Here is a 142,159-nt window from a genome sequence, read left to right as displayed (position 1 = left end):
ACCTGAAATATGCTGCCTCCTTATCATCAGACCCTAACCAAGTTCTGCCACACGCCAACAATTATAGGCTTCACCGGCAGGGTTAGATGCCCAGGTCTGAGAAAGACCAAGTTACCAGTGGGCCTGTGGCATCTTCTGTCAAAATATTTTTTCAGGGGAGTCTGACTGCAAGTAACTGGTAGGTACTGTTGATCCCATAAACACACTGTACTCAGTCTTGGACCCTAACTGCTTTGGGGCTCATGTGGATGAGTCACCCATGTGGGCAACAGGATAAAGTGCCAGAGGGATCGTCTTTAATGACCAAGTATCTCTATCTTCCAGATGGCCATGTGATGGATGAGCACCTCACAGCTTCCAGGACTCCAGAATTAACACTGTCTGCGTGTGCTCTTATGCTACCTGGCATCTGCCTTGCTATACAAAGTTATTATTAACCCACATTTCTTTTCAACATTTGTCATGCAGATTTCATGACCTGTAAAGGCTGTCTCTCTAATGTCTCAACTGAGAGATGACAATTTGTTAGTAGCCTTGAAATAGTGAATAGATTTCCCTGTGGTCCCTAAAAAGATTTCCTTGAAGCGCCAATTACTTTCCTCTGCCCTGCTCTCTCCAAAAAACTAGTTAAAAAAAAAAAGAGTAAGCCATCTCTTGTGCCCAACTCCTGTGTTTCTGATACATGTAACTGCCAAGGGCTTACAAATAATTTCCTTTAAACAGTTGAATTCTATATTCAGATTATTAAAGGTTACTCTCAATGTGGAACTGAGCATAAAGCTTTGAATGGAGTTGATTGACATCAGTTAAGACAGTATCTTGGAAAGGAAGGACCTGTAAGGGGAGCAGAGGAGAAGGAAGGGGGCAGATATCCACGGTGAGAGACACGGTGCTAGAGTGATGGAGGTGTGCATATATCCTGGGTGACTAGGTAGAAAAGTGGGAGCAAATGGGAGAGATTTGAGAAAATAAAATGAATGTCTTGGTTGATCTGGTGGCTACAGAGAAGCAAGTTAAAAGGCTAAGTTGAAGGGCAAGTTTCTGTCATCTATAGGAAGCTGTATGAGACAAGGGCACCTGTTTTCTGAAGGATTTATAAAAAGAATAAAAGTGAAAGTGAAGTTGCTCAGTCATGTCCGACTTTTTGCGACCCCATGGACTGTAGCCTACCAGGCTCCTCCCTCCATGGGATTCTGCAGGCAAGAGTACTGGAGTGGTTGCCATTTCCTTCTCCAGGGGATCTTCCTGGCCCAGGGATCGAACCCGGGTCTCCCGCATTCCAGGCAGACGCTTTAACCTCTGAGCCACTAGGGAAGCCCAGGGGAAAAGAATAAAGTCTCCTTTAAAAAAACTATCTAAATTCCCCTGATATATAAAGACTGCTTTATACATTATGATTTCTCTATACTATGCAATTATTTCAATGGTGGTAAAAGAAAATGTTCACAGTGTGTTTAGTTGTAAGCCACTGATAAAACCATATATTGTAAAGCCAATTTTAAAAATATGTATCTGTTCTGTCTAGTAAAAGTGGGAAGTACATTGACCAATGTGTGAACTGTGGTTATTTCTAGCTGGTGGCATTTTTCCTCTCACTTCTCTGTTTTCCGCAGTGAGGGTGTATTGTTTTTGTTTTCATATGGACCGTGATGACTACAACAGGCTTAAAGATAAGGGAACTGGAAAGGCCAAGAGCTCAAGGTGGTGCCCAGTTTTGTTTGTGGCTTTGGTGTGTGTGCTCTGCTGTGAGGGACAAGATCTGTTTCCATTATTTACATACTGTTGGATCCATAATTTGTGGTTTTCCAAATGAATGCCCTACAGATGCAAAATTCCAGAAGAGTGGAATTTTCTTTTGTTTTTTGCAATGTCCAGTGACAGAAGGTGAAATGGGATAAGCAAGGAAGCAGTGAGAGATACCACCAAGAGAGCTCAGAGCTGGAGAGAGGGCTGCCCAGTGGGGAGGGCTGGTCTGGCCACTTACTGGCAATGGGACCCAGTTTCCTAGTCTGAACCATGTTGGTCACTACACCACCGTGTTAGAATGAAGTGAACCAACTAAAACTCTAGCACAACAAGTTCCTCAACAAATGTCACAGTTCTTCTCTACCTTCCTATTTACCACAAATTACTTTAAAACATTTTTAGCCCAGAAATGAAAAAAAAAAAAAGACTTCAGAGTATTGAAATAAGGCTTTGTCTCATTTCATGAAACTGCTATGATCCCTAAGCATAATGTGAACACTGTTGGGACTGTGTTCTCCAAACTTGGACAATTCACATTCCACCTATTTGGGCCACATCACCTGTGCTTTAAATTGTAATTTATATTCAGTCATTATCATTTCAACTATTTTTTAAGTGTAAAGTTCAGTGACATTAAGTACATTCACACTGTTGGGCAACCATCACCACCATCCATTTCCACAACTTTTTCATCCTTTCAAACTGAAACTCAATAACAACTCATTTTTCCTCCCCACAGCCCCTGGCAGCCACTAGTTTATTTTGTGTTCATGAATTTATTCTAGACACCTCACATAATTAGTCATACACATCCTTTTGTGACTGGCATATTTCACTTAGTATACTGTCTTCAAGGTTCATCCATGTGTCAGAACTTCATCTTTTTTTAAAGGCCAAATAATATTCCATTATATGTATATACCACATTTGGTTATCTATCCATTAATGGCATTTGTTTTCTACCTTTTAGCTATTATGAATGATGTGATGTGAACATTGGTATATAAATATATCTTCCAGTCCCTGCTTTCAGTTCTTCGATGCATAGACTCACAAGTGGAATTGTTGGATCATATCATAATTCTGTTTTAATTTTGTAAAGAACTACTGTACGTTTCTCACAATAGCTTCACCATTTTACACGCCCATCAGCAATGCATAAATATTCCAATTTTCCTGCACCCTATTGCTTTCTGGGCACTGCTTTTTTTTTTTTTTTTTTTTCATAATAGCTATCCTAGTGGGTATGAAGTAGTATCTTATGTGGTTTTGATTTGCATTTTCCTAGTCATTGGTGATCTTGAATATCTATCCACTTTTTTTTAAGTGCTTTTTACTTGTCCAAAACAATAGCATTTGTGAAGCCTGAATAATTTATACCAGTCCCTAAAGTTTAAAGAACAAAAATGAATAATAATAATGTTCACCTGTATGCTATCTAAAATCATGAACCAAAAGTATATTCTGAGAAATGGTGTTCAAGGGGATGCAAAAGACTCTAGATTCTACCCTCAAAAGCCTTACAGACTGCTTGAAGCGTCCACATGGGAAACAATAAAGACACACCTGGGTCCACACTAGCTAGAAAGCATTTTGTCCTCTGGCCTGTTACTCCAAGTGGGCGGACTTGCCCTGGTTCACTCAAAACACTGTTGCTGAACCAGAGGTCTGATATCAGAGAAGGGCTTCTTAGTGTCCGCTTGCAATGCGGGAGACCTGGGTTCGATCCCTGGATTGGGAAGATCCCCTGGAGATGGAAATGGCAACCCACTCCAGCACTCTTGCCTGGAAAATCCCATGGACAGAGAAGCCTGGTAGGCTACAGTCCATGGGGTCACAAAGAGTCGGACACGACTGAGCGACTTCACTTCACTTCACATAAGAACTCAACCTTAACCTTGGAATATGACCACCTTTAAAATACCATCTTTAGAATATTTAATGACTTGAAATGTGTAAAACACAATGTCAGGTGAGAAAGGCAGAGTAGAGTGTAGCTTCAACTAGAGTTCATAAAAGGTAAGAAACATGAAAATATTGAAATGCTTATTTCCAGGTAGGGGTAAATTTTCATCTTGTTTTCTAAGCTAACTACAATTGCACATAATTGATTGTATAACGGGAAGTTAAGATTTTGTAAAGACTAAAGGCAAGAATTAGTTATCGTGTTTATATTTGTGAGGTCCATGGAAGTGTTCATGGGAGAGCAAGGCAGTTAGCCAGGGACAATTATGAAATTACAGGGGGAAAAAAATCGACTTCAAGATGAGTGGTTAGATGGAGAAGGGCTGTCTCTATTTCAGAGAAAATCAGGACAGATTTATGTGATGACAACGTCAATAAATAAAAGGAAGCTGGAGGAAACCACAGCACAGGGGAAAATGATTACTCTAGGATGAGTCCTGGGTCAGGTTCCCAGGAAGCTGAGCTGTGAGTGTTCAGAAGGAGCTTCCTGGGAAGAGCTCCTGAAAACAATACTTTCAGGGAGCTGCCTTTGGGAAGAAGTTAACTGCACGGTTGCTGTGCCTCAGAGATGCTATGTGTAACAGGCCTCAACAGATGCCGTGGGAGCTCCAGGGCTGGGATGGCCCTTCGGAGCTGTCTCTTGTTGAGGTAAGGGACCAGATCTTTGGACTTCTGAGTCAACAAGTCAGTAGGGAGGTTCCCCAAAAAGCTAAAAATAGAGTTGCCATATGATCCAGCAGCCTCACTCCTGGGCCTATATTTGGACAAAATTTGAAAAGATACAGGCACCTCTATGTTCATAGCAGCACTATTTACAATAGCCAAGATGTGGAAGCAACCAAAATGTCCAACAGCTGAATGGACAGAGAAGATGTGGTGCACATATATATACACACACACATAAATATAATGGGATGTTCCTCAGCCATAAAAAGGAAACAATGCCATTTGCAGCAACATGGATGGACCCAGACATGATCATACAAAGTGAAATAATTTAGAAAGAGACAAATACCATATCATATCTCCTATATAAAGAATTTAAAATATAATACAAATGAACTTATCTATAAAACAGGCTCGCAGACATACAGAAGACTTGTATGATGCAAGTAGATGCATCTTCATACAGAAGATGCCAAGGGGGATGGGTAGGGGAGGGATAGATTGAGGGTTGGAACTAGCAGATACAAACTATTATATATAGGATGGATAAACAATGAGGTCCTACTGTATAGCACGAGGAACTCTAGTCAATATCCTGTAATAAACCACAAATGGAAAAGAAAAAAATGCAATATCCACCTTGGCAGAGGTACCGCTGGGCCTGTATAATACAAGCATCTCTCAAGGAGTAGGGTGATAAATATGATCTGTGCCTCCACTCCTCCTTCTCCTTCTACTATTCCTGTCTCCCCACCCCTCCTCCAACTACTGTGGGGGAAGAACCACTCTGTGAGCTGAATCCCCCCACAGGTCTCCCATAGATCCCATAACACTCCAACACCCTGATTTGTTTTCCTGTCTGTCTCCCGCACTGGTCTGTCAGCATCCTCAGCCCCTGGGTGCCAAACCTCCAGGGACTCTAGAGCTGCTCTGTAGATACTGTAGATGGAGGAGGGAGGGAAGAAGAGGGGTAGGAAGGCAGGAAGGGGACTGGTTCCTTATCGTCTCCTTTCTCATTAACAGCTGCATTAAAGACAATTAACACTTCTGGAGACCATCTCCTACATCCCCATCGAGAGGGAAGATGATAAAGACAGGAGAAACAGGCAGCATGCTGTTTGACAAAACTGACCTCAGTATGGGCTGTGGCTCCTTCAGAGAAGAAGGCCCTCCCCAGCTGTGGTCGCTTCCAGCAGCCTCTGCAACTCCCAGGAGACTTGGCCCACCTCACCCACTAGGTCAACTCTGATCGGGGGAGGGGGGGGGGAGAAAAATGAAGAAAAGAAAGCAGAAGAGGGAGGTCACAATTCTTCTCCTAAGTGATGTAGCACTTCTAAGCCACACAATCATTTCTTAGATTGAATGCATGATGTAAATTAACCTATCACAGATTAACCCCAGTTGCACAGGAAGCCCTCCATGCAGTAGGAATCAGAAGACAAGTGTGATATTATCTAATTCCAGATCACTCTGGTTTATTTTTATTCAGAAAAAAAAAAAAGCCAAGGACTACAGACTAGATACATCAGCATGTAATCAACGTCAATCAGAAAAACTGATATTATTATAGGGTTTACCAGACTAGCCCATCAAAATAAAACCCATGTGCTATGAGATGAAAATCAAATTTTGTCTGGAATCATAAAAAGTAAGATGTTTATTTTTCTATAGTACTTGGAGATATTTGGATAAAAGGTGTTTCCCACTCTGAAGTGTGTCCCAGTTATACAAACACATTCCAGTTATAAACAGAAATGTCAACTGCCCCATCCAACAAAACACAGCCTTGGTTAGATTCTTCGCCTAAGACCCTTCCCTCAAAGCTTGGGCTCTATCTCCACTCAGAGTTGTTGATGGTCTTGGCTTCATCTCTGCCAGCCTAAGCGCAGCCTAACCAAGGGTCAGAGTCACCCCAAGTCCAAGATTCCTTCCTCTCTGGGCAGGGGAAGGAGGGAAGTCCACAAAGGAAGAGAAAACAAATAATGAGCTTCTAAAAGCCCCAAGTTGGAAGCACCAGGTAATATAGCAATAGGTGATGAGCACTCTAGGCAAGTGAGAGAGTCAATTTCTAGGCTCTGCCCCCTTCTGATGTCTATGTCAGAAGCTTTCTTTATCTTTTTTATACTTTAATAAAACCTTATTACATAAAAGCTCTGAGCAATCAATCCTCGTCTCTGCTCCCGGATTGATTTCTTCCCCTCTGGAGGCAAAGAATCCTGGCGTCTTTCATGGTTCAGCAACAACCTTTCACAGGAAAACATAGGAAGCTCATCGTTTTCTCTGCAAGAGTCACTCTGCACAGCTATCTGGAGCTAGTTCTGAGTTCAGCTGTGCCTCATCTCACTTCTTAGGAGAAGAAATAACAGCTGCCCAGTGCACGCTGGTCTGCAGGGCCAGCGACTACATCTAGAGTGTAGAGTTGGGAAGACAGCACCATCTCCCTGTCTGGCCATGTTACTGGTCCCCAGCCTCCTTCCAACTTGAAACTGCTAGGTGGGCAGACCTGACTGATGGTCTTTGAAATGGATGTGGCCCTTGCCCTGGTGTCTATCAATCACTGAGGCATGTGCTCTCACTGGGAAGTGAGTTGTTCCAACCGCCCATTGAAAAATGGCCAAAAGGAGGCTCAGAGTTATAGGTACTCAATAGATACACATGCTCCTGGAGATCATGAAGTAGATTGGATAATTCTTATTGAAGAGCCACTTCTCCCTTTGGCCCTGGAAGAAGCCAAACAAGCTCTTTCCTGCACATGGTGGAGAAAAGCCTCCTCCTTGGGTGGGGCCTCTGCTGGGAAGAGGTGGAGTGATGAGAAAGAAGGGGCTTTAAAGAGGATGGAGAAGAGCAGGAAACTGCAGACACACCTTTTCAGGCTGCCAAGCGCTGGCCGTCCAAAGCTTGGTCTATTTCCCAGCACAGTGGATTTGGACTCCAACGGCCTAGGAGCAAGTCTCACCCCCTCCATTGCCAGCAAGTTGTCTCAAGGCCTGAGCCTCCATGTGCTGTGGGCAGAATGAGGGCCCGGGCAGGCTGCTCATCGTCGTCCCCAGCGGCACCAGTGCCAGCATGTAAGTGGTGCTCAAGAAAGGTTTTGGAAGGGAAGCGGGGAGGTCCCACCACCATGCTTCCCAGGAATCAGCTCTCTTCCTGTAGGTCTCTTCTAAACAGTTTTCCCTCTGGCTGCCACGTGCTTAACACCCCTGGCCAAACACAGAGCAGAGCTGAGCCCGTAGCCTGGTTCTAAAACAATGGTAGATGAGGTTCCCATTTTAATGGGATCATTAAGAGGATTGTATCCTTTTCTTCTTTCCTTCCCTTTATTTATTATTCTGCAAATGGCAAAACATTTCAGAGTTCAACCCCCACACAGCAGTACTGAGTAACTTGAGTTCACACTGCAGGGCATCTCCTTCAGTTCCCAGCACCGTTCTGCTCCACTCCTGGGCAAGACACCTGGCATGACAAGAGGTGGCCAGGCTCACCTAAGCCTTTTTGTGCAGAGCCTCCACCTTGGGAGATATTTGGACTAAAATCCAATAGATGATTTCCCTGAATATATCAAGAGCAGAGCACTTTTTTGTTGCTCTTGCCCAAAAACAATGTTTACAGTTGCCCAAGGTGGCAGCCCCAGCAGGTAGAGGGGTCCATCCTTCCCCAAGGTGAGGGCAAAAACCAGGCCCATCTCCTGGCTCCCAGGATGGAGACGAAGGAAGAGCAGCTGCCTGGGACTCAGCTCTCTGCCCTAGCTAGCCTCTTCATCATCTTCTCTTTTTCCATAGGGTTTTTTGGTTTTGGCTGAGCTGGGTCTTCATTGCTCCAGGCAGACTTCTCTCTAGTTGTGGCAAGCAGGGGCTATTCTCTAGTTGTGGTACCAAGGCTTCTCATTGCAGTGACTTCTTTTATTGCAACCTGAAGAAGGGAATGGCTACCCATCCCAATATTCTTGCTTGGAGAATCCCATGGACAGAGGAGCCTAGCAGGCTACAGTCCAGGGGGTCACAAAGAGTCAGATATGACTAAGCACGCATACCCCACACTCTAGTGTAATTGAATAAATAGTACTCATTGTATTAATTGGGACAATCCATTTAACTCCTTTGGTTCTTAATGTTTTCATAACAGTTTCCAATACTCATCCATCTATCGTGGACTTACTTTGCCAGGAACTTTGCTAGAAAATGTGCACATACTTGTGATCCCATTTGATGCTTTCAACAATAGTGTTGAGTAACTATTACTACTTCCATTTCACAGCGAAAGAAACTGAGACTCAGAGAGGGTGACTAACCTGCCCAAGGCCAAACAGCTAGTAGGTGAAGACAGATTCCAACACTGACTTCAGATTCCAGGTCCTTAAACCCATCCTCCATCCCTAGCCTCATCTCATCCCCCAAATATGGGTTTGAATCAAATTAAATCTACTGTTGCTGATTTTCTTGAGCTAACAAACATTTAGTACAGGAAAAACTGCTTGCTGTATGCAAACTGTGAGAGGAGTATGACAAGGCTGAATATTGTCACCCTGCTCATTTAACTTATCTGCAGAGTACCTCATGCAAAATGTCCGGCTGGATGAATCACAACCCCACAAGACTGCCAGGAGAAATATCAACAACCTCAGGTATGTAGATGATACTACTCTAATGGCAGAAAGTGAAGAGGAACTAAAGAGCCTCTTGAAGACGGTGAAAGAGGAAAGAGAAAGAGCTGGCTTAAAACTCAACATTCAAAAAACGAAGATTCATGGCATCCAGTCCCATCACTTCACAGCAAAATAGAAGGGGAAAAGTGGAAGGAGGGACCGATTTTATTGTCTTGGGCTCCAAAATCACTGCAGATGGTGACTGCAGCCATGAAATTAAAAGACGCTTGCTCCTTGGAAGGAAAACTATGACAAACCTAGATAGTGTATTAAAAAGCAGAGACATCACTTTGTTAACAAAGGTTCATATAGTCAAAGCTATGATTTTTCCAGTGGTCATGTATGGATGTGAGCGTTGGGCCAAAAAGAAGGCTGAGTGACAAAGAATTGATGCTTTCAAACTGTGGTGCTGAAGAAGACTCTTGAGAGGCCCTTAGACAGCAAGGAGATCAAGCCAGTCAATCCTAAAGGAAATCAGTCCTGAATATTCACTGGGGAAGACTGATGCTGAAGCTGAGGCTCCAATACTTTGGCCCCCTGATACAAAGAGCCAACTCTTTGGGAAAGACCGTGATGCTGGGAAAGATTGAAGGCAGCAGAGGATAAGATGGTTAGATAGCATCACTGATGCAATGGACATGAATTTGAACAAACTCTGGGAGATAGTGAAGGACAGGGAAGCCTGATGTGCCACATTCCATGGAGTTGCAAAGAGTCAGACACAGCTTAGCAACTGAACAACAGCAACAAAGCATGGTCCTAGATGCCTGGGGCAAACACACCAGGACGCATAGGACATAACCCCCACAGACCATGGTGCCCATAACCTGGGGTGTAGAGAGACAAGTACACAAAGGGGAAAAGTACAGAGCAGCTGACGCTAAATATGGAGCAAATGGAAATACTCAGGTTCAGCGTTCAAATCTGAAACAATAGTATTATCACTCTGTGGGGAATAGATCCCCACTTATGCAGCAAGTCATGCCTCGTCACTGCAGTGAGCAGACCATCGTCAGGAAATCCTGGAGAGCACAGGGTCCTGACTGTGGGTGGAGGGAGGCCCTCGGGTCCAGCTGCTGGTGTCGCCACTGTGCAGAGGTGGCCCTGGCTGGGTGCTGGCTCACAGACCACCAGCTGCACTCCTAACAGGGGGCATCAGCATATCATCCTCTGCATACCTGTTTTCACCCACCGGCATCCTGGGTGGGGAGTGGAGAAGGAGCTCCATCACAGGGGCACCGACCCGACCCCCCTCCATGCAGCCAGCCTCAGGGCTGGCCAGAGAACGGCTGCTGTGTGGGCAGCGCCCCGCCCTTCCCAAGCTGTACCCTTGAAACGTAAGGACGTGCTTGGCCAGACATGCCTGGACTCAGCAGTCTCATTTTTGGTGGCTGGAAAGAGTTTATAAAGTCCTTGCCCAGAATAATTTTCCCCACAGCACTGCTGGAAAATCTGCCTCCATTCTCATTTTTCTGTACAGAATGGCAGGGAAGACTGTGAAAATGCTGATAGAATCCAGGCAGCTTACTCACTGGCACCCACTCCCCACCAAGCAAGCACAGCTTATCTGAAGGTAATGGAATATGGATCAGACTCATAAAGGAGTGGAAAAGGTCAGGCCAAGAGAGACACAGTCCCAGGCCCTGTCAACTTCACAACTCTTATCTTTGGCAAAGCACCATTCTAAATGAGGTTCTTAAGGATAAGCCACCAGGGCATAGATAAATGCATCACAAAATTGTCCTGTGGTCCTGACCACATGAAGGCATGTGAAGCGTCAGAGAGAAGCTTCTGTCAGAGTTCACCGTAGCTGTCTCTTGGAGAAATTACAGTTCCTAGCTCTGTATCAGCTGGGGTCTGCAGCGGGCAAGGGTCTTGGGAAATGGGGCCTATGGGTCAGCGATTCTGTCAAGTCCTGTCCTGCCTCTGCCTGGTGCTCAGGGGCTGGCTCACCACACAATCTTTCTTCATCAACCTCCACCCCCTCTCCAAAGGACCAGCCTCATTCCCAGGCTCATCTTAACGCTTTTTGTCATCTTGCCTTACTTCTTACCACTTTTCCTAACCCTTGTTGATAACTCATTAGACAATGTGATTGAAAGCACTTTGTAAATTAAAAAATGTCCTACAAAATCAATATTAAATGTTCAGCTGTGCAGGATCACAGTCATGTCTCATGGCTCCCAGCCTCTTCATTAGGTCAGCCAGAGCCTGGAAACGAATTAGCCCTGGAAAAGGAATTGCTGAGACAAGAGGAAGGGAGATGAAAGATGGTAAGCTACTTCCTGTTTAACCACCCCACGGGTCCCAGTGCAGGAGCACAGGTTCAAGGCTAAAGTCATTCAGAGATGACAAAGTCAGGGACACAGTACTTCTGTGGACTGCTAACACAGCTTCCAGACTTCTCTTGGGTTTGGCCCAGACATCCAAAGACCTCTTTGCTTGTGGTGACTATATTTCACGTTTCATGTGCGTTTAGTCTCTAAGTCATGTCTGACTCTTTTGCAACCCCATGGACTGTAGCCCGCCAGGCTCCTCTGTCCATGGAATTTTCCAGGCAAGAACACTGGAGTGAGTTGCCATTTTCTTCCCCAGGAGGATCTTCCCGACCCAGGGATTGAACCTACATCTCCTGCATTGGCAGGTTCGTTACTGCTGAGCCACCGTAGAAAAAAGACAGATAATAATCTTTAAGTAGAGGCATCCTCAAGTGTGGATCAGGTTACACAATGTTAATCATGTTGTTACATGGATATTTACTATCTATATCCTTTGTGCCTAATGTACAGGCCAATTTCAACCAGGTACAAACATACCAGCTTCAACAGCACTTGCAGACTTTGAGATCAGACTGACATAGGTTTGAGCCTCAGCTCTGCCATTTCCAGCTGTGAGATCATAGGCTTGTTGTTCAGTCTTTCCCAGACTCAGTTTTCATATCTATAAAATAGGGACAAGAACCTCATGTGAGGACAATCAGTAAAGAACTACAATACAGCATCAAATGCTTCACAATAGAGCATACGTAAATATTAGTTTCATCTTTCTCTGCCCCCCCCCATAGAAAATTAGTCTCCTCTCAATTCAGTTCAGTCACTCAGTCACATCCAACTCTTTGCGACTCTTGCTGCATGTACTGCAGCACGCCAGGCCTCCCTGTCCATCACAAACTCCCAGAACTTACTCAAACTCATGTCCATTGAGTCGGTGATACCATCCAACCATCTCACCCTCTGTCGCCCCATTCTCCTCCTGCCTTCAATCTTTCCCAGCATCAGGGTCTTTTCCAATGAGTCAGTTCTTTGCATCAGGTGGCCAAAGTATTGGAGCTTCAGCTTCAGCATCAGTCCTTCCAATGAATATTCAGGGTTGATTTCCTTTAGGATTGACTGGCTTGATCTCCTTAAAGTCCAAGGGACTCTCAAGAGTTTTCTCCAACACCACAGTTCAAAAGCATCAATTCTTTGGTGCTCAGCTTTCTTTGTAGTCCAACTCTCACATCCATACATGACTACTGAAAAAACCATAGCTTTGATTAGACAGACCTTTGCAACAAAGTAATGTCTTTGTCGGCAAAGGAAAGTCTCCTCTGCTGCTGCTGCTGCTTCTAAGTCGCTTCAGTTGTGTCCGACTCTGTGCGACCCCATAGATGACAGCCCACCAGGCTCCGCCGTCCCTGGGATTCTCCAGGCAAGAACACTGGAGTGGGTTGCCATTTCCTTCTCCAATGCGTGAAAGTGAAAAGAGAAAGTGAAGTCGCTCAGTCGTGTCCAACCCTCAGCGACCCCATGGACTGCAGCCTTCCAGGCTCCTCCATCCATGGGATTTTCCAGGCTTAAATTTAAATATTTTATCATCTTACTAATTTTACATTCTTTGCAAGTATGAAACAATGGGATAACTAATATGTTATGTGTAAAGCAGTGTGAGTTTTTTAGGGAATGAAACTCACTCCATGGAGTATTACAAAGAGGGACAACCATTTTCTTAACAGGAAAGTTTGGTCCTACCAGCCCTAGGAAGGCCTTTCCTGCTTCAGTGAGCTTGTCCCAGAAAAGCAGCTGAATTAAGGGCCAGAAATATGCAACCCATATAAATACTTGCAGTGTTGCAAAACCCAGGTTAGTAAGAGGCTGTGTTGGCCTCCCCCAATTTCTGCCTTACTGACCTTGAACTTGCCTATAAAAGGCCTAACGTTGTTGAGGGGAAGTATTTGCATCTTGGCGCTGAATAAAAGTACTTTCTTCTAACGAGGGGCTTCTCAGAGCCCTATTGCAAAGGTCGGGGATGGCCCTTCCTGGGGACTCTTCCACTTCCTTGGTCTGGGCTGCAAGTATATTTCCTGCCAGCCCTCTTCTAACCAATGATTCATAACTTTTTTGCTTCCATGAAGCCCCCAGGCTTAGTAAAGCAGCTCTGTTCCTTATAAATAGGATCTCACAAAGTCCCATTTGTGAGCCTGCTGGCTAGGCCAGGTCCCCACTGGCCTCTTGATGATTAGGATACCTGGTATGCAGGCTGGTCTTACTAACTGGGTTTCCCTTGGCCCATTTGGAGGAGGGTTTTTAAACCCGGGTCTTCTGTCAGAGAGTCCTATTTTCATGCTATTTATTTTGCTCTCTCTCTGCCCATCCCCACCACATCTGATAACTCAGCTCTCAGAGCTAAGAGTATATGCCATGTTGAGCACAACATCACAACATCCAGCTGGGCTCTGGCAACCCCTGGAATTCTCCTTCACCATTTTGAGACAAAAATTGAAATCCGCACAAATCCCTTGTTTTTGAGAAAGGAGAAAGGCTGTGTACAATGACCACAAAATCAACAGCAGAGGCAACAACATCTCCATCTAGCAGGGTCTCCTCTGGGACAGGAGCTACGTGAGGAGCAAAGCAGCTGCATTTTCCAAATGCTCTGTCTGGTGGCTGTGTTTCAGGAGTCTTCTCCTCGGGCTGTGGCCCCGTCTTCTCTCCTGTCCTCCAAGGACTGCTTCAGCTATATAGCTCTCACAGCTGCCCTGCTAGGCCAAGCCAAGTTCACTGAGGGCATTGTTCCAACCCTCAACTCAGAAAACATCCCATTTCCAGTGTATGGGGCTGTCTTAGGAATGAATGCAACTAGAAACCAATCAAGCAGCATTAGGTTATGCAGCGTCCCCCTAATTCAACTTCAGAAAGCTTGAAACCCAGATGCTGAGAGGGTTTGGAAGCTGTGACCTCTCCAATGCAATAGGCACACCCAGCACCCTGGTCTTGCTGCATCAACACCTTTCTCAGTAAAAGGAGCCAGGGCTTCAAAGAGAAGTGGTTGATACCAGGGCTGGGGCAGGAAAGGTACAAGATAAGCCTGGAACATCTAGTGCCAAAAAGCAAGGAAGGCCTCAAGAAGGATATTGTTTTTGTTGTTAGTCACTCAGTCATGTCAGACTCTGCAGTTCCATGGACTGTAGCCCGCCAGGCTCCTCTGTCCATGGGATTTTCCAGGCAAGAATACTAGAGTGGGTAGCCATTCCCTTCTCTTGGGGAGATCTCAACCCAGGGATTGAACACAGGTCTCCTGCATCACAGGCAGATTCTTACTGTCTGAGCCACCAGGGAAGGACAGGGATGTGTCAAAAAACATAGATGCCAGCTTGAAGAGGCTACCCCCTCGCAAATCTGCAGTAGTCTCGCATTGAAATAAAAAATGGTAATAACAGATTATAATCCATTGAATTAAATAATAATCCATGAGTCCATACTGACAATATCTAGACTGACCAATAGACAGACAGATAGTTGAGAAGAGCAAACACTACTGTAGAATGCCGGCTAATACATGTAGAAGGAAAGATCGAATTAGATTTATAAAAATGTTTATTATTATAAAAAATGTTGCAGGCAGGAGTCATCAGTGAATGCTAAACCTAGAGGCTGAAAGTTTGATGACCACCAAGATATTTACAGTCTCATATTAGTCCCCCACAAAATACTTACTATAAAGGGAGAAATAATAGCTTTACAGTGGATAAAACTGGCAGATATTATGTTAATCAATGGTCAACACTGACACCACCAACACTGGAACAAATGGCTATCTGTGCCTCCTGCTAGGGTGCCCTGAGTAGGAAACATCACTTCAGTGGCACTTATGCCAAAAATCCATAATCTGATTCTAATGATGACAAGATATCACACAAAGTCAAGCTGAAGGGTATTCTATAAAATACTAACCTATGGTATTAAAAACTGTCACTGTCACAAAAGACCTAAATTAATTAGTTAATTAAATTAAAAGGATGAGCAGTTTTTCCAGATTAATGGAGATCAAGGAGACATGACAAGTGAATGCAATGTCTGTATGATCTTGGATTGGATTTCAGGGGGGAGAACTGCCATCAGTTGCATTGAGAAAAATCTGAAAAATGTGTGTTTGAGATAATAATTGTTAAACTTCCTCATTTTGACCACTATATGGTGGTTATGTAAGTGAATGCCCTTGTATTTAGGAAATACACACTGAAATGTGAAGTATTTAGGAGGAAAATGACTCTTGAGAGTGCCTTGGACTATAAGGAGATCAAACCAATCAGTCCTAAAGGAAATCAACTCTGAATAGTCATTGGAAGAACTGATGCTGAAGCTGAAGCTCGAGTACTTTGGCCATCTGATTCGAAGAACCTACTCATTGGAAAAGAACCTGATGCTGGGAAAGATTGAGGGCAAGTAGAGAAGGGGACAACAGAGGATGAGATGGATGGATGGCATCACCGACTCAATGGACATGAGTTTGAGCAAACTCTAGGAGATAGTGAAAGACAGGAAAGCTTGGTGTGGTGCAGTCCATGGGGCCACAAAGAGTTAGACATGACTTAGTGACTCAACAACAAAGAGGAAAATGACATGATGTATGCAGCTTACTTTAAACCAGTTCAGAAATGAGATGATGGATGGATGGATAGAGACAGAAAGATGATAGATAGGTAGAGAGAAAGAGAGAGAGAGAGATGTAGGAAATGCTATAGCAAATGTTGCAAAATTAACATTTGGTTAATCTTGGTGATGGTATGAAACTCTTTGTACTATTCTTTCTTAACAAAATTTCTGTTGTGTGAAATTATTTTAAAAAGAATAGTTTTTAAAAAACAAAGCAGTTTCGCAGTTTCCTAAAAACCTAAACATGTGTTAATACTTACCATCAACTGCCCTGTGCTTAGTCACTTAGTCATGTCTGACTTTGTGTAATACCATAGACTGTAGCCCACCAGGCCCCTCTGTCCATGGGGATTCTCCAGGCAAGAATACTGGAACGGTTTGCCATGCCCTCCTCCAGTGGACCTTCCCAACCTAGGGATCAAACCTAGGTCTCCTGCATTTCAGGTGGATTCTTTATCATATGAGCCATCAGGGAAGCCCAAGGATACTGCAGCGTATTCTTTATCCAGGGAGTCTTCCCAACCCAAGCATTGAACCAGAGTCTCCTGCATGCAGACAGATTCCTTACCAGGTGACCTACCAGGGAAGCCTTGCCAAATACTTACCATGTGACCCAGCAATTGAACTCTTGGGTGTTTATTCCAGAGAAGGATTTTTGTCTGTTCTCAAAAAGCCTGTACATGGATGTTCACAGAAGCTTTGGGTATAATATCCAAAAAACCGGAAACAATCAAAACATCCTTCAATAGGTAAATAATGAAAGAAGCTGATGCATTTACATCATGGGCTACAACTGAACAATGCAGAGGAACAAACTGTTGATAGATACAACAGTTTGAATGGATCTCAAGGAAATCTGGCTGAATGCAAAAAGTCAACCTCAGAAGTTCACACTGCATGGTTTCTGCAGTATATAGCATTACTGAAATGACAAAATTGCAGAGATGAAGGAAAAATTAGTAGTTGGCAGAGGTTTGGGATAAAAGGAAGGAGGGAAGTGGCCGTGAATATAAAAGGAAGACACAGGGGATCCGTACCATGGAACAAGTCTGTATCTTGACTGTGATGGCGAACGTGCAAATCTGCACACATAAAACTACACAGAGCTACACACACAAGTGCTTGTGAAACCAGGGAAACCTGAAGAAGCTCTGTGGATGGTACCAGGGTATTTCCTGGTTTTGCTCTTGCCCTGTGGTTAAACACGGTGTTAACTCTGGAGGAAACTGGGTGGAAGGTGTGCAGTGCCACCCTGTCCACCTCTTTGTAATTCCCTGTGAGTCTATAATTGTTTTAAAATAAACAGTTCAAACAAAGAAGACAGCAAGCCCCCGGCAGAGCCTGTATGGGCTGCCCTGCTGGGACTGACATGACCTCGGTGCCCAAGAGATGTCCCCTGAGGGAGGGAGGTCTGGCCTGGGTGCTGTCCTCTCTTCTCACTTTATCTGGCAGCCCCACAGCTTTGCATGAAGTTTCAACCCCCCTCCCCATGTAACTTATCACTGGGGAACAGATGATGGAACCACAGGGCAGAGACCCAGAGAAATCTGGGTGTGACCTTTAACAATGCTGGAGCTCACGATGGATTAAGGGCTTTGAAGTCACGCTGCTTGGGTTCAAACCCCAATCTGTCACTTACTGTCGATATGACCTCAGATAAGATGCTTACCCTTTTGTGCCACTGTCTTCGTATCTATGAAGTGGGAGTGACGATAGTCCCCAGTCTTAAGTGCACAATGTATAGCATACTGTGTTTGTACCTATAAAGCTTAGAACAGTACCAGACATCTAAAAAGAGTTAATAAATGTTGGTTTTTATTTATAATACTAATAAAACAATTGTTTACTGTTATTATATCTCTCTATAGGTTTTATATATATATATATATATATTTTTTTTTTTTTTTGGCTGTGCCAGGTCTCAATTGTGGAATGTGGGATCTTTAGTCACGGCATGTAGGATCTAGTTCACTGACCAAGGATCAAACCCAGGCGCCCTGCATTAGGAGCTCAGAGTCTTAGCCATTGGACCACCAAGGAAGTCCCTCTCTATAGGTTTTATCATTCCTCTTTTACAATGAAGAAGCTGAGACTTAACAAAACTACTTAACTAGTGTGGATCAACTAGTGACAGAGCTGAGATTCAAATCCAGAGCCTCCAAAAGAAAGTGAAACTCACTCAATCATGTCTTTCTCTTGGCGACCCCATGGACTACATAGTCCATGGAATTCTCCAGGCCAGAATACTGGAGTGGATGGCCATTCCTTTCTCCAGGGGATCTTCCTAACCCAGGGATCAAACCCAGGTCTCCCGCATTGCAGGTAGATTCTTTACCAGCTGAGCCACCAGGGAAGCCCAGAGCCTCCAAATGTATGCCTTTTCCCATGTGCACGTCTGAGCCAGTGTGTATGGAAACCTTACCAGAAAGATGAGGAGAGGGAAAATTCAGAAAGAACAGGAAAGGAGAAAGAATAGATTACATTCTAGAGAGAAAGACGAAAGAACATCTCAACTGACTTAGGACTATGAAGGAAATTCATATTCTCACTTATTATGGTTTCCTAAGTTGGAAGCCTCTAGGGTTGGTGAATTCAGTGGTTCAGTAATGTCATGGGTCACATGAGTGTCAATCTTTTGACTCTGTGTTGTCAATTCAAAATTCAGTCAAACTACAAAAATCAGAAATGCTTGTCCTTTGGAGTAAATGAATTATGGAGCCTGTGAAATTCCATGCTAGGGCCTTAAGTAGGTTTTCAGATCACTTATGAGCAGCAACTCTTCAGAAGTTCAGTTTGATACATTTTTTTTTTTCTTAAAGGACTTGCTAATGATTTGTCTAAGGTCTGAGGAATATATGTATATAGCATGTCAGTTAAAAAAAAACTTTCAAGATAATCTTTCACCTATTAAATATTATTTTGTTGTGGATTTCTTTTAAAGAGGAAAATGGAGTTAAAAACTTACAGAATAAATATTTTAATAGCTTTTTTATCCTGTCCTCTCTGTTTGCATATAACATGTATCAGCAGAAAAACAGTAAAAGCAAAATGAGTATCTTTACCTTTACATACAGTCCAGCGATACCAGCATTGCTGTTGCTATCATTTTGAATAGGTGATGCTTAGCTCCTTCTTTCCCTGATGAGAAAACCTCCACTGCATGATCTGGTTCTGCTATTCCAACAGGCATTCACAATAGGAGAGAAAAGATTTATTAAAATACCTCTACAGATTGAACATCAGCAATTCTACTTGCTTCACTGCCCTCGGATTTTATCTTGAGCTTTGACACTGACACTCATATAACTAAGTTATAAGCACGCTTACTAGTAGCCCAGCAGGGTCTGATGGTGACCTGACTGTTCTCAGATAGGGACCATTTCAGATGTTTAACCCAAGAACACAACAAGCTCCTTGAAATTGCTTGAAGGCCCCTTTCAACTGAGAAGCCCTTCTCAGTTTAATGCCTTTGCTGGAAGATGGTCATTGGTGTCCAGTTCCTGCTCCCGCTGGGGGAGAACTAAGCAAACTGTGAAATGTCATCACCAAGCTCCCTGAGTGGATTAGCGGCTCCAAAGGAAAACACACAACTCTAAGTCATCCTGTAAAGTGACCCCAAAGCGTGGCTTGTCACACCATCCTGGGCTCGTTTACTCTCTGAAGGGCAGAGGGCAGCCTGATGCACAGCAGGTTCAAGCTCATGGGTAATCCAGAGCATATTTTGCACAATAACTCTGGTTCTAGCCAAGTCATGGTCCCTGCAGGGCCTGCCAGAATAGAAGCTTACCTGCCCTGGGGTGGGTAGGGGGAACAGGCGATAGGGGCTAATTTTCACCAGGAAGGAGGTCATTGTGTGCCTGGAATGATATCTCTGTGATTCTGCTACTAATTTGGTGCCTGTAACCTTGAAAGGCTGAGTCATTTCTGAAACACCTCCCCTCCACATATAAAGGGTTGATGCCCTAGGGTTTCAGGACCAGACCGGGGCTGTTGCAAACCCTAGCTGTAATACTCACTCTCCTTGACACCGTATCAAGACAGCAGCAGATTCATCACAAAGGTAAAGGATGTTGAACTTGAGTGTACATGGGATGGAAGTTCATCTTACCCTTCTCAGGGGGGAGTGAATGGAGAGCGTTCTTGTAACCCTGTCTATCTGAATTCTCACCTTACACCTGTTTGGGAATGGTGGAATTCCACTGCTTAGAAATCTCAACAGGACTTTTCCATATCTAGTTTATATATTTAAGTAATGCATTCAAAACAGCTCTGTGAGAGAACCAGAAATCCATTACAGTGTTCATTTAACAAGGCTCTGATAACATGATTGCCTTTAAAACAAAAAAACAAAAAAACAGTGCATATAGAGGGGGAGATGCTAAATCTCTGAGGAATCAACATCCTTTCAAATAGAGATGCTCAGCTATAGCGGGCTCCTCAGAAGACTGATGCTTAAGAAGATGTACTAAATTCTGGTCTTTGTAATTCTGAAGCTGAGCTTCTTAAACTTTCCTATGTGTGTGAATCATCTAGGGATCAGTTTAAAATGCAGATTTTGATTCAGATTTTGGTCTTGATAAACTCTGCCTTCATAACAACTACTAGGTGATACCAGTGCAGCTGGTCCACGCAGCAACTGAGAAGGTTCTGTGGTATTTCAGGGATCGAAAATAATCTTTAGACTTTTCAATGACTGAATCAAATCAGTGAAAAATCAAAACTAGTTCTGTTCTATTTTTAAATTTTGATTTGTATCTTAACATAAAGCAAAATGACTCTTCTGTGTGTGCTCAGTTCTAAGAATTTATCACATATTCAGCTCTGTGGAACTACCACCACAGTTCAGATACAGAACAATTCCATCACCCCCACCCCTAATTTCTTCATGCTCTGGCTTTGAAGTTACGCTCTCCCCTTATCTCTAACTCCAAGCAATTATTATAGGCTTGTTTTTTCGAGAATGTCGTATCAGTTCATTTGCTCAGTCGTGTCCGACTCTTTGCAATCTCGTGAACTGCAGCATGCCAGGCCTCCCTGTCCATCACCAACTCCTGGAGTCCACCCAAACCCATGTCCATTGAGTCGGTGATGCCATCCAACCATCTCATCCTCTGTCATCCCCTTTTCCTCCTGCCCTCAATCCTGCCCAGCATGCGGGTCTTTTCCAATGAGTCAGCTCTTCGCATCAGGTGGCCAAAGTATGAGAGTTTCAGCTTCAACATCAGTCCTTCCAATGAACACCCAGGACTGATCTCCTTTAGAATGGACTGGTTGGATCTCGTCGCAATCCAAGTGACTTTCTAGAGTCTTCTCCAACACCACAGTTCAAAAGCATCAATTCTTTGGCACTCAGCTTTCTTTATAGTCCAGCTCTCACATCCATTCATGACTACTGGAAAAACCATAGCCTTGACTAGATAGACCTTTGTTGGCAAAGTAATGTCTCTGCTTTTTAATATGGTGTCTAGGTTGGTCATAACTTTTCTTCCAAGGAGTAAGCGTCTTTTAACTTCATGGCTGCAGTCACCATCTGCAGTGATTTTGGAGTTCAGAAAAATAAAGTCAGCCACTGTTTCCACTGTTTCCCCATCTATTTCCCATGAAGTGATGGGACCGGATGCCATGATTTTAGTTTTATGAATGTTGAGCTTTAAGCCAACTTTTTCACTCTCCTTTTTAACTTTCATCAAGAGGCTCTTTAGTTCTTCTTCACTTTCTGCCATAAGGGTGGTGTCATCTGCATATCTGAGGTGATTGATATTTCTCTTGGCAATCTTGATTCCAGCTTGTGTTTCTTCCAGTCTGGCGTTTCTCATGATGTACTCTGCATATAAGTTAAATAAGCACGGTGACAATATACAGCCTTGACGTACTCCTTTTCCTATTTGGAACCAGTCTGTTGTTCCATGTTCAGTTCTAACTGTTACTTCTTGACCTGCACACAGATTTCTTAAGAGGCAGGTCAGGTGGTCTGGTATTCCCATCTCTTTCAGAATTTTCCACAGTTTATTGTGATCCACACAGTCAAAGGCTTTGGCAGTCAATAAAGCAGAAATAGATGTTTTTCTGGAACTCTCTTGCTTTTTCCATGATCCAGCAGATGTTGGGAATTTGATCTCTGGTTCCTCTGCCTTTTCTAAAACCAGCTTGAACATCAGGAAGTTCACGGTTCACGTATTGCTAAAGCCTGGCTTGGAGAATTTTAAGCATTACTTTACTACTGTGTGAGATGAGTCCAATTGTGTGGTAGTTTGAGCATTCTTTGGCATTGCCTTTCTTTGGGATTGGAATGAAAACTGACTTTTCCAGTCCTGTGGCCACTGCTGAGTTTTCCAAATTTGCTGGCATATTGAGTGCAGCACTTTCACAGTGTCATCTTTCAGGATTTGAAATAGTTTAACTGGAATTCCATCACCTCCACTAGCTTTGTTCGTAGTGATGCTTCCTAAGGCCCACTTGACTTCACATTCCAGGATGTCTGGCTCTAGGTGAGTGATCACACCATCGTGATTATCTGGGTCATGAAGATTTTGTTTGTACAGTTCTTCTGTGTATTCTTGCCACCTCTTCTTAATATCTTCTGCTTCTGTTAGGTCCAGACCATTTCTGTCCTTTATTGAGCCCATCTTTGCATAAAATATTCCTTTGCTATCTCTAATTTTCTTGAAGAGAGCTCTAGTCTTTCCCATTCTATTGTTTCCCTCTATTTCTTTGCATTGATTGCTGAGGAAGGCTTTCTTATCTATCCTTGCTCTTCTATGGAACTCTGCATTCAAATGGGTATATCTTTCCTTTTCCCCTTTGCTTTTTGCTTCCCCTCTTTTCACAGCTATTTGTAAGGCCTCCTCAGATAGCCATTTTTCTTTCCATTTCTTTTTCTTGGGGATGGTCTTGATCCCTGTCTCCTATACAAGCTCATGAACCTCCGTCCATAGTTCATCAGGCACTTTGTCTATCAGATCTAGTCCCTTAAATCTATTTCTCACTTCCACTGTAAGGGATTTGATTTAGGTCATACCTGACTGGTCTAGAGGTTTTCTCTACTTCAATTTCAGTCTGAATTTGGCAATAAGGAATTCATCATCTGAGCCACAGTCAGCTCCCAGTCTTGTTTTTGCTGACTGTATAGAGCTTCTCCATCTTTGGCTGCAAAGAATATAATCAATCTGATTTCATTGTCAACCATCTGATGATGTCCATGTGTAGAGTCTTCTCTTGTGTTGTTGGAAAAGGGTGTTTGCTATGACCAGTGTGTTCTCTTGGCAGAACTCTATTAGCCTTTGCCCTGCTTCATTCTGTACTCCAAGGCCAAATTTACCTGTTACTCCAGGTGTTTCTTGACTTCCTACTTTTGCATTCCAGTCCCCTATAATGAAAAGGACATCTTTTTTTGGGTGTTAGTTCTAGAAGGTCTTGTAGGTCTTCATAGAACTGTTAAATTTCAGCTTCTTCAGCATTACTGGTTGGGGCACAGACTTGGATTACTGTGATATTGAATGGTTTGCCTTGGAAACGAACAGAGATCATTCTGTCGTTTTTGAGATTGCATCCAAGTACTGCATTTTGGACTCTTTTGTTGACTATGATGGCTACTCCATTTCTTCTAAGGGATTCCTGCCCACAGTAGTAGATATAATGGTCATCTGAGTTAAATTCACCCATTCCAGTCCATCTTAGTTTGCTGAGTCCTAGAATGTCGATGTTCACTCTTGCCATCTCCTGTTTGACCACTTTCAATTTGCCTTGATTCATGGACCTAACGTTCCAGGTTCCTATGAAATATTGCTCTTTACAGCATCGAACCTTGATTCTATCACCAGTCCCATCCACAACTGGGTGTTGTTTTTGCTTCGGCTCCATCCCTTCATTCTTTCTGGAGTTCTTTCTCCACTGCTCTCCAGTAGCATATTGGGCACCTAATGAGCTGGGGAGTTCCTCTTTCAGTGTTCTATCTTTCTGCCTTTTCATACTGTTCATGGGGTTCTCAAGACAAGAATACTGAATTGTTTTGCCATTCCCTTCTCCAGTGGACCACATTCTTCAGACCTCTCCACCATGACCCTCCCGTCTTTAGCAGCCCGACACGGCATGGCTTAGTTTCACTGAGTTAGACAAGCCTGTGGTCCTTGTGATCAGATTGGCTAGTTGTTTGTGATTGTGGTTTCAGTCTGTCTGCCCTCTGATGCCCTCTCTCAGTGCCTACCTCTTACTTGGTTTTCTCATACATTGGACGTGGGGTATCTCTTCACAGCTGGAATCATAAAGGGTATATAGTTTATTGAGACTGGCTTCTTCCACTCAACATGAATGCCTTTGAGGTTCATCCAAGTTATTGAAAATATCAACAGTATTCTTTTCTATTACTGCACAGTATATCATCCTACAGATGTTCAACAGTTATTCACACATTCAAAGACTGTTGGTTGTCTCCACTTTTTGGCATGAAAAATAGAACTGTAGTTAGGTGTACATACTTTGGTAGCACATTAGTTTGCATTCGTTGTTGTTGGTTAGTGAGTTGCTAAGTCGTGTCTGACTTTTTTGCAACCCCATAGACTGTAGCCAGCCAGGCTCCTCTGTCCATGGGATTTCCCAGGCAAGAATATCAGAGTGGGTTGCCTTTTCCTTCTCCAGGGGAGCTTCCCAACCCAGGGATTGAACTTGCTTCTTCTGCACTGGCAGATGGATTCTTTACCATTGAGTCACCTGGGAAGCTGAGGTTTGCATTTCTCTAGGCTAAATACCTAGGAATGGAATTGCTGGGCCATATGGTGGGAATCTGTTTAATTTGACAAGTCATACATCAACAGTTCCAATTTCTCCATACCTCTCCTCTCTAGCACTTGATATTGTCAACATGCAAATTTTTATTTTGGCCATTCTTATAAGGATATAGTGGTATCTCTGCACTTTTTACTTAATTTGTATTTTCCTAGCGGCTAATGATGTTCAACATCTTTTAATGTTTACTTGTTATCTGTTCATTTTCTTTGGTGAAGTGTCTGCTAAAGTGGTTTTCCCATCTTTTACTTCGGTTGCTTGTTTTCATACTGTTGAGTTTTGAGAGTTCTTCATATACTCTGGACACAAATCCTTTGTTATAGACATGATTTGCAAATATTTTTTTCTCAATTTGTATGTCGTCTTTTCATTCCTTTTTGGAGAGCAAAACTTTCTAATTTTGATGAAGCCCAATTTATTGAATTTTTTTTCTTTCATGGAGTGTACTTTTTATGTCATGTCTAAGAATTCTTTACCTAGCCGCAAGTCACACATGCACACACACACACACTCACACACAAAACTAGATTTTCTCTGTAAGACTTTTATAGTTTTGCATTTTATATTAGGTCTATAATAAGTTAATTTTTATACAGGGTGTGGGCCTTTTTTTTTTTTTTTTTTTTGGCATATTGGTATCCTGTTGTTCCAACACTATTTATCGAGACATGTCTTTGATGTGTTTTTTGTTTTTTTTTTTCTTTTTCTGAAATCACACATCTACATTACCGTAGCTTTACAGTAAGACTTAACATTAGGTAGTATAATTTCTTCAACTTTACTCCTCATTTTCAAAAGTGCTTTACTTACTCTAGTCCTTTTGCTTTTCCATGTAAGTTTTAGAATCACTTTGCCTTTATTTATTTTTAAAAATACAGTTTGGATTTTTGCTAGAATTGCAATAAATCTACAGATTTATTTTTGGAGAACTAATATCTCTGCTATGCTATCTTCTAATCCATTAACATGATATGTCTCTCCATTTACTGAAGTTTTATTTTATTCATTAGCATTTTGCAGTTTTTAGCAACCACATTTTGTACACATTTTGTTAGATTTATACCTAAGTATTTAATTGGGGGGCATTATTGTAAATGGTATTATCTCTTCAATTTCAATTTCCAATTGCCCATTGGTAGTACACACTAATTTGTGTGTATGAAACTGATATCCCACATCTTTGCTAAACTCACTTACTAGTTTTAGGAATTTTTTTGTGACTTACCTCATGTACACTTGAAAAGAATCTATATTCTGTCATCATTGGATAGAGATCCAATAAATTACACTTAGATCTAGTTGGCAGCTGCTGCTGCTCAGTTTTTTTATATCTGTGATGATTTTCTATCAGTTCAGTTCAATCGCTCAGTTGTGTCCGACTCTTTGCGACCCCATGGACTAGAGCACATCAGGCTTCCTTGTTCATTGCCCAACTCCCAGAGTTTACTCAAACTCATGTCCATTGAGTCAGTAATGCCATCCAGCCATCTCATCCTCCATCGTCCCCTTCTTCTCCTGCCTTCAATCTTGCCCAGCATCAGGGTCTTTTCCAATGAGTCAGCTCTTCACATCAGGTGGCCAAAGCATGGGAGTTTCAGCTTCAACATCAGTCCTTCCAGTGAACACCCAGGACTGATCTCCTTTAGGATGGACTGGTTGGATCTCCTTTCAGTCCAAGGGATTCTCAAGAGTCTTCTCCAACATCACAGTTCAAAAGCATCAATTCTTTGGTGCTCAGCTTTCTTTATAGTCCAAATGTCACATCCATTCATGACTACTGGAAAAATCATAGCTTTGACTAGACAGACTTTTGTTGGCAAAGTAATGTCTTTGCTTTTTAATATGCTGTCTAGGTTGGTCATAACTTTTCTTCCAAGGAGCAAGTATCTTTTAATTTCATGGTTGCAGTCACCATCTACAGTGATTTTGGAGCCCAAAAAAATAAAGTCAGACACTGTTTCCACTGTTTCCCCATCTATTTGCCATGAAGTGATGGGACCAGATGCCATGATCTTAGTTTTCTGAATATTGAGTTTGAAGCCAACTTTTTCACTATCCTCATTCACTTTCATCAAGAGGCTCTTTAGTTCTTCTTTGCTTTCTGCCATAACAGTGGTGTCATCTGCATATCTGAGGTTGATATTTCTCTCGACAATCTTGATTCCAGCTTGTGCTTCATCCAGCCCGCATTTCTCATGATGTACTCTGCATATAAGCTAAATAAGCACGGTGACAATATACAGCCTTGACGTACACCTTTCCTGATTTGAAATCAGTCAGTTGTTCCACATCCAGTTCTAACTGTTGCTTCTTGAACTGCATACAGATTTCTCAGGAGGCAGGTCAGGTGCTCTGGTATTCCCAGCTCTTTTAAGAATTTTCCAGTTTGTTGTGATCCACACAGTCAAAGGCTTTGGCATAGTCAATAAAGCACGCTGAGAAGACAGAGAAAAGTAGTGAGCGTCTACTCCACCCAGTGGGACCACAGCTCCTCCTATCAGAGCTGGTGGGTTGTGCATCTCTGCAAGCCCTGCTGCTGGTCCATTCCATTGCTGCTGCCAAGCTCAGCAATGTGTATGTATTGGAATTTCCTTGGTCAGCTGGGACACAGTGAACCACAACTAGCCTAGAGTCATAGGATGCTTATGAAGATAACTCTCACATCCCTCAATTTGGGTTTAATACTCTGAGTAACCAGAGACTTGGGAAGTTAAATGATTGGCACAGCAATTAGCACTCACAATGCGCAAATGTACCTTTGTCTCAGCTGACTCACTAAGATCAATTGGCCCCCAGGGCAGTACTGATGCCTCGCCGATGGTGAAAAATTCAACACACTTTGTTTAGCTGAATTCTATGAAGGTGTTACATGCTGCTGTTCTCTTTAAGCATGCATTAATTTTGTGAGGTAAAGTTTATAATTGTCATTGAAGTTATGGCTTTTCTGAGTTGGTGGTGATTGACTGGAAGGAATACTATTGAGTCTCTCAACAGGAATGCTTTGCGCTATGTGCTCAGTCGTTCAGTCATGTCTGACTCTTTGCGACCCCAAGAACTGTGGCCTACCAGGCTCCTCTGTTCGTGGAATTTTCCAGGCAAGAATACTGGAATGGGTTGCCTTATTTTCTCCTCCAGGGGATCTTCCTGACCCAGGGATTGAACCTGTGTCTCTTACGTCTCCTGCATTGGCAGGGAGATTCTTTACCACTGTGCCACCTGGGAATGCAGTCTGGTGGATAGTATTGTTGGCATTGTTGAGCAGATACAGATGAATAGTCATTTATTCATTGAGGACAATCTTCCACATTTTCAAAGGACTTTCCTTCTACTGATATCTTCCTTGTCACCCTTCTGCAAGCTAGAGTAGTTGTCCTCATTTCAGAAGCCAGAAAACACAAATGTTCCCGGAAATGTGTATTATCTGTGAGGGAATGGGCTAATAAGATGCTGAATCTCCAAGGAGGTTAGAACTGGGGAACTTGGATGAATCTCTAGTCCAAAGATAGAAGACAGTTTTTCTCTATTTATTGAGACATAACTTAAGTGTAATAAAATCCACCTGTTTTAGGTGTACAGTTTGATAAGTTTCATTGTATACAGCTGTGTCACCATGATGAGAAACAAGATATAAAACATTTCCACAACCCAAAAATGTTACCAGGCCACCCACCCCATCTGCTTCTGTCCCTCTGTGTCTGCAGGGCTCTCACCATAGGCCTCTGCAGAGTCCACTTCCCACACCATGGGTACTCCTACCCACTCATCCTGCATGTCCCGGGCCTTAGGAATCACCTTGAGGCCCTCAGGCCAGGCCAGGTGACCTCAGGGTGCCCTTTACTGGTCCCACAGACTGACCCTCAATGCCTGAAGCACTGCCACAGGGACCACTGCCACTTCCTGGCCAGACCTTCAGGATAAAGATAACTTGGAGGTGGGGGGCATTTATTCAATTCAACAAATATTTATTGAGCACCAGTACACACTTTAATATATTTAAATAAAACATAGGATAATCTCATTTCCTAAAAGCTCTGGGAGCTTTCTGCAAAGTCAGTTGGATTTCTGCTCTTTTGCCAGGAAATCGTGAGATCACTAAGCATTTCCAGGAGATAAGAAAGTCACTCTCCTCCTTCTTAGGGGACAGTTGAGGGCAGGGGATGGGGCTTGGGCCCTGAGTATGACAGCTGCCCCCTTAACCAGCTATATTACATTGATAAGGTCAGATTGCTACTCAGCTTCCTTACCTGCAAAATAGTGTCTACCCTGAAAGACAGCTGTTGCTGAGACATACCTAGGCCCAGCCTTCACTACCTTAGCTTCCCTGGAGCCAGCTCTGGACACAGACATGACCAACACACAAGAGGACAGGATCAAAGACTGAGTTCTCACCTTCGCTTGCACATTAGAATCACAGGAGAAACTTTTAAAAATCCTGACACCCAGTACATTTTCAAGGCTGATGAAATTAGACTCCTTAAGGAGGAATCCCTGGCATCCATTTTTTGTAAAGCTCCCCAAGTGACTCCAGGTTCGGTGAAGGTCAACAGACACTGATTCAGAAAGAAAAGAGAAGTATGATTATTTCATGTTTATAAAAAGAAAGTTGGGGGGAGGTTGTGATGATTACTTATTGCTAATTATTTTCCTATATCCTGTACAATTTGAGGTTTTAGAATTACAAAAGGCTATGTATATTGAGATCAGAACTCATAAACTGCAAAACACTTTTACATTTATGATCAAATTTAATCTTCAGAGAAATTTTAAAGATGAGGAGACTGAGACCTGGAGAATTATTGGCTGACAGAAGGTGCATCAAGTTGATAGGTCTGGAGTAAATGTCTGGTTTCAAACCTGTCTCGCTTCCATCCTGCCCTAGTGTCCTTGCCCATCCCTCTGGGAGAGCTGTGATCCAGAACTTCATGCTGATTCTAGACCGAGTATCCACATGCCCCTTCAAGGGTTCCCTTGGATGTTAGTGCCCAAACAACTCAAACTCTGTCCAACATTGCTCAGGGCTGCTCTGCACAACGCTCTTTCTCTGGTTGCCTGTCTTTGCACAAGCATGGCCTGGGCAGCTCCACTGACACACCTCACTTTGGTTCACCACGTGGAGTTGACCTCTTCAGAATGCCTCCAGTACCCCTGCCTCTGCCTCCTCGGACATTTCCAGTTGCCCATTAACTCCTTTCCCTGCACCCACTCTCACCCCTCAGCCCCTGTTTTGACCTGTCTGCTGGACCCACCAAGGTCTGGGAGTTGGGCAGTGGTCTCTTCATGTAAAAAGTGAGCATTATTGAGTATCTGATATGTATGATTCCACACACAAGTGTGCATATATACACACGTGCGTGTACACACATGCATGTGCACACTGAGCTGCTTGCTCTGTTGTGTCAGATGTTGGGACTATTTTCTGTGACAAATCTCTTTAGTAAAGAGCCTGAAAATGTTCCGAGGTGTGCAGCCTGCCTTCTGCCTGTTACAGCCATGAGACCTCGAGCAAATTTAATCACTTCTCAAATGTCTCGCCTAGAATATGAGGAAGGGGATATTGACTCATGGAGATATGATAACTAAGGGGACCAATAGTATAAAATGCCAATAACATAAATAGCATAAAATACTTCCTTCTGATAAAAAGCTGAGAAGTCATTCATTTGTGAGGGGGAAGGAAGGACAGAGGTATTTGTCAGATGCTGGAGAAGGGATAGGCTACCCACTCCAGTAGTCTTGGGCTTCCCTTGTGGCTCAGCTGGTATAGAATCCTCCTGAAATGTGGGAGACCTGGGTTTGATCCCTGGGTTGGGAAGATCCCCTGGAGAAGGGAAAGGCTACGTACTCCAGTATTCTGGCCTGGATAATTCCATGGACTATATATAGTCTCTGGGGTCGCAAAGAGTCAGACTGAGCAACTTTCACTTCACTTGTGACATGCTTCAGCGGGGAGCTTCTGCAGTCACATCCCTGGATCTCATCAATAAACCAGTGTGTCCCTATCACGAGGTTTTGTGCCAGATTGGGGTCTCCCTCAGGAGTTAAACAGCAGGATCTGTACCTTCCAGAGTACAAGGGAGCATGTTCTGTGGGGGTTCAGTCGATATTTTCTTTTCCAGGGGATGAACAATCAGTACGTCCGCCGGGAGGTCTTCTGCCGGAACACCTGTCACGAGCTCAAACGCTTCTGGGAAAGGGAAATTGGCAAACAGACTTACTATCGAGAATCAGAAGAACATCGCCTGGGAAGAAGTGCACTGAGAAAGTACGTGCCTTATCTACTTGTTTATTATTAATTTTTAAAAATAAACTGAATTTTAGGGTGGTTTTAGGTTCACAGCAAAACTCCATCACACAGCCTCTCCCACCAGCAACATGCCCCACCAGAAGGTACTCTGTTACAATTCATGAACCTACATGGACACATCATAATGACCTTTGCTTCTGTGTGTTTTGAAAGCAAAATTTATTTTCCCAGAAAAATGCCAATCCTAGAGGATGCAATTATTTTAATTTTTGCATGTAGTCCTGCCACCATTTATGGTTATGGGCAGTAATTTAAGAAATTCTTCCAAGTTAACAAGTGTACACAGCTCTCATCTTTATAACCAGAAAAATCTCTCCTCTCTGTCAGCATTTCTAGTGTGTGAGGGTTACACTAAATTTGTGGAGCATGTCAACAGATGTATCCATGAAGAACAATCAAACAAAGGAGACAGTGATCAGCTAATGGCCGGTGCTCATTTGGATAATGACACAGGATGTCCTGCGTGGTTCTGGGAGGCTCTTGGCCCTCTGGTATGCAACCCTGTTCTAGCCAAAGAAGTCGAGTGGAGAGCAGTGACTCATGCGAGCAGACCTAGGTTGCTGTCTCTGGAAACAGTGGCCCTTCACCACCCTCACACATACAGCCTCTCGATGACTGCAGGGAGTCACCTACAGGCCACAGGAAAGGACAGGCCAGCTTGTCTGTTCCCTCAGAGGGAACAGTTCAGTTGCTGTCTGTTCACCAAGACCACAGCTAGTGAGTAGCCAGGGGCTGTGGGGCATGTGTATGCTAGCCATTTTATCTCCTCTATTGGCTTTTTAGCTATATCTCTGTGTGTTATTCTAGCGGTTGCTTTAGGATTTATATACTTATCACAGTCTACCTTCAAGTGATACATCATTTCCTGTAGAGGGTAAGAACCTTGCAATCATATGAATACAATTTTATCTCATCTCTGGTTTTTGAAAGATAGCTTTGCTGGGTAAACAATTCTAGATTGGCAGGGCTTTTCCCTCCTCTTAAACTTTAAAGATATTGCACTTTCAAAGGAAATTTTAGAAATTAAGACTAAAATAGTATTCAAATAGCAAGAAAGAAAGAAAGTGAAGTCGTTCAGTCATGTCCAACTCTTTGTGACCCCATGGACTGTAGCCTACCAGACTCCTCTGTCCATGGGATTTTCCAGGCAAAAGTACTGGAGTGGTTTGCCATTTCCTTCTCCAGGGTATCTTCCCAACCCAGGGATCGAACCCAGGTCTCCCACATTGTAGGCAGATGCTTTACCATCCAAGCCACCAGGGCTCAAATAGAAATGAGATTTCAAATATGTATATATTTAAATTTGCAAGTCCTCTGCATACCTTTTAAAGCCCAAACACACAAAAGCACACACAAGCATACTTAAAACACCTTCAGAATAAAAGGGAAAAGAGCTTCCCTGAACCAAAAGTCATGGAGAGGAATGCTCCATTTGTATATTTTGTTTCTATTTTCAGGCTCAGGGAAGAATGGAAGCAGAAAGTGGAAACAAAGCTGAGACTACGCAACAATCCAGATGAGACAGAAAAGCAGGCTAATGTTGGCCAAGAGCTGCATTGACACAAGAGGATACAAAGCACTGAGGTTATTCTGCCAGGAGAAGCCAGTGCAAATCCCTTAGTCCCTTTGCTACACCATACATATCCCATACTATTGTTTCCCCCACCTGTGAGGGGTTTACTGTGGATCCTTCCCCAGGGCTGAGTGGGAATTATTAGCCAAGACAGTCCTCTCTTCATGGGAGCCAGAATATTATTCCCAGTACCCCTAAAGATGGAATTATCTAACATCAAAGCTCTATGTAGCTTACTTTATTTCCATATTATCTTCTAATTTTGAAATCCCAATATTGAAATTCTAAGCACACGAGGTGGGGGGTGATGATTTTTACAGTCATACTGGGTTGACCAAGAAGTTCACTCAGGCGTTTTGATAACATCTTATGGAAAAACTCAAATGAACTTTTGGCCAACCCAAGACTTTAAACATTTGCACAGTACTGTTGCTCTACATCTCTCCTAAGAAACAGATCATGTAATCCTTTCTCTTGTTTTCTTTTAATAAGAGAAATGCACCTATCTGCAGCAATAAAAATGTTGTAAATAGTCATTAGTACAAGGTTCATAAATTAATTGATCTAATACTATGTTTTCTTCACATGAATTTAATTGGCTTATTCAAAAACACGTTCACATAGAACCACTCAATAAGATTAGGATAATTTTAATATAACGTGGTTGCCATGCCATTGCTGGCATGGGTGCTCCTTGTTTTGGCCATTCAGGCATGCAGGATCTTAGTTCTCCTGACTAGGATCAAACCCACGCCCCCGACAAGTGAGAAGTCTTAATCACTGGACCACTAGGGAAGTCCTATGTGCTCTTCATTTTCTTGCTTTAAATCTCCACATGCTGGCAGCTAAGGTGTATCTTGCCACCCCAACAAAGTGTCTGTCACATAGATTCTGGACTTTGAAATATCATTGTCACTGCCCCGCTATCTCTCAGATCCCCTTACAGGGTTGCTGCTTCTTAAAGTGAAAATTATAACTAGGGCTGGTGCACTTCCCAAACAGGGCAAAGGAGCAGAGAGAGAGATGTATGTTGTAACGTACTTGATGGTTGTAGGTAGCTAGCACCTGCAAAGTCTTACATATTCAAGCAGCAGTGCTACCAGGAGACACAGAGAACAAGGCAAGGCAATTCAGAACAGAGAAAGTGAGGTGTTGCAGTCCTCTAAAGGCCCTGATATACCACAAAGTGCTTCCATTAACATCCCCAGAGGGCCCAGATGGGAATCACCATCTCACTGGGAAGCAAGAAGAGTTAGGGGAGCACTTCCTCAGATTCACTTATATGATCCAGGAATCAGGGCTCAGAGCCCGTCTCCCTGTTATGGTCTCTCATTCAACTTGGGATTCAATTCAATGAATAAACCACGAATCTCAGTTGGGATCGTTGAGAGCATTCTGATGAAAGAGGAATTTTTGTTGGATATAAGAGGGAAAGTGAAAGTGTTAGTCACTTAGTCATGTCTCTTTGTAACTCCATGGACTATAGCCCGCCAGGCTCCTCTGTACATGGAATTCTCCAAGCAATAATACTGGAGTGGGTACCATTCCCTTCTCCAGGGGATCTTCCTGACCCAGGGGTTGAACCTGGGTCTACTGCCTTGCAGGTACATTCTTTATTGTCTGAGCCACCAGGGAAGCCCCTAAGAGGGAAATAGAAGGTAAAAAGAAGGAGAAGAAAAGACAGAACTTGCAGGCTCTTTCTGAGAGGCTCTTAGAAGCAAAGGTCTACCATCACAAACTGCAAAGTGCTGCTGCTGGAATGTAAATGCAATCAAGTGAGGCAGAAAATGCAGGTGAAAATTTGTTGTGGATTTTCTGACTCATCATATGCCCAGCACTGTGCTATAAATACAGCAGAAAAAAAAAACAAAACAAAACAGAAGTGATGGCTCTGGAGGCTACAAGTCTAGGGAAGAAGATAGCAGAAAAGCCAAGGTAATAAGTGTGAAAAACTAAATAACACTGGGAGCCACAGCAGCAAAGGTGCCCACCTGATATGGGGACCTATTCTGGCTGAAAGAAGGCTTCTTAAGAACAGACTAGTTAAGCCCAGCTGAGCATGATCCAGTGAAGGCGAAATTCAGGACTCAGGTCTTGGGTGTCTTGAGGGAATACATTTAGCTAAGCTAGAATGGAAGTGAGGAGAAAATGTAGCAAGAGCTGAATCTGAAGAAATCAGCATTCAGGGCCTTGCTGGCTGAGCATCTGAGCTTTTCCCAAGGGCCAGCCACTGAAGGGTGCCACTGAAGGGTGTTGGCCAGGGGAGTGCCACAATGGACATGGTTCAGGAGGATTACTTTGGACAGAAAGATGGCAGGACAAAGCTGGGAAGGAAATCCAAGAGCTTCTGCAGATGCCTTTCAAGAGGCAAGAAAGACCACACGAAGTCCTCAGTGCCCTGGCAGCAGTGACTGCAGGGAAAGAGATGGGGAGAGAAGCTTGAGTGCCTTTTCTCACAGTACTAGAGGCTTGAAGTCCAAGATCAAAGTGGCAGCATGGTTAGTTTCTGATGACAGCTCTTTGCTCTCTTATAGATGGCCACTTCTCACCGTGTCCTCACATGGCATAAGGAGAGAGAAAGGGAGAGAGAGAGGGTGAGAGAGGGAGGGAGAGAATAAGCTCTCAGGTGTCTCTTCTTATTGTTTAGTAGCTAAGTCGTGTCCGACTCTGTGACTCCGTGGACTGTGGCCTGCCAGGTTCATCTGTCCATGGGATTTCCCAGGCAAGAATACTGGATTGGGTTGCCATTTGCTTCTCCAGGAGATCTTCCCAAGGATCGAACCTGTGTCTCCTGCATTGGCAGGCAGGTTCTTTATCACCGAGCCACCAGGAAAGCCCAGTGTCTCTTCTTACAAGGACACTAATCCCACCATGAGGGCCCCACCTGCATGACCTTATCTAAACCTAATAACCCCCCAAAGGCCTCATTTCTAAATACCTGTCTTTATGAAGGGTTAGGGCTTCAGGATATGAATTTGGGAAGGAGTAGGATTTCGGGGATGGGGAGGACACTGCAGTCCATAGCAGAGTGGGATGCTTTCAATCTGTGTATGAAGTCCTGGACACAGCACATTTATCAAACTGATCAGGATCAAACAGCAAAAACTTTGATAACTGAACTACAGCATGGAATGGCATAGCTTTCAAACTGACCTCTGGGTAGCACACAAGCAACGACCACAAAAGCACTGCAAAGGCTTTGAAAAGTAATTGATATTTAAAACACAGCCCACAAAAGTGGGCCAGGACATGCATTCTTAACATAAATAGATTGACTGCCTATTAAAATAGTTATATGAAAAACAGAGTCTCCTAACCTTGTACTCAAAATGTCCAGGATACAGTCCAAAATTACTCATACCAAGAGCCAAGAAAATCTCAACTCAAATGGGAAAAGATAATCAACAGACACTTAGTACTGAGATGACATAGAGGTTGAAATTATCTGACAAGGATTTTTAAATGGTTACATAAACACTTCAACAAGCAATTACAAGAACTCTTTAGGCAAATGGAAAAAGTAAAAAACTATCAGCAAAGAAACAATAGATATGTAGAAGAACCAAATGGAACTTTTAGAAATGAAAGCTTTCACAACCAAGGCAAACAAACAACAAAAATAACACTGGATGAGCTCAAGCGTAGAAAGGAAAATATAGAGAAAAGGATCAGTGAAGTTTCAGATAGTTGATAAAATTATTTAATTTGAATAAGAAAGAGAAAACAGTTTTATTTTTATTTTTATTTTTTGGCAGTGCCACATGGCTTGTGGGATCTTCGTTCCTCAACCAGGGATTGAATCCACTCCCCCTGCCTTAACCATTGGATTACCCGGGAAGTCCTGAATATAGTTTTCTCAAAAAAAAAAAAAAAAAAAGTAGCAGAGTATCAGGACCTATGGGACAATAGCAAAAGATATAAAATTTGTATCACTGGAGTCCCAAGAGGAGAGGATGCCCACTTTCACCACTTCTATTCAACATACTACTAGACATCTAGTGAGAGCAACTAGCCAAGAAAAAGAAAATAAAAGGTTTATCTTTGTTCTTATATGACATGATCTTATATCAGGATAACCCTAAATATTACACACAAATACAAAATAAACTGTCAGAACTAATAATAAGTGAATTCAGAAAAGCTGAAGAATATAAAATATACTCAAAAATCAGTGATATTTCTAATACACCAAAAATGAACTATGTGAAAAAGATTACGAAAACAGTTCTACTTGTAATAGCATCAAAAAGAATAATATACTTAGGAATTAAATTAACTAAAGAGGCAAAAAGTTCTGTACACTTAAAAGTACAAAATATTGCTGAAAGAAATTTAAAAGATACAAACAAATGAAAAGACATCTCATGTTTATGGACTGGAAAAATTAATATAGTTAAGATATCAGTATTATCCAAAGCAATCTATAGATTCAATGCAATCTCATCAAAATCTCAAAGGTGATTTCTACAGTAATAGGAAAAATCTGCCGTAAAATTCAAAATTCAACGAACTCCAAATAACCAAAAACAATCTTGAAAAAGAAGAAAGTTGGAGGTCTCATAGTTGCTGATTTCAAAACTTTCTACAAAGCTAAAGTAATCAAAACAATGTGGTACTGGCATAAAGACAGACACATAGGCCAATGAATTAACATAGAGAGCCAAAAAATAAACTCTTGCATATGTGGTCGGATGATTTTCAACAAGGGTGGCAAAACCATTCAATAGGGAAAGGATAATCATTTCAGCAAATGGTGCTGGGAAAACTGAATATTGACATGGAAAAGAATGAAGTTGGACACTTATTATACCATTTACAAAAATAAACTCAGAATGGATCAAAGACCTAAATATAAGGGCCAAAACTATAAAACTCTTAGAAGAAAACATGGGGGTAACTTTATGACATTGAATTTGACAATAATTTCTTAATTTGACTTGGATATGATGACAAAAGAAAAAACAGATCAGTTGGACTACATCAACATTAAAAACTTCTGTACATAAAAGGACACAATCAATAGAGTGAAAAGGCAACCCATGGAATGGGTGAAAATATATACAAATCATGTATCTGACAAGGGTTTCACAGCCAGAACATATGAAGAACTAGAACTCAACAACAAAACACAAACTACCTAATTCAAAAATGGGTAATGTAGTCGAGTAGCTATATTTAAGTGGAAATTCAACAGAAATCTCTGAAGAAAATATGCAAGTGGCCAATGAGCCCATGAAAATATGCTCAACATCCTTAAATCACTAGGGAGACGCAAATCAAAATTACAATAAGATACTACCTCACACCTATCCAAAAAACAGAAAATTAGTATTGGGGAGGATGTGGAGAAATTGAAATCCTGTCTGTTAGTGGGAATGTAAAAATAGTACAATTGTGAAAAACAGTATATCAGTTCCTCAAAAAATTAAATGAAGAATTATCACATGGGCCAGCAATTCTGCTGCATATATACTCAAAAGAATTGAAAGCAGGATCTTAAGGTGGTGTTTATACGCTTATGTCCAGAGCAGCATTATCCACAGTAGCCAAAATGTAGAAGCAACCCAAGTATCCATCAAGGAACAAATGGATAAGCAAAATATGGCATAGCCATATAATGGAACACTATGGAGCTTTAAACAGGAAGGAAGGTCTGACACATGGTACAACATGGATAAACCCTGAGGACACTGGGCTAAGTGGAACAAGCTAGTCATGAAGGAACAAATACTGTATTCCACCAGGCTTGCATGGAATGGGGAAGGAGCAGTTTCCTCAAATAAAAAGTGGAAAGTGTAATAAGCAGAAAATAATCTGTCCCCATAGATCCAAGGGGACCATGACCAAATGGCCAACACCCACAGGACCTCAATAGATCTGTGGTCACATTCCCACCCTTAGCTGTTCTGAGCAGCATCTGCTCAGAGCTAAACTCAGAGATGTTCCTTTCTGGCTTTCCTTTCCAAATCTGTGGTTCCCACAGCAGCCAGGCTTATACCGCAGAGTTCTGTCCTGACTTGGGTTCAGAAAAGAGCATGGTGCAGACCCAGCAGACATTTCCCCAGGGTGAGGTGGGGTGGATCAAGGAAGAATCCATTTCCTTCTGAGCATCTGAATGAATACCATGGAAATCTGAGAGCTCCAGGGGCCACCATGGCCTCAGACTGTAAAGCGGAGAAGTCTAGCTGCTTGGAAATAAGAGGGAAGCAGATGCCTGGAGAAAAACAAAGGGGTAAAAAAAGTGTCCTCCAGGGTTCTCGGCGGCCTTCCATTCCCAGTTCTCATCCTTCCCAGGGTCTGACTGCTTACCTAACTTGGGCTCCATGAGGTACTGACGCATCCGTATAATAAATTCCCTTTTCAAAACACATTTCCCTTATTCACAAAGTTACAAACAATATGAATTAAAGGAGATTTCAGGAGTTCCCTGGTGGTCCAGTGGTTAAGAATCCACCTGCCAATGCAGGGGACACAGTTTCTATCCCCAGTCTGGGAGGATCCCACATGCCGCGGAGCAACTAATCCTTTGTGCCACAACTACTGGGCCTGTTCTAGAGCCCGTGTTCCGCAACAAGGGAAGCCACCGCAAGGAGAAGCCTGAGCACCACAACAAAGAGTAGCCGCCATTCGCCAGAACTAGAGAAAGCCCAAGCCCAGCAGCGAAAACCCAAGTGCGGTCAAAAATGTATATAAATATATATATATTTAAAGGAGATTTCAGAGTCTGGATCAGGGAGTGGGGCTGTCCTGCAGAGATCTGGCCTCCCACATCAGCCGTGAAGTCTGCTGGGACCTGAGGCCCCAGATGCGCACAGTGGTCTAGAATGCCAAGTTATACTTCTATAAGGGAAAGAGTCAGTCTCAGAAGTTTGGTGCTAGGTTGCTTACTGGGAGAACACCCAGAGTCCACTCAACTCATGGACTAAATTCTGCAAACAAACCTCTCCCAGTTCTATCTCAAGGGCAGCCTAAATACTGTGGGTTCTCCAGAGCAGTCCCGATTTCAAATGTGTTGCCAATATCTGCTTCTGTGTCACCATTTTTGGTGAAGAAATGTGGTCACCATAAATATACTCCAACGAGATTCCAAGGATTTTTCAAAGACATCTCTCGTAGATTCTCTTGGCTCAGCAAGTAAGTACTATGCATGCACTGGATAAAGGAATTAGTGATCAGAAGTTACCGGACAGGGCAGCATGTATTCCACAGGGCCCAGGGAGCTGGTGCTGTTTGTTCTGAAGCCACAAAGCACCTGATCATTCGTGTTGGGCTAACTTTCTGTATAATATATTAAACGCACAGAAAGAGAATTCTACTGTATATAATTCTAGCTAGATGACCTTATCTATGAGCTTCAGTTTCCTCATCTTTATAATAATACAATTAAAAATTACTTTCTTCTTAAGTAAACTACAGTGCCTGACATATCGTTAAGTTATGGTAGGCAAATAGATGGTGCAAATGGAGGTGTAAAGCAACTGAATAGACTGCTAAACTTCTAAGAATGGTAATTTCTAGAGTTATAAATAGGCTTCAAGTGAGTGCTGTTAAAGGCTGTTCCCACATTTAAATGCTCAAGATCAAAGTGTTCTTTCTTCTAAGATTTTCCCGGAAAGTTTCTCCTCTCCCACTCCCATATTCCACCACCCCCAATCGCATTATCTCCATAAATCGTGCCCCAGTCACCCTGGCTCTTCTCTCTCTCTTAAGCCTTCCATCTAAACTACTCACAAATCCTGCCAGTTCTACCTTCAAAATTCACAAGGTTCCTAAGTTCATAACGTTTAGAATGAGACCACTACACCCTAGTTCAAAGGTGACAGTAACTTTAACACAATTAAAAGTTATCATCTTTATACTGCCTAATTTATAAGAGAAGGTCAGAGCCACCCACTCCCCCCAAGGACACCTTCTTTGGGAAGTGCTGCCCCCTTTCCATGAGTGATGATGGTTCACTTAGGATGGGTGCAAGGGAGTTGGGTTGGTGAGCTGTAGGTCCCTCAGGAAGCTTGATGGAAGTGGTACTTTTTAAATAGAGTGTGAAACAGAGAAAAAGAATTCTATTTCCAGGCCACTGCTCAGATATTCAGGAGCACTAACTCCTCAGGACACTTTTTAGATATCTGTAAAAGTGGGTATCTTAGGACCTTCTGTTTCAGTGTCTACCTGGTCTCCTAAACGGGGCATAGAGACTCGGCAGAAGTCTTGGCTAGTTCCATGCTGGTCTCCAGCACAAGGCTATGACCCATCAGAGAGAATGATGAATTCACAGTCAAGGGGGTGATGAATGGGAAGAAGAGGTCTTGGACTTGGAGATCCCATCTCTAGGGGGATAGGTTTTATGGGTGTGCTGGCAGGTGGAACAGTCTGTCACATCTCTGAGAATTAAAAAGGGATGCCTCTCTGGAAATACCCCAGCATTGCTGACTGGGTGGGGCCCTAACCTATTCCCAGGCTGAACATGTCCCAAAGAGATTTTTATTGATTGGTATGTTTTAGTTTAGTTTTTTGTGATGCATGTGAATACAAGTAGAATGAAATTCTTCTTTTAGGACTGATCATAAAATCAACTTGTCGTGTTCACCTATGTGGATGTGACTTATCATTTTTAAAGTTCCATTGGAATTCTCTTCTAGGAAAAAACATGTTTATGGAATCTTGTATAGTGCTTGAAAATAATACCTGTATGGCATAGGATTAGTTTGTTTGAGGTCAAGAAAGAGACTTAAGGGATGAATCAGGCCCTGAAGCTCAGCTCCCAGGCCATTCTGTCCCTTTGGCTTGTGTCCTCTCAGAGATCTGAACAGTCCTACATGTTGCTCTTTGGAAATGAGCAGACACTGCTTCCTTTTCTCTAATCTGTGGAAAGGTCACCAGGATAATGCATCTACCAGGTTGAAGACCAGCTCTGGGAGAACTTGAGAGACACAGTGGGAGAACACCAGGAAAGGAAGGTTCCAGCTACATGGTCTGGCTGTGGGGAAAGGGTAAGATAAGTTGGGGCCAAGAAGACCCAGGGCCCACCTCAGGGGGCTCTGAGGCTGAATGTGAAAGCGGAAACCTTGGCTCCCTTGGCATCCAGTACAGCCCTAGGGTCTGGAACAACACTTGTAATAGGTTATGAGACATACAACTTACCTGTTGGATGAATGAATGGAGGGGTCACACAAGCACATTGCTCTATGAGAAACTCCTCAACAACACCCCATTCACAGTAGAGTTGAGGAGGCTGAACGGTTGTCACCTCGGGCCTACTTCCTCCCCCTTTCAGCAGAGAACTCACTCAGCTTGTCTGAATTAGTTCACATAAAACAGGCTGATGTCAGTGGCTAAGCTTCAGAGGCTTCTCCTTTTTACAAGGGTACTTCCTGACCAGGAAGATTTCATTATTTCATAACTGTTCAATTGATTCCATTCAGCCTAAAAAATGAAGGGCATTACAGCAGCGTGGTGCTCCTAGAACTTTTTCAAATGGGTCCAGTCCAGTTTTGCCAGGCCTGGGCCCACCTCTGGATGTGCCCTGTGGCTTTTTGGCTGGTACTTTCTTCCTGTTAAAGATAATTGTATATATAAGCCCTGAGTGGCTTTAGTGATGGGTGGTCCCTGTTCCTTGTTCATGACAGCGGCCCAATTCAGATCCTTCTACCCCCAGAAGGCTCCCTTGGAGGACAGCTCTGGAGTCTAGTGAGGACTTGGGACAAGAAGAGGGAAGGGTAAAAAGAGGCAGAGAACAAACCAAAGGAAGTAAAATCCATGTACGAGAGATAGTACAGTTTTTTGGAAAGAATCCTGCAAAGCGTTTAGAAAAATTGATTCCTGCCTGATCTGATACATCTCACTGACAGGCCAACCATATGTATTTTGTTGGACTCATACAGCAGGTATATAGCTGACTGAACAAGACCTCAAGTTTCAGGATGAAACCCTCTGACAGAATTGATTCAACCTCATCCCCCAGGGTTCAGGACCCATCAGCCAAACAAATCCCATCAACCCTGATGATGTGTACTTTAGAAAGCCAAGGGGCTTTCTCCTTTAGCCTCTATGCTGACCTTTCCTCTTGGCCCAAGGCATTTATCCAGGTACACAGGGTGTATTAGGATTACGGGCTCCACTTTCTCCTGCAAGCAGGAAGCCTGCTGCTGCTAAGTCACTTCAGTCGTGTCTGACTCTAGGGAGGTTCTATCATCTGTAACACCCCAGCCCGCGAGCTGAGGCTGCCCTGAACACCTTCCAGAGCCGAGGTGGTGGCAGTGATCAAGGGGCATTGATCACTTCAGCTGAAATCAAGGACAAGTTTTCACATCACCTTTCCTAACTGGATGATTCCCATTGGATGGAAAAGTGCCCTCAGGGTCCACATACATAGTGAGTCTGAACAAACAATGGTAACCTTATTTTGAAGAGATCTCAACAATTGTCAGGGGCTTCCCAGGTGGCACGACTGGTAAAGGCCCTGCCAGCAATGCAAGAGGCTTAAGAGGCATGGGTTTGATCCCTGGGTCAGGAAGATCCCCTGGAGGAAGGCATGGCAACCCACTCCAGTATTCTTGCCTGGAGAATCCCATGGACAAGGGAGACTCGCTGACCAAAGTTCAGAGCATCACAACAAGTTGACACAACTGAAACAACTTAGCATGCACACACACTCAGCAGTTGTCAGGGCTACAAGGAGCCGCCGGTGGTTAAGCGCTCAAAGGTCTCTTATGACAACCCCAAGGTACTAGTCACCTGTGGCCCTGACACGATGGAGACAGGTGTCTGTATCCAACAGAGCCGTGAGCCATGAAACAGAACCGTGAGTCCTACCCTTCTCTGAGTTACCCCAGCATACTTGAAGAGACGTCTATGGCCTTTGATTTCTCGGGGGGAAATAAAATCTCTGGCCTCTGCCCCAAGAATCTTACTCCTTAAAGGAGCTGCACTGAGGACCTAGGGGGATGGGAGAATCAGTATCATGTCTCATTGATTTACTCCTGGTTTGCTGGTTTCCTATGGTGGCGATCTTGGTGTTTCACTGACATTATTTTTGTAGACTTTTAAATTCTATCCTGTGCTTTCTGATTGATTCTTGGATGAAAGACTCAAGTAACATACACTGATAGTCAAGTGCATAATTTATGCAAATTTTAGGTATATAATATGTAAGAGCCACAAAGAACCTGAAGCAGTGTAGGTAGACAAACATGAAATAAATTAACAAAATGAGCCAATTTTAGTATGTCAGATTATAATAGATAACACTAAAAACTGGAATAACTGTACGTGCTTTCCGCCCCCCCCCCTTTGGTCACACCACATGGCATGAGGGATCTTAGTTTCCCGACCAGGGATCGAACTTGCACCCCCTGCCCTGAAAGCACAGAGTCTTAACCACTGGACCTCTAGGGAAGTCTTCTGTGCCGACTTTAAAGGAATTTTGTGTTATTTTAACTTAGTGCTTAAATTTGGGGCTCTGGAATGAATTAACAATTTTCCACTAAAATTAAACTTAATTATGTTTTGTAACTTAGGAGAATTTTCCCCAGATGAGGCTTTTTTTCTTTCCTCTTCTGATCTTTATGTTATAAGCATTTTCAGATTTAACATATAATGAATATGCATATATATGTGATCAAAATTTAACAACTGCTGGCATTTTGCCATGTAAGCTTTACCTATAACTGTTCTGCAAATGTTTTTGAAAATACATTACAGATACACTGACATTTCACTCTTTAGGTTTCTCTGAAATTTCCTCTGAAAATATGACATTTTCCCACATAACTAGTATAAAACTATCACACCTAACAAAACCAATAGTCATTCCTTAAACTTATCTAATACTCAGTAAAAATCATATTTCTTGAGAATAAATTACTCAACCTACAGTTGGAGAAACATTGTAATCTGAGAGAGAACCTGAAGATATTATATTTATATATCTAAGACGCTATAATAGTTTCCCTGTGGAAGGAACCAAAATAGCTCCCTTACACAAGGGAAAAAAGTGACAGAAATTTTCATTTTGTTCAAAAAAGTTTTAGACAGCATCAACAGAAACTTGTAAATTTCATTGCTATTGTCTGAGTGTGCATCAAGGTGAACAGGATCTTCAAAGTTCCCAAAGGGGACTCCTTTCCTTGGGTATCAGTAGGAGTCCCTGAACTGGAGACACAGTACATCTTTTCTCTCCTCTTTAGATACACACCAATGTGTGAGGTACACTGATCATCAGTTCTCAAACTCTCAAGACCACTTCCTCCCAAGGAAAGTGACCTTCCTAGACTCTCAAGACCCACTAAGGATGACTCTGGACAGCATCACTCTATGCTATTCTGTTCTCACAGCTGTGCTCCTCAGGGTCTCTGTGAAGCACTGAGACACTCGATCATCAAGGCCAGCAACTGACTCTCAGCTACATCCCGCTTACCTTCCTCTTCCTGGGTTTCCTCTGTTCTTACTCTCCATCAGCCCTCCCAACACAGGCACCTGCATAGCTCAGCAAATGACATTTACATTTGTGTTTACTGTGGTTATTTCTATACTGTTAAGGCTAAAATCATGACTGTGCTTTTGGCTTTCAAGATAAAGGGAAAAGAATAAGACAGGAGCACTGACTCTGTCCCTCCCATCAAGCCTTGATCCAAGTCAGAATCTAGAATCAGGTTGGGACTCTCTCCTTTTTTCACTGAAATGAACACACACATCATCGCTGGATGCACTAAGGGCTCCGTCACTGCCTTCCACTGTGTCTTGGAATGCATGGGATCCTTGGCCCTGGGAAGCACTGCTGTGGATTCCCCAGTCAGGAACCTACCTGACACCTTCGGTGAAGTCAATTTCAAGCATGCTGGTGTCCTGCAGTGTCTGGGTCACCTCCTTGCCTATCACAGCACCATAGTGACCATGCAGACCTTTTTCTTCTTGGCCTCCAGTGCAGGACTACTAGGCTGCATCTTTGCCACCCAAGTGCTACATCAATATTCTGCTAAGTACTGATGAGAATACCTTGCAGGGTTTATTTTAGGGTCTATTTAAGGAGTAAAACAGGCCCTGGAGTCAATAAACATTTCAAAGATTGATCTTATGGTTTTCAAATAAGATGTCTGACAGGTAGCAGACACATGAAAAAATCACCATTTTTATAGAGATAGTGATTCCAAACCAAATTTATAATTTCACCTCTTTCTCAGTTAGCAGAGGGTTTTTCTCCTGTGTTCTCTAGTATACCAGGGGCACAGCTATGATCAGTCAACAGTTCTTGAAACTTCAAAGTTATCTTGGATATTCCACTTTTCAAAATTAAATCTATTATCCCTATTATCTATTTACAGGAACAAAAACTTCATTTTACCCTTCAGTTCTTAAATGAATTTTCTAGCCAAGACACTGATAGTTGGTACAATCTACCAGGTGGTCTACTATTAATATTTTAATTTGGTCCCAAAAACCTTTAGGCAGCATCAATAGAAGTTAATGCTCATCCCTAAATAAAATGGCTTTTCACACACTAATACGGGGACTTATTCCCCTATTTCTTCTTCTAATATATTTAGAGTTTTATTTTTACCTTTTAACTATTCAGTTAATCTGGTGTTTGTTTTTTGTGGTTTGTGAAGGAAGCTACACCATCCCTTTTCTTAAAGAGAGAGAACTGGAGGGTGTGTGGTTTGCTATCTGTACTGAGTGAGTCAGGTCTATTGAACAGAAGTGCCTAAAGTGAAAGACTGCAGAGATTTTGGGGCCCAAAGCCCCAACTTTGGGGAGGCCCTATATGATGACAGGCCAATTTATAAGCTGAAGATATCATAAGCAAGGAGGGAACAGAATTGTAGTTTCCTGGAAGCCTGGGAATCCTGTGGGATCTGGGCCACCCAGAGGTCAGTTACAGGACACACAAGATTAGAGAGACACAGAAGCACATCAGACGGAAGAAATTCCTGCAATTCAGAGCCAGTCAGCATAAGAGATAGAGATGGGACAGGTGGAGTCTGCCCTGAGCTCACACTGCCCACCATCTGGAGGGACAGGAACGTTCAGGATGTGAGGGAGTTGGAGGGAGTCTCTGCATTAGCCCAGGGTGGGAAGGATGAAACCTCAACAGTTACAGTAACAAAGACAATTTTAGAAGCAGTGTATGTGTTTTTCTATTGCCATAAGAGCAAATGATCATAAATTTGGTGGCTTTAAAACAACACAAATGCACTCTCTTTCGTTTCTGTAGGTAAGAAGTCTGACACGGCTCTCCCTGGGCTGTTCCTTCCTGGAAGCTCCAGGACAGAATCCATTTCTTTGCCTTTTCCAGCTTCTAGAGGCTCTTACAGTCTTGTGCTCCAATCCTGCATCTCCTGGGTCATTCCTCCATGGTCATTATCTCCTTTTGATACTCTCCCATCTCTCCCTTCAACTTTTAAGGACCCTTGTGCTTAGATTGGACCCACCCAGAAAATCCAGGATCAGCTCCCCTTCACAAGGTCCTCAACTTAATCACATCGACAAAAGTGATGTGACAGTCACAGCTTCAGGGATTAGGTAATAGACATCTTCCGAGGACAATTTCTCTGTCTACCACACATTGAAAAGGAAGAAGAAAAAAAAAAATCCTCAAACTGCTATCCATCATACAGTGGAGAAATTGTGTTTCTGAGGCAGGAGCCATCAGTGTATGTGGGATCTGTAACTCCAGTCAGAAGGCTGTCTTAACAGGGAAAATAGCCACACTCCATGAGGCCACGGCCCTGCCTCTTTCTGATCAGATCTCTGACGGCTCCTCTCCAGGCAAGGCCAGGGCTCCAGCCTGTCCTTTTTAGGGTACAAAGATGTGGCTTCCACCAACACCGACCCTACCATGTCCCTGAAAATAATCTGTGTTGTTCCCTGTGAAGGACAGTTTGCACAGCCAGGAAAGAGAGGTTTTAGGATGAGAACCTCTTCTTACTGGGAGGGGTGATGCTGTTGGGGAAAGGCCATGGTTGGGACAGTGACATGGGGGCAACTGCCCAATAGGAGCTCTCCAGGCTCCCCAGCCCAGTCACATGGCGGCAGTAGAGAAGTTTAGAAGACAAGGGTGGACGAGGAAGGAGCTCACTGCACATCAACAGAAGAGCTGTGGGCGCAGAAGTGCTTAAAGAAAGCAACCCGCAGGCTGCACAAGCTGCCTCCTGCTCAGGCCAGTTTGTCCTAAGAGACTTTATGATGACAAGTGTGGGAGACTGAGAATTACGCAGCGTGGACCTGGGGCAGTAGGAAGCTGACACTCAGCAAAGAGGACGCCTGGTGTTTTGATTAGCAGTTGCCTGACAGTTGTGGCTCAGCCTATCCCATTTGAGGGCCCATTACTGGCTCAACACTGGGCACTCGTGGACAGTGAGAGACTAGCTCCCCTTGTGCTGTTCTTCCCTGGCATATCTGTCATGGAATAAAGTGGGCCCTGCCCAGCAAGCCCCTATTATTAAATGAAAACAGTACATCCAAGAAAGGAGTAAACCAGCTATCAGCGGACTCTCCCACCTGCGTGGAAGTGTGGCCCTGCGATGTGGGGTCTTCAGTATACCACTGTCCTGGAGGATGCCTGCGAAAGAGCTAAAGCATGTAGGGGGGAAACAAAAAAACTCTGCCCATGAACAGAGATGCAGACTGGTGCTTGTCCTGTAAGACACCCCCTGAACACACCTTGTTCTATTTTCCGCAACTTGCAGCCAGTAGCCAACAGCCATCAATTGTGGCACCTGACAGCTGAACAACCTGGATACAGTCCCAACCCCTTAGGGACAAACCCTGTGGCAGCAGACTGCTCAGGATTCACACGCTCTGTTCATGACCCACGGAAAAGGACCCTTTGGCAATGAACATCAGTGGAAGCAATGATCAGTTTTGCGTCACACAGGTAAAGACCGCAGCCATCTGTATATCCATCGCCCAGACTCTGGAGACCCCTTACCCTTGCCCCAGGGGTACCACTGGGTGTCAACTACAGTGATCCCCTTTCTGGGTACCACACAATTCCCACTTGCAGAACAGATGCAGGACATGCCGTTTGAGAACTCCTAAACGTGCTGCTGCATATCTGAAATCCCTGAACACATCCAGTCAGACAGCGATGCCTCCCTTGTGGTCACGAGTGCCAACATCTGGCATTACTGTGGCATTTCATGCCCAGTATCACCCACAGACAATAGAAGCTGTGAAAAGATGAAGCGGACTCTTTTTTAAAAACTGGGGACATCATAAGTGGACCCTAATTGTGGCAATTTTCCAGAAATGTACCAACACTTAAGTACACTATTTAATTAGGATGGAGGATGAGAAAAGGCCCACCCTGCCTGCAAGAGACCCCAGCCACACAATGAGACTTCTCCCACCTCCATTTTCCCCTCCTGTGCCCACCTGCAGGAACCCAGGCCACAGGGTCTGTGCGAGGCCAAGCAGAGCTGGGGACCAGGCAGCTTGGGGACATAATGAGCACAAGCACAAGGTGACAGCTCCTAGGGTGGTCCTGCCAGCATGGCCAGCAGGATCTGAGATGCATGTATAATCTCCCAGGGATGAATCCATCCAGAGTAAGAAACGGCGAGGATTTTTTAAAGGGTTGAAACTCCCATGCTGCAGGGACAGGTCATACAGATACTGACCATGGGGCCATGGAAGGACAGCTGTTCTGCTGGTGGGGGGAGACCTCAGACTCTCTGAAGGTCAAAGATGTTGTGGGGTGGGGGTGGGCGGCGTTAGCGACTTGGCTGTCACATGCAGGACCCCTGGCCCAGCCTGTCATCCCAGAATGCTTTGACAACCTCATCCCAGACCGTCGCCATGCCTTCCGATCTGAGTCCTGGACAGCCTCTCTTGGGACACTCTGAACTGAGGACTGACTGGGGAGGCAGAATGGCTTCCACCAAATGACAAAACAGTATTTCCTAGATGCTGATGTGAACTCCCTTAGCTTCACCTTATTACGGCTGGTGCCCTGTGGTTACTCTCTACTGTCAAAACGAAATCAAAGCCCTCCCATGCGCTTCCTGCAGAACTGAGCTGGTTGCTGGCTGTCATTGCTAGCCCCGACCTGGTCCTGCTGGTGGGGCCACCTCACCCTCTCCTGGTCTCTTACCCACCCTCCTTGGACCTGAGCCGGGGAGGCCTCCGCCAGGGGCACTTGCTCAGAACTCAGGTCCAGCTCCCCCTTCTCTGTACGTAGCAAGCAGAGGGAGCAGTGTCCCTGAACAATGGGGGGAAGTGACGCTGGGGGAAAGCAGGCACCCGCCTGTCACACACCAGTAACATGACGGAGCAGGGGAGGGGGCCCTAGAGAGGGCTGGGGAGCAGGGAGACTTCTGCCTTGGGACACGGGACTTCATGGGAGCAGGGCCTGTGAGGATGGCGCAGACTGGGACCCAGCGGGACCAGAGGAGGACATTTCTAGGGGAGAGAACAGGGGCAGGAGCTGGAGAGCAGGGAGGGCAGCAGACAGGTTTGACTACTGAAGGGAAGTAGTCGGGGTGGGGCAGGGGGACAGAAGCAGAAGTTGAGAGCTTGCATAAGAGACTGCCTGCAGGGCCAGGGCAAAGGTGGATCTCCACAGTCAGGGCTGCAATGAAAAGTGGGGTGTTGGGTTGTATGACTCAGACACATCTGCTCACTGAAACGCCATTTACTAACTCTCAGGTGTCTCCTTCTCAGCCCCAAGTCCAGGCTCTTGAAGGCCAGTGTGGCCCTTCGGAGCCTGTCAGAACCCCATCAGTGGGAAGCATCTCCCCTGGCCTCTCTCCTCTCCAGCCCTGGTGATCACGAGTTTTGATTGAGACAGACCGTGAAGAATTCTACCACTTCCTCGCAACTGTTGCTGAAAGCAGAATCCTCACTCTGGAGAGGAGATGGGGACCAGAAAGACGGGGGGCAGAGGCTACTTTGCACATCAACGGGATCACTCAAGGTGCTAGAGTCCCTGGTTTCCAGCCAGACTCACTGAGTGGACACCAGTGCTCTTACCGCAGCCAAAGGGCTCCCGCAGCAGCTGGGAGACACCATCACTGAGGGTGGACAAGCCTGCCCCAGGCCATTTCCATCAGCCTCCCCAAGGGACTTACATGGCAGGTGGTCACCTGGCTCCAGGCGTCTCATCTGTAAATGAAGCACTGACCTGAGCTGTCAATCTGCTGTCTAATCTGAAGGCCCGGCTGGCTCTGCAGTTGTGCTGAAAGGGTCTGACAGCAGAGCTGCCCTAGGCCTCTCCCGAAGCCCTGTCGGGAGGGCCCAGTTCAGTAGGTGTGGGTGAGGCCCAGCCAGAGGATGGGTGAAAGGGCCCAGGTGAATCTGAACTGTGGTGACTGGGCACCGATGCTGACAAAGCCAGGGAGTGTGCGGGGAGTGAGGCTGCAGCACCGCACCAGCTCAGGGCTGCCCTCAGGCAAGGCTGCTGTCACCCGTTAAAGGACGAGAACCGGCTGACAACTGCTGGAGAGCTTCCACAGTCCTGGGTGAGGGGCGTGCCCATGGCATCCTGGGGATCCCTATTCTTCACCAGTTCAGTCCTCTTCCAGGGACCTCTGTGAGGACACCACGGGCATGTCTGGCAAAACCAGAGCCCCAAACCTTTCTCCATTCCAGCTGTTCACTTGGTGGAATCAGTCAGGGAAGCTCAGCCTTGCCCCTTCTTCTGGAGGCACCTGCGGCTCTCTGCTTAATGCTCCCTAGTATCTCTGAGGGTCCTTGGATTGGCCCCCTGAATCCTTGGGTACAGTCCCTGCCGGAACACTTGGGCCCCTGCTGTCCTTCACACATGCAGGTTCAGAGGCCAATTCCCTTGGTACCTGCTGACAGTGAGACAAGCAAGGTGAGTTTCTTTCTCCTCTCCCTCCAGCCTGCTCCAGCATGGCCATTATATGTGGACTGCAGTTCAGAGACCCCCACGCCCACTCCCTCAATTGCATACGCAATGAAGGGAGGGCCTCACCGGAAGCCATCCAGCAGGGTGGAGCTGGAACAGTTCCCACCCTGAGACCCTGAGAGGCCAGCTCCACCCTGGGGCAGAGCTGGGAAGGAAGCAGGTCCACGGAAGATGACTCATGGGGAAAAAAATAAAAACCAATAAAGGAAGAGGTCAGTAGCAGTTTGGAGCCTCTGACCAGGACAGGAGAAATGGAATGACACCCCCCATGACGCAAGAACTTCACTTACAGCCCAACAGACCAAAGTCAGACTTACTGAAGGATGCCAGAAGTCAGCAAGATGGATGGAAGGCTCTTTACAGATCCCCTAGTCCACCATTTTACAGATGGCAACACTGAGGCCCAGAGTGGCTCAGTCACGTGAAGGCAAGGCTCAGGCAAGGAGAAGTCAGGGTCTCTTTGCCTCAGCATTGAGGAGGTCATCCAAGGCTGGCCTGGAGAGTGGTGGGGGACAGACCACCAGCTCCAGGGCCATACCCGTCACCCTCATCCCAGTCAGGACTCCAGCAGCATCTCCCTGGAGAAACTGGACCTCATCTCCTCAAAGAGCCAGAGTCACCTCCAGGGCCCATCCTGCCTTCTGCCCCCTGGGCCAGGCTGGGCCAGGCCCGGGCCATGGGCATTCCACAGCGGCCCTCTCAGCACTGCGGTGGGTCCAGGAGAAGCCGAGCTACCGTGGCTCCCTGGAGCGCCAGCGGCTGGGCAGGCGATGCAGCCTCATGTCCTCCTTCTGGATGTGCTCGTAGCAGGACTGGCAGGAGAGAGGCGAGGCTGGAGCCAGCTGGCCTGCCAGCCCCCAGCTGCGTGCAGAAGCTTTAGGGCCTAACGCGGGTGCACCCGCTCCCAGGTCTGGACCACTGTGTCTCCAACTCAGCCCTCAGCCACAGGCTGCAGGGAAAGGGGTCCTTCCCTCTCCTCCTGTGCTCAGGGACGCAGCCTGGAACACACTCAGCCCTGGGGAGCCGAGGGCCGGGATGTGCTATGCCCGCTTTCCCCCACCCAGCCCCTTTTAACGAGGGCTGGAGCAGGGGCTCTGTGAGGACCCCTCCCACAGAGACACACACTAGCTGTGAATTTGAGCACATCCCCGTGATGGTGTCTGGGGCAAAAGGGGTCTGCCCCAGAGGCCAGGGCATTCCTGCCTGGGCCAACCGCTTCCATCCCTCACCTCCAGGGCTGTGAGCAGGAAGTCATACAGGCCTCCTGTGTGGAGAGGGTCCATCATGTCACGGATCAGGTGGATCTCGGCTCCCAGGTGCTGGATTCTGGAGCACCACCGCCGTCACCACGAGAGGGAAAAGGGGACCCATCAGGACAGGCGCCCAGCAGCTGGGAAGGAGCCCTGGTCTGGGTGGCTAGACACCTGGGCTGTGGTCCCCACTGTGAGTGGTACCCATAGGACCCTGGGTGGGCCTTTCTGGGCCTCAGCTTCCCCATCTGTCCCAAGAAAGGCTGTGCCCATAGACCGCAGTGTTCAAAGGCTCTGCAGTATGCCTTGGTTGGGGGCAGGCAGGGTGGGAAGGGAAGCTCCTGGGCCCACCCCCAGCTGGGGCTCACTGGGCACGAGACACCACATAGATGAGCAGCGGCAGCAGGTCGTCCATGGGTAGCTTGTGCTCCCGGCCCAGCACCCGCGACACGGTGGCCTCGATTTCCCCGTATGTCCTCTCCAGCACCTCCAGCTTCTCGCGGGGGTCCACCGTGGTGCTGCAGCAGGGTAACTGGCTCCAGATCAAGGCCCTCGGGTTCAGTCCCAAACAGGGTCCCCACACTCCTGCCTCCCACGCCCCTCTCCCCAGGCTGCGGACTCACATCATCTTCTGCAGACACTCCGTGGCTGACAGGAAGCACTTGTCTCTGACCAGGGAGTATCTCTGTGTGGTCGGGGGAGGGGGTTAGATGAGGCCTCCCCTTCCCAGGGTTGGGGCTGGTCCCCCCTCAGCACCCACCCCTTCCTCATCACTGGCTTCAGCACAGCTCTGCCCAGAGCGCTGAGCAACCCAGGGCAAGTCACAGCTCCACTGGAAGCGTCAGTTTACTTGACTGTAAAGTGGGATAAACGGTCTCCAGGAGGTGGGAGAATCAAGGTGGACAGAGAAGAATCGTAACAGCCAGTGGTCACTGGGTGCTGCCCAGTTCGAAGTGCCTTGGTCAACAGCTGTTGAATCCCAGGGCTTGTTGAAACACAAATTCCAAGTTCCCTCCCTAAGTTTCTGACTCAGTAGGTTTGGCGTGGGTCCAAGAACTGGCCTTTCTAACTAGTTCCCAGCAACGCTGATGCTGCCAATCCAGCAAGCACACTGGAAACCAGTGCCTCCTCTGCTCCAGCCTGCTCCCCTCCTCCCACAACAATCTCATGAGGGAGTACTAGTACTGCAGCAGTAGCTACTTCCACAGATGGGGACACTGAGGCACAGAGATCAAGTATCCGCCCATGGCCATACAGCCAGTAAAAGGGGCGGAGCCTGCGCTTGAAGCTGGTCACTGTGGCTGCACACTCACCCACATGGAAAACCAGAACAGTGCAGAAAGCCTGCTGTCTTCTCCCTCACCCACTTCTGCGGCCTGAGACCGTGACTACGAGGAGCTGCTCGGAAACCTGCGCAAACCCAGGGCCCAGCTGAGGCTCAGGGGCCCCTCTCCTAGGCAGGTAACCGGCCCACCCTCTCACCTGATTGGTCGTCAGTGTGAGGTCCTTGAGGGGCCACAGGTGCCTGAAATAAGACGGGAGATGGGAGGCTTTGCCCTCTCAGAGGGCGAATTCCCTGCATCCCCATGTCCCTCAGGAGGGCTGACCACGGGAAAGCAGCTGGGGATGCACAAAGGCATCTGGGAGGAATTGTGTGGAGCCAGGCTATAGGACTTCCCTGGTGGCTCAGACGGTAAAGCGTCTGTCTACAATGCAGGAGACCCAGGTTCGATCCCTGGGTTGGAAAGATCCCCTGGAGAAAGAAATGGCAATCCACTCCAGCACTATTGCCTGGAAAATCCCATGGACAGAGGAGCCTGGTAGGCTACAGTCCATGGGGTCACAAAGAATCAGACACGACTGAGCAACTTCACTTCACTTCAATTTACGTCAGGCTATAGGAGGCCAGGAGGGATTCCCTGAGAGGGCAGCCCTCCATGCAGCCCCAAAACACAGTGAGCAGAGAGAGGGATGGTGCTGCAGGCCAGGGGACCCTTCTGCACAAAGTCCTGGGGGGTCCATCCAGAGTGCTCAGTTGTGGAGACTGCTCCAGGGGCTCGGTAAGCTGGCACAGGCTGGTGAGAAGTAGGGATGCCATACAAGGGAAGTAGAGCCAATGAAGCAGGGAGGCCAGCATGGAGGAGGTGGCACTGAGGTGGCAGAGGAAAAACCCCTGGGAAGCTGTTGACAACCAGGTCTCTGGGCTGATGACTGGTCAGATGCAGGAAACATTCACCACAACAGAAAGGGGAACAAGGGTTTTGGGGGAAGGGGGGATAGGAAGCACCATTACCTTGAGAAAAGGGGGACCAGGTGTGGGAGGCAGGAGTGCATTCGTACCCTCAACACTCAGATCGAAGGGGCGTGGAGGATAAAGGATGTTCTGATTAATCAGGGTAGAAGGGAGGCCCTGACCTGCTTCCAGAATAGTCCTCAGTTTCCCCCTTGAGGATCATCCCTCTCCCACTCTCAGTCCAAAAGCTGGGAGCAGGTGATATTACCCCAGCCCCAGCAGCAGATACTGAGGTAAGCCTGGCCAATCTGGGCCACAGCCGGCATTCAGGGGCACATTCAAGAACCTAGCCATGCCAGGGAGGAACTTTAGAGGCTCTGCTAGAGCTGTTGGGAAGGAGACTCCAACTCCTTGTGGGGACTGAGCTGGGAGAGTATAAACCTCAAGTGACTGGTGCTGTTTGTCACCACACGGGGAAACCAGAGGCACACCAACAGAGAGAGGGGTTGTTTCCTTTTTCATGTAGCTGAACACCTAGATCCAGTCATACCTGAATCTAGCCGTACTGGCCACACCCTAGAACTTCATGGGTACATAAGCCAATTAACCTCTTCCCTTTTCCGCTGAAGACTACTGGAGTTGAGTTTGCATCCTCTTCTACATAAGAACTCTGGCCACGGTGGCATGGTGGGGAGGCTTACTTCTGCACGTCCAGGAACTCGAGCAGCCTGGCATCAGGGAAGAGGCTCAGGTGGACGATGCCCTGGCTGTAGAGGCTGTCCTCTCTCTCATGAAGCAGCAGGTAGAGGGTGAAGAGCTCCGAGTAGAAGCTGGGCAGCACGAGGGGGAGCACCAAGCTGTGCACCCGCAGGTCCCTGAGTGAGAGCCACCAGGACGGCTCAGGGTCAGCAGGGCGCATGTGGGGGTCTACTGGGGCTGCCCCCAAGGGCCCACAGAAATCCGCATTCCACCTCAGCGTGCCTGCCTCCAGCCTCCCCCATCCCTGAGAAAACCCTTCCCAGCCCCATTCTCAGTCATCTCACAGTCAACGGACATCTGTGACCACCTCATGCTCTCATTGAGAACCAACATGGCAAGCGAGGTTGGGTTTTGATCTGCACTTGACTGAAAGCAAAACCCGGCCCTGATAGATGAGTGACCTGCAGCAAAGCTGTCAGCAGTCATTCCAAGCTAGTCCAGTTCGGCCTCCTAGCTTTCTGTGCTTGCTAGGACTCAGGGGGAAGTTCTCCCTAAGGTCTAACCCTGTTTCCCATGCCTCCTGCAATGCAGTAACAGAAATCCCCCTCTGATCAGGATCCCTGGGCCTGGGATCTGAAGGCAAGTTGTGAGGTTTGGTCTCGGGGGCAATGGGCTGAGAGATTTAATGACCCACTTAATTCCTGCTCTGTGTGACCTCAGGCTCAGCCTCTGCTGGGCCTCAGTTTCCCCATCTGTGCACAGGAAGAAGGAGGTGCCTGAGGGAGCTGCTCACCACCCAGGCACCTAAGAGATGAGGCTGGGATAATGTTCAGAACAAAGGTGCATTTGATGCACTGTGACAGTGTCCCTTTCCAGGCTGCTCAAGGAACAGAGGTCACAGATCTTTATGATTCCTGAATGGTCAATGAACAGCGTGTGGTCAATAGCATGAATCCCCAACATTTCCTCAGAAACACCTCTTTTCCCAGGAGCAAGGTACAAGGATCCCCTGGACTGGAGCCTGGCTGCACCAGGGGAGAAGACCCCACAGACTTCCTGGGGGCAGTCACCTTGTCTCTGCATCTTCATCCTCCTCTGGGGCCTGGCCCTTGCGCTGTAAGGCAACCTGCAGCAGACCCCTGTGAACCAAAGAGAGGGGCGGTGTGGCTGCCATCTCCCACAGAACGAGTCACCCAAGCCCAGGCAGGTGGGTTCTGCTCACAGAACCATGAAGCTTGAGGCCGGCAGAGCCCAGCTGCCCGAACCTCAGCAGTGAGGGGGATGGGAGTACAGATGTCCACATGTGTGCCCTGGAGCCCCAAACAGAACGAACTACAGCATTGAAGGTTTCAGTTTATAATGTTTGATGGGGTCACAGCTCAGCCAGGACAGGACAGAAGATGGGGTGTGAGTCCAGGTCAGGATCAGCCTGCAGTGGGGTCAGAGCCAGCCCCGAGCCTGGCTGGGGCCTGGACTCTGGCTGCAATCAGGCCTTGTTATCACCTCGCCACCATCCAACCCATATGCTCACCAGTGGCACACTAAACAACCCATCCTCTGTTTCTCTCTCATTCCAGACCCAAGGCAGAGGCACCATTCCCACCCAGGGCAGCAGGCAGAGCTGAGGCCTAGAAAGGGCAGAGACTGTCCCCAGGTGCCACCGGGCTCACCTGTAGGCAGCCCAGAGTTCCTGGGCGTGTTGCTTCACCTCCTCCTGCGCCAGCCCCTGCAGATGCTTGTTGGCCCCGATACCTGCGTATGTGGCCTGGAAAGTCAACATCAGCATCCGGAGCAGCTTCCCCAGGGGATGCAGAGAGTTGCTCAGAGCCTGGGCAGGTGCGATGGCCACAAAGAGATGCTCAGCACCAGGGCAAGACCCCGCTTCTCAGACAGGAGCACCGCGGCCTCTCAGCAAGGCCTGTCCCCTGCAGTCAGCACCCTTCCCTGCGGCCTCACCTTTCTGAGGCACTGCTGCAGGGCCTCAGGCTCCCGGTGCTGCACCAGCTCCTCCAGGAGGTCCTCCATCCTGCCCGCCTGGTCCTCGGGGCAGGTCCTGGGGCACCACACACAACGTCTCACCCATGCCCGGGCCTGCCCCCTCCAGAAAGCCTTCTTGCCCCTCCCCCACCCACTCAGAGCCCACTGCCCCCAGCCCTGGGTCTGGACACCCCGTGGGTACACACACCCCACACACCTGGGCCTCACCTCTCACAGCACAGGTACTCCTGCGACTTGCGCAGCTCCCTTGAGCTCTGCACGTGGAAGCCCAGCAGGGCCTCCCGCAGGTCCCCAGGGCAGCCGGCACGAACAAAGTCCCGGAAGGGGCCGTAGACACCCTGCCAGCGGCTCTCCACGGGGAAGACGCGCTGACCCAGCTGCCTGCGATGGAGGTGGTGGGAAACGTGGACAGGGAGGGAGCCATGTAGGACCCTGTCCAGCCCTTGGAAAGGGGGGGATATCCAGCCTGGCCAGAGTTAGGGCCCCAGTAGGGTGAATGGACTGGGGTATGCAGAGGGGTCTGACCTCCAAGACTCCAGGAGGAGAAACAGGAGGCAGAGAAGGGTCAGACAGAATCTACTCCACAGTAGAGAAAAGAGACAGGGGCACACAGAGCCCTGGAAAGGAAACAGAAAGATCTGGAGAGCTGGAGGCCAAGTCCAGAGACTGGGGTCTTGGCCTAAGAGAGGTGAGGGCCCAAAGCCCAGGGTTCCCCGACTCTCCCTCCTCCTACACCTGGTTCCTTCCTGAGGTTGATCCTGTCTCGGTTGTTAGGCCCAAGTGTCTGGCTGTGTGCGTGTCTGGTGAGCACTCCCCTCCCCTCTCACACTGACAGGTATCCCTACACCTGCACCTGACCCGGGCTCATGCCCCTAGGATTTGCCATCCACTTCTAGCTCCTGCTATCAGATAAAAAGATGTGTCAGGTAAATCAACTTCTGAAATGCTGACTGGCACCATTAGAACCACCAACCACATCTCAACAGACATTACAAGAGTCACCACTTGAACACCTGCCTTTCCAAGGAAGAACTCTGTCCCGATAAGGAAGAAGTCTATCCACTTCTCAAATACCCCATGATAAGGAGTGTGAATCCACTTCCAAGTTTCCCTTTTCACCCTGGCTGCCAGGGAACTCAGAGTCAGGCTGATGCTCAATTATAGTGCCTATCTGCACCTCCTTTTCTTTTAAGCTCAACTCATACTTTAGTTGTCTATTTTATTCTCATTTGCTTGACTACCTTGTACCTTCCTAGAAAAAAAGCAGAGTCTAAGCAAAGGCTATACATAGCATTTTTCTTCAGTTCTGTGGCATGTGGAGTTATCACCACATAGCCCTTGATTCCCAGAGTCTCTGATAAGGGTTGTGTGACCTGAGCTTTCTGAACTCTCCAAAGAGCTAAGAGGAGGTACAGAAAAGCCCTTCTAACGAGACCTGTCTTTGGGGTAGAAACATAGGCACCCACAAGCACAACCCCCAGAAAGGCTCCAGAATGCACAGGCCAGACGGTCAGGCTCTCACCTCTTGCAGGTACTGCTTGGATCTGGAGGGAGGGCAGCTGTGTCCAGCACACCCTGGGTATGCAGTCCTCTCCCTGACACGCTGCCGAAAGAGCCCTCCAGGGTGAAGCCATTGGGGAAGGTGACCTTGCCCTGGAAGCCGGGAGAGGAATGCAGGTATGTCTGTCCATCTGTCTGTCCAGCTGCCCTTCCACCCAATCATAACAGGCCTCATGGCCGTCATTCTGGGTTACAAAGGCTGGAAACAGACGGGTGGCCTTCCCACCATCCATTCAATCTGCCCCACCCCAAGGGGCTCACAATCCTTCACCCCTGTAGGAGCTCTGACCGAGAGCCGTGCCCACCACTAAGGGGCTTGTCTCTGAGATAGAAGATGGCAAGGGAGTCAGAGTAGGGACTCAGAGGTCAGAGTAGGGGGACCACCACAGAGGCTGGGAGCAGGGAATAAGTCCAGAAGTAGGCAGTGGCCTTAGGGAGGGCATGAGGTATTACTGGCCCCAAGAAGGGGCAATTCTTTACTGCATGGGACTGTCCCATTCACGGCATTCTTTGTCTCTATCCATTAGATGCCACAGTACCCTCCAGTCATTACAAAGAGAAAACAGCCCCCACATGTCCAAAGTCTCCAGGAGGGATACAACTGCCTTCTCCTGGGTCAGCTCGAGCAGAAACTTCCTGAAGGACAATGCCTTCAGGGGACCCAAGGTGGTGGTAGAGGAGGTGGATCCCTAACTCTGGAGCCAGCGGGGGAAACACCAGACCACCAGACCCTCTGCACCCAAGGCAAGCCTGCCTATGCCCTCTTGACTCATATCCGATCAAACTGCACCTTTGTAGCAGAGAAAGGTCGCTGCACATGCCCCCTAGATATAGTGGAGATGGGAGAGGCCCCCCTACCGTCTCCACCCACCCTCAGTCCTGGGTCTAAGCAGGGAGATTATAGATTCTGGCCAAGGTCACTGCGCAGAGTGGAGTAGGGTCTCAGTGGCTCTCACCTTCCCCACGAGGGTCAGGTCCCTGGTAAAAGTGCCCTCATATAAGGAGTCATCATCAGAGAGAAGGATCCCTGGGCCCTAGAGAAGGAGTGGGGAGGGTAGGAGCAGTGGGTTAGAAGGGCCAGAAGGCTGGGGATAGGGAGAGGAGAAGGGTCCTGAGCCCTGGCACACCTCCTAGGACTGTGCCCAGGTGGTATGCCAGCCCTTGGACTGCACAAACACTATGCACCTCAATCCTGGGTTACTCTGACTGACACCCCCAGACCTGGCTTCTCCCCTCCAGCGGCCTCTCTCAGGAACTTTTCTGGGGGACCCTTCCTTCCCACCTACAGCTCAGGAAGTGCTGGGCTTTTCCTGAACCATCTTCACTTTCCTGTCACTGATGCCAGGGGCAGTGGAGTTCATCAGGCTCCCTTGCGGCTCTGGCTGCCAGGAAGTTTCAGAGCCAAATGGGATACAATTTGTGTTCTTATTTTTAAATCTATTTTATGTGCCTATTTTTATCTTTTCTTCCTCCTTCAACTCCTTCCAGAACAAAGTGTAGCTAAACCAACAAGCCACAATATCAATAACAGCCATCAGGCCAAGCCATACTATGTGCCAACCACCTGGCAGGGTGTGGGTGAGACAGAAGATGGGGGTTGATATGCCCAGGCTCAGGATATCTGGGCTTGAGACTCATTTCTGTCGCTCAACAGAATGGGACACTAGGCAGGTTCTCTGACCTCTCTGAGCCTCACAGTTGTCACTCGTACACTAGGGATGATGACACAAACCCCAGGGCTACTGGGAGGATCCCACGAGACCACGCTGGGAGGCCTAGCCCAGAGCTAGGCACCAGGGTTTCCCTGGCGGCTCAGATGGTAAAGAATCTGCCTGCAATGCAGGAGACCTGGGTTCAATCCCTGGGTCAGGAAGATCCCCTGGAGAAGGGAATGGCAACCCACTCCAGTATTCTTGCCTGGAGAATTCCAGATAAGACAGAGGAGCCTGGAGGGCTATAGTCCATGGGGTCACAAAAGTCAGACATGACTGAGTGACTAACACTCTCACTTTCTTTTTTTTCAGGCACCCAGTTAGTGGTCTATCAATGTGGGCAGAGGAGGCTGCTGGCATTCTCATTACCATTCACTTCATTATTGCTATTCCAGTGAGTCATTATAATACGTGGGTAACCTGAGCTGCTGAAGGGAAAACTGAGGCTGGGAGGGGCAGAGACTCGGCCAAGGCCAGGGTAGGCAGGCGGCAGAACTGGATTCTGGCCCAGGGTTGGGCTCGCTCTAGCATATCAGAACCCTGATTCCTGCCCCAGTTCAGCTCTGGGGCCCCAGAGCAGGGACAGGGTGGCTCAGGACACACGTGGGTCACCGTACTCACCACCATCTTGTCTGCCTGGAAGGTGCCCTGGTAGCAGACACCCGCCTGGGTAACCATGACCCCTGGGCCATGGCGCTGGTCAGTCTGCCACATGCCAATATAGCGCTCACCCCTGGAGGGTGGGGGCGGGGAGAGAAGATGGCCGGAGTTGGATCAGAATTGTTCCCATGCACCTTCTGCGTGCTCTGCTGGCATGGGACCAGGGGTCGGGGGGCAAGGGGCAGATAAAGAGCCAGGACATGAATTCACTCAAGTCAAACATGGGGAGGTGAGATTAGGACCGACAGGAGGAACAGAGGGTGGAGGAGAAAGGAAGCCTGCCTGGGGGAGGGCATCCTGGCAGGCTTCTTGGAAGAGGTGGCGGGAAGGGCAGAGGCAGGGAGCGCCACTGTGACGCACCCACAGCCATGGGGTAGCAGCGCACGTCAGATATGTGGGGATGCTCGTGGTCTAGAGGGCTTCCCAGTGGCTCCACAGGTAAAGAATCTGCCTGCTGATGCTCGGTCCCAGGGTCGGGAAGATCCCCTGGAGAAGGGGACGGCTACCCACTCCAGTATTCTGGCCTGGAGAATTCTATGGACTGTACAGTCCATGGGGTCGCAGAGTCGGACACAACTGAGCGACTTTCACTTCGCTTCACTTCAGTGGTCTAGAAGGCTAGGGGTGTACACAGGTGTCATGGCACGGATGAGTTCAGAGGAGCAGGCAAGGCCTCAGACGCCAGGCCAAGGACACTGGGCTTTGTCTCAGCCCAGAGAACCTGGAAGGGCTGTGACTCTTTGATGGGACCAGATCTTGGGGGCACAAACTCTTCTCTGACAGAGCGAAGGGCTGGAGTTGGGGGGGGGGGCCGCGCATCTGCAGTCAAGGTCAGGGTCCCTCAACCTGAGCCTCAGCAGGGCGTGGAGCAGAAGTGAGGGGCTTCAGAAAGACTCTGGGAGACAGACAGAATGGACCCACTGATGACAGGGAACCCACGCCTAGAGGCATTTGGTCTGTGAGGGTCCTGTCTCCCCTCAGTCCTGCTGGGGCGGCTGCAGAGCGCTCACCTGTCGCTGTCCTCCTCGACACCGTAGCCACTCCGCTGGCCCCTCTCCCAGTGGCCCGTGTACCGCAGGGGCCGAGGGGCCTGTGGGGCGCTCTCGAGGACCCCAAATCCATGGCGCAGGCCCTCCTGGAAGTAGCCCTTGTACACCTCGCTGGTGCTGTACCTGAGGAGGGTCACCAATGGCTGGCCCTGCCTCCCAGAGGATGTGCCCAGCCCACAAGGCTGCCCCTCGTCAGGTAAGGGTCACTTACTCACAGATGCCATAGCCGCACATGCTGCCTTCCCGCCAGTGGCACTTGTAACAGTCAAACTTATCCTCGGAGGCCTGGGGCACCAGGCGGATGCCAAAGCTGCCAGTGTGGGTGGGCAGGGAAGGAGGTCAGCACTGGGGCCACGGCCCTGCCCCAAACACCTGTCACACCCCCTCCGTGCCCAGGAGTGTCCCTGCTTCCGAGGGGCCTTCGCAGACAATAAGAAGAATCTTACAGGTGATCAGGTCCCTCTTCTTCCTAAGGGCCCCTCAGGATACCCCACCTCCACCCCACCCCCATGCACCCTGAGAGGGCCTTCTGGCCCTAGACCACTCCCTCCATGACCTGCCCTCTCCTCAGAGCCTAGTTTCCCCTTTAGGACAATGAGTGGAGCTGGACCAGATGGCCTCCAAGTTTCTGCTGGAGGTTTGGGAATTTAGGGTGGCGCCAGGCCGGTGACAGTGATGGGGGTGGGAACCCCTGTCATGGAGCCCCGTGTCACCCCAGCCTTACCCGTGCTCCAGGCCCTGGCAGAAATCCCCCACGTGATTCTGCCCATCTGGCCACTTCAGGGTTCCCCTGGAACAGTCGAAGTCCACAGTCATCAGGTCCATGGGTGTCAGGCCCACCAGACCATCCTTCAGCATACACAAGTTCCCCAGTCGGCCTCCACCGTACACTCTCTCAGAAGCCTCGATTGCCCTTGGACTGGACTCTCTGCTCCCACTGGGCCTCTTCCCTGAGTTCTACGACCCTGCACGGGCTCTCAGCCCTTCCCTACTCCTGGCACAGCTGCCCCTGCAGCCTCACGGAGGGCATTCTACACCAGCAGGGAAAGTTCTGGAAGCATCCAGGTTGCCTTGTTCCCTTGACCAACAGGAAGCTCAGAGCTAACCTTCAAGTTCAAGCCAAGCACTAAGAGTCAGTGGGGTTTCTACCATCCTCATCTCCTCTTCTGACACGGCATTGTTTTTCTGTGTTTTTGTTCATAGGCTTCCTGAAGCCCTTTCTGGAAGTAGGCAGGGTATCAGAAATGAGTGGAATGCTTGCCAGCGAAAACTTGGTGAGTCCCTTCTGCTTTCTGGGCCTTGGTTTCATCAGCTGTGGCAAAAATTAGGGCCACATTCTTCAAAAGCCTATCTGCCTATAGAGTCATACAGATCTGCAGTTGAGGCCAGGCTCCCCCTACCCTGAGGCCTGGAGAAAGTCATGGTTTCTGCATCTACAAAGGGCATGCTAACACTCCCTCAGGCCATTCTTGTAAGGGCCACCAGAAAATGCTACACAGACACCAGTTACCCGCCTTGAGAACAGAACAGTAACTGCGGGCCCTGCAGTCGGGTCTCCTGATGCCTGTCCCGAGCTCTCCAGCCTCACCGACATCAAGACTATTTGGCACAAACCTACTATGGACCAGTGCTGTCCAAGAGAACTTAAGAATTGACAGAACTGACCAGAGAGGGTAACAGCCTCTGGTTCATGCCCTGAGGCAATAAGGTCCATCTGGGTCCTATGCGCCCCCGAGACTCCCAGGAGGACCCCTGCCTTGCTTGGCCCAGAGCCTCGGTCACTCACTTGCCATGGGGCCTGCCCCAGTACCACTCGCCCTCATAGGTGGCCTGGCAGAAGCGGCCCTCTGCACGGAAGGTGTATGCTCCACAGCGGCAGGTGGGGGGTTCAGAAGGCTCCAGGCCCACTCCCAGCACAGGAAAGTCCTTCTTCCCACGCAAGGCCTGGCACACAGCCTGGGTAACCTTCCATTGCCAGACCACCTGGGGGAGGACAGGGAAAACACAGGACAGGTCACTGCTGCTGGAGGCAGCCCCTCTAGGAAGCCTCCTGGGGTGGCTCCAGGTACCAGCCCCCCATACCCCATTCTGTCACCTGGGGGAACCTCCAACAGTTCCACACTGCTCCCTAGGGCCTCATCCAGACCTGAGATACTTACTTGCAGTTTGGGGCCTGCCCAGAGAGGCCAAACAAAACCATCAAGTGGGCCTCATCCCTGGCTTCACAGAGAAAAATACCTGCTCTCTATGGTAGTCTTAGGCCCGTGGTCCAGGCAGCTGCCTGATTCACTCTGGCCATGGCTCCAGAGGCTTGACATTCCCAAGGAGCCTCCAGGGCAGTATACTTATGCCCTCCCCTCCCCTCCTGTCGCCTTCCTTTACTCCCCCAATCCTAGTCCCCAAGTTCACAGTCCACCCACACTCACCAGGCCCTGCGGGTCCTTGGAACAGAAGGAGAACTCTTCCTCAGGTGTGAGGAGGTGAAACGTGCACCTAGACAGATGGAGGTGATGAGTAGGCCCCAGTTTCATTCAGAAGGGAGCTGGGGGCAGGTCCAAGTCAGAGCCCTGGGGTGGGCAGATTTCATAGGGTAGAGGGAGGGAAGGTCTGAGCTGTCACTGGAGAGGGGCGCTCACCTGTCCTGCCCAGGTTCCACCCACACCAGCTTCAGATCAAAGGTGTGGATGTTGTGGCCCTGAAAGAAGATAGGGCATAGGTGGGCAAGATGCTTACCTATTCTCTGGTTTGGCCTTGCTCCCAAGCACCAGCTCAGCACGCCCCTGGGTGTCCCCAGGTTGCTTGGTTCAGCATGCCCAGCGCTGAGTCCCCCACCAAGCCTGCCTGTTCCCATCTCCAGGGCAGCCCCTCCACCTCCCTTCCCACCCAAGACGCAGGATCAGTCTCCCACAACCCTCCACATCCTGCTCCATCAGGGCCGCCAGAGTGGTCTTCTGGAAATGCCGCTTGGACCTTAGGAGCTCCTGCTAGAAACCTCCCTGAAATCCCTCCTGCTGAGCCTGACACCTGAGGCCACACAAAAGAGCCCCAGGTCACGTGCCCCCCTTTCTCCACTTGCCACAAACTCTGCTCAGCCCGAACTTTCGCTGCGCTGCTGCTTCTACCTGGAATGTCATCCCTGCTCTGAGAGCCAGACCAAACCTCCCTTCCTCTGGACCATCTCGTGTAGTGACCTCTCCCGCCTAGCAATAGCCACAGGATGAAGTGGCCCCAGGCCCAGGCCTGAAGGGGAGGAGGAGCGTGCCAGACATGGGCAAGGACAAGAGAGGGTCCGGCATAGACAAACGGACGTGCCCAGGTCCAGAGGTGAGAAAGGGCTCGGTGCCTTTTAGTGAGCGTCTTGTCACTGTACCTGGAGCACAGAGGGGGAAGTCAGGGGTGGAGGAAAACAAACTGCATCGAAACCCCCAAACCAGGCTTCAGGAGACATAGGTTTGGATAGGCAAGCAGCACCCTTTCCACGTCGCAGCCCGCTCATCTCCCCCAGCCACTTGTCTCTTTCCTCCTTTTCTCAACCACTCCCAAGACCTCTGGCCTGCCCCAGCCCACCTGCAGCAGGACGAGGGCATCATCAAAGAGCAGCACGCGCTCTGCCCGCAGTGGGGTGACTGTCACAGGGACGTCCTGGCTGTCTTGCAAGAGTCGGCGAGCAGGGGTGCAGAGCACATCCTGGCGAGGTGAGGAAGGAACTGCAAAGCTCAGGGACCCCCATCCTTGACACTGCACCAGTCACTCCACTGCCCGCCTCTGCCCCAGGCACCTCCACCCACACTCTGAGCGTCTCCTGGAGGCCCCCGGGTCAGTGACGGGCACTGGGGCTCTGAGCTGGTGGGGCTTCATTCCTGGCTACTCCCGGCAAGACGTCACAACCTCTCTTGAAGCCCCGCTTTGTCCTCCTCCACCCCATCCCAGGCCATGGCCACAGCCAAGCCCCCATCAACTCTCACTCGGGGTTCTACAATGCCTGCCTCTCTCTGGCAATTCTTATCCCCTTCATTTGTCCTCCTAATTCTCTGTTCTGAGCCCCAAGCCTGTCATGCCTCGTCAGAGCACAGGGGATTTTCCCCCTGTAGGGGCAGTATAGGCAGTGGCTCGAGGGTGCAATCATTCAGTGACATCCCAGAAGAGAGGGTCGGTTCTGTGACCGCTCTTCCAGAGCCAGCAGCTCACATCCCAGCCCAAGAGGTGCTCAACAAATGCGTGAAGATGGCCGGACAGAGAAACGTCACAGACACTTGCTTTAGCCACTGCCCCATTTGGGTGGGAAAAATGAAGCATGGAGAATGCAACAGGCAGCTCGAGCCACCCAGGGGGGCCCCGCTGGATGGGGGGGGGGGTCTTCTCAGAGCGCCCTTCAGGCGTGAACTCACCCTCAGCCGGCTACTCAGCGTGGGCCAGAGGGCCTGCGTGGCCGTGGCCTGGTCCAGCTCCTGCCTCATGAAGGACTGCAAGTCCCCAAAGAGGCCGGCAGCATGTATCACCAGCTCCCGGGTGGGGTGACACTGTAGGGGGACAGGGCCACCAGGGCGGGGGTTCATCAGAACCTTCCCCCACTCGGGGATGACTGCCCCAGCCCTGCCCTGGCCCAGTGGGTCAGGAGTTTGTTCTTTTCTCCCTGCTGGCTCTTCCTCCAAGGAGAGGTCAGCAGGAGGATGCATCTGGGGGATTCAGGACCATCTGATGATGCCGCAGCTGGGCCTGGGCCACGTGTCCTCACACCCAGCACATGAGTCTACATCTGCTCTCTGGGTCTCTGCTGGCTCTGCCGGGGCAGGTCCATGTAACTCAGATACCCCAGGACATGGGCCTTCAAACCCCCAGAACAAGATGATGTCCCCAAGGCAGACCAGGTCCTTTTCAAACAAGGGGTTCCTGAGTAAGGCAGGTTCCCTGAGCCAGAGGCCCATTTCTCCCGTCCATCAGCTTCCTCACAGAAGCAGGTCTGGTAAGCATCAATACCGCCCTGGCCCCCTGCCCCCCGCACCCCTGCTACCTACCTCCCCGATGGTGTCCCCGAGGCTCAGCAGGAGGAGCACGTACTGCTGCACGTGATGGGCAAGTGGCTGGCGGAGGGCCTGGAGCAGGGCCGTGCCCACCGAGCCCTCGGAGCTCAGGCCCAACAGGACTTGCCGCAGCGCCTTCCGCTGGCCCCGCCAGTACTCACTGAGTGGAGGGAGGGCCAGCGCCCCATCACTCTCCCCTCCTCTGTTCCTGCACCCACCACCATTGCCTCCTTGCCCTGGCTAATCCCTCAGATCCCAGGACCAATCCCAGACCCCAAAGCTCTCTCTCATGAGAACAGTGGCTGAGGTTTGGGAGTAGCATCTCAGAGACTGAAGGGATCACTGATTATAGCAGCCCTCCCTGAGTAGGAATTAGGAATGCTCCCCTGCCCCAGGGTCACTCCCACTAGTTGATGTCTCTGGCTTCTGCTCACAGCCTCCCAAGGCTTCCCTGCCCCTCTGCCGGGGTGTGGATCAGCGTGGGGTTGCCAGAGCCAGGAGTGCTCAGGATGAGTCCCAGGCTGTCACACTCACTGCTCTGGGGTCCTGGCTTCCCCACGCCCTCCCTCCCAGACACTCCCCTCTCAGAGGCCCTCCGCAACGCCGTGTGCTCACCTCCTCCTCTTTGCTGCCTTCTGAAAGGCCTGCACTGCCACGCAGCATGTGTAGGACTCGATGTACCTGTAGGCAGCACCAGGGATACCCTGCAGGCCGCACCCTCAGCTCCAGACCCAAGGGCCTGCCCTTCTGGGGTTCCTAGATCCTACCCGCTGAGTGGCTACAGCCCTGAGGGCCTGGCTCTGGGCACTGCTGATCTTGAGTCCTCACTGACTCAACTGGACAATTCTAACTCAGAGTCTTTCTTCCCTGGGAGGTCACCAGGCTCAGATCTGGGGTGTCTGAGCCTGCCCCCAGGCTAACACCCAACCCCAGGGCTGAGTGCAAACCTTTGCCGAAGCCCTGAGCCAAGTGAGTCCCAGGGCCAGCCCCCAGCCCACCAGGGCTGTCTTACTCCAGGTGGACCTGCAGGACACGGTCCGCGCTCTGCAGCAGCAGCAGGGACTCCAGGCCGACGGCTTCGGGGTGGCGCAGCCTCTCCCGCAGCGAGTGCAGGCTTTCCTCCGTCACGTCCCACAGCTGCTGGGAGCTCCTGTGCAGCTGCTGCAGGAGCTGCAGGCACTCTCGGACCCAGGGGTCTGAGGCCTCTGGAGCTGGGGCAGGAGCACAAGCACCCCGTGAGGCGGAACAGGGCCGCTACACCGTCCAGGGAGCACACACAGGCCCTGGCTGGTCACCCGAGGGGCAGCAGCCCCACGAGCCCTGGAGGTCCTTGGGACAGGACTGGAAGCCCACGTGCCCCCTGGAGCTCAGCAAGGGACAGGCAGGCTGCAGTAGTAGGGGGCACCCTTGTGGATTAAACAGGGGCACATGTCCACCTCCTCGCTACATAGGCGCAGCAGCTGCTGCTGCTGCTAAGTAGCTTCAGTCGTGTCCGACTCTGTGCGACCCCATAGACGGCAGCCCACCAGGCTCCCCCGTCCCTGGGATTCTCCAGGCAAGAACACTGGAGTGGGTTGCCATTTCCTTCTCCAATGCATGAAAGTGGAAAGTGAAAAGTGAAGGTGAAGTCGCTCAGTCGTGTCCGACTCAGCGACCGCATGGACTGCAGCCTACCAGGCTCCTCCGTCCATGGGATTTTCCAGGCAAGAGTACTGGAGTGGGGTGCCATTGCCTTCTCCACATAGGGGAGAAGGCAATGACCTATGGCCTATGACCTGATGATCTATGGCCACCAAGTACACACATTCCCCAAGTTTCAGAACATCCTCAGGTCCAGAATGTGCAGTGGTCCCCTGCCATTTACAGACACGCCAATAAAGCTCCTGAGATGAAGACACCTGCGTAAGGTCACTTCACAGACTGGGCATCCTGCCTTCCAGTCACGCCCTGGGTGAGAGCAAGATGAGAATTTGGGCAGAGAATCCAGACCTGTTCCCTGGGAGAGATGGGATTTCGCTTCCATGCACAGCAGACCTAGGTTAGAATGGGGTTCAGAGCCTAGCTCCCCGGGGTCCCTTTGAGAAGGAAGCAGCCAACAGTTGAGCGTGAGAACCCTGGACTCATCGAAAGCCACCCACTTCAAGTCCCACTGCTCCCATCTGCAGTTGAGAAAGCTGTAGCTCAAAAGATCCAACCAGGGAGGACTCCTGTCCCTGGGAGGATGGTTCCTGTGGCCCCCACCTTTTTCACTGGAGAGCCTCAACTCACCAGCCTCAAGAAGGGGCTGGAGGACAAGGCTGTTGATGCGGGCAAGGGCTGCTGAGAAAACCTCCTCCAGCCGCAGCAGGGCCGCCTCCTCTGGGCTGCACATGGCCAGGGTGCCAGACTCAGGCCTGTGGACAGAGCACAGATTAGAGCAGCTGTGAGAGCACAGTCAGTGCTCCTCTCAGGGCAGATGCCCGAAAGCAAGGCCTATGACCACCCCGCCTCAGAACTGAGCAGGGAGCCTAGGTCACCCCAAAGGGGAGTTCTAAACAGACCAGTGACTCCTGCTTATGCTCTACTTGGACCCAGTTGAGGGGAGCCTGAAGGAGTAGTAGAGAGGGCTCAGAATTACCAAAAGAAACATCTTTTTTTACCCAAAAGGCAGATGTTCCTTAAGCCCTCTGGCTTGTTCATTCCCCTGCTCAAACACCCACCATGGCTCCCAAGGGCTCAGAGTAACATCTAGTAGTGATCTGACCTAGCCCCCTCTCCACAGAGTCTCTGGAAACAAGGATATTGTCAGAAGGACACAGCTTTTTTCTCAAGGTCATGACTCAGGACCCCCTGTCTTGCCTTATAAACAAGAAGAGGTCTGGGGGATGTAGGGAACTGCCTGCTGGAGCATGAAGGATGAACAGGAAATAAAAGAGGCAGAGAGGACAAGGCATGCAGGTGAGGGAACCATGAGCGCAAAGGCTCGATAGCATGAAGACCCAGGCTCGGCAGGGGGCCCACCAAGAGCTGCCTAAGTGGCTGACAGAAGAGCCACGGAGGGGCTCAGAGTAGGGGAGTGGTGATATTCAACGTCAGACTTGGGGACACAGACTTGGTGACAGCTACAGACAAGAAGATGCCAAGCAGTGAGAGGGTGAGGTCAGTGTGGGCAGGAGCCAGCCCCTCCAGGCTCCCCACCTGGCTGATCCTGCAGGACGGGTCCTACTCCACATGTGGGGGCTTTGGGGATGAGCAGGTCTTTGTACCTCCTGCTCTGGAGAGAGGGACCCACCAAGGCAGGATCACCTGAGAAAGGAGCCTCCTGACTGGAGAGAGAGGAAGCAAAGGGCCTAGGTTCAAACCCACCGCCATAGCCAGGCTGCAGCCTCCAATCAGACACAGCCCTCTCCTACCAGACCTGGCAAACGAGGTCATCTGCCCAGATTTCATGACTATACATCTTAGGATTGAAAATTAAATACTCTTTTAACCCCAGACTCTCAGACTCAGCCTCTCTCCAACTCTGACACTCTGAGTTGGTTGACCCAGGTGGAACTAGAGACATAATTTGAGGCAATGCTGGCAGACCCAAAAGACCAAATGGGAAAGGGTCTGGGTCTCATCACCTCCACCCCCACCCAGCCCCAAAGACACTGAAGGGTATTCCAGGCCCCTGGCAGAGCCTATGATTCCCAGGGAATTGGCTCTGGGGCAACAAAGTGAGGCAAGTGTCTCAGAACTCTGGCCACGGGCCCAGGCATTCCTGCCCCACCTTTCCTGCTGTTGTTGTTTCAGGAGGGTGAGGCCTTGGGAGGGAGAGGCAGGAAGGAGAAATGACTGGACACCCAGCTGCAGCCTTCTTCTCTTTCTGCTGGCCCTGCAGCAGCCCCAGCCTGCTTTGGAGGACTAGGGGAAGGTTGCTCCAAATCAACTCAGACAGACCGAGAGACCCCAGCCTAGGAGTCAGAGGTGCAGCAAGTGTCACCTGGGCCCATCTGACTCTCACCCACATCTCCAGAAACTGGTGGAACGGAAAGACCCTTTGGAAGGTGACCTTTCCAACCTTAGCTGGCAGTCTGTCAGGGTCAGAGCTGGCAGGTGAGGACACTGGCTAAAAGTGAAGGGAGGAAGGTGTGGTTAAGATAGGAGGAACCGACTAGAGACCAGATCAGGGTGAGCTGGGGACCTGCAGCAAGTAACCCACTGTTGGGAGGCCTTGAACACCAGATCTCAGATACTATTTGGGGCCCACCCCAGCCAACGCCACATTTGAGATGCTCCTCTCCCCCTCGGTTTCCTCCCCTTGCCACATGGGGCTGACAGTTGCTACCCAGCCCTGGACGCATGGCTCACACCTCAGCAACTCCACAGGCCCCCTTCTGACCTCTGCCCAGTCTTGGCCATTTCCCAGCTTATCCAGAGCCTTGCTCATCTCTGGGCCTCAATCACCTTCTCTATGAAATGGAGAAGACTAAATTATAGCTTTTTATTCTGACTAAATCACAGCTTTGTTAGTCTTCCCTAGAAAGGATAAAGGAGCTTCCCTGGTGGCTCAGACAGTAAAGAATCCGCCTGCAATGCAGGAGACCCAGGTTCAGTCCCTTGGTTGGGAAGATCCCCTGGAGAAGCGAATGGCAACCCACCCCAGTATTCTTCCCTGGAGAATTCCATGAACAGAGGAGCCTGGCAGGATACAGTCCATGGAGTTGCAAAGAATCAGACATGACCGAGTGACCAACACTTTCAGAAAGGATAAACTGATGGGAGGGAGCTCCTCTGAGTATGGGGAGCTGTTTCTCAGCTTCCCTTACCTCTCAGTGCAGCCTGGGGCCCCTGGAGCTGAGTATTACAGACCCAGACTGGCAACACTATTCTGGGACCCTTCCAGGTCTGTGGCCCCAGAAGGATCGCCTACCTTTGAGTCACACTGCCCAAAGGAAAGGCCAGAGGCTAAGCATTGTTGGTGAGGTGGTGGGTGGGGAGAAAACTGCATTTGGGGCTAAGCATCTGGTCTGGTAGTCCTGAGAGCCTCTGCTCCCAGGCTAGGAAGCTCCCAGGCTTCATCCCAGGGGCAATGAAATGTGAGGGCAGGACCCAGGCCAGGTATGAGTGTGCCTAAGTGTGTACGAGGAAGGAGAAAGAGGTGCTGAACCTAACACCACAGGGACCCAGCAGGAGTCTCCTCCCTCAAACAGCAGTCCCATCACCAGGCTACGGCTCGCTGGTTAAGGGCATGGCCTTCTTACCCTCTCACTCCATCCAGTTCTAAGGTTCCTCAGGAGTCTGCACAGGAGGTACATATGGGGAAACTGAGGCCCAGGAAGGAATGGGAGGGCCCAAAGACACTAACTATAGAGCACATACACGGCTCAGACCCAGGCCTCCAGCTCCCAGTCCCATGAAGCTCACTTGAGCTAGGCGGTTCAGAAAGGCTGGGCGACTCACCTCAGGGCACACAGCAAATACCTAGGCTCCCGAGGCGGCTTTCATGGTCACCGTGGGGCAGGGTGAGGGCAGACTGGCTAGTCTTGGCATGCCCAGGTGAGTCAGCTGCCGGTCCTTGCAGCTATCTAACCAGCAGCCAGACCTGCTAGCTCACTCTCTGGCTCGCTTGTGCACGCTCTCTCGCTCTCTCGCTCTCTCTCGCTCTCTCTCTCTCGCTCTCTCGCTCTCTCTCTCTCTCTCTCTCTCTCTCTCTCTCTCTCTCTCTCTCTCGCATTCTTGGCCTCTGTCCATGCTGGGTCCCTTTCTCCCCTACCTTCTCCAAGGCCTGGCCCCTCAGGCCCCTTGGCCACACCCTGTCTATGATTTCTTGGTCAGCAAGGAAGTGCTGCCTGCTGCGGAGGCTTTTTCCTGGGCTGCCTTGGAACCCCCTTGATTATCCAGCAAGCTGGGGCGGTAGACAGAGAGAGGAGGGAGGAGCTGCCCGAGGGAGGGGGCGCTGAGCTGTCACAGCTGACAGGTCCCAGTCTCCACCTGGGCCTCACCCCCACACCCTTCCTCTGGGCCTCAGTGGCTCCAGGCACCTTGTCCTAGACCCCACCCCTCACCCTCCCGATCTCCCTGGTGGCATTTTTTCACAGCCTTCCTTCCTCTCCCTGGCCAGGCACACGCAGTCACTGGAATTTCCCAAACATGGGCTCTTGTTCCAGTCACCAGGCGTTTGCCCATGCCATTCTCCCTGTGGCAACACTAGACTGCGTCACCTCCTGGCGCCAAGTCCCTCAAGCTGGTTGCTGCCCACGAGGTCGCCCCACAGCCCAGGCCAAGCCCCTGGGCACTGCCCTCTTGTTAGGCACGGGGCCAGGGAGGCTGTCCCATGGTGACAGGGTGACCAAGGGGCAGGGAGGACGAAGCTGAACCCCGCTGGGAGGGAGGGGCCTTCGGACAAACTCTGACGGGCCCCGAGCAAGCGTGAGAGCTGCTGGGGACCGAGCAGTAGTGGAGGGGCGGCGCGCGGCGGCCCGAGGGGCCGCGGAGACGAAAGTCTCACCTGGAGCGAGGAGACGGGACAGCAAAACGGCTCTGCCCCAGACGCGCGACCTCCACCCCGCCCTTACCTGTGAGGCGCGGGAACCCACGCGGGGGAGCGCGCTGCGGTTGCTTGCTCGCGGACGCCCGCCCCCCGCCGGCCCCGCCCCCTCGCCGGCCCCGCCCACTCCTGCCCGTTCCCGCCCCCGAAGGCAACTCCGCCTCCCCTGCCTCCAACCGGCCTTGGGATGTTGCTCGTGGTCCAGGACAGGGATCCGCAGGGAGGAGGCGGGAAGTGGCGTCAGTCTGCCCCTCGCACGAGGTTTCTCCTGAGGTCTCAGTTTGGCGTCCTCTAGGGTCTGGGACGCAGTCGGGGTGGGAGGAGGAGGAGAGAAGATGGGAACTTGATTGCCCGCCCCAGCCAACACACACGCGCGCGCGCGCACACACACACGCTCAGGAGAGGCCAGCTACGCCTTAGGAAACATCCTGGAGGGGTCTTTCCCTGTTCCACGCATCTGCGTCCCGCCCCACTGCCCCGCCATTCTGACGCCCTACGGACCTAGGTGCACCGGATGGGTTCCTGAAACCTGTGGCCGAGAGGAGGGTAAACCGAGGCTGCTCCTGGTGGGCGAGGCCAGCCTCCACTCGTGTCTGAATGACCTTGGGGAAGTCTCCTGCCCCCACTCCCGACTCTTAACATAGCCCGGTAGACCGTGAAGTCAGCCAGCGGTTGTCTGCGCGCCAGGGCCTGAGACCTTGGGAAAGGCAGCCAGAAGCCTTGTCCTGGAGGACCTCCTGGGAGGGGGAGGACCCACGGTTCAAGCCTGTAACAAAGTAGCCCGCTGTCTTCCTCTGGGTCCTCCAATCACTTCCTGCGGCATGAGGATTCTAGGGGATAACCGTGTTACTGACAAAACTGAGGTCAAGAGGCCCCCCTCCAGAGACAGGAAGTGGAAATGAAGAAAGGATGCCGGCTAGTCTTCCCTCACTCATTCCCCACTCATTGGATAACGTCACAGGCATTCCCAAGCCCAGGTTTACTGTCTCATAAATGGGGCAAGATCTGCCCAGCCTTCCTTCCAGGGTCGTGGGTAATTTGAAGTGCCCTGGTAGTGCCCCAAAGACGGCTTCCACTGGGTCCACCTGCTCTTTGCCGCCTGCAGTACAGCCCAAGGCGCTTACCCAATCCCATCACGGATGTGCACATACCCACCTGAACTTCTCCCCCTCTACACGCACGATTCCACAGTACATTCACTTGTGTCCCATTGACGCATCTGCTATTGAATCCACTGGCAGGGCTTCTGTGTTGCACAACTTGGGTGGCAGCTCTGTCCATGGGAACATGTGTGCAGACTCATACACTGCTCCACGGAACACACACTGAGACTCAGACCCATGCACGCAGAGAGGTCAGTGTAGAGTACTTGTGTACTCCCATGTACTCGAGTGCCCCTGGACACAAGTAAATGCTGATGAACACACAGATCTCACCCAGGCCCGGCTCAGCCCCAGAGCTATTTTGGGCCAGGCCCAAGGCCAACAAGGTCAGAGGCTGCCAGCTCCCAACAGGCCCCAGCCACTGTGTCACAGGCCTCAGCCACCCAGCCCCCACACCAGCCTAGGCTGAGTCCAAGACGCACTGGATCTCAGCCTGGCTCTGTGACTAGAGGGATCCTCCCTTCCTACCTGCTGCTTCCCTGGAGCTGAACTTTGAACTCTGCAGTTTCAGACTCCAGAAGAGAATGTCTGCAGGGTCCCCTGACCACTGCCAAATGACTGCCCACAGCTTCCAACCCAGAGGCCCTAGAGGCTGGACTGGATCCCTACAGGAAACCCACAGGAGCTAAAAATAATACGCAAGGGACAAACAGGTTTCTGCAGGCCAGCATTCATGCCACCATGTATAGGGGGACACTATCTTTCAGGGGAGCCAAGCTGGAGAGCTTAGGGGTCCAGAGCTCTCTTTCCCCAGACCTGATGGGCCCAACTGGGAGTGGAGCACAGGAGTATGTGTGGTCCCTCAGAAGAAGTAGAAACAGTACTGAACAGTGAGCAGAGCTCACTGGATTACAAGCTGAAAACTGAGTTTGAGGCCCCAGTTCCTGAGTGACCTTAGGTAGGAGACAACCTCTCCCTGGGCTTCAATTCTCACAAGTAAGCAGAGGAGAGGAGTAAAAAAGTGGAAAAGGCTTTAACTTTCAGGATGTTCCTCTCACCATGGTGTTTAACATTGGAGAACTGGAAACACACAAGTATTCAAGAACAGGGAACTGACTGAATAAAGTATAGCTGAGGATTTTTGTTTGGTTTTGGGTTTTGTTTTTTTGCCTGCACCACAGAGATTGAATGTGTGCATCCTGCAGTGGAAGCACAGAGACCACCAGGGAATTCCCTCGAGATGGGTTTTATACAGTGTAATTTCAGACTGCCTTTAACAATGATAGCCATATGATAATGACTTGCATTTACTGAAGGTCTGTAATGTGCGGTTGCCACGATACTGCAGTTATACCCATTTTACAGATGAAGAGTTGAAGCTTAGAGAGATTCACTAACCCACTGAAGGCTCGCAGCTGTCAATAGGAACATGACCCAGAAGTCTGACCCAGAAGTGTTCATTTCAAGCTTTAATAACTTCAGAAGTTATAACATATAAAGCTCAAACTTATAAAAAATAATTTGAAAGTTTCATCACTTATATCTTCTTTAAGCTGATTTCATCGTGAACTTTGGATAACTAATTTTTGGTCATGTTTTGTCATCTTCAGAGGCAGAAAAGGAACTTTAAGTAAACTTTCAAATGGAGTCTCTTGTAAGTTTATAGCTTTATACTTCTGAGGTTATTAAAGCTTAAAACTACACTAACCCTTCAGGTCCACATTGTTATTTTAAGTCCATTTAACTCAAAACCTGCATGACAGTACTGACACTGTGTTTAGGGAAGGTGGGGATCTAAAATGTTGTATTGGGAACAACCTCTGGGAAAAAAGGTATATTGATAAATGGCATACAGTGAGATTTCAGCTGTATTCAACAGCCTGAGGAGAGGAAGAGCCCACTTGGAGCAGTGGCCATCTCAGGGACACACATGATTGTATTCCCTTTCAGATTTCTTCATTGGGCTTTCCCTACTTTTTGGATGGAAAGAAGCAATGACACCCTTCCCTCCTGGGCTGAGACATCCCATCAAGGCAAGCCAGATTGTACTCATCACTCCCACAATTGTTAGATCATATAATCCTCCCATTAGCCCTGGGATGAGAGTTTTGCTCTCTCCATTCCTTAGATGAGGACATCGAAGCAGAGAGGAGTAATGGTTTACCCAAGGCCACTGTTAGGCTCACTAACCTCAGTCCAATCCAACCAAGGCTTCTCTGACTTCATGTCCCAAGGGTAACCTCCTTAGCTGGTCAAAATGGTGGGCAGAGAGCTACAGCAAGTGGTTTGGGCTTCAGTGAAGTTTCTGTTTGCTTGATCAGGGCAAAACCCAGGGAGGATGAGGTGACCCGGCCTACTCAGTCCCCAGACTTTGCCAGCCACTGTCAAGGGTCTTCTTGCTTTCCCACTTCCCTGCCTGCCCTGCATGTCCCAGCCCTGAGGCCTGGAGGTATCTACAGCTGGCCCTCTCCTCTCTGCTGCAGCCTGCCTTGGTCCTTGCCCATCTGCATGGCACCACAGGCAGGAGCCATAAAAGGCTCTGGATCTACAGGGTTCCCAGTTCTAACAGCAGGCCCAAGGCCCAAAGCACCGCAGCCTGCACAGGTCTCCACTGGTGTCCTTGGGGATGAGGAATGCAAGGATCTAACACCTGGCTGCTTCTCTAGCGCTCAGCAGGGAGATTAATAAAAACATGAAAGAAGGAAAGAGAGAAGGGGGAGGATGGACCAGAGGAATCTCCCTGTCACAGGCCTCCCCACTGCTCTTCCAAAGTCCTCCCCAGGTCTCCACAGCTCCTCCAGTCCTCCTTGAATCCCTGGGTTGTCAGGCTCACTCTGAGGTTAGGACCAGAGTGCAGTGTGGGCCAGGTTCAGTGTGAGGTCAGGGTCATGGTTCTGATGGGAGTGAGAGTCAGAGCTCAGGCTGGGGCAGATGCTGAGGATCAATCAGAAACAAAACATGGTCTTCCAGCCCTTTCAGGGGGAGCCCACCCTGTCCTGTGGGGCCACAGATGCTGGCTCCTTCAGGAACCTTCTATCACACCCGCAGCTGGCTGCTCTGACCGTATAATCCCATGTTCCCCCTCCCCCTCCCCCTTGCTCTGGTGTCCAGGGTGACCAGAGCTGCCTCTGGGCAGGAAGCCAGCCCAGAAAGCCCAGGACATCCCTGAGAGCCTGTCACCATAGCAACCTGCCTGCCAAGCCATCCACCCGCCACCCCACCTGGGTCCAGTACCGTTTTTCAAATTCAGAACGTCAGAATGGGAAGGGCCTCCTAGATCAGCAGATTCCAGCCCCTCCCTTTGTCCCAAATGAATAAACTGAGGCCCGACCGAGGCAGGCTGGGAAGGGAAGGGGGGAACCTGTTGTCCAAGGACCTGACCCCAACCTGTCCCCCCTCCCACCCACTCCTGCCCCATGTCGGTCTTGGTCGCGTTCGGGGAATGGGGAGTCTGGAGTGTGATCTCCAGAGGGGGGCGGGCCCTTCACCCGGAGTGATGCAGGGGCGGGCAGCCCGGGAACCGGACACCGACGATGAATAAATGATGCTCACTCGCAGCCTGCCTGCGACCAGATCGCCAGCGCCGAGCGCCGGCTGCCCAAGGGGCAGTCACCCAGCCAAGGCAGACCGGCCGGCGTCCCTCGGCTCCCCAGACCTGCGACCTGCGGCGGAGCAGCGCGGCGCGCGCGAAGATGGCGGGGCCGCGGCGAGGCGCGGGGCTCCTCTGGGCGCTGGGCGGCGCCGCCCTGGGGGTTTGCCTCGCAGGGGTCGCTGGGCAGCTGGTGGAGGTGAGGTGGGCCGGCGCGGAGGGGTTCGGGGTGGCTGTCACCGTCCAGGCAGAGCCAGGCGGTGCCTTTCTGACGGGAAGCTGGTTTTTCCCTTTCTTTTGCCCTAGGAGACCTGACTTAATGGGGAGACACAGTCCATCCCAAGCGCTTCCAAGATGCAGGGAGACTCAGCCTTAGCCTTAGTGTCCTTGCTCTGATGGGCGGGCACAGCCCCCGATCTCAGGAACATTATTCTGATGAGGGAGACACCCTGACCTTAGGGCTTCCCAGTCTGATTGGAGATACAGCCTGGCATCAGCGAGTGTCTGATGGGGGACACTCAGCCCCTGTACTCTAATCTTTGGTGTCCAGAGGTGGGCAGATGGGGGGCGGAGGCAGGGGACAAGGATAGCCTTCGCAGAGCAGCCATGTGTTGTTTGACCCCACACTGCAGGGAGGGGCAGGCAGGGCAGGGCCCAGGGACTCAGGGTCTTACTTGGTCCTGGTGATGACTGGGAGCTAGCACAGTCCTCTGAGCAGAGGAGAATCAGGATGAGTCCTGGACTGGAAGGAGAATAAATTAGACGAGGGCCCATACTTGGGAGAACTGGAAGGAGCTGCTGAGATGGTCCAGGACGAGGTGAAAAGGATGGCTGAGGGGCTGACCAGAAAGGGAAGGGTGGGGGCCATCTGCAGCCCCCTTGGCTGGCCTCTCTGTACCCCGTCCCTGCTGAGCCAGGAAGGGGAGCTGATGAGGCTGACCGGACCCAGGATTCTAGAGCAGCAAGCCAGGGGGAGAAGGCCAGAGGTAGGGCCAGGGAAGAGTAGGGTAGGAGCCTGTGTAGGCAGGGGCAGAGTGGAGAGAGCAGAGTGCATGAGATAGTCAAGCACCGCGGAGGACCCTCAAGAGGCAGGTGCTGGGCAGCAGGATGGGAGGGGGAGGACAAGGCCTTATCTCTGGGGTCTGAGGAGGTACACCCCTGAACTAGTGGGTGATGTATGTGGGGACAGAGCCCTGCACCCCCATGCTGGTCTGTGCCTGCTGCTGACCAGGGGGTGTGATCAGAAGGCTGGGCTGGAATCAGATGTCAGCTCTGGTGTCTCTGTAAGGGGAGTCAGGCTGCCTTGAGCCCCATGGAGTGCACTTAGGCCCCCGCCAGCTGTCCTGAGGCCTCAGGTGCAGAAACTGAGCTGGTCTGGGTGTAGGAGAAGCCCGACAGAGGGGGTCAACTCAGGTCTGAGTCAAGGACTCTTCCCTCAGTCCCCAGGAAAACGTCTTCTCCCAGTTCATCAAGGGAAATTGCATTTTGAGTCCCTCTGCCTACCATCTGCCTATAGCCTGAACAAGGGTCTGGCTGAGTCCAGGCGATCCAAGGAAGTACCAGAAAGATGAGCCGGGCTGGGGTCCGTGGTACCACCCATCCTACCCACAGGCATCACCCTCCAATCAGCCTGTGAAATTCTGATGGAGACCAGGCCCCCAAGCTTCAGAGTTCAGACTCCCATCAGTGTCCACCACAAACAGATGCCCGACTATTACCTGTTTCCCCCTACCCAAGGCCCTATCAGGGTGTCTTGAACAAAGCTGGAACAAGAATGTGTCAGAAGTGAGCTCCTGGCTGCCCAAGCTCTGAGTCTGAGATCTTTACCATGGCCCCCAGAATATCCCAGTCTTACAACCAGCTGGGTCAACACACTGAACCTCAGAACCACGGAACCCTGCCACTGCCCAGACCTCGGCCCTGACTCTACAGATGCGTGCCCGACCACATGCACACGTCCTCCAGCCACATGGGCACTATACCCACAGTGCCCAGCCCCAACCCCACACACACGTGCCAGACCCCACACACACGTGTCTGACCCCACAGATGGGTCCAGGCCCCCGGGAGGATGCTGAGGAAGGGTGTCTACTTGTCCATTTTACCACTCAGGTTGTGTAGGAAGCCTCTCAGAGACCCCTGGAACCATTCCACTCAAGTTACAGATGGAGAAACTGAGGACTAAAGAAAAGAAGGCTCCTACCCCAGTTCACCTTGGTTAAGAGAAGAGAGCCGGGAATTATGTACCAGCCCTGGGCACATAGACCTTCTTGGTTACCTGGGACAGGTTGCTGGTCCTTTCCAAGTGTCCCCAGTACAGGCTGAGGGGTGGCGTCTATAAGGTGAAGAAGTACCTGGCTTTTGGTAGGTGCTCCATCCAGGCTTAGAGACCAGGGGAAAGACTAGACAGATGGTTGAGCTATAGATTGCCTTTCCTTTCCAGAGAGCTGGAAGAGACTCCTCTCATCTGTCCTTATTTGGTTAACCGAGGGGCAAGGCATTGCACTGATGCCCCAGAGGGGTCCCCTCTCCCTCCAAGTACCCCTCCATACCCCTCAGCCAAGCTCGGTGACAGAGATAGGGTCCTATCCCTCTCAGCCCCACAGGTCAGGGACAGGTCTCGCTGCTATCCTCCAGAGCAGGGCCATGTCCCTGACCTGGGGGGCTGAGAGGGATATGACTCTATCTCCTTCCTCAGAACCCCAAGGACAGGGAGGTGTGGCTCTGGGAAGGTGGGAAGTGGCGTGCGGTGCTCATGATCGCTCCAGCCGTGCTTACAACTTTTGGCCTCCAGGTGTCGCTACTGCATTTCAGACAAATTAGCTAGTCCCTTTTCTTGGTGAGGATTCTGGCCTTGCTTTCTGGTCAGAGGAGGTGACTCAGGTAGGACAGGCAACTGCTGAAGCCACTTGGTGGGGATCCTGGTCAAGTAAGAGGGTCATGAAGCCCTGACTGCAGTTCCACACCCTATCCCACGCAGGGGGGACATGAGAAAAAAATACCATGAGGCAGTACAGGACTCGCCTTGTCTCTGGCCTTGGTCCTGAGACCCCATCTGCCTTTGTGGGGCCCAACCCTGGAGCAGGAGGAGAAAGGGCCTTGAACCTGACTGAAACAAACCATCGACATTTGCCTCTTGGGTTCGGTTTCCTCAAGCACTAACCACCCTCACACTCCCAAGTTCCCAGCTCCATGGTTCTGGGTTCTGCCCTCTTCTCTGGCTCAAAGGCTGGAACGTCCCAAGGTCTAAGGCATTGGTTATGAATGTCTAAGACCCTTGATCCTGGGAGATTCTGAAATACTCGGACTTAGTGAGTCCTCGCTGAGACCTGGGCCTCTCTCAGCCCAGTCCCAGTCCCTGGCTTACTCTGCTCTCTCCCGACCCACAGCCCAGCACAGCCCCACCCAAGCCCAAGCCTCCCCCGCTGACCAAGGAGACGGTGGTGTTCTGGGACATGCGTCTGTGGCACGTGGTGGGCATCTTCTCGCTTTTCGTGTTGTCCATCAGTAAGTAGCAGCTGCCCCCCTCTACTACCCCCTGCCACTGCCACACCACAGCGGGAGCACAGCACCCCGTTACCCCCCCAGCACCACCCCCCAGGGGCTCAGAGCAGCAATTCCGGGCACTGCAAGCAGGCCCGGCGCCCACAGGAGGCCCTCTGTGGTTTCTGGCACCTCCTAATCCACACAAAGTCCCTGCGGAGGGCTGACAGGCTGGTGGTGACCTGAAGTATTCTGCCCGACGGGGGATGCAGCCACATGGCAATTACGGTAATTACAGGGGACTCCACTGAACCAGGACGAAGACGTGTCATTTTTCCCTATCGCTGGCCTCCTCGTGCTTTTCCTGCAGCTTGGCCAGCTTAAAACACCCACACCCAGGGGCTCCAGCAAGGCCACCCTTGGCTGCAGCTCAGCACCAGAGCTCCCCAGACGCCCAGCAGATGTGGCTCCCAGGCTGCAAACCCAGCATCGTCAAATACCATTTCCTTGGAATGCTTCACACCCACCTCAGTTAAGAACAGGAGACCCACCCCCTTCCTCCTTTGGATCTGGGAGTTGCTTGATGCGAAGTTGCAACAGAAGCCAGTTTGGGATGCTCCTATCAGCTGTCCTTCCAGAGTTGGGGTCTAGAGTTGAGAAAAGAGGGGCTGAGAAATGCCGAATGGATGGGAGAGGCCACCAGGGTACAAAGAGGTTCCCACGGGCCCAAGGGAGGAGAGGGGCGCAACAGTAAAGGGAAAGAACACACTCCCCCAGTAAAGGCTTCGTGGAGAAGGAGTCCTCTAAGCTGTAGATGGGTAGGATGGATGACGGTTTGTGTCAGGCAGCTAGCAAGGCATTCTGGAGAGAGGTACAGTGGGGGCGGGCATGGGAGAAAACGGCCTCCACACAGGTCTCAGATAACCCTTCTAAGACGTTTGCTGAGTGCACCCTGGCTCAGAGGCTACAAGGGCATTTAAGTTCTAGCAGGAGCTGTCCTGGGCTGCGGTCCCCCAGGGGTCAGGGCTGACCACAAGAGCCCGCCCAGATATAGGGGCTCCAAAGGAGACAAGGACATCAGTCTTGCATGCGCTTCTCCTAGCACCGGAAGTGCCCTTCCACTCCACCCCCACCCCCACTCTCTTCACAGCTAGGGTGGGAGAGCTTCCCTGGTGGCTCAGACGGTAAAGAATCCGCCTGCAGTGCGGGAGAGCTGGGTTCGATCCCTGGGTTGGGAAGATCCCCTGGAGAAGGAAATGGCTACCCACTCCAGTAGCCTGGCCTGGAGAATTCCATGGACAGAGGAGCCTCACAGGCTACAGTCTATGGGGTCGCAAAGAGTCAGAAACAACTGAGCAACTTTCACAGAGTGGGAGGAGGAGGTGAGCAAGAGGCCGCCTTCTCTTCCTAGCCAAGGCTCCAAGGCTGTTATCAGTCAGGCTTCTGAGTGGAGGCCCCACGGACAGACAGGTGTGGCTGCAGCCCCAGCCAGGTGTTCAGAAGGTGGAGCAACTCCCCAGTACCAAGAAGCAGGTTTAGGGGAGGTATCTGCCTGCAGGGGCCACAGGATAAGTCCAGGGTACAGGTCCAAAGAGCAGCTCAGGGGCACCCTGAGGAGCAGGGTTGAGGGCACCATGGGGCCTTAAGACACACAATGGTTTCTCCCAGGCTCTGCTTGGCCCAAGATGGTAGAAGTGCCTAGGGCCACATAGGAAAGCTGCAGTGTCAGGCCCAAAGAGGCACTTGGACCTCAACTACACAGACTGACTTCTATTCCTAACCCTATTTCCTGAAAAAGAAGGGATAGTCCCAAAGGCCTCTGAGCAACAAGTCAGCACTTGTTACCTTCTATGCAGGGCTCTAGGGAGTTGGGGACCCTGGGTCCTGGGGAGGAAACATTTTTCCCACATCTCTGTCTGCTTGGGTCTTGGTGGTACAGCTGTTAGTGGAGCATCATCCCCAGAACCTTGTGGAGAGGATGGAGTTGGATGGGGTGCCTCTTTGGTTCCCTGCCAGACTGGGGACTTCTATCCCCAGCCTCTTCCTGGGCTTGGAACTCCATCCAAGAAACTTTGTTTCTCTCCTTTGAAGAGAAGCAAGCAGGCCAGGCTGGATGGGACAGGTCCAGAGTGAGGGGCAGTGCCTCCATCCTGCTCTGGCTGCCAATAGCTGTGGCTGAGCTCCCTTTAAAGTCCAGGCCTCCCAGGGACTGGGACCAGCCTTTGCTAAGAGCCCAGGCATGGTCCTGAGAAGGTACCTGATGGGGTAACTGGAAGAGGTGGTTCAAGCCAGTAGGGTGGGGGTGGGGGACTGACCCTGGACCTCTGGCATACAAGAGTCTGGAGGCAACCAGAGCCCAGCTCTTTGGGTAAGAAAGGTCTTCCCAGGCCCATCCCTGGGCAGCAGTGCAGTCAGACCTACTATTAGGGCCTTCACACGACTGTCCCCCACCATGTGTTCCTGGATGCTATTGACACCCTGTCCATTCATTCAGGAGTCCTGTCCTGAGTCACAAAAGCTTTGAAACCATCTCATTCATTTTTTTCTTTCATTCTGTGAGTCTGGGGAAGACTCAGTGGGGCCACAATACTGGCTGACGAGGTTGCACAAGATGACCCCAAAGCGTGATCCTGCTCAGGCCATATAGGTCTGATCTATCTTCCCCAAAAAGAGGCCTGGCTTGTCCTGCCTGGCCCTCCTGCCTCTAGGAGTCTGTCAGGAAGTTATGTCTGGTCATCTGATTTATAATAGGAAGCAGCTCTGTCCCCTCCCCCTGAGGCTGGGGCCAAGGTGGTCAGACTGGGGGCCTTAGAAAAATAAACTCAGTCCAGCCGGGTCCTGGCAGCCCTGCCCTGCCCATCCCTGGACAGGCCAGCTCCATGCCTTGGCCCAGCTTGCGTGGGCACAGCCGCCCTGAGCCAGAAAACCACTCCTGGAATAACTCTGTCTGAGCTGAACACCCCAGGGCAAGGTCTGTGTCCTCCTGAAGGAGCCTCAGCTTGTCCTCAAGGAGGTTGAGGAGGATGCAGCCTGTCCTCTGGTGTCTGAGGTCCTCTCAAGAGGCTGGGGAGGAAAACCTAGGATGAACCAGGAGCCCTGAGGCCTGGGCTGCAAGCACAGGACACCCTCCAGGAGGCTGTAGCTTGAGTCATGGTGTAGCCCACTTCCTACCCTCCAGGACCTCTCAATCTAGTCAGAGAGACACCCCCCGCCAAGCCAGGACCACTGACATAATTTATGGGACCAGTGAAAATGAAAATATGAGATCCCTGTCCAAAGACTGTTAAGAATTTCAAGAAAGTGACGGCAGAGTATTACGCCAAGCACAAGGCCTTTCTGAGAATAGGCCTGCTACCTAAAGCCAGCCCTGCAAAGACATTTTGAAAATCTCAGAGCCTACAGAGGTTTTGTCAAAATGTGGAACCTCCTGAAAGAGACTCTTGGGTGAGACACACATAGACAGATGGAGCCAGGCCTGGAACTCGGGCGCCATTCCGGGGAGCCTGGGCGCTGGCCCTTGCCAAGCCTGCTCTGTCCCCCCTGTAGTTATCACCCTTTGCTGTGTCTTCAACTGTCGCGTGCCACGGACCCGGAAGGAGATTGAGGCCCGGTATCTGCAGCGAAAGGCAGCCAAGATGTACACAGACAAACTGGAGACTGTGCCGCCCCTCAGCGAGCTCACAGAAATCCCTGGAGGTGAGCAGGCCTGGCCCCCAGTCCCGCCAAGCCCCTACCCTGCCAAGCTGGCCGTTTCCTTGATCCTTCCACCCAGAATGCCCTGTTCCTCCCCTCCACCTGGTTCAGGGAGGGGACTCATCCCTGTTTCTGGAGACCAGAGCAAAGGAATGGGTCAGAGTGAGGCAGGGAAAACAAGAAGCTATTTTGCAGGTAGGAGTGGTTTGGAAGGAAAAAGGAATGAAGGGTTGGACTGGGAGGCTCTGGTGTGGGTCACAGGACGCTGTTTCACTCCTGTTGAACCCTCTTCCTTCTATTCCACAGAGGATAAGAAGAAGAAGAAGAAGAAGAAGGACAGTGTGGATACCGTGGCCATCAAGGTAGAGGAGGATGAGAAGAATGAGGCCAAGAAGAAGAAAGGAGAGAAATGAGGAGAGCTTTCTGGAGGTGGCGGCTGGGGCTGGCCAGCCCTGGGGCTCATGGTCCTGCCAGAGTCCAGACATCTTAGACTCCAAGCTCACACATGGACCCCAGAGGTTGCAGAGAGCCCTGTCCCTGTAGGGAGGGAGTTGCAGGGGCCCAGGAGCCTGTCCTAGAGCCTATAGGAACAAGGACAAAACTGTACCAGGTGTGCCACCTCCTGGCCTGGATGCCAACTCCCTGCACCCCATCCACATGGCCACCCAGCAGAGGTGGTCTGTAGACCCTGTCCCTCTATAGATCCAAAGTGGCCTCAACGCACCCGGACATGCCTCTGTCTCCTCTTCTGCCGGGAACAGCTGTGGCTAAGGGGTGACGGGATGTGGGTTCTCCTCTGGAAGGGGATGGCCAGCCTGGATGGGCCAATGTGAGGCCACACTAAGCTGTCCACAAGGAGGGAGAGGGTCACTGGAGGAAGCAGGGGCAGCAGGAGGCTCTCGGACTTGGCTGGATAGTAGCCCTGCTGGTGAGGGGCTGTCCCAAGCCTGGCATGGGTTCTGGCCCAGAGCAGTGAGCAGAGAAGGACCAGAGGCAGAACCCCCAGCCTAGCAGATACCAAGCTCCAGGCAGTGGACGCACTTGTCTTACTTACTGTGATGTAGCTGAGGCTGCTGGAGGGCCTAGCATGAGGCCCACAGGCTCAGGATTGGGGGCTCCAGGGGTACAAAAGGCTGAGGCCAGTGGACCAGAGAGAGAAGAGAAGACAGCTGGCACCTGGGACCCAACTTGGGAATCCAGGGAATATTTGAGAAGCCAACAGGGACTTGAGGCTGTTCTGGGGCCCTTTCTAGGCTTAGCTGTGGTGGCAGGGCCCCAGGAGACCACAACAGGGGCCAGTTAGGGTGGAGGTAGCAGCCAACCTTCCACCTGCTGGATATAACAGCACAGCTTCCTCTTCTGCTCTCAACCACGATTCTTGAAACAGCACTGGTGACCAGAAGTGAAGGCTCAAACTTGACCTGCGGACTGGATCCCTGGGGAGGGGACATGCAGAGAGGGGTATCTAGATGGCAGCCAACATCACCTGAAGAACTCAGACCTGGGCTTGGAGACTTAGGAGATGCTGGAGGTTTCCGAGCCAGGGGGAGCTGCTGGCAAAGCTCACACTGCCTCTGCAGCCTGCAGAGATTTGTAAATAAAGCTGAATGCCTTCTCATACTTGAGCGACCTGAGATGACCACTCAGGTACCCCGTCCCTGAAGCATTTAGTGGAGGGCAATGCAGTGATCAGTGATAGGCAGTGAAGGCCAGGCTGTCGTTCCCTTTCCTGACTTTTCTCCCGCTCTGAATTCAGATGAGCTGAAGGAAGAGGTGGTGGGCCGAGGGGCAGAGGGTCAGCTGTGGCCAGTGGGGCTCAGCCCTGAGGCAGGGCATCAGGACCAAGAAGGAAGCTGCATGCTCTGCTCCACTTCCTGGTGTCAATAGATGGGTGCCTGAGACACAGAGGAGTCAAGCCTGGATTCCAGCCTGGACACAAATCATTATTACACGAGGCGAGAGAACCAGGCTGACATGGAGGAAGGAGCACAGGGTCTTAGAGCCACAGCCGGGGGGTGGGGCAGAGATTACAGAAGGCCCTGCTGTGGAAGCTGAGTACTCACTGCGCCACCAAGTGGAAACCCTGGCTCTGCCCAGGGGCCCAGCCTGTGGGCTTCTCATACATACGGTTTTGGCAAAGACCATTCTACCGATACAAGCCAGAACCCTTCTGTTGGCTGGGCAGCAGAGGCCCACGGGAGCGGGGGCCACTAGAAGTCAGAGAAGCAGCTGGTAATGCCTGGGGTAAGTCCGGGCCCGGGCCACATCTCCCCCACCAGCTGCCTCCCTGACCTCTGACTTGCGTCTCCACTAGCCATTTAAGGACAGGCATATCTGCTGATCGTGGGGATAATGTCTGATCCCAGTGGGCATCTGCCCCAAGTCCAGACAGGGGACAGGGTTGGAAGGTCAAAGTTTACTACAGTGCTTCAGGGCAATGACAGAGTATGTTCCAGCCACAGGCGAGAAGATGAGCCAAAGCCGAGGAGAACACACTCACCTCTGCAGCCCAGAGCTGCACCCTGAGGCCCAGCCTCACACTGGGTCCTGGCAGCCCCAGCGTCAGCCTGGGCAGTACGTTCTAGGCCCTGAATCATCTGACCCCAGTATGATCCCCACACATTCCCTCCACCTTCTGCGGGAGCCACCCCGAGCTCGTGGATGGAGCTGGGGCTCTGCACTTTGCAGTGTCAACTGCTGGGAGCCACTCATCCCACCCCTTCCCTGTTCTCTCATCCCCCACTGCAGCAGGCCCAGGAAGGAGGAGGCATGGGGAAGAGAGCCATTTAATTGAACATCTAGTCTCTGCCCTGCCTGTGAGGGCTGAGAACTGCACCTGCAGCATTCTAGACAAGAGGGTGAGGAGGGGCCTGGGCAAGAGAGGGCGCGCCCAGGGACAGCACGAGTGTCAGAGGGCAGCAAGAAAGCTGAGGAGCATCAGGAGTGCCAGGAGCAGGGCCCGGGAAGGGGCTGGCAGAGTCTGCCCGCTGACGCGGTCCCAGATCCACTGTTGGTAGGAGGAGATGTGGACGTAGATAGGCGGAGCCTCGCTCTTCTTGCAGCCTGGGCCCCAGCTCACCACTCCCATCAGATGCCATACGTTCTGCACAGGACAGGCCAAGGGCTCACCACTTATCTCCTGTGGGGAGGGGTGGGGAACAAAAGAGAGGCCACATGTGGTCCAAGGGAGACTTGATCCAGCTCAGGAACAAGTAGGGTGCCCTCACCAAACCTGCGCAGTCTCCAGGTGTCTCATAGCTGAGAGGTACCTTTGAAGTCCTGACCCAGGAGACCTTCCTTAAAAGGCTCCACCTTCCATCTCGCTCCATCCCCCATCTCGTTAACATCCACCTCCCATGTTCCCACCCTTCCCATCCTCCTCCCTCATCTCCAGCCTCCATCCCCACTCCCCATCCCTCTCTCCCCAACTCTCATCTCATTCCCCCGCATCTCCATTCCCTGTCAGATTTCCCCTCCTTCGTCTTCCTCCTCACTTACCCCTGCTCATCCCTGGCTCCTCTCTCCTCCCCACACGTCCTGCCTCTGCTGTGCCCCTCACCCCAGTTCTGGCCAGGTGCCCTTGGAGGTGAATGAGCAAGGGCAAGAGATGCTCACGTAGCAGAATTTTTCCCTGTCGACGTCCTTTGCACAGATCATCTGGGAGTTGATGATCTGAATCAGAGAGGGGATTTTGGAGAACCTGCGGTAGAGGCTGTCACACTCTGTGCTGTTCAGGATGGTGACTTCCTTCTCCTGGATGGTTCGAAATTGGGGCCATTCACCTGTGGGACAGGGGGCCCCCATTCAGGCTTGACTGTTTAGCTCCTGCCCACAGCCACTGGCCTCATGCCCATCCTCCCTTTGTTCCTTGCCACTCCTCTAGCCTCGTCTCCTTGCCACACAGCAGCCCTGGAGATCTCTCCAGGATTAGCCCACCTACCACTCCAGCTGACGCTTCCCAAAGGCCCCTCAATATAGAGACCCTGGGGCAGTTTACCCAAGACCTGGCTTTGCTGGACCTGATCTCACGTCTGGCAGAGTCCAATTCATCAAGTCCATTCTGATCTCGGCATCTTGGCTTTTGCATTCCGTCTATCCACAAAGCCTACCAAGTCTATCTGAGGTCCAAGATCCTGCCTTTTCTTCAAGCTTTCCCCAAAAGCCTCTTCCTCCCCTGAGCTTCCCTAGACTTGCCTCTGTGGTTCCAGGCACTCCTCACTCCCCTCCTGACTCTCACAAGTGTGTATTTGTCCCTAAGTCTGAGCTTCTGGGGGACAGGTGACTTCCAACTATTTCCAACTATTCACCAGACAGGCCATGGTAGGGATGACAAAAAGCCACCCCACCCAGGTTGGAGATCCTGGGTGCTTTCAGGCATGCTGGCTCTGTGAGACCACAGGGAAGAACACTTCTCTTGTGGGAAAGGGACAGGGGTTCCCCGAAGAGGATGGACATTCCTGGGCTCCTAAGGAAATGGGCCCTTGGATGGCCCTGGGACGACACTCCTGCTCACCGGGCTCCTAAACTGGGATGATAAGGGATTGAGGGCCACTGCTGGGGTAGGGGGAGACACGAGGGAACCCTCAGTGACTCCCAGCTTCCAGATGCAGACTGCCCTTAGCCAGACACATGGGTCTTCTGGGGAGCCTATTACAGACATAGACCCCTTGTCCTCTAACCTTGCCTGTTCTGCTTCAAAACATGGATACCCTGGGATTGTGTGTGGACAGCAAGATATCACTCTGTGCCCACTATGCCTTCAAGGACAGCCTGTTTACACACCCTGACTTGGGCCTGAGGGTTTCAAGGGCAATCTGGGTCCCCTAGATACATTCACTGCTGAAGCCCTCAAACGGAAAAAGAGATAAGAATCTGACAGGAGTGGGGTGGTGGGCTCCCTGGGAAAGGTGTTGCAGAAATACCTGTCCATGGTAGACCCTGGCCTGCACCCAGGTTCTATCCCGCACCATCCACCCTGCTGGGGGTAGGACGGTTCTGACTCACCACCAACCCTGGGGAGTCCCCAGCCTGTCACAGTGCAGAGTGAGTAGTCCTTCACCGAATAGTCCAAGCCAGGCAGGCAGATGGGCCAGACATACTTGCTGTACTGGAGTGGCCGCTCCAGGTTGAGGAGGGCAATGTCGTTGGCCCGGCCAACCCAGGACCAGTACCGACTAGCTCGATAACGGCTGTGCACGATGACCTCTTTTGCCAGGGTGTCGATGGTAGTCTTCGTTATCTGGTCAATCCACGGACTCCCCGCCCGTACTGAATAGGTAACGTCACTCCTGGGGAAGGGCAAGGGGAGTCCTCCATTAGTCCCAGGAACCCCACACCAGCCTGCACCCCCCCTAAACTCCACCGCACTGTTGTACTCTGAGCAAATCCAGGCAAGCCACCCACCTGCTTCGAGTCCCCGAGCCCACTCCTCAGGGCAGATGTGAATGGGGTCCTGCACACAGACACTGTGTGGTCAGTCCTGACAACAACCCTTCAGTTTATGGAGAGGGAAACTATGACGCGAGCAACCGACTCAAGGCTACACAGCTAGCAAGTGCTGGAGCTGGGATGTGGAGCCAGTTTTCTCTGGTTGCAAACTCTAGACTCTGTCCAGTAACCCAAGCTCAGTCCCAGAAGTGACAGAGATCTTGTGCAATCATCCAACCCTCCCTCTAGCTTTCTTTCTCAGTGTGTCCCGTAGGTGTGGAAATCACTTCTCTTCTGGCCAGGCCTCACAGCCAGATGTGACCCTCGGGTCGCCCCCTGGCTCCAGAACATGGGCGTGCCTGCTCTCTTGTGCCCACACTGACCAGACTGTGAGCATCTATATTCTTGTCTGTCTTCCCCAGCAACATGAGAGGAGTGCTGCAGCCCTCTTCTGCTACCAGTGCCCAGGCCAGGGTGCTTCAAAGACTGTCAAGGCTACTGGTTGAATGAAGGAAGGAATAAGTGAAACAAAGGGTATGGAACAGAAGAATTAGAATCTTCTTTCTGTGCACAGGAGGAAGGAGCCCTAGACAGAGGTTTGCAAGTCTTCGTTTCCTGTCTGTGGAATGACTGCACAGGACTAGCAGGTCAGATGAGGGGAGCAAGCCTCTAGTTCCCAGGAAGGAATGTACAGGACTCAGCTCCACCCTGCTGGGAGCTGGAGTGAGGCTGGGATTATGGGGTTCTGCCACTGATGGGCCAGCTGGCAGAATGACTGAGGCCCCGGTGGCTCCACATGACTTTCCACCCGTCTGTCTAAGCCCCAACTCACTCGGTCGTGCAGTGGGCTGCAGTCAGCACCCACTCGGAGGCAATGAGGGTTCCTGCACAGATGTGTGTGCCATTGGCCCGCACACTGACCATCCACGGCCACCGCCGAGCCATGGACTCCGGATCCCTGAGGGTGGGGTCCCGTTCATAGGAGAAGCCGCAGGCTGAGGAGGGAAGTGCAAGGAGCTTGATAAGAAGTGGACCTTTCCAGCTGCATCTCACAGCTCTCCCTCTCCCTCTCCTCAGCCTGATCTCCCACCACTCTAGCTGGCCTGCACCCATCCGATGATTCTCCTTCTTCATTGGTCATCAAATAATGAGGCTGTTCACATGAGGATGGGGGTCTCCAGGCTTAGACGGGCCTCAGCACCCCCCAGGCATCCCTCACGTCAGGTCCCAGGGCTGACCAGTCTGGGCATCACTGGCTCCTTTGTCTTGGTCAAGCAGGCCTCAGCTCTGGCTAGGCTAGGCCCTTCACAAATTCATCTGTGTTTTCATCTGGTTCCCCTACTTCAAACAAAAAGACCCTTTCCTCCTTCTCTAGGACCCTCCTCCTATGATTCAGTGAGAGAAAGGCAGATGACCTAAGAGAAGAATGAGCACTGTGCATGAATGCACACACATCTGAGGATGAAACCCAACAGCAATGAACTCAGCTCTTCACCCCCATTAGTCCTCAGGGGAGCGTGGACGTAAATCACAGTGACGTTCTGCTCACCATCACCTGCCAGGCAAAACTAAATGTCCCTGGTGCTAGGAGTTGGTGAGGATCACAGCCCCAGACTGCTCACTCACTGCTCGAGGGAATGTCAGTGGGTGCAGCCACTTTGGAAAAGCTTTTATGGAAAAATTCTTTCAACTGAAGAGACGTATCCAACACCACAGCAGACCCACTCCTAGGTGTTCCAAATGGACTAGTAGATTGTGAGGTCAATGTGAGTAGGCCATCACCAGCAGCTGTAAAGGCTAGCACAAGAGAGGGCACGGCAGCATGCACCGCAGAGTGCTGCGGGGTCCTCAGCGTGAGGCTTCCTATGACACTGAAGTTCTGAGCAATGAGTTCCAGGATGAGAAGTATTCCTTATGTGGGTCTTACTTCAGCCAGCTTAGAAGGCACTGCTAGAGAGAACACTTATGGATGCGCCCCCAAACACACAAGGGAAGGCTCCCTGAAAGCGGTGCTGGAGACCTCCAGAGGCCTTGCCGGGGAGCTTGGATCAGGGCCTCCTGGGCCCGATGGAGAGACGCTGTCCCCACCGGCCATTCAGGAAGGCAGGATGTACAGCACACCCCAGGCTTCCCCGACCTTCCTTGCCTCCTACCTCAACAGCGCGGGAGGTTCCGCCAACAGGTGCTCAGTAGGCGCTAGTGAAAGGAAGGGCTCTTCTCACTCTCCCTGCCCCCTCTTCCTCTGTCCCTTAAAGTCCTCAAGGCTGCTTGGGCACCTCCATGTGAGTACATGGAGGCCACGGTACTCACGGGGAAGGAACTCGCTGTCGGAGGCTTTAGAAGTAGCGTACTGAGAGACACTGGGCGGCTGGCTACCACCAGTGACCTGCCGGGGGAAGAGACGTCTGCCCGAGGGACAGGTGGCACTGGGGGCACATGGGGCATCAAGGTCGGCGGGGACATCCGTGGACAGTGCCCCCAGCGCGTCGCCAGCGCTCAAGCAACCTGTGGAAGGAGGCAGAGAATCTGAAGTGGAGGCCGGATCTGAGGGGGTCGGGGAAGGGGAGGGAGCGGGCCTCACCCAGGGGCCAAGGCAGCACCAGCAGGAGCCCGGCGGAGGCGAGGGCCAGGGCCAGGGTGGACGTCCCAGGGCGCGGGGGGCCGCGCCTGCGGGCCGGCGGCTCACACCAAAACTCCATCTGCTGGAAACATCGACTGCGCCGCGGCGCTCTTCTCGCTACAGCGCTCCCGGGACCGCCCCACAAAGGCGCCCCCCATTGGCGGCCGGTGGCGGCTTTCTGTGGTGTGGTGGGCGCGGGCATCCGCGGCCTTGCGGGCGCCCCCCAGTGGCCCCCTGCCGTGGTGCTTCTGGTGTCCCAGTCGCCCTCTGGCTTGCAGGTGGCTCAGGACTGCCTGGCTTCTGGCCACGCCTCTGCCCTCCTGGGAGGACGTTGCTCCCAGGTGGTCTGGCCAAGCAGTTTCCTGGAGTCCCTTAACCTCACCTCGGCCAGTTTCTGCACCTCCTTCTCTGGCAGCCCACTTCCATCCCTATCAGATGAGATGAAGGCCCAACCCCTGGGGCTGGCATCCGGGAGTTGCAAGCGGTCCCATCTGCCCTCCAGTCTGGTAACTACAGTGGGGCCTTGCCCCAGGGTACTGAAATTAAGCAGATTGAAATGTTTTCAATAACGATTTTTCAAGAGTGCATAGTTTTAAGCATTGTTCCCCACCCCCCATCCTCAACTTCCATTCAGCAAATGCCCTTCCCTTACAGATCCATCCGCTTAGAAAGGTGGCACAGGTGAGGTTTCCACAGACAGTAAAAGAGTGATGGTAACCAGTGGGCTCTTCTTGGTACACTGGAAGTCGGGGAGCATTTTGATGGCTCAGTGACACAGATGGATAATACAGTTAAAAGGTAGTCTGAGGAAATCCTATGAGTTTTGATTCAAAGCTGTTGGGAAATTCTGGCCCAATAAAAGGTGAAAGTTAAATCAGACTAGACCAATTTAACTTTTGCCAAGGCCTGCTCTCTTGGGACAGACAATAGGGCTGGCCATTTAGTACTCCAGTCTCCAGCAAACCACACCTACTATGCTGTGGAGCCCAAGGGCAAGGATAGGGGCCACTGTGAACCTGAGGCCCACCAGGCCTGATGGGCTCCCATGCTACCCCCCACAGAAGTGGCAGGGCTCTGCCCTCTCAGTCTGGCTAGCTTGGGCCTGTTCTTCCTCTTCAGAGTGTGACAGATGTCACTAAGGCAGCTCAGGAGCTTAGGGTGCAGTCACCCCCCACCGTCACCCTAGCAGGCGCTCTGCCTTGCCCCTCCCTGCCCCCCATCATCACTCATTCCTGCCAGGGAGGGAGGAGGAACTGGTCAAGCTCTGTAGACTCTTAGGGTGATATGAGGGCTTAGGAGAGGCCCACAAGTTCTGGAACAGAATCCACAAGTGCAGGTCTGGTCATTTTGAGTTTCCTGGAAAGAAGACAACCCTCATAGTAAGGAACTGGGGGGAAACTGTAGTCAGAGACCCAGGGCATGGCCATGGGGACCTGGGGACTGCTGGAGCGCTGGGGTTACTAAGCAGAGAGTGGGGATCACAGAGCCCAGCTTCATATTGGTAGAAGAGGCAACTGCAGCCCAGAGAGGGTAACAGGCTGAGTACAAGTACAAGGAAGGCTATCAGGGAGGCTCCCCTTGAGAAGACAGCCAAGCCTCTTGGGGGTGGGGAGGCTCTGGCCAGAGTCAAGAAAAAAGAGGATGGCTTCGGTTACACAAAGTTCAAGAGCATCTTCATTGAACAACTGAAAAAACAGTAGCTCTGGAACCCTCCCCCGTGGACTTGCCCTGCTGTCCTGTGCTCCTCCAGTCTCCAAGACAGGCAGAGGGGAGGAAGCAGCTGCATCCGGGAGGGACGCCCAGGAAACATTCACAGGAGCCACAGGCAGCCCAAGGGTATCAGCAGGATGGAACTAGTGAGGAAGACCGGGCTAAGGCAGGCAGGCCCGGCCCTGCTGACGAACGTCACATCACCGATCTGCTTCTTCATCCAGTCAGTGAAGTAGGAGGTGCTGGTGTAGATACCCGGGAAGTGGCGCCGGTTGCAGCTAAAGCTCCAGCTCACCACCCCCATCTGAATCCAGGTGTTGTCCATTTGGCAGACCAGGGAATTGCCAGAGTTACTCTGTGGAGGGGAGTAAGGGCGTCATAAGAGAGGCAGCAGGAGGGCCTCCTTGCAGGTCCTGGACAAATAAACTTGCACCTTCCCAGGCCATGTTCTTAACACGAGCTGTATTAGGCCCATGCTGTCCCAATAATGAGGCATAGCTAGGAGCCTGCCCTGTGACATGGAAGCGCTGTTCTGGGGCCTGAGCTCAGGATCGCATTGGCCTCTCTTCACTCCCCTGCTAACCCTCTGACCATAACTCCCTGGTCCCCTCCTCTGCCCTCTCTCTAAATTGTGGTGGGCCTCCAAGGTGTTACCCTTGACTTTCTCCTTTCCTACCATCCTGCTGGCATAATGAACTATTTGAAATGCAAATCTGTTCCCCCTCTTTTCATGAAAAGCAGAGGCAAATGTAAGAATAATGTTTACAACAGCAAACATCAAAAGGTAACAGCTTTTATTTCTGCTGATGATGGGTTTATGATTTTTTAAACTATCCTATACTTTTTAGTATTGTTGAAAAGTTTTATAAATCAGAAAAATATCCCACGCTCTCCCTCCCTCCCTATATGTATACATATATATTTTAATGTAATGTAAACCAAGATTTGAAGAAGGAAATGGCAACCCACTCCAGTATTCTTGCCTGGAGAATCTCCTGGACAGAGGAGCCTGGTAGGCTACAGTCCATGGGGTCGCTAAGAGTCGGACACAACTGAGCGACCTCACTTTCACTTTTCACTTTCATGCATTGGAGAAGAAAATGGCAACCCACTCCAGTATTCTTGCCTGGAGAATCCCAGGGACAGGGGAGCCTGGTGGGCTGCCGTCTATGGGGTCGCACAGAGTCAGACACAACTGAAGTGACTTAGCAGCCGCCGCAGCAGCAAACCAAGATTTATAAGACATAATCTAATGAAGAGTGCATAAAATATGTAAGGAAAAATAACAAAATCATACTTAATAAGATAAAGGAAGACCTACATGAATATACAGATATACTATTGTTCTTAGGTGAGGCAATTTAAAACAATGTAAAACTGTCAGTTCTCAGCATCTGGCTTCCTGCAGCATGGAAGGCTAGATCCCCTATCCCACTTGCTGAAGATAACATGTGAGTTTTTTTAAATTATCATTTTAAATGCATGGGTGAGCTGGCAAGAAAATAGACTCCTCAGATTGCAAAACCCAAGGGAGGGCTGAAACCCAGAGAGCTGCCAGCAAAGCCCAGAAGATGACTTTTTGCCCCAAGGCCATGGACCAAACCCAGTGAAACTGAGCTTTGGTTTTCACAGCCTCATTCATGGGTGCAAAAGACAAAATGCTCAGAGCCTGCTCAAGATGGGGAGCCCAAGAGGAAACCTCCTGCAAAAAGTTATTCCTGCCAAAAAGGACCACACCTTCTGCGTGAGGATAAACTGGGAACACCTGCCCTCATGTGAACTTGTAATTCAAATTCACACTGTCTGGGTGATTAAAAAATATTGAGCCAAGAACATCGTTTAAAGTGATTCTTGGTTGGCTTTATGCCCTGGTACCTGGCAGAAGCAAATATAGATTCTGTCTGAAGGACCTCACTTTTCAAGCCATGCTTCAGCGAACTCCCATGAAGAACACTCTAAAGAGCATGTCATCACTCTTAAAACATCACCCCGCACACAGGGAAGTTGAGGCACCAAGAGCAAATGCCAGCCAGCAGAAAAAACCAAAAGCAGCATCAGAGCCTTCAGAGTTTGATATTCAGAAATCATCACATGAGAGCCTCAAAGTTTCTGGTGATGCACTATTTTGTAGGCGTGGTGGTGAAGGTATGGGTATTGACTGTGTTATTCTTTGTTCTCCAAACACATTTTATAAATATCTTTTATCTCTATTCATTAGAGAGTGAAACAGTCAAAATATTGTGACAATGTCAGTTCTTGCATTGACCTCTAACATTCAAGCAATTCCAAGTAAAATGCTACCAGTATTTTTTCAGGACCTTGACAATCTGATTCTAGAACTAATATTAAAGGATAAAGGCCATGAATTCTATGACAAGTTTGAGAAAAAAAGAGCAAACTGGAGAGGCTGGGGACTGGAGTTATATCTAACCAGAGTTAGATATATTTCAAAGCTATAATTATACAAACTATGGCACTAGCATAGCAATAGAAAAATAGACCACGGGGGCAATGGAGAGCCAGCCAGATGCCTGCAAGTGAGAAAACCTGGCACATGCTCCAGAAAGTGTCATGACTGTCAAAAGGAGGTCTCTGTTGTAGGTGGTAGGGAAATTGACAGAGAAAAATTAATTTGGACCCCACCATAACAAAACTCCAGGGAGGTAGAGCGGGCTTGGTGAAGTTTAAATCAAAGTGATTTTTAAACTGAGGCTTATAATAAGACAAGACATTTACTAACTGAAAGTAACTGAAAATTATGGGCTCCTCCCAAAAGGGAGAAGAGAGAAAGATTTGACATAGGGCACATGGGGAAAATGACTCAAAAGAATAAAACTAATGTGGGTTCGCTAACAAACTGAGATTCCTCAACAAACAAATACAGGAGGGGAATGTAGAACAACATCAGTTATGTAAATTAAAATACCCATATATCATGCTACACATTTTTCAAAGATACAAACATCTTTAAAGACATTACTAAACACATTTCGGAGAAGGCAATGGCAACCCACTCCAGTACTTTTGCCTGGAAAATCCCATGGACGGAGGAGCCTGGTAGGCTGCAGTCCATGGGGTCTCTAAGAGTCGGGCATGACTGAGCGACTTCACTTTCACTTTTTACTTTCATGCATTGGAGAAGGAAATGGCAACCCACTCCAGTATTCTCACCTGGAGAATCCCAGGGACAGAGAAGCCTAGTGGGCTGCTGTCTGTGGGGTCCCACAGAGTCGGACACGACTGAAGCGAGTTAGCAGCAGCAGCAGCAGCAAACACATTTCAGTAGGGGCCTTATGTGGGGAGAGAAAATGGAAGATGAAGGGGAAAATCAAGCCAGTGATAATTAAGCTAGTAATGATAGTGTGAGGACCCTTACCTGAGAGATATGGTTGACGGGACTCTGGGAATCTAGAGTTCAAGAAAAGTCAGAGAAAAAGAGAGAGAAAATTGGAGGGCAAAAGAAGGATCCTATGTGGATATTCTCTTATTACAGTGAAATAAAGCCAGAACCCAATAAAAAAATGTGAAACACCCCCCTCAGAGGGAAAAATTAACTTTCAAAAGTGCTAAAATAAAAACAGAATTAAAATCTACAGTTGGAATGCAGAAAAATGAGAATACCATATATTGCAAAGCCCATGGGATGTGGGCCAAAATTGCACACAGAATAGTCTTAGTCTAAATACTTTTAACATCAAACAAGAGGGAATGAAAATAAATTATTATGAATTATTTATCACTGCACATTCAGTTGAAGACACTTAAAATGGAATTAATAAAGGCAAAAAGGAGATGCCATGCATTAGAAAGCAAAAAAAATCATAGACTTGAGAAATAAAATCAATCACTTTTTCTTAAAAAACAACAAAATAGATAAACACCTTTTAAGTCCTACCAAGGAAAATTGAAAGAGGAAGAAAATGCAAATATTTTGTGGTGTAAGTAGAAGAGATTAAAATCAGATCCAGGGAAAATACACTTTCTAGGATCTGAAGACTGTTAATAACTTTCTCCTTATGGATTTAAATTCTAGATGAAGTGAATAATTCCTAAGAAAATACAAATCATAAGCCAATAACTATGGACAAAATAACATAAAATACTGCTCAAGAACTACCCCTTCAAATGAGAACAGGTCTATGTGGTTTTACAGGCAACTTCTTTCTAGCATTCAAGGAGCAGATAATTTATGTCATTTCAAATGTTCTAGAACATAGACTGTACTTTCAAGTGGAGCATAGTTGTGACTCTATAATTTAACAAGGGGAGTGCCTTTCTCAACACACCTTAAATGCAGCCCAGCCTCCCTGGAGGCAAACAAAACACAATGCTGACTGCGTGTATGGCGCCTCACGCTGCGGCTCCCTGCCGCCCCTTTCCTGGGCTGTGCGCCACCACCGTCCTGTGTCTGGTCCAGGGCCCAGTACAGGGTGGTCTATGGGATGAAGAAAGAAATTAAACATATCCTAAAAAAGGAGGTTATAAATCTGAACACAACAGATGAATGAAACCAAAGCACACTATGGCCAGGGAGGGCTGATCCTAGCAGGCAGGGTAAATGGACACAAGGGATCTGTTCACAGAACCAGTTTAGCATGATGAAGAGTATAGAGTCACCTTGATAGCTGCAGAAAACACGTTTTATGAAGTTTAGCATGCGTTCCTGAAATAAAATGCCACAATGAAACAGAAAGCACTTGCTCTCTCCTCCACGGATGCTATGCTATCTTAGCAAGATGCTTCGGAATGAAGTGTGGGAAGCACGTCCAAGAAGGTCAGCAACAAGAAAAAGCAGAGCCACAATTCCAGGCTGCTCTCAGGGACAGTACCCAGAATAATGGGAAAAGTAAAAAGCATGAAAACGAAAGAGGCAAAATCATCACTAATCACAGCTTACATGGGCATAGACCTGGAAAGCCCAAGAGAGTCAGCAAAAACTCTTGGGATATAATAAAAGGGTTCAGTGAGCTGAACTCCTAGATGTTTTCAATAAAATGAGTCTGGTGGATGGAAGTAGGGCAAGTCAAAAGGAAGGAAGGTTCTTGTTCTTCTGAGGAAGCTGTAGACGTTGATTAACCCTGGGTGTTAAATTTAAATACATGTGTGGAAACTATCAGGTGACCAACAGGAGAATGACCCTGAAATACAACAGCTTCTAAACAACTAGAGGGAAAAAGTGGAGTGGAAAAAGAATCAAACCAGTACATAAAGTGAGGGGTATAAAAAGAAATATTCTTCTTGATAAATGGGTTAAAGAAAAGCCTCCCTAATGTGTTGGAAAGTATAAGGCACTGAGCCTTATATTGTTTATAAGACATATAACTAAAACAAGATAGCACAGTGTCTCACGGAAGACAGAGGGATTGTTCTGGAATATGATTTTTGACATTGCAAAAAAGTAGAAAAAGAAATAGGCATAATATTGAAAAGTAGGAGACAAATTTATCACTGTTTGCACATGATATGTTTCTGGGCCTACAAAATTAAAGAGAATCCACTATACCTAGGAAGCTTGCTTATTATAAAGTAAATACACACAAAAATCAATATATTGATATAATACAAACAGAAAATACACTTTAAAAAAAACTGCTCATGACAGAGAGGTGACATGAAACACCTAGGAATAAACTTAAGAAGCAGGCATGCAATAACTATATGGAGAAAGCTATATAAACTGCTGCTCTAGGGACACAAAGAAATAAAGCAAAATAGGGTCTATTTTCCCAAATCAATCTATTAATTTCCACCAAAATCACCACATGACTTTCCTTTTATATTATACTAAGACTGTTCAAGAGAAAATGGGGACAAAAGAACATATGGAGACTATACAACATGCTACTAAAACACCAGTGAGTCAATAATGAAATCAAAGAAGAAATTATAAAATACCTTGAGACAAAGATTGTTCAATTCGAATGAACATGGGAGAATAGCCAGGTAAATTCTTTAAAATAAAAATAATAAAGGAGGACTTGCCTTACTACACACAAAAAGGAATTGTAGAGCAATAATAATTTCAAAACAGTGGTGGCGGCATAGGAATGAGACTGCAAAGGGCAGAAATACACAAAATAAGATGGAAATGTATAATATAATAAAGAGGGCATTTCTAATTCATTGCCCCAAAAAGGTATTCAATAAAAATTGTTGACCTAACTGGTTTCTTCTCTCACCCTTCCAGATGAATCAAAATTAAAATATTTAAAGAAAATAATTAAGGACATATATGAGTAAAGAATTTTAAAAATCTTAGAGTGGGAAAGATTTCTAAGCACAGCACAAAAACTGCAATCACTAAGAGAAATAATGATAAATGTGAACATATGGAAATTGTAATTAACTCTATGAGAACAAATCCATACCCAAAGAAGGTAAATCATGAACAAGCAGGGTGAAATTGTCAAGCACTTCACAAAGGGTTAAAACTTCCTGTTTCCAAAGTTTAAAAAAAAAAAAAAAAACCCTTTTGATTTTGAAGTAATTTAAGACTTACAAGACTTCCCTGATGGTGCAGTAGATAGGAATCCGCCTGCCAATGACGGGGACCTGAGTTTGATCCCTGGTCTAGGAAGATTCCACAGGTCCGGACCAGCTACGCCCGTGCACCACAACTGTTAAAGCCCGAGCCTAGAGCCTGTGCTCCAGGAAAGGAGCCACCGCAGCAAGGAACCAGCGCTCCACCGCAACGAAGAGCAGCTACTACTCGCCGCATCTAGAGCAAGCCCGAGCACAGCAACTAAGGCCCAGGGGAACCAACAGTCAAATTAATTAATTAACAAAAAAAGACTTAAAGTTATGAGTTTAATATTTTTACTCAGACCCACTGATTTCATGTTTAACCATATTTGTCTTATCTTCTCTATCCATAAGTATGTGTGTGTATATACACATATTTTATAAGCCACTAAAATTAAGTTGAAAAAGACATGATGTTCCTTACCAGTAATTACCCACAGCATATAATATCTACAGTTCTTACAAATCAATAAAAAGAAAAGTAGTTTAATAGAAAAACATGGGCAAAGGACAGGGAAAAGTGTAAATGGTACACTGAACACAATAAACATCTTCATTTGAACCCCCTTTGTGCCTTGATCCTGGGTAAAAACTGGGCAGAATCAGAATGTTTTGCTCACTGTGATTATTGTAATCATAATCACTGTGATTACACTATCATATAAATGTCCCAGTTTAGAAATCAGAATATACACATCCACACAATAAGCGCAAAGCTAGACTTGATTTAAAGTCAAATTTCTCAGTAGATAACTAATGAGGACCTACTGTATAGCGCAGGGAGCTCTACTCAATACTCTGTAATGGTCCATACAGGAAAAGAATCTAAAAAAGATACATCTGGAACTTGCAGAACTCCTGGACAACCAAGGCTGCAAGAAGGATCCCCATGTAACCAAGTGTGACAGGAAAAAAAGCATCGGGTCAGGACCTGCGCCCCTGGAAGGGGCCTAAGAGGAGAAGAAAGACTGCCCAGTAAAACCTCACCTTGAGCGGTGAGCCAGTCAAGCCATAGACTGGCCATCCCAGTCCTGGGGTCCTACATGGAGGAGACAAGCGCCCTTGGCTGCTGGGAGAATCACTGGGACAGATAGGCCGGAGAAACCTAGATGCCACGCACGAGGAGTGTGCCAGTGCTAGCTTAATGACAAGCTAGAGAGACATCTGCCTAATGACTGCTGCCTTACTGCCTTAAACTTAAACCCCACTCTCATGATGCCACAGCTTGGCACAGAATGGAGGGCAGCTGGGTCCTGAGAAAAGACTCAGCCTAGCAAGGCAGAGGCGGCACAGGGGTCTGGGGTGGGGTCCAAATGTGGAGACAGTGGCCATGGTTGGCACTTACTCAAACAGCACCACACAGACAGCCTGGGCCTCTGGTGGCAGTACAGCCACTTGAACCCTTGCAACCAACACCACCATCCCCACTCCCATTCCGCACCACGACACAGCACCGAAGTGGGACAACCAAGCAGGGGAAAGACTCAGTCTTGGGCTACGTGTGAGCGGAGCCCCCGAAGCCTACACTGACAGCGCAACAGCCCTGTGTGAGCACACAAGCCCCATCTACTCCAGCACTCCCCTCCTGTGGGGCAAAAGCCCCAGTGTAGGGAGAAGAAAAACATGTACTTAAAGGGAACAGAATTAGCTTGAATTCGATCTCAGGGTTTCCCAGCAATGTGGGAGCAAACTCCACCCCTGACGGGGCGGCCACACAGAGGGAGCAGAGAGGAAGTCCCAGCTCACACCCTGCACAGTCTCTAGCTCCTCTAACAGCAGCCACACCTTCTGTCAAGGTGATAGTGGCCAGCACACCATGAGGAAAGACTTGGCTGGCATCCACATCAAATCCAGCCCTCACACCAAAGACACTGGGCACACACAGTCTATGAAGGGACACTTCCACATAAAAACACCACCCCTTCAAGACCACAGCAGACAACTGTGTTTAACCTAGATTCATAGAGACAGAGAAAGTTAAGTAAAATTAAAAGAAAGAAACTTACTCCCAGCTGAAAGAACAAAAGAAAACCCCTTTGTAGAACAAATAATGAAACAGATAATCAGTCTACCAGACACTGAGTTCAAAAAGTTGGTAATAGGGACTTCCTTGGTGGTCCAGTGGCTAAGACTCTGCGTGCCCAATGCAAGGGGCCTGGGTTCAATTCCTGATCAAGGAACTAGACCCCATGTGTTACAACTAAGAGTTCTCATGACCCAACTAAAGATACCACATGTTGAAATGAAGATTGACAATTGCCCGTGCCACAGCTAAGACCTAGTGCAGCCAAATAAATAAATGTTTTTTAAGTTGGTAATAAAAATGCTAAGTGAATTAAGAAAGAATATCAGGATAAACATAGATGACTTTAACAAGAAAGCAGAACTACAAAGAAGGCCCAATCAGAAATAGGTAAATCAACTTCTGAGATAAAAGGCACTCTAGGAGAAAAGGGAACCCTCCTACACTGTTGGTGGGAATGCAAACTAGTACAGCCACTATGGAGAACAGTGTGGAGATTCCTTAAAAAATTGCAAATAGAACTACCTTATGACCCAGCAATCCCACTGCTGGGCATACACACCGAGGAAACCAGAATTGAAAGAGACACATGTACCCCAATGTTCATCGCAGCACTGTTTATAATAGCCAGGACATGGAAACAACCTAGATGTCCATCAGCAGATGAATGGATAAGAAAGCTGTGGTACATATACACAATGGAGTATTACTCAGCCGTTAAAAAGAATTCATTTGAATCAGTTCTGATGAGATGGATGAAACTGGAGCCGATTATACAGAGTGAAGTAAGCCAGAAAGAAAAACACCAATACAGTATACTAACACATATATATGGAATTTAGAAAGATGGCAATGACGACCCTGTATGCAAGACAGGAAAAAAGACACAGCTGTGTATAACGGACTTTTGGACTCAGAGGGAGAGGGAGAGGGTGGGATGATTTTGGAGAATGGCATTCTATCATGTATACTATCATGTAAGAATTGAATCGGCAGTCTATGTCTGACGCAGGATACAGCATGCTTGGGGATGGTGCATGGGGATGACCCACAGAGATGTTATGGGGAGGGAGGTGGGAGGGGGGTTCATGTTTGGGAACACATGTAAGAATTAAAGATTTTAAAATTAAAAAAAAAAAAGGCACTCTAGAGGCAATGAATAGCCAACAAAATAACAAAGAAGAATACATAAGAGATCCGGAAGATAGAATAATGGAAATCACCAAATCTGAACAGCAGAGAGACAAGTGAAAGACAAAAAATAAATAAATAAAGCAAAATATGAGATCTATGGTGTAATATAAAGGTGCCAATGTATGCATAATAGGAATTCCAGAAGGAGAAGAGAGGGAAGGATGTATTTGAAGGAACTTCCCTGGTGGTCCAGTGATTGGCATTCCACCTGCCAATGCAGAGGACATGAGTTCAATCCCTGGTCCCGGAAGATCCCACATGCCGTGGATCACCTGAGCCCCTGAGCCACAACTGCTGAACCCATGCCCCACATCTACTAAAGCCTGTGTGCCTAGAGCCCATGCTCCGCAAAAAGAGAAGCCACCGCAATAGGAAGCCCGAACACCACAATGAAGAAGAGCCCCCACTCGCCGCAATGAGTGAAAGCCCGTGCGTTAACAAAGACCCAGCACAGTCAAATAAATAATTTTTACAAAAAGAAAATGTATTTGAAGAAATTATGGCTAAAAACTTCCTAAGCCTAAAGGAGAAAACATATCCAGGTACAGAAAGCACAGAGGGTCCCAAACAAAGTGAATCAAAACATCCCCACACCAATACATATTATAGCTAAAATGGCAAAAATAAGGGCTTCCCTGGTGGTCCAGTAGTTAAAAATCCACCTTGCAACACAGAGGACATGGGTTGGACCCCTAGTCTGGGAAGGTTCCATATGCAGTGGGGCAACTAAGCCTGTGCACCATAACTACTGAAGCCTACCCCACCTAGAGCCCACGCTCTGCAACAAGAGAAGTCATCACAATGAGAAGCCTTTGCATCACAATTACTAGCCCCTACTTGCAGCAACAAATAACCAACACAGCCATAAATAAAGAAATATTTTAAATGGCAAAAGTTAAAGAGAGAATCCTAAAGGCAGCAAGAGAAAAACAGAGTCATGTACAAGGGAACCCCCTTAAAGCTATCAGCTGCTTTCTCTGCAAAAGCTTTGCAGACCAGAAAGAAGTGGCATAATATACTCAAATTCATGAAAAGGGAAAGACCTGAAACCTAGGATACTCTACCCAACAATATTATAATTTAGAACAGAAATAGAGAGAAAAAAATTTCTCAGACAAGCAACACTAAAAGAATTCAGTTACACTAAACCACTCTAAAAGAAATGTTGAGCATCTTCTCTAAATGGAAAAGAAACAATCTATAGGGAAAGGAAAATCCCAATAGGAAAGGCAAACTATATAGTAAGCATTGACGATCACTTAAATAATTCAAAACATAGAATAAAAAACAAACAAAAAACTATAAAAGCACCTATAACTACTGAGACAGTCAATTCCTAGGCAGGTTGATTAAAAAGTCCAGGGTCCCCAAGGAGGAGAAAGGGGTCTGAGGCTCTCAAGGAGAAGGAAAGGACAAACTTTTTTTTCTATTCCTTAGTAAGGATTATATAACAATAATGTATCCTGCTTGAGGACATGTTTCTCTTTCCTGAAAACCTTCTGACTAATCCTGTTATCTTAAAATGTATATTATGGGAGTGGGTCTAGTAAGATCTTTACAATCTTGAGACATTATTTAATTTATTGTAATAACCAATTAAAATATATATAATTTCCTTGCTAAGAATAGGGATGGGGGCACTTTCCATTCCCCTTCTGAAGTCTATGTCAGAAGATTTCTCTGTCCCTTTTTCACTTCAGTAATTCTCTGCTATGCAAAAGCTCTTGAGTGATCATGCCTGGTCCCTGGTCCCAAAGCTAAATCTTCTTCAGAGATCATGAATCTGACACCATTCACCATAAGCTATCACCACAATAAACAGTAAAGGGGCAAGCATGAAGATGTAAAATATGACATCAAAAACACAAAATCTGGAGGAGGGGAGTAAATAAGCAGATCTTTTAGAATGTATTTGAACTTGAATGACTTCTTTTTAAAGCAACTAGATATAATTATGGATCAACATATATAAATTCCATGGTAACCACAAATCAAAAGCATACTTATTATAGGCTGTGTATACACAAAAACCAAATAGAAAAGACCTCAAGCATGCTATTAAAGAAAATTATCAAGCCACATTGGAAAAGCAAAAGGAAGAAGAAAGGAACAAGTGAGAACTACAAACACACTGGAAAGCAAGGAAGAAAATAGCAATAAGTACATACCTGCCAATAAAAAGTTTAAACGTCAACGGACTAAATCCTCTGATCAAAAGACATAGAGTGACTTACTGGATACCAAAAAAACAAAATGAGACCCTTCATTACGCTGCTTACAAGAGACTCAGTTCAGGGCAAAAGACATAAGCAGACTGAAAGCGAGGGGACAGAAAATGGAATTCATGCAAATGGAAATGATAAAAGGTGGGGGTAGCAATACTCACATGAGACGAAACAGACTCTAAAACAAAGGCCATAATAAAAGACGAAGAAGCACACTGTATAATGATAAAGGGGTCACTACAAGAAGAGGATATTACACTTGTTAACACACACCCTTAATAAAGGAGCAATTAAATACAAAGCAAATACTAACAGACATAAAGGGAGAAACTGACAATAATGCAGAAGCAGTAGGAGACTTTAACACCCTACTGATCTCAAAGGACAGATCATTCAGAAAGAAAATCAGTGAGGCAACAGAGTTCCTAAGTGACACCAAAGATCAGTTGTACCTGATATCTACAGGACACAACATTAAAAAAAAAAAAAATAGAATACACACTCTTTTCAAGTGAGCATGGAATGTTCTCCAGGTTATTCCACACACTAGGTCACAAAACCAGCCTCAACAAATTCAATAGGATAGAAATTATATCAAGCATCTTTCTGACCACAACAATATAAAACTAGAAATCAACTACAGAAAAACTGGAAAACAAATATATGGAGACTAAACAACATGCTACTAAAAATCAATGAGTCAATGATGATATCAAAGACAAAACCATTCTGAGAGAAGGCCTTCCTCAAGGAAAAAAAAAAAAGAAAAATTTCAAATAAACAACCTAACCTACCACCTAAAAGAATTAGGAAAAGAACAAAGAAATTCCAAAGTTGGCAGAAGGAAGGAAATCATAAAGATCAGAGATGAAATAAGTAAAACAGAGATTTTAAAAAATAGAAAAGAAGGATGAAACCAAGGGCTGTTTCTTTTGAAAAGATTAACAAAATTTGATAAACATTTAGCCAGGCTCATCAAAAAGAAAAGAGGACCCAAATAAACAAAATAAGAAAGAAAGAAAAGAAATAACAATCAATATCATAGATATACAAAAATCATAAGAAAATACTATAAAGACTTAAATGTCAGCAAATTGGACAATACAGAAGAAATGGACAAAACTGGACAAATTTCTAGAAACATATAGCTTGCCAAGACTGAGTCAAAAAGAAACAGACAATTTCAATAGACTAATCACAGTCTTTACAAGTGAAACAGATTCTGTAAAATAAACAAACAAAAACATGGCCTGCAAACAAAAGCTCAGATCTGTCCAGTGGTTAAGACTCTGTGCTTCCACTGAGGGGACATGGGTTCAATCCCTGGTCCTGGAACGAAGATCCCACATGAGGCAAAAAAAAAAAAGAATCAGTTTATTTTTAGGGACTTCCCTGGAGGTTCAGGTCTGAACAGCTTCACTAAGGAATTCTAGAAACACAGAAAAAAAGAAAAAGTTATACCTATCCTTCTCCAACTATTCCAAAAAACTAAAGAGTGAATTTGGATACTCTCAAATTCATTTTATGAGGCCACCATTACCCTAATATCAAAACTAGATAAAGATCAGAAAAGAAAATTACAGGCCAACATCTTTTATGAATATAGATGCACAAATCCTTAATAAAATATTAGCAAACTGAATCCAACAATACATTAAAGAGATCATACACCACGATCAAATTGGGTTTACTCCAGGGTCACAAGGATGGTTTAACATACACAAGTCAATCAATGTGATACACCATACTAACAAAATGAAAGAAAACCCACATGATCATCTCAGTCGATGCCAAGAAATACATCAATAAAATTCAGTATCCATTCATAATAAAAACCCTCATCAAAGTGGGTATAGGGGAAACATATCTCAACATGATAAAGGTCACTTATGACAAAATCAGGGCCAACATAATATTCAATGGTGAAAAGCTGAAAGCCTTCCTCCTGAATTCAGGAAGAAGACAAGGATGCCATTCATGTCACTGTTTTTTCTTTTTTTTTTGGTCACTGTTATTTAATATAGTACTGGAAGCCCTATCCATAGCAATCAGACAAGAAAAAGAAATAAAATATATGCAAATTGAAAGGGGAGAGATAAAATTGTCACATTTGCAGTTGACATGATACCCTATATTAAGAACCCTAAAGTTTCCATCCAAAACTATTAGAATAAATGAATTCAGTAAGTTTTAAGGATCCAAGATTAATATACAAAAATTTGTTGCATTTTTGTACCCTAGTGAAATATCTGAAAGAGAAAATTAAAAAACCATCCTGTTCAAAATCATGTAAAAAAAACCCTAGGAATAATCTTAACTAAGGAGATGAAAGACCTATACACTGAGAACTATAAAACACTGATGAAGTAAACTGAAGATGACCGAAAGAAACGCTAAGATAATCTGTGCTCTTGGATTTCAAAATTATTATTATTAAAATGGCCATACTACTCAGTCTACAGATTTAATATGTTGTTGTTCAGTTGCTCAGTTGTATCTGATTCTTTGAGACCCCATGGACTGCAGAATGCCAGGCTTGCCTGTCTTTCACTATCTCCCAGAGTTTACTCAAACTCATGTCCATTGAGTTGGTGACGCCATCCAACCACCTCATCCTCTGTCATCCCCTTTTCCTGCCTTCTATCTTTCCCAGTATCAGGGTCTTTTCCAATGAATTGACTCTTCACATCAGGTGGCCAAAGTATTGGAATTTCAGTTTCAGTATCAGTCCTTCCAATGAATATTCAGGGTTGATATTTTTTAGGATTGACTGGTTTGATCTCCTTGCAGTCCACGGGACTCTCAAGAGTCTTCTCCAACACCACAGTTTGAAAGCATCAGTTCTTCGGTGCTCAGCCTTTTTTATGATCCAACTCTCAGATCCATACATGACTACTGGAAAAACCATAGCTTTGACTAGGAGAACTTTGTCAGCAAAGTAATGTCTCTGCTTTTTAATATGCTGTCTAGGTTTCTCATAGCATCTCTTCCAAGGAACAAGAGTCTTTTAATTTCATGGCTGCAATCACTATCTGCAGTGATTTTGGAGCCCAAGAAAATAAAGTCTGCCACTGTTTCCACTGTTTCCCCATCTATTAGCCATGAAGTGATGTGACCAGATGCCATGACCTTAGTTTTTTGAATGTTGAGTTTTAAGCCAGCTTTTTCACTCTCCAGGCTTCCCTGATAACTCGGTTGGTAAAGAATCCAACCTCAATGCAGGAGACCCTGGTTGGATTCCTGGGTCAGGAAGATCCACTAGAGAAGGGATAGGCCATCCACTACAGTATTCTTAGGCATCCCTTGTGGCTCAGCTGGTAAAGAATCTGACTGCAATGCAGGAGACCTGGGTTCAGTCACTGGGTTGGGAGGATCCCCTGGAGAAAGGAAAGGCTACCTACTCTAGTATTCTGGCCTAGAAAATTCCATGGACTATATAGTTCACAGAGTTGCAAAGAGTCACACGTAAGTGAACGACTTTCACTTTCACTCTCCTCTTTCACCTTCATCAAGAGGTTCTTTAGTTCCTCTTCCACTTTCTGCCTTAAGAGTGGTGTCATCTGCATACCTGAGGTTATTGATATTTCTCCTGGTAATGTTGATTCCAGCTTATGCTTCATCCAGCCCAGCATTTCACATGATGTACTCCACATATAAGTTAAATAAACAGGGTGACAATATACAGCTTTGACACACACCTTTCCCAATTTTGAACCAGTCTATTGTTCCATGTTCAGTTCTAACTATTGCTTCTTGACCTGCATACAGGTTTCTCAGGAAGCAGGTAAGTTTGTCTGGTATTCCTATCTCTTTAAGAATTCCCTAATTTGTTGTGATCCACACAAAGGCTTTAGTGTAGTCAACGAAACAGAAGTAGATGTTTTTCTTGAATTCTCTTCCTTTTTCTATGATCCAACAGATGTTGACAGTTTGATCTCTGGTTCCTCTACCTTTTCTAAATCCAGCTTGTACATCTGGAAGTTCTCAGTTTACATACTGTTAAAGCCTAGCTTGGAGGATTTTGAGCATGTTCTTGTTAGGATGTGCAATTGTGTGGTAGTTTGAGCATTCTTTGGCATTGCCTTTCTTTGGGATTGGAAAGAAAACTGACCTTTTCCAGTCCTGTGGCCACTGCTCAGTTTTCCAAATTTGCTGGCATATTGAGCGCAGCACTTTAACAGCATGGAAGCAACCCAAGTGCCCATCAACAGACAACTGGCTTAAGGAGATATGATACCCACACACACACAATGGAATATAACTCAGTCAATAAAAAAAAGAATGAAATAATGCCACTTGCAATGTGGATGAACCCAGAGAACATTACACTTAGTGAAATAAGTCAGATAAAGACAAATACTATATGATATCACTTACATGTGGAATCTAAAAAAGAATACAAATGAATGTATACACAAAACAGAAACACAGTCACTGATACAGAAAACAGTCTTGCGGTTACCAAAGGGAGAAGGGATGCAGGGAGGAACAAAATAGGGGTATGGGATTAACAGATACAAACTACTATTCAATATATATAAAATAGATAAGCAATAAGCATATATTGTACAGGACAGAAATTATACTCATTATCATGTAATAACCTATAATAGAATATAATCTGCAAAAACACTGAATCGCTATGCTATATACCTGAAACTAACACAATAAATCAACTATACTTCAATTTTAAAAAAACAAAAGAAACACTTGTATTAAAGATGAAAAAAAGTTAAGACTTCCAATTCAAGAAATTATCCTCTGTGTATACAGAAATGTGATTTATGAGATTAGTGGTGACACCCTGTAGAGGAAATGGTTTTTTCACTGAATGACACTGGGAAAAACTGGTAGTCCATACACAGAAATAAAGAAAAATAGACCTCTAACTTTCACTGTTCACGAAATGAATGCACATGATTCAAGACCTAAATGTAGAAACCAAAATTTCCAAACTTTTAGGAAAAAGAAAACATAGGAAAATGTCTTTATAACCTCAGGAAAATGAAGGATTTCTTAAATAAGCAAAAGCCAAAAGGGGAAAATATGGATATATGTTAGACTGAAATAAAAACTAAATTGCTAACACAACACTGTAATCAACTATACTTCAAAAAAATATTTTAAAAAATCTAAATTGCTGTTCAGCAAAGACAGTATATATAAAATGATTTCAAAAAGAAAATATTTGCAATATATATAATGAACATAAAGTCAGTATCTAAAATATAAAAATATAATAAAGAGAAAAAGGCAAGCAATAGAAAATGTATAAAATATCTGAACAAGTGACTCACAGAAAAAGAATCATGAATGGTGAATAAACACATGAAAGGACGCACAAGTACACTAGTAACTAGAACACGTACATGCGACTACCATAGGATACTAGTTCTCTAGTTCTCATTCTCAGAATGGAAAACATGTTAGTCTGACCAATACCAAAAGTTGGCAAGGATATAGAGCAATGAAATTTTCAAACACTGCTGTAAGAACATAGATTAATACAATCACTTTGGAAAGCAATTTGGCAATGACTATTAAAGATGAAAGTACGCACAGCCTATCACCCATCAGTTCCCTGTAAGTACTGCCATTATTAACTATAATTGGGGAGAGGAGGGAAAAGTATTTTCATCCCTATTTTTATGGAGTGGGAAAACTGAAGCCCAGGGAAAGGCGATTTTTAATCCCCCAGTGCCATGTGAGAAAGAATGCACGACCCCTAAAAGTCACCTTCTTGCCCAGGTCTAGACACTGCTCACCTGACAGGTGTCCATGCCCAAATGTGAGGTGGCACAAATCATGTCATTCCCAAGTAACTTCTTCTGGTTTGTCAAGAAGAGGAACTTGTACTGTTGATTGCAGATATCATTATTGATGATCTTGACAGCCACCTGCTGAAGGCTGTAGGGGGACTGTGGGTTCACTGGAGAGAGAGAGATCCTGCCTCACTATCTCTTCAGCTCATCTCCATCTGGGAGCTATCCAGATTCATAAAGTGGGAGGCAGGGCCATTTCCTAGGATAGTGATTCACAAAGGCTCCACTCTGCAGTCTGAAAATGCCCAAGCGCATTAAAAAGTCTAAGCAAAAGTCTCCTGAGGGGCTCAGAACAACATCCAGGCACAGAATGAAGCCAAGGATTCAGGTTTCATGAGCATGAGTGGCGGAGCACTGCTCCATTGCTACCTGCCAAGGTGGCAAGATCCTAAAGCCTAGACAGAGCCACCCCCTGGAAGGCAGGACCCCACAAAGGCTCCTCAATTCTAGGACCTCAGAGTGACACCAACAGGGAACAGGAAGTCTTGGTGCTCAAGGCAACAAGTGTTGTAAATGGCTACCCAATGTCTAAGTAGCCCCTGAGACCATGGCCCCTGTGCCACCTGCAGACAGGGAATCCCAGTAACAAAGTTAATTTCCTTCCAGGCTGCAAGGTGAGAGTTTGACATTGGACTTAACTTAACTTTGGGAACTGAGATCCATGGACATCATGGGTGTCTTTTACACCAGGGTGCTGTATATATTCTCCCACCAACAGAGTTCAGGATAATGTGCGGCACATTTAGGTGTTCAGGAAATGTTTGCTGATGGAGTGAATAAAGGAATGGGATGGAGGAGCCCCTGGTGGAGCTATGTTCTGAAGAGGCAGGTGTCTTGAGACCTCAGCCTGCTTTCACTTACCATGAATATCCACTTTTCCCCACCCGATCATCCAGCACAGGGATCCAAAAGATGGCTTGAGTTTGGGGTTAGGTAGACAGACAGGCTGGATGAGTGGGGACCAGGAGACAGGGTCCCCGAGCTTCAGGAGGGCAAGATCCTGGGAGAGGTTAGTGAAATCCTCATGAATCATGATGCGAGCGACTGGACGTTCGGTACCATTTTCTGAGAGGCTCTGAACTCCCATCTTCACGGAGTATGACGAGGGGTCCTTGGATCTGCAGGGTCACGGGTAGGAGGCAGATCACCAGCAGTGAGGTCAAACATGGAACAGGTAGAGAGACACAAGTTGAGCACAGGGCTACCCAGCCAGGCCCCTACTCCCGGATTACCAGATTCAGCGGGGCCTCCCAGGCCAAAAAGCAGAGCCCCAGAGACCGCTGGCCACCCTGACTGACCTCTGTAAGCAGTGTGCCGCTGTAAGGACCCACTGGCGGTGGATGAGGGAGCCGCTGCAGATGCTCATGCCCAGGAACAGGATGCTCACCTGCCATGGCCACTTGCCTACCTCCACTAGATTTCCGTTCACATTCTTGCAGGAGATGTTAGTCTGACCACAACCCCGGGACCAGGACCCTTAGGAAAAAGAGAGAGAGGGAGCCACGCCAGCCTCATGCAGACTCTCGGGCAGCAAGGGGCAGCCCTCAGACTTCCAGCCGCCACAAGCAGCCACTGCCACCTGCACACGTGGGGAGGGACTTTTCTCACCACCCCCAAACTGGCAACCAAAGGCCCAGAGGCAGCAGGAGCCCCATGCTAAAAAGAGAGCCTCCAAACAATGGGGACCAGACAACCTCTCCAGGGCTTGTTCCGATCCAACAGCCCAGGAGTCATCCCTTCTCCCTTGTTAACACAAGCAAAAGGTTAGGGGAGTGAAAGGGAAAAGAGAATCATCGGAGGGATGAGAGTCAGTCAAGCACTAAGTGATGGGGCACAATGAGCAGGGCTGCTAGTCAGTTGTAGCCAGAAAGCAACGGACAGTCATGTCACATTGTACAACTCCAGGGCCTGCCTCCATGGACCACCAGCCCTGGAGGTGTGCTCTCTGTGACCATAACCGGAAATGAGTAAAGATGCTTGTCAGTTCCCTCCTTGCCCCTCACTGGCCCCAGCAGCATGAGTGGGTGGAGCCAGGGCTGCATTGAACCGGCTACGAGACCGAGATTTTGAACTGGACCTTCCTGGACTAGTATTTGATAACTCAACATCATCGAGGACAGGAAACGGAGAAATTCTACAGCAAAGGTTGGAGACTGAGATTAAAGACGAAAAGGTTTTTTATCAATGTATAACCTGCTGTCAAGTTTGGACTGGTCTAGAAGCCGTCACAGGGAGGTCAGAGACCTCCTCATTACATGCAAACTTGGACATGTGTTTACACTGTCTCAAGCAGACGTGGCTCCAGCAAGTGCTTCCCTAAGCAGTTCAGCGTGCAGTGCCACCCAGAGCTTCAGGGACTCAGCAGCAGCAAGCAAAGCTTGTCCTTGCCTAGGAATGGGGGGAAGGGGCAGGAGGTGAATTATGGTGGTGGTGGAGAGGATACAACAACAAACAGAGCAGGCTAATAATCTATTGCAACCCATACACTAGCAGGAACATCGACTGGGCCATGCCTCATAGCAATCCCTCAGAGAGTCCCAAACCACTGATGTCTGGTCTTGTTCCACCATGTCCAAGGGCTCTTGGTACTGCTATCAGATGTGGGTGGCTGGCTTCCTTGCCACACCTGAGGCTGGTCACCTTTACCCTCAACCAGTGGCTCCCTACAGGGATCCACAGGCACCCACACAGGCCCCAACATCTCCATGGAGCTTTGTCTACCTTGCCCTCTCATTGCTCCATTCTTGCCCATGTCTCTGGCCAACGGCTTGCTGTCCTATTTTCTGTCTGCTCCAAGGTGGGGTGGCTATATTTTCCCGCCTTTCTCATATACTGTGGTTGGTTTATGGCTACCTTGTTTCAGATTACAGCCTACCCCAGTGGAGACTCTGGGAGGAAAGAGATGGCTTCCAAAGTCTTGCCCTTTCCTTTCTCACAAGGCTAAGGCCCTGGAGAGCCAGGGTCCCACAGAATGAACTTCACCACTTGAAAATCTAAATCTCATATCTAGTTCAATGCAGCCCCTTCTCCTCCCACTCCCGCCGTTGGGGCCAGTGAGGGGCAAGGAAGGAACTGACAGCTCTAGGAGGAAGGGTTGGGCTTTGCTTCTGTGCTCCCCAACTGTAGTGGGTTCTTCCATTTCAGAAAATAGTACTCCGCAGAACTCACCTCCAGGACAACACTGACTCTGATCTCTTCCCCCAAAAGCTTATGCAAGATTTGCAGGATTCAGCTTGGAGATGCCAGCACCAAGTACAGCAGCTGAATCTTTAGGGAACCAGGATGGATTAATTTGGGGGCATGAGATGCTGCAGATCAATCTTCTCAAAGGCACAGTGATATGACTCCACACACAGGGGACACTTAGTGGCTCCAAGAGACCACTGCAGATCACATCCACCCCTTCTCGGAGTTCCAGAGTCCAAGCACTCCCACTCACAAGCTGTATTCTGATCTCACCACCTGCACTCACACATGGTGATGGAGACACCTGTCTTGGCTCATGACCTCCATCCCTACAAGGTCGCAGCTCCTCACCCCCACATCATCACAGGCACAGCCATCAGCAACGAGGAGCAGTGCACAGCCTCACCAGCCCCAAACGCCACAGATGCCTGAGGACAGCAGAGAGCAGGACAGCACTCATTCATTCAGTCCCTCACTTAAGGAAGTGGTCTGGGAAGGCAAGTCACACAGTAAGGGAAAAGGACAAAGTCCCTAAGTTGGGGGACACATCCCTACCAACAGATGCCATGCCAGCATATTTTCTGCCAAGGGGAAATATGCTGCCAAGGGCTGCCACCACAATATTACATGTGGTCAGTTAGGGTGGGATCCCAAACTTTGTCATATGGGGTCCAAAATTTTTACCCCCAAAGAGTCTATTGAAAATCGGTGTTGAATCCTGGCTCCATAAGCATTTAGCTCTCCGGGCCGCAGGTTCCCACGGTGAAATGGCCCACCTCCTGGGCTGCTGAGACCTAAGCGTGTGAATGATCCCTCCGTGGCTGAGCGGCCACCTACACACCACACTGCCCTCAGCACAAGTCCTGCTTCTCTGAGACTGTGCCTCCCTAATGAGCTCACTCATTCCACAGATTATTAGTTAATAAGGCTCTTTCCTCATGTCCATGGTCACCTGCACACAGGAACTGCCTTGACACTGTCTGGGTCCCCACGCTTGGCACACCACGCAGCCTGGTGAGGACGTGCCCATCAAGAACAAATGGAGGCCCTTCAGGCATGAGGACCGCTGACATGGGTACCCAAGGAGAGTCCTCCTGCCTTTCTCTCATGTTCCCAAAGCCCTACCTTCAACATAGAGGTGACTGTCAGCCCTGGCAGAAGAAAATGGAGATGCGAGGCCCTGAAGAGCTCCCTGCCCACAGGCCATAGCAAGCAAGGGAACAGCTCTCACTGGTTCTCATAATGGGACTCGGGGGCAGGGCATCTCCACTGTGTGAGAATTCTAGAACTCATGGTTTGTTTATATAGCAGGAAGTGGGGCAGAATCAGGAAGCTAAGGAGACAGTGTGGTCTGGGTCATGACCTGCCAGTGTTGTGATGTGATGCTGTTGCCAGACAGCCCTCTGGTATGGTGCACCTGTTGCCAAGCCCAAGGCCTGTGACAGCACCTGGTGTCTGGCCCATGACAGTACCTCCTGGGCTCAGCCTTGGCCTTGACAGTGGCCCTGTATGCCTAACACTGAGTCTGTGGTAGTGCAGGTATCTGGCTTGTGACAGTGCCAACTCCCTGGCCTGTGAGGCATCCCCAGTACCCAGTTCAAGAGCCTTAAAGCCCTTCTCATGGCTTCTCTGGAGGTATGGAAACTGAGGCTCTAACAAGGGGATGCCTAGTTCCTGCTGAGACTGATTGAGCTGGAACTTGAGTTTTCCTTTTTCCCACACTTTTTCTCTGCACTTTTAAGAGAACAGCTCATGGCTGGAGGGAGGTGAGCCGTCTGGGGCCTGGAAGGTAATTCCAGAGAGGAAGCAGTTTGCAAGCCTGGGTCTTCATGAATCAGCAGAGTAAGTGACATCTTGGGCCCCCTCCTCATCACTCCATTGAAGTCCCACCCCAAGAATCCCATGCTCCTCATACCATACAGGAGGATGGCTCACTCCTGCTCCACCCTGTCGTTAGTGTTGTCAAGAACATGGAATAATGAGATTGCTGTCGTTACACTGCTACAGGAGATGGACTGGGACCAGCACTGTGAAAAACTCTGGGGTCATTTAGTAAAGCAGAAAATGTGCCTAACTCACAACCTGCGGGTCCGTTACTTGTAGTGTGCCCTGGAAATAGCACGCGTGTAAGCAGCAGGAAAGACAGATGAGACTGTTGACAGTGGCGCTGTTGAGTGTAGCCCCAACTAGAAACCCACCAGCTGTCATCAAAGGCAGGATGAATGCACGGGATACTCAAGAGCAATGAGAACAGCAACATGGTAAATCTCATAAAGCATATTGCTGAAAGAAGTCAAACACCAAAAAGGACATATCACATGAAGTTCGAAAACAGGCAGCACAAACTATTTTTAGGGATTGCTAAGTAACTTCAGTAGTGTCCGACTCTTTGGGACCCACCAGGCTCCTCTGTGCATGGGATTCTCTGGGCAAAAACACTAGACTGGGCTGCCATGCCCTCCTCCAGGTGATCTTCCCGACCCAGGGATCGAACCCACATTATCTTATGATTCCTGTATTGGCAGGCAGGTTCTTTACCACAGAGCCAGCAGGGAATACATGGTACAAAAATCAAGAGGATGATCAGTGAAGTGAAAGTCACTCAGTCGTGTCAGACTCTTGCGACCCCATGGACTGTAGCCCACAAGGTTCCGCTGTCCATGGGATTCTCCAGGCAAGAATACTGGAGTGGGTTGCCATTTCCTTCTCCAGGGGATCTTCCCGATCCAGGGATCGAACCCATGACTCCTGCATTGCAGGCAGATTCTTTACCGACTGAGCTAGGAGGGAAGCCCTAGAGAAGAAGAGAATGATTAGTCCTATAATTAGATTGCCTCTGAGAAAAAGAGTAAGGAAAAGAGAGAAGAAAGAAAACCCAGAGAAGCAAAACCATCTCTACTCTTCTGGCTCTGTGGAAAGTAATGCTCTGTGGGGAATAATCAACTAATAATAAAAGATAACTGAATAAAGACCAAGCATATTCATGACCACCAATGTGAATACAAAGAAAAACCTATTCCTATACAACAAGTCAGAAATTCTTATACTGGGTAGAAAAAAAATCCACTCATGTGCTACTTGAGACTCACCTAAGACAAAGTAATACAAAGCAGTTGAAAGTAAAAGATGGGCTGAAACGCATCAAACATATGTAAACAAAAACAGAAATGACCAGATTAATTTCTAAAGATGTAATCCAGGATAAAAGCTTTAAACAGAAAAAATAAAGTTATTTTATGGTGAAAAAAGATAAAAATTATAACATCTAATCCCCTGATATCAAGGGATTCCCTAGTGGCTCAGTAGTAAAGAATTCATCTGCAATGCAGGAGACACGAGTTTGGTCCTTGGGTCAGGAAGATCCCCTGGAGAAGGAAATGGCAACCCACTCCAGTATTCCTGCTAAGATAATTGCACAGACAGAGGAGCCTGGCAGGCTACAGTCCATGGGGCTGCAAGAGTCAGACGCGACTTAGCAACTAAACCGCCACCATCACCACATAATATCATGACATCGAACGTAACGATACACAAGAAATGGAAAAACCTCACTTGCAGTGGGAGAGTCTTCTCCAACTCTGCCTATCTTTGAGGGATGGAACATCTATAAAAGTCAACCACATACTAGACTACTAAGAAAACCACAGTTAACTTCCCTAAAAGCAGAACTATTCCGGGCCACATCTTTAACCATAATGCAATGAACAAGGATTTAATAACAATTAAGTGAGATTAAACAAATGACTTAAAAATCTTAAAAATAAGGTTAGTTAACTTATTTCAAGGAAATAAAAACATTCTATCAACTATTTAGAAAATACTAGTAATTGGAGCAATGCATTGAAAAAACTTACTGGGTATGTTCAAGGCAAATCCATAACTTTAAATGTATTTACTATTGAGTAACAAACAATGAAGAAAGTGGAGAAAACCACTAGACCATTCAGGTATAACCTAAATCAAATCCCTTATGACTATACAGTGGAAGTGAGAAATAGATTTAAGGGACTAGATCTGATAGACAGAGTGCCTGATGAACTATGGATGGAGGTACGTGACATACTTGTACAGGAGACAGGAATCAAGACCATCCCCAAGAAAAAGAAATGCAAAAAAGGAAAACAGCTGTCTGAGGAGGCCTTACAAATAGCTGTGAAAAGAAGGAAGCAAAAAGCAAAAGAGAAAAGGAAAGATATACCCATTTGAATGCAGAGTTCCAAAGAAGAGCAAGGAGAGATAAGAAAGCCTTCCTCAGCAATCAATGCAAAGAAATAGAGGAAAACAACAGAATGGAAAAACCAGAGATCTCTTCAAGAAAATTAGAGATCCCAAGGGAACATTTCATGCAAAGATGGGCTCAATAAAGGACAGAAATGGTATGGACCTAACAGAAGCAGACGATATTAAGAGGTGGCAAGAATACACAGAAGAACTGTACAAAAAAGATCTTCACGATCCAGATAATCATGATGGTGTGATCACTCACCTAGAGCCAGACATCCTGGAATGTGAAGTCAAGTGGGCCTTAGGAAGCATCACTACGACCAAAGCTAGTGGAGGTAATAGAATTCCAGTTAAGCTATTTCAAATCCTGAAAGATGATGCTGTGAAAGTGCTGCACTCAATATGCCAGCAAATTTGGAAAACTCAGCTGTGACCACAGGACTGGAAAAGGTCAGTTTTCATTCCAATCCCAAAGAAAGGCAATGCCAAAGAATGCTCAAACTACCACACAATTGCACTCATCTCACACGCTAGTAAAGTAATGCTTAAAATTCTCCAAGCCAGGCTTCAGCAATATGTGAACTGTGAACTTCCAGATGTTCAAGCTGGATTTAGAAAAGGCAGAGGAACCAGAGATCAAATTGCCAACATCCGCTGGATCATGGAAAAAGCAAGAGAGTTCCAGAAAAACATCTATTTCTGCTTGATTGACTATGCCAAAGCCTTTGACTGTGTGGATCACAATAAACTGTGGAAAATTCTGAAAGAGATGGGAATACCAGACCACCTGACCTGCCTCTTGAGAAACCTGTATGCAGGTCAGGAAACAACAGTGAGAACTGGACATGGAACAACAGACTGGTTCCAAATCGGAAAAGGAGTACATCAAGGCTGTATATATATCTAACTTATATGTGGAATACATCATGAGAATTGCTGGGCTGGAACAAGCACAGGCTGGAATCAAGATTGCCAGAAGAAATATCAATAACCTCAGATGTACAGATGACACCACCCTTATGGCAGAAAGTGAAGAAGAACTAAAGAGCCTCTTGATGAAAGTGAAAGAGGAGAGTGAAAAAGTTGGCTTCAAACTCAACATTCAGAAAACTAAGATCATGGCATCTGGTCCCATCACTTCATGGGAAATATATGGGGAAACAGTAGAAACAGTGACAGACTTTATTTTCTTGGGGTCCAGAATCACTGGAGATGGTGACTGCAGCCATGAAATTAAAAGACGCTAGCTCCTGGGAAGAAAAGTTATGACCAACCTAGAGAGCATACTAAAAAGCAGAGACATCAGTTTGTCAACAAACGTCTGTCTAGTCAAAGCTATGGTTTTTCCAGTAGTCGTTTATGGATGTGAGAGTTGGACTATAAAGAAAGCTGAGCGCCGAAGAATTGATGCTTTTGAACTGTGGTGTTGGAGAAGACTCTCGAGAGTCCCTTGGACTGCAAGGAGATCCAACCAGTCCATTCTGAAGGAGATCAACCCTGGGATTTCTTTGGAAGGAATGATGCTAAAGCTGAAGCTCCAGTACTTTGGCCACCTCATGCGAAGAGTTGACTCATTTGAAAAGACCCTGATGCTGGGAAAGACTGAAGTCACGGGAGAAGGGGATGACAGAGGATAAAATCGTTGGATGGCATCACTGACTCAACAGATATGAGTTTGAGTAAACTCCAGGAGTTGGTGATGGACAAGGAAGGCTAGTGTGCTGCAGTCCATGGTGTCGCAAAGAGTTGGACATGATTGAGTGACTGAACAAAGAATGAAAATAAATGAATTAAATATTTGAAGCAAGAAATTGTAGAATGTACAAAATAACCCCCCGGAAAATTTATAAGAAACACATACAAAATATAAAATTATATTCTAATCAATTATTAATCAGTTAGGACTGAACTCTATGATCTGGATTTCTGTAAAAAAACAAATATTAAATGCAATAACAGGTATATTTTACACTGATAGTATATATTCCACCAAGATGGTATAGTAGGCATGAATCTTGTACTCCTAACAATACAACTTTAAAAAATAAAGCTAGAATTGCAGAAGGAAATAGATAGTCTTTGTTCCCAAATGTGGGTGTACCTGTCTATATATATGTTTTTATAGATGTCATCTTTTTCACATATAAATTCTTTATCAGGTAAAACTTTTTAAATGCATAATATGAAAGAATAATAAAACAATCTCTAAGTTTCCCCTAAGTGGTAGAATTTTTTAGTATCATTATCTATCAATACTCCCATTGATTTTTTAAAAATAATAAATATTCTTTACCTTCCAAAAAAGAAATAGTCTTAATTCTCATGATAAACTTCTCAGAAATCAACAGATTTATAGATATAAACTATCTGAAGTGTTGAGAGGATTTGAATAACACAATCAACAAACCTGATGCAATCAGTTATAGCTAGAACTCTGTTTCAAAACACATAATTTTATTTCACACACATATGAAATATTCAATACAAATTACCAAATACTAGGCACAAAGAAAACCTCAATAAATTCTCCTATCCCTTTCCCAAACTATCTGTCAGGAGATTAAACAACACACAGATAGAACTCTTGGGTTAAGTAAGAAATACAGTGTGAAATTAAAAAGTAATATAGAAATGAATGACAATGAGGTCAAATATCAAATGAGGCCAAAGTGAGACTCACAGGAAATTTTATGGAATTAACTGAAAATATCAGAAACCAAAAATAATGAATGAATTAAGCATGCTACTCAAGAAGTCAGAAAAAGAATAATAAAATAAAGCCTCCCAGAGGGGAACACTGGACTACTAAAAGAATTTTCATGAAATAAACAAAAGGAAGGGTATTTGATCACTAAAATCAAAAGGCAGTTTGTACCATTTAGGAGTTCCCAAGTAAAACGTTCACTTAAACAGCCTTGAAATTTCTGTCTCCTCGCTTCAGTGACGGCAACTTCATTGTGAGTCAGTCCCTTTATTGCAAAATGATGGCCAGTATCTTTCTGCTTCATCATCCACATTAAGAGAGAGAGGATGTATTTCTCTCCTGTCAGGTCTCAGTTCAGTCTCTCAGTCGTGTGTCTTTGTGACCCCATGGACTGCAGGATGCGAGCCCTCCTTGTCCATCACCAACTCCTGGAGTTCACTCAAACTCATGTCCATTGAGTCAGTGATGCCATCCAACCATCTCATCCTCTGTCATCCCCTTCTCCCATGCCTTCAATCTTTCGCAGTATCATGGTCTTTTCAAATGAGTCAGTTCTTCACATCAGGTGGCCAAAGTATTGGAGTTTCAGCTTCAGCATCAGTCCTTCCAATGAATATTCAGGACTGATTTCCTTTAGGATGGACTGGTTGGATCTCCTTGCAGTCCAAGGGACTCTCGAGAGTCTTCTCCAACACCACAGTTCAAAAGCATCAATTCTTCGGCGCTCAGCTTTCTTTATAGTCCAACTCTCACATCCATACACGACTACTGGAAAAACCATAGCTTTGACTAGACAGACGTTTGTTGACAAACTGATGTCTCTGCTTTTTAATATGCTCTCTAGGTTGGTCATAACTTTTCTTCCAAGGAGCAAGCATCTTTTAATTTCATGGCTGCAGTCACCATCTGCAGTGATTTTGGAGTCCAAAAAAATAAAGTCTGTCACTATTTCCACTGTTTCCCCATCTATTTGCCATGAAGTAATGGGACCATACCTTATGCTGACTGGGATAACCCACTTGGGATCAGGTGGCCGAACACTGGCTATGCTAATTAGATCAAGCCAATGAGCCACCCAGCTTTGGAGCTGGGAGTGTGACAGCCTCTCCCTGAACATGATGAGCATCATGGCAGTGAGTGTGAGCTGCTGTCTGGATCTGCAGTAACATGAAGGAAGGATGGCTACCATAAAGCTAACCAGTAATACTACATCAGGTTTTGTGTGTGTGGGGGGGGGGTGTTTGAAAATACCTATGATATAGACAAAACTTTGGTAAATCTAATCTTTAATAATTAAGAATTTGATAAAGTACACATGTAAGTAACAACTGAAAATAGGAAAGGAGCCATAGGTTCAAATTTTCTTATCAGTTTGAAATATTAAAATCTAAGCTAAATTGCTTTTTTCTTTTTTACTAACATTAATGCAAAAAGAGGTGGGAAATCCAACTAAGCCAATAACTATGAAAGTTTTTTTTAAGTCAAAGATCTACCCCATAAAAAAGGCATCAGGCCCAGTGAATTTTATGTTTACTATCTATCAAATGTAAGCAACAGATAATGCTGGTGTTATACAAACTGCTGTAGGGCACAGGAAAATACTACAAAGCTCCTCAACATGTTTAAGAGGCCAGTATAGTAATGATACCAAGAGTGGAACAAAAAAGAAAACTGTAGGCCAGTCAAACACTGGAACAAAAATTCTAAACAAAATGGTAGAAAAATGAATCCAGAGAATATTATAAATTTACCTAAGCAATCTAGTGGAAATCTAGTAACGTATTTCATTATGTGCACAAATTTAGTAACAATAATATCTTAATAGCTCACAACTGTGTCACCAGGGCCCAAAACAGTGCCTCGCACAGAGGAAAGTCCCAATAAGTATCTATGAAATGAATAAAAGAGGAATTCAGCACATATACTCCCACCATTATTGCTACTTAATTCATACTGTGCTTGAGTCTCCAGCAATGAGATAGCAAAAGAAAGAAATGGTGTGAATTTCAAAACGGACAAGAGGTAGCTGTGGCTATTTTAGGTAATTTGATTACCCCAAAATAAGCCAAGAGAATCACTGAAAACCCACTGAATTAAATACACAGTTTTGTAAGATGACCAGAAATCAAGATCATTATGCTTTTAATCCATCAACAGCTTTAAAATAAATACCTAATACATGGAGTTTTATAAATGTAGTGGAAAAGATACCATTCCTAAAAAAACATATTCAAAACTTGTAAACTACTCAGAAATAAACTCAGTATTTTTCCAGACATCCATGAATAGAAGAGCTGAATGAATGGAGGCATATATTATATTTCTGGTTAGGAACTCAATACCGTAAAAAATGACAATCTTCCTCAAGTTAGTCTGTGTATTTAATTTTAATTCAAATACCAATAATATTTTTAATGAAAAATATTAAAGAAAAAATTTTAATGAAAACTGACAGATTATAAAGTTTATAAGAAAGGCAAACTTTGTAGATAAAGCTTTTTTTTTTAAGAAGAGAGCTTTTGCTACCATTTAACAAAACATAACATAAAGCTGGTTGAAACAGTATAGCATTAGCCCAGGGACAGAGAGATTAGTGGGAAATAACAGAGATTTCAAAAAAATCTACCCACAAATATATTGGAATTTTGTTATTATAAATGTGGACATTCAAATCAGCAGGAAAAGGATGGACTCTACAGTAAATAGTGTTAGAGGTTGACCTCACACTACACATAAACAAATTTCAAATGGATTACAGTTATACATAAAAAACAAATTTATAAAAATATTAAATATGTGAATACAGCTTTATAATCTGGAGGTGGAATAGGCCAAGTTAAGCAAGTGCCAAAATTCTTAAAGAAAATAAAGACTGACTGACTTCATTCAATAATAATTTTTGAAGTCTTTACCAGAGGATTACCCTTCTATTCTACATATTTCTAAAAGATAAGTGGCAACAACTGGGGAAAATATTTGTAAAGTAATTGACAAAAACTTAATATTGAGGACTTTCCTGGTGGTACAGAGGATAAGAATCCGCCTGTCCAAGCAGGAGACACAGGTTCAATCCCTGGTTTGGGAAGATTCCATATGCCACAGAGCAAGTATGCCTGAGCACCACAGCTACTGCAGCCCGTGTGCCTAGTGCCTGTGCTCTTCACCAGGGGAAACCATTGCCAAGAGAAGCCCGTGCACCACAGCAAAGAGAAGTCCCTGCTCATCTAAACTAGAGAAAGCCCGTGCGCAGCAATGAAGACCCAGCACAACCATAAATAAATGATTTTTCAAAAAACTAAATATTCAGAGTCGGCTCACTGGAAAAGACCCTGATGCTGGGAAAGATTGAGGGCAAGAGGAGAAGGGGGTGACAGAGGATGAGATGGCTGGACTGCATCACCAACTCAATGGACATGAGTTGGAGCAAGCTCCAGGAGATAGTGAAGAACAGGGAAGCCTGGCATGCTGCAGTCCACGAGGTCGCAAAGAGTCGGATATGACTCAGCAACTGAACAACAACAAATATTCAGAAACGAGAAAGACCTTCCATGAGAAAAAGATAATTACTAAAATAGGCATACGAACAAAACTTTTATTAGGGGAAAGATATGCCTTTTTTTCAATAAACACATGAAAAAGTATTCTTCCAATCAAGGAAATGCAAATTAAAACAGCAATGATATAACCTTCTACCACTGGACAGGCAAAATTTTTGAAGATTAAAAATATCCATTTTTAGTAAAAAAGAAACATTCATTCTTGTACACTATAGGTATAAATGTACACTGATTCAGCTTTTGGGAGGAGTAAATTCTACAAATAGTATTCATCCAAAGTTATGACATTTGTGTTTTCTTTGATGGGCCTCCCCTGAGGACACTCCTAGGAAGAGACAGGTGCAGACATGCCACAGTGTGTGTCCCCCGACTCCATCCCCAAGTGTGTTGGAATGCATTCATGGCAACACTGCTGCAATGCAGACAAGTTCAGAAACTGCCTAGAACCTGGTGCTGGTTAAATGACACACACACATTCACATGGTACACATGACATGATGTAAAATTATGAGGAGCTCTCGGTATTGACATAGAAAGGTTTTCAAGGCATATAGTTTTTTTAATGTAGGTTATTAATAATATATATATGAGTCTAATTGCTTAAAAAATCATTGATATATTTAAGGATGCTAACAACGATTACTTTTGAGAAGGGGAGCAGCATTACTGGTGGGGGGTTAATGAGCAAGGGGGAATCTTTATGTTTATTTCTGAATGTTTTTGGTAAATCACAACAAAAATCCAAATATTGCTTTTAATTATTTTTAATTTTTAAAAAATACAGGATCAGGACTTTTGTAATCATTTTTTTATAAGCCAGTTATAAAAAAAAGGAAAGCTGATTTTGGAGCATGATAGGTCCTTCCTACTGTCACCTATAGTGCATGTCTCAGTTGCTCCCCTCACGCCCACTTTACAGTTGAGAAAACTGATACCTCAGGCCCAAGCCCTTTCCCAAAGCCGCAGCACAAGTGGCTTAGCAAAAACAACCGTCTCCACTCTGGGAAGCCTCCTGAGAATTAATTCCAGGAGGCCCTGCCCACCCACCGATCCCCAATCCCCAGGGCCACCCAGAAAAGAGAACAGAGTCAGCTTATGTTTTCACAAATTTAATCCCTGCTATCCTGATCCCCAATTCCAGAGCACTTCTAGGCCACACTTCCTTTCTCCTGGTCACTCAAGGCTTAGTCATCCACCACTTCCCTCCCCACTAGGAGGCCAAAACTGTACTCAGTCCCAGGGGCCACTTTTTCCCCATCTTGACTCTTGTTGAATACAGACCCATGACCTTGATCTAATCTTGATCTGGCCTCATTCAGCAAAGGCGAAGCATGGAGAAGGGAGAGCGAAGATCAGGGGCCCATCTGGGGCTGCAGCAGCCAGAACAGGAGTAGGAGCCAGGCAGAAGTGCAGGGAACTGAGAGAATCCCATTGCTTATTTGCTTCTTGATCCATCTGCTGTATTTGGTGATACGGGTATACACACCCGGATTATGTACTTTGGCGCAGGCCTTTTCCCAGGACAACACCCCAGCAAGAATCCATCTGCCCTCGACTTCACAAGCCAGTGGACCCCCAGAATCCCCCTAGGCAAAGAGAAAGGAGTGATGGAGGCTCCCGGCCCAGCTGGAGCCCAAGGAACTGGGGGACCCAGAATGCCCACCCTCTGAGTTCTGCTTGGAAGCTTGTTTCAATCCTTAAGGATCTCACTTCATGGACTCTTCCTTCACTCCTCAGCTGAGGATCCCATCCCAGAATATCAGGCAAAAATCAAAGTCACGGGGAAGGAAGACGGGAGAAGGGCTCCGCTTGATAATGATGAGAAACAGGGAGGCCAAGCAAACCCCTCCCTGGGGAACTGCCCCCCATCTGGAATCATCCCAACCGAAGGACAGCTGCCAGAACCTCCCAGAAACTCACAGAGCACAAGTCTTCTCTGTAATTGGTGGCACAAATCATATCCCCCAGCACAAGGGGGACAACGCGGGGGATGTGGGAATTCTTGCGGTAAATCTGGTCACACTTCTTGTTGTCCATGATAAACACCTCGGCCTCCTGCAGCTCTGGGGCCAGCGTGGAGTTGGCTGTGGAGGAGTCCAGTGGGGTGAGAACTGACTCCTCATTCCACTCAACCCTGCCTCTTCCCAGGGTTTGTCCCTCCAGCATCAAGACTTGGCCACAGCCCTTCACGTCTCCAGGCCCTCCTTCACGTGGCCCTTCCCCTGTGGTGTGGACCATGTCTGACAAGCACCTAACTCTCTAAAGCTCTTCTCCAAAATCCTTTCCTCTGGGAATCTTTTGCTTTTGAACCAAGCAGGATACAATACAAGTTTCAGTGCAACTCCTCCGGAATTGAGACCCCAACACCAAGCTGCTTCTCTCCAGCCTCTGAGCTTTGTACTGGCTGTGCCCTCTGCCACCTGATTGACACTCATTCCTCCTTCTGGCACCTCAGGCAGACCCTCTGCCCAGAGTTCATCCCAGACTCCTCCTGACTTACTCTCATGATCACCTGATAAACTCTCTGCCTTTTTCCTTGTGAGTCTGTGCCCCTACCCACACTTCAGTTATGAGCTCCCAAGAGGCAGGACATACATCCTCAGTGCCCAGGGTCTGGCATGTGGCAGATGCCTGAACATTGACATCTGTCAGGTAAACGAATAACTGAATGAATCTATGAATCCCTAACTCTAAGCTTCTGAAAGAAGCAAATGATCAGGCTTTCCTAGGTCTAAATGAAGGGCCCACAGCAAGTGCAATGGTGTCAACCATGGCAACAGTTCTCATGTGAGGAGCAATCCTAACACATCCAAAGAACCAGGGGTCAGAGGAAACAGCTTCGTGACAGGCACCATGAAGGGGCTCAGCAGGCAAGACCCCAAGAGAATGGAGCGTACTCTCTGGGGTGCCATACCTCACCCCCAACCCCTTCCTCCTTACCTGAGAAGCGCTGTTTAACCTGGCCCCAGCCAGTTACCCAGCACTGTGTCCCAACCTTGAGGCTGTAGTTGGGCTCCGGAAGGCAGATGGGCTGCACATACTTGCTGATGATGACAGGATTGTAAAGCTGGAGAAGGGCCACATCACCCATGACGAAGGTCCGGCCCCAGTACTTGGGGTGCATAATGATGTCCCTCACAGGGATCAAGAGGGTTCTTGTGGAGTTCGGGGGCATCAGCTTGGAGGTGCCAAGAATCACTGAATACTCTTTTGTGCTACAGGAGACACAGAGCCCCATCTGGTGGATCTCAGGTTCTCAAGCAACACTATGCTCCTACCTCCACCAAGGATGCTCCTGTTAATAGAAGTCCTGCCTGATTTGCCCTGCTCACTCCATCCTGCTCATCCAGCCTAGGTGCCGTCAGGGTCAGAGAGATGACTGCCTCCTCATTCATCAGTCGAGCTGATCAAGTGGCCTGGTCCATGTGTAGTTACTAGCACGCACGCAGGTTCTCATGTGTGTGAGGGGTGGGGTGTATGCTGGGTTTGCCTGTTGCCCTGGCTAGGATAGTCTCTGTTGCTTGGGTTCCTGCCCTGGCTCAGTTCCCTGGCCTCTGTGAGATCATAAGAGTGACTCTCTCCTATTCTGGACATCCCTTCCCGCTCCCTCAACCTCCTATATCCCCACACTATTTCACAGAGGAAACAAGGAGTCTAGGCTGGGTCCTTTACAGTCTTGGGTCTCCAGAGGCCATACTCACCCTTCGATGCAGTGGGCAGCAGTCACCACCCAGTTGAGGTCAATGAGGGCCCCTCCACACACGTGCTCATTTCCCACTCGGAGGCTCACTTCCCAGGGCCAATGGCGAGACAGGTCCAAGTTCTTCGGCCACCAAGGTTGGCCACAAGCTTCAGGAACAGTGTGCCAGGGAGATACAGTGGCCACACAGAGGAGGCTAAGGATGACTAAGACCAAGATGCCCCCAGGGGAATTTGCACAAGGCTGTAAACTCAGGGACTTGCTTCCATTTCAAACAAGGGGAAACTAAAGGTGAGAGAAGAGCAGCGGCCTACCCAAAGGCACTGAGCTGGACAGAAAATGACAATAACAGAGATAAAAAGCATCAAAACAGAGAGATGACAGGAGGAGGAGAGAGATACTGAGACACACAGGGAGCGAAAAACACAGAACTTCAACACTAGGGAGAAGCATAGGAGCCCCAAGACAGGAACTGTATTTTCTTATGTTCTCAGGCCATGTTCCTAAAAGGTTTTCTGCATCTCTTAAATGCAAAAGGCCTCTGTCCTACTCAGAGTCAAGAAAATCTCCAGACTTCTATGTCAGAAATCTTTACATAGATGATTCAAGAAAAAGCCCCAGCATGGAGCCAACAGAGGCCTCCCACTCACAGCTTACACACTGTTAGTTTGCAAGCAGTTTCAACAATCAAGTTGTATGACCATATGAATGTGAACATACATGCAGAATTGTAAATAAAATATTAGCCAATATTATATTTTTTAAAATAATGAACCATGATCATGTAGAGATTGTCCCAGGGCACAAGGGTAGTCCACAGTGGAAGCACTCTTGGTGTATTCTCCACATAAACAGTTCTTTTTCTCTAAGGAAAAATCATGTGCTTTTCTCAACAGATATAGAAAAGGGCATTTCAAAAATTCAACATAGCTTTATGACTAAAAAACAAAACAAACTCTTACTTTAGCAAAGTAAGAAAATCTACAGGAAACCTACAGGAAACATCATACAACATTAAAGAACAAACCAAAAAAATTATACTTTCAGAAGCCAGAAGTAATGATACTTTGTGGGAGGATGGCAAAGGAAGCAATTGGGGTGACAGAAGGGAGCTTCTGGGTGCTGGTACCACTCTACTTTCTGACTGGGTGGAGACTGCACAGATGCATTCACTGTGTGATAATTTCATGAGCTGGGTACAAGATTTGTGCACTTTTTGTGTGCATGTATATAATACTTCAATAGCTGATTTGTAAAATCAGTAACATTTCTCTACCCCAACCGACCTGAACGTAGCACAGCTATATTCAAAATAAGATACATTTTATAGCTACAAATTATAAAACACCCTGGAGTTCAAGTATTCAACACTAAGCCAGATATCTGTGGTAATACATTTCAAACTCTAATAAAGGACACTGAAAATGACTGGAATAAATGGAGAAAGACCCAGTGTTTTAAAACAGAATAAATATTTCAGATGCAATTCTTCCCAAAATTAATCTGTAAAGTCACTTTCCCATTTCAAATTTTTAAGAAATCTGATAAACTTACTTTAAAATTGAAATAGAAAAACAAAGGTCCATAAAGTAGAGCAAAGAAGGGATATTTGTCCTAGCAGATACTAAGGCACACAACAAAGCCATAGTAATAAAAACTGTGGTACTGACAAGGACAGACAAATGGACCCCAAAAAAGGAACAGAGAACTTGAAATTGTTCCTCAGAATACAGGAACTTAATGTAAATAAAGGAGCTACCACAATCTGAGTAAATGACGGACTGTTGAGCAGATGGTGCTGGGAAAACTGGCTCATTATAAAATAAGAAAGAAAAACAAAACTCAATTCTTCCCTAGTAGTACTTGAAGACCTTGAAGGTAAAACTGTAAAGTTAACAGGCAAACATGTGACATAGGATGGAAAAGGACTCTTTAAACAAACCTCAAACCACAACCCATAAAAGCATTAAACTGATTAACATGATTACATAAAAATCAAGGATTTTTGACCCCAGGACAAGGTTAACAGACAGATGACAGATTAGTAGGTAATATCTGCAATGTCTAAAATCAATGCTTTTGTTAGGAATATACAAGGAACTCTAGGAAATCATCAAGAAAAAAGAACAATAGACTATGTACAAAGGGATAAGGACAATCAATTTATCAGAAGAGGAAATTCAAGAGGCCAAAAGCACAATGAGACATGCTCATTAGTAATGAGGAAAATCTCAATTAAACTAAAGAGTCAGTTTTTTTAATCTATTAGATAGGCAAAAGCTGGATGAAGCCAAGGAGTGGGAGGTCTGTAACAATATATACAACTTCACAAATTGCTAGTAGGAATGCAGAGGGCTGAATTTTTGAAATTCATAGGTTGTACTGTGATTACCTAAGAGAATATCCTTAGAAAATACACATCAGAGTATTCAGAGATAAAGAATTGTATGCTACTCTCAACTGATTCTGAAAAAAATTATGTATATGTATGTGTTCTTATACTATTTTCAGTCTTTTGTACGTTTAAAATTATTTCCAAGGAAAATATTTTTTAAATGGAGCTAAATGAAAAGAGGAGGAAACAGAAAGAGATCTAGAGCACATACTGTTTATGTAAGTTACAGATACATGCACATAAACCACAATATGTATTTATGCCAAAACACAAAGATATGTATCGATCATACAAGAAAGGCTGGGAGGAGAGTGAAGAGAAGGAATAGGGGTGGGGCAAAGATAGAAGAAGAAATAACTAACTTAATCAACCAAACAATCCACAATAAATCGGGGTGCACCTGTTACAATGGAAACCTATGAACAAACAGGGGCAACACAACCCTCCACCCTTAAAAGTCTAAGGAAAAAGACAGGAAGATCTCAGAAGAGCCAGGCTCTGCAGACACTTCCATAAGGCCCAAGAGGCTCCATTTGTAAACGAACAGTTCAGAGCTCAAAAGGTTTCTTCCTGGGCATGTTCCCTGATGGGATACAGCCTCAGTTGAACTTGAAGAGGCTCTGCATTCCCACAGGAGGCCCAGATACTCTTTCATTGTGCACTGTTGAGTCTGTACTTCCTGACAGGCACAGGCTGTTCTTTAGAAAGCAGGCCATTTACACTGAGTTTCTGCTTCTTATAGACCCAGAAACACTAGCTCTGTGACCCTCTTCAGAATATACCCTCCCAGGATCCAAGGTTTTCTTGAGGCAGGGTCTTACCCTACCCACCTGGTTTGGTGCTGTCTCCTTTGTAACCTGGAGGAGAAACGGGGAACAGAGATGAAATAAGAGGTTGTAACAGGATGACAATGGAGTACATTTTTCATTAGTTCATTCAATCCTTCACCAATTATTTCCTAATCTCCCACTCTGTTCCCAGCCCTGGAGCCCAAGGACAAGGGGCTGGGGGTTGTATCAAGAGACAGAGGTGTATCAGACAGACCCCTCCTGTATGTGCACTTGAGGAGCAGGTTGTCCAGAAGAGAAGTCATAAGTAAACACACAGTCACTCATGTGAGATCAATGTGGGGACAAGGCTCCAGGTGGCAGTAAGTCCAGAAGAAGACAGAGAGGATTCTGGAAAGAGGGGTTATTGTGCCAGATCTTAAAGATGAGAGAGTAAAACAGAAATGAAAACTGACAGTGACATTCTTTATGAAAGAAGCATCATGGTGTAAGCTGGAGACTCTAGAGGATAAAGGACAAAGCCTGTGATGGCAAGAAATGACGCCAGGGGAAGAAAGTCAGGAGTCAATCGAAGTGTCTTCATAAGTCAGGCCAAGAAGCCTGGGTGAGACTCTGGGAGGAGGGAGGCCAATGGAGGTGTGACATGGTCAGGCTTGTATTGTGAAGGCAGTATGCAGATTAGATAGGAAGGTGAAAAGGTTGAATGCAGTAAGATTTCACCAGAGCCGTGGTAGAAGCCAGGCTACAAATGAAGAGGGCTGAACGAAGTGGCAGTGGCAAAAGACTTGATGAGCTGTATGGGACGAAGGAAGATAGCCGAGTCTACGGAAAACTCCCCCAATTTCTGATTTTAGAGATAAATGACTACTATCCACTGAGTAAGAGGACAGAATAAGAGAACCTAGTTTATCAGAAGAAGAGGATCTCAACTTTGGAACCCAAGGAGCTGTGATGGCTCTAGGTCATTCAAGAACAGGTGCCCAGTATGTTGCTGTGCATCCAGGCACATTGTTTCCTGAGGGAGCAGCATCACATAAATGGGAGCTGCAGCTCAATACCCAGGGCAAGTGAGTTCACTCAGGGAGCAGTGAAGAGGGAACCCAGACAAGACTTCTGGCAACACCAATAAGTCAGGGATGACCAGAACATGGGGCGCCTGGGAGGAACACAGAAGAGCATGGGAGGTCACTCTGAGGTAGAGGAGATTCAGGAACACGGCCTGAGAGAAGCGGAGGGATTAGAGAAAATCAGAGGGAGGAGTGGAAAGGTCAGGGATGACAGGGCAAAGACATGCCAGGAACGCGCTAAGGATTGGTTGAGAAGGGAGGAAGCACCCGAAGGAAAGATGAAGTGAAAACTTACTTCGAGAAATCTGGCAGTGAGGGGACGAGACTGGGTGAAGAAACACAGTAAATAGAAAGGGAGAGGATACAGATCTACGAGCGCAGACGGAGGGCCCAGAGTCCACAGCTGCGGTGAGCAGGCTGACCTTGAACAGGAGGCCTGGCTCTGATTCCTAAAGAAAGGGTAACACTCAGGTTTGGAGGGGCCGCCGGGCCTGAGGGAGTCAAGGGAAACAGCACCTGAGGGCCTGTGTTTCCTGAGGGAAGGAAGCCACTGCTAGTGAGGCTACCCTCCGAAGAACAGAGGGTCTGAGAAGAAAGTGAAGTTGACCACACTGGTTTAAGTGTGGGGAGACCCTGGGCTTAGCCCTCACAGCAGGGGTGACTACCCTCGCACCACAGGGCCTCAGGAGGCTGTAGGGCTGGCAGGCCTAAGGACAGACGCAGAGAGGGCGGGAGTTTGCGAGTCCTGGAACAAGGGAACCGCCCTGAGAGAGGCCCGAAGGCTCAGTTGAGGAGAAGGGGCTCCGGGCTGGCGGGCGGCGCAGGGCCCATCCCGGCCTCTCCCGCGGGTTGGAGGGCAGCGTCGGGGGAGGACGACCCGGAGCAGAGCGGGAGCGGCGCGGAACAGACGCCGCCCTCACCCGAGTTCAGCAGCAGCAGTAGCAGCAGCAAGAAGCTACGGCTCAGGCCTAACGGCCTCGAGGCTGCACGCCCTGCGCTAAGGCAGAAGAGCAAGGCGGCCATAAGGCCCCCGAGGCGGCCTCTAGCGGCAGCAGCGGCGGCCCGCGTGAACCCCGAACGCCGCGACGACTTCACCCGCACTTGACGCACATGACGGAGCTTCAGACACGTGACGGCCCGTCCAGCACGTGATGACGTCGATGACGCGCGATGGTGCACCTGGAATCATGAACGCTCAGCAACACGTAGGCCCACCTCCTGCGGGCTCCGTGAAGATGACTGCAGAGCCTTGGGCCTCTCGTTGCCTCCTCAGTGGCTGGTGCCATGGAAGTACCCCCAAGTGCCTTAAGTTGGTGACTGTACCCCCAAACCTGGCCAGTGAAGGCACATCCAAATCCTCAGACTGGTGTTGGCGACATGTCGTCCAGCCTCTGATCACAACCTTGTTTCCCTTGCGTTGAAAAGTTTCTCAGTTTATGTTGTTTTGAGATTCTGGAAAGATATAGAAAGCACCAGAAAAGAACACTAAGGCTAGGGAATTAGGGAAGATGTCCTTATAAAAGTGACATTTAAGCTGGAAATCTGTATGCAGTTCAGGAAGCAACAGTTAGAACTGGACATGGAACAAGAGACTGGTTGCAAATAGGAAAAGGAGTATGTCAAGGATGTATATTGTCACCCTGCTTATTTAACTTATATGCAGAGTACATCATGAGAAACGCTGGACTGGAAGAAACACAAGCTGGAATCAAGATTGCCAAGAGAAATATCAATAACTTCAGATATGCAGATGACACCACCCTTTTGGCAGAAAGTGAAGGGGAACTAAAAAGCCTCTTGATGAAAGTGAAAGTGGAGAGTGAAAAAGTTGGCTTAAAGCTCAACATTCAGAAAACGAAGATCATGGCATCTGGTCCCATCACTTCATGGGAAATAGATGGGGAAACAGTGGAAACAATGTCAGACTTTATTTTGGGGGGCTCCAAAATCACTGCAGATGGTGACTGCAGCCATGAAATTGAAAGATGCTTACTCCTTGGAAGAAAAGTGTATAACAAACCTAGATAGTATATTCAAAAGCAGAGACGTTACTTTGCCGACTAAGGTCCATCTAGTCAAGGCTATGGTTTTTCCTGTGGTCATGTATGGATGTGAGAGTTGGACTGTGAAGAAGGCAGACCACTGAAAATTTGGTGCTTTTGAACTGTGGTGTTGGAGAAGACTCTTGAGAGTTCCTTGGACTGCAAGGAGATCCAACCAGTCCATTCTGAAAGACATCAGCTCTGGGATTTCTTTGGAAGGAATGATGCTAAAGCTGAGGCTCCAGTACTTTGGCCACCTCATGCGAAGAGTTGACTCATTGGAGAAGGCTCTGATGCTGGGAGGGATTGGGGGCAGGAGGAGAAGGGGATGACCGAGGATGAGATGGCTGGATGGCATCACTGACTCGATGGACGCGAGTCTGGGTGAACTCCGGGAGTTGGTGATGGACAGGGAGGCCTGGCATGCTGCGATTCTTGGGGTCACAAAGAGTCAGACACGACTGAGCGACTGAACTGAACTGAACTGAAGACTTGAACGAGGGACCTTGGGGGAGACCTCAGAAAAGCGTTTATACACTTTCACAAACCACCAGTGGGATGGTAGAAACTGAAAGAAACAGTGGCGGATATGAAACCTTGGGCTTTCACAGGGTGATTTGTAGAAGAATGCTGTTTTGGGATCTGCTGGGTCTAGTCAAGGCTATGGTTTTTCCTGTGGTCATGTATGGATGTGAGTTGGACTGTGAAGAAGGCAGACCACTGAAAATTTGATGCTTTTGAACTGTGGTGTTGGAGAAGACTCTTGAGGGTCCCTTGGACTGCAAGGAGATCCAACCAGCCCATTCTGAAGGGCATCAGCCCTGGGATTTCTTTGGAAGGAATGATGCTAAAGCTGAGGCTCCAGTACTGTGGCCACCTCATGCGAAGAGTTGACTCATTGGAGAAGGCTCTGATGCTGGGAGGGATTGGGGGCAGGAGGAGAAGGGGATGACCGAGGATGAGATGGCTGGATGGCATCACTGACTCGATGGACGCGAGTCTGGGTGAACTCCGGGAGTTGGTGATGGACAGGGAGGCCTGGCGTGCTGCGATTCATGGGGCCGCAGAGTCGGACACAACTGAGCGACTGAACTGAACTGAACTGGTGTATCCAGGATTGGGAGATGACAATCAAGATTCCTGCTGCCTCTGTCAAGTGTGGGGGACCCAAGTCTGGGAACCACATTCTGCACCCTAGCATCTGCAGCGGTCCAGAATATGAGTTCCACTAATAGGAGGTGAGGAGAGGTGACATGTGCCACTTTAATGCAAAGGCAGTAAAGAGAAGATTGACTTCTCTACTGTGTTGATGCAGAGCAATGGCTTTCAAAGTGTGGTCCACAGAGCAGCAGGAGCAGCACCTGGGAACTTAAGAGATGTACATTTTTAAGACCCACCCAAACCTACAGGATGTAAAACTCTGGGAGTGGAATCAGTTATCTGTAGTTTAATAAGCCCTCCAGGGAAGTCTGAGGTAGGTAAGCATGAACCACAGGGCTGAGAGGACATAATATAGAGAAAAGCCATCTGCTGACCAAGAACACCTGATTGGGATGACATAGGAACGAGAAGTTCAATTTATTTTGTTAACCCATGAATATTCAGTGACTTTTTTTTTTAATTTTATTGAGGTATAGTTGATTTATGTTAATTTCTGCTGTACAGCAAAATTATTTATTTATATAGATACTTAGATTACATGGGGTGTCCCAGGTGGCTCAGTGGGTTAAGAATCCCCCTGTAATGCAGGAGACACAGAAACACGGGTTCAATCCCTGGGTCAGGAAGATCCCCTGGAGGACATGGCGACCCACTCCAATACTGTTGCCTAGAGAATCCCATGGACAGAGGAGCCTGGCAGGCTACAGTCCACGGGGTCGCAGAGTCAGACATGACTCAAGTGACAGAGTACAGAGATTATATAGATGCATTCTTTTTCCTTTTTTCTTCACCATGACTTATCACAGGACATTAAATATATTTCCTGTGTTATACAGTGGGATTCCCTGATAGCTCAGTTGGTAAAGAATCTGCCTGCAATGCAGGAGATCTCGCTTTGATTCCTCATCGGGAAGACCTGCTGGAGAAGGAGTAGGCTACCCACTCAAGTATTCTTGGGCTTCCCTGGTGGCTCAGCTGGTAAAAAAAATCTGCATGTTTATCCATTCTATATATAATTGTTTGCGTCTGCTAATCCCAAACTCCTGATCTAACCCTCCCTCACCCCTCCTTGGCAACCACAAGTCTGTTCTCTGTGTCTGTTAGCCTGTTTCTGATACATAGATATGTTCATTTGTGTCATATTTTAGATTTCACATATAAGTGATATCATATGGTATTTGTCTTCTTCTGACTTAACTTCACTTAATATAATCATCTTGAGGTCCATCTAGGATGCTGCAAAATAATGCTGGCATTATTTTGTTCTTTTTCATGGCTGAGTATAACCCGTCGTATATATGTGCTATATCATCTTTATCCATTCATCTGTCGATGGACATTTAGGTTGTTTCCGTGTCTTGGCTATTGTGAATAGTGCTGCTATGAACACAGGGGTGTGCACATCTTTTTAAATTATAGTTTCATCCATGTATATGCCCAGACGTGGGACTACTGAATCATTATGGCAACTCTATTTTTAGCTTTTTGGGGACCCTCCATATTGTTTTCCATAGAGGCTGCATCAATTTATATTCCCAACAGTGCAGGAGGGTTCCCTTTTCTCCACATCTTCTCCAGCATTTTTTTGTGTATTTTTTTTATAATGGTCATTCTCACTGGTGTGAGGTGATACCTCACTGTAGTTTTGATTTGTGTTTTTCTACTAATTAAAAATGCTGATGTTCAGCATCTTTGCTTGTGCCTGTTGGCCATCAATATGTCTTCTTTGGAGAAATGTCCATGTAGGTCTTCTGCGCATTTTCTGATTGGGTTGTTTTCTCTGTTGAGTCACATGAGCTGTTTGTATATTTTGGAAATTAAGCCCTTGTCAGTCATATCATTTGCAAATATATTCTCCCAGTCAGTAGGCTGTCTTTCATTTTGTTTATGGTTTCCTTTGCCGTGCAAAAGCTTGTACGTTTTCTTAGCTTCCATTTGTTTACTTTTGCTTTTATTTTTATTGCCTTGGGAGAGTGATCAAAGAAAACATTGGTATGATTTAGCTCAGTGAGTTCTGCCTGTGTTCTCTTGTAGTTTTATCGTGTTATGTCTCATATTTAGGTCTTTAAGCCATTTTACTTTTGTGTACAGTGTGAAGCTGTGTTTTAACTTCACTGATTTACATCAGTTAAGTTGCTCAGTCATGTCTGACTCTTTGTGACCCCATGGACTCCAGCACACCAGGCCTCCCTGTCCATCACCAACTCCTGGAGTTTACTCAAATTCATGTCTATTGAGTGAGTGATGCCATCCAACCATCTCATCCTCTGTCATCCCCTTCTCCTCCTGCCTTCAGTCTTTCCCAGCATCAGCACCTTTTCAAATAAGTCAGTTCTTCGCATCAGGTTGCCAAAGTATTGGAGTTTCAGCTTCAGCATCAGTCCTTCCAACGAATATTCAGGACTGATTTCCTTTAGGATGGATTGGTTGGATCTCCTTACTGTACAAGGGACTCTCAAGAGTCTTCTCCAACACCACAGTTCAAAAGCATCAGTTCTTTGGCTCTCAGCTTTCTTTATAGTCCAACTCTCACATCTATACATGACTACTGGAAAAGCCATAGCCTTGCCTAGACGGACCTTTATTGGCAAAGTAATGTCTCTGCTTTTTAATATCTAGGTTGGTCATAACTTTTCTCCCAAGGAGCAAGCATCTTTTAATTTCACAGCTGCCGTAACCATCTGCAGTGATTTTGGAGCCCCCCAAAATAAGCAGTCCATCACTGTTTCCACTGTTTCTCCATCTATTTGCCATGAAGTGATGCTGTGAAAGTGCTGCACTCAATATGCCAGCAAATTTGGAAAACTCAGCAGTGGCCACAGGACTGGAAAAGGTCAGCTTTCATTCCAGTCCCTAAGAAAGGCAATGCCAAAGAATGCTTAAACTACTGCACAATTGCACTCATCTCACACACTAGCAAAGTAATGCTCAAAATTCTCCAAGCCAGGCTTCAACAATATGTGAACCATGAACTTCTAGGTGTTCAGCTGGTTTTAGAAAAGGCAGAGGAACCAGAGATCAAATTGCCAACATCTGCTGGATCATCAAAAAAGCAAGCGAGTTCCAGAAAAACATCTATTTCTGCTTTAATTTCTGCTTTATTGACTATGCCAAAGCCTTTGACTGTGTGGATCACAATAAACTGTGGAAAATTCTGAAAGAGATGGGAATACAGACCACTTGACCTTCCTCTTGAGAAATCTGTATTCAGCTCAGGAAGCAACAGTTAGAATTGGACATGGAACAACAGACTGGTTTCAAATAGGAAAAGGAGTATGTCAAGGCTGTATATTGTCACTCTGCTTATTTAACTTCTATGCAGAGTACATCATGAGAAATGCTGGGCTGGATGAAGCACAGGCTGGAATCAAGATTGCTGGGAGAAATAGCAATAACCTCAGATACGCAGATGACACCACCCTTATGGCAGAAAGTGAAGAAGAACTAAAGAGCCTCTTGATGAAAGTGAAAGAGAAGAGTAAAAAAGGTTGGTTTAAAGCTCAACATTCAGAAAACTAAGATCATGGCATCCAGTCCCATTTCATGGCAAACAGATGGAGAAACAGTGGAAACAGTGGCAGACTTTAATCTTTGGGGCTCCAAAATCACTGCAGATGGTGACTGTGGCCATGAAATTAAAAGATGCTTGCTCCTTGGAAGAAAAGTTACGACCAACCTGGACAGCATATTAAAAAGCAGAGACATTACTTTGCCAACAAAGGTCCGTCTAATCAAGGCTTTGGTTTCTCCAATAGTCATGTATGGATGTGAGAGTTGG

General features: G+C 47.6%; 7 protein-coding genes across 7 annotated transcripts in view; 3 read left to right on the top strand and 4 right to left on the bottom strand.

The window, feature by feature from the left end:
* Positions 1–437, top strand: part of CRIPTO (cripto, EGF-CFC family member) — a 3,546-nt gene extending 3,109 nt beyond the window's left edge. Inside the window, exon 6 of the mRNA XM_068983171.1 lies at positions 325–437. Coding sequence (XP_068839272.1) covers positions 325–437 — 113 coding nt within the window. The remainder of the gene's footprint in view (positions 1–324) is intronic.
* A 30,396-nt stretch (positions 438–30,833) lies between these two features.
* Positions 30,834–32,578, top strand: FAM240A (family with sequence similarity 240 member A). Its single transcript, XM_068983131.1, has 2 exons — positions 30,834–30,976; positions 32,476–32,578. The coding sequence occupies exons 1-2, from the start codon at positions 30,834–30,836 to the stop codon at positions 32,576–32,578; spliced, it is 246 nt and encodes an 81-aa protein (XP_068839232.1).
* A 19,279-nt stretch (positions 32,579–51,857) lies between these two features.
* On the bottom strand, positions 51,858–74,226 carry ALS2CL (ALS2 C-terminal like). The gene is made up of 26 exons (XM_068982173.1): positions 74,175–74,226; positions 69,904–70,028; positions 68,648–68,846; positions 68,251–68,316; positions 67,630–67,795; positions 67,003–67,134; positions 66,182–66,301; positions 65,251–65,309; positions 65,041–65,107; positions 64,401–64,597; positions 63,339–63,404; positions 62,826–62,924; positions 62,576–62,737; positions 61,527–61,638; positions 60,150–60,227; positions 59,156–59,286; positions 57,841–58,014; positions 57,592–57,688; positions 57,306–57,463; positions 56,706–56,774; positions 55,638–55,811; positions 54,186–54,228; positions 53,327–53,388; positions 53,072–53,221; positions 52,683–52,779; positions 51,858–52,265 (listed from the first exon to the last, which is right to left on the bottom strand). The coding sequence occupies exons 2-26, from the start codon at positions 70,004–70,006 to the stop codon at positions 52,185–52,187; spliced, it is 2,862 nt and encodes a 953-aa protein (XP_068838274.1). The 5' UTR covers positions 70,007–70,028; positions 74,175–74,226; the 3' UTR covers positions 51,858–52,184.
* Positions 74,227–78,941: 4,715 nt separating this feature from the next.
* On the top strand, positions 78,942–86,427 carry TMIE (transmembrane inner ear). Its single transcript, XM_068983152.1, has 4 exons — positions 78,942–79,037; positions 82,228–82,345; positions 85,868–86,017; positions 86,321–86,427. Exons 1-4 carry the CDS (start codon positions 78,942–78,944, stop codon positions 86,425–86,427), a joined length of 471 nt encoding a protein of 156 aa, XP_068839253.1.
* A 2,495-nt stretch (positions 86,428–88,922) lies between these two features.
* Positions 88,923–94,263, bottom strand: PRSS50 (serine protease 50). Its single transcript, XM_068983130.1, has 6 exons — positions 94,023–94,263; positions 93,752–93,946; positions 92,274–92,436; positions 91,019–91,302; positions 89,630–89,796; positions 88,923–89,153 (listed from the first exon to the last, which is right to left on the bottom strand). The coding sequence occupies exons 1-6, from the start codon at positions 94,261–94,263 to the stop codon at positions 88,923–88,925; spliced, it is 1,281 nt and encodes a 426-aa protein (XP_068839231.1).
* Positions 94,264–95,871: 1,608 nt separating this feature from the next.
* LOC138086917 (putative serine protease 46) lies at positions 95,872–117,950 on the bottom strand. The gene is made up of 5 exons (XM_068981607.1): positions 117,869–117,950; positions 114,856–115,033; positions 114,419–114,675; positions 113,501–113,664; positions 95,872–96,126 (listed from the first exon to the last, which is right to left on the bottom strand). Exons 1-5 carry the CDS (start codon positions 117,948–117,950, stop codon positions 95,872–95,874), a joined length of 936 nt encoding a protein of 311 aa, XP_068837708.1.
* A 10,630-nt stretch (positions 117,951–128,580) lies between these two features.
* LOC138087880 (serine protease 45) lies at positions 128,581–136,201 on the bottom strand. Its single transcript, XM_068983211.1, has 6 exons — positions 136,099–136,201; positions 134,154–134,180; positions 130,930–131,077; positions 130,169–130,443; positions 129,149–129,312; positions 128,581–128,814 (listed from the first exon to the last, which is right to left on the bottom strand). The coding sequence occupies exons 1-6, from the start codon at positions 136,199–136,201 to the stop codon at positions 128,581–128,583; spliced, it is 951 nt and encodes a 316-aa protein (XP_068839312.1).
* Positions 136,202–142,159: the final 5,958 nt, after the last annotated feature.

Source organism: Capricornis sumatraensis, chromosome 10, assembly GCF_032405125.1.
Source record: "Capricornis sumatraensis isolate serow.1 chromosome 10, serow.2, whole genome shotgun sequence".
In the NCBI taxonomy this organism is placed as follows: domain Eukaryota; kingdom Metazoa; phylum Chordata; class Mammalia; order Artiodactyla; family Bovidae; genus Capricornis; species Capricornis sumatraensis.
Note: the sequence above shows the minus strand (reverse complement) of the source record. Positions and strands in the feature narration are given on the sequence as shown.

Coding starts and splice junctions, on each gene's coding strand:
- LOC138086917 (XM_068981607.1), bottom strand. CDS start 117,950: ATGGCCTGTGGGCAGGGAGCTCTTCAGGGCCTCGCATCTCCATTTTCT. Junction 115,034..117,868: donor CAGTCACCTCTATGTTGAAG/GTAGGGCTTTGG, acceptor CTTTTTCCTAAG/GGTCCTGGTCCCGGGGTTGT. Junction 113,665..114,418: donor GGGAAAAGTGGATATTCATG/GTAAGTGAAAGC, acceptor CTCTCTCTCCAG/TGAACCCACAGTCCCCCTAC.
- FAM240A (XM_068983131.1), top strand. CDS start 30,834: ATGAACAATCAGTACGTCCGCCGGGAGGTCTTCTGCCGGAACACCTGT. Junction 30,977..32,475: donor GGAAGAAGTGCACTGAGAAA/GTACGTGCCTTA, acceptor TTCTATTTTCAG/GCTCAGGGAAGAATGGAAGC.
- ALS2CL (XM_068982173.1), bottom strand. CDS start 70,006: ATGTGCAGCCCAGAGGAGGCGGCCCTGCTGCGGCTGGAGGAGGTTTTC. Junction 67,796..68,250: donor AAGGCAGCAAAGAGGAGGAG/GTGAGCACACGG, acceptor CCCTCCACTCAG/TGAGTACTGGCGGGGCCAGC. Junction 57,464..57,591: donor TGCAGCAGTGCCTCAGAAAG/GTGAGGCCGCAG, acceptor GCACCTGCCCAG/GCTCTGAGCAACTCTCTGCA.
- LOC138087880 (XM_068983211.1), bottom strand. CDS start 136,201: ATGGCCGCCTTGCTCTTCTGCCTTAGCGCAGGGCGTGCAGCCTCGAGG. Junction 129,313..130,168: donor GGTTAAACAGCGCTTCTCAG/GTAAGGAGGAAG, acceptor ACTCCTCCACAG/CCAACTCCACGCTGGCCCCA. Junction 128,815..129,148: donor ACAGAGAAGACTTGTGCTCT/GTGAGTTTCTGG, acceptor CTCTTTGCCTAG/GGGGATTCTGGGGGTCCACT.
- PRSS50 (XM_068983130.1), bottom strand. CDS start 94,263: ATGCCCGCGCCCACCACACCACAGAAAGCCGCCACCGGCCGCCAATGG. Junction 91,303..92,273: donor GCAGCCCACTGCACGACCGA/GTGAGTTGGGGC, acceptor GCCCTTCCCCAG/GAGTGACGTTACCTATTCAG. Junction 89,154..89,629: donor ACAGGGAAAAATTCTGCTAC/GTGAGCATCTCT, acceptor CCCTCCCCACAG/GAGATAAGTGGTGAGCCCTT.
- TMIE (XM_068983152.1), top strand. CDS start 78,942: ATGGCGGGGCCGCGGCGAGGCGCGGGGCTCCTCTGGGCGCTGGGCGGC. Junction 82,346..85,867: donor GCTTTTCGTGTTGTCCATCA/GTAAGTAGCAGC, acceptor TCCCCCCTGTAG/TTATCACCCTTTGCTGTGTC. Junction 86,018..86,320: donor GCTCACAGAAATCCCTGGAG/GTGAGCAGGCCT, acceptor TCTATTCCACAG/AGGATAAGAAGAAGAAGAAG.